Source organism: Mixophyes fleayi, chromosome 11 (genome assembly GCF_038048845.1).
Source record: "Mixophyes fleayi isolate aMixFle1 chromosome 11, aMixFle1.hap1, whole genome shotgun sequence".
Taxonomy (NCBI): Eukaryota; Metazoa; Chordata; class Amphibia; order Anura; family Limnodynastidae; genus Mixophyes; species Mixophyes fleayi.
In genome coordinates this window covers 47950019-48094197 of record NC_134412.1, presented here as the reverse complement: position 1 = coordinate 48094197, position 144179 = coordinate 47950019, and the positions used below count along the sequence as shown (strand labels likewise).

At 42.3% G+C, this 144179-nt stretch overlaps 1 protein-coding gene across 3 annotated transcripts; it reads left to right on the top strand.

Moving 5' to 3' along the window:
- Nucleotides 1-26546: 26546 nt before the first annotated feature.
- USP2 (ubiquitin specific peptidase 2) lies at nucleotides 26547-121505 on the top strand. 3 transcript variants are annotated; one of them, XM_075191183.1, is made up of 13 exons: nucleotides 26547-26688; nucleotides 76990-77674; nucleotides 88611-88661; nucleotides 91539-91659; nucleotides 99959-100070; nucleotides 106995-107105; nucleotides 112458-112522; nucleotides 113624-113727; nucleotides 115882-115962; nucleotides 117880-117960; nucleotides 118208-118313; nucleotides 118500-118620; nucleotides 119444-121505. In XM_075191183.1, exons 2-13 carry the CDS (start codon nucleotides 77030-77032, stop codon nucleotides 119529-119531), a joined length of 1686 nt encoding a protein of 561 aa, XP_075047284.1. In that variant the 5' UTR covers nucleotides 26547-26688; nucleotides 76990-77029; the 3' UTR covers nucleotides 119532-121505. The 3 variants fall into 3 exon arrangements, with proteins under 3 accessions (XP_075047284.1, XP_075047285.1, XP_075047286.1); XM_075191184.1 differs by lacking the exon at nucleotides 26547-26688 and adding an exon at nucleotides 63390-63646; XM_075191185.1 differs by lacking the exons at nucleotides 26547-26688; nucleotides 76990-77674 and adding an exon at nucleotides 85297-85721.
- Nucleotides 121506-144179: the final 22674 nt, after the last annotated feature.

Here is a 144179-nt window from a genome sequence, read left to right as displayed (position 1 = left end):
ATGTCTAGAAACTGAATGGCTTTGAACTCCGTTTTTAATGTTACGGATATGCTCCTGAATACGTCATTTTAGAAGTCGTTTGGTCTTACCAACGTACTTCAATTTACATGAGCATTCCAACATATAAACAACGGAAGTTGTTAAACAATCCATCCGCTGCGTGACATTAAATTTCCTGCTGTTATCATGATTGTAAAAAAAGGTTACCGCTGGATTCATGTACTGACATATATTACAATGAGTACACTTCACTGATCCTATCCTATCAGGTATAAAACTAGAGGATCTCTGGGTAGTTTCATTATTTGAGAGTAGACTTGGAGCTATCAATTCCTTCAAACTACGATTTTTCCGAAAAATTAAAAATGGTTTATCCGGGAGTATTGTGGAGAGAATCGGATCTCTCTGTAGAATACCCCAATGTTTTCTTACAGTTGACCTAACCAAATTTTCTCCACTATTAAATTCCGTAATAAACTGTATAATTTCACCTTTCTCTGATTTAGCAGTATATCTCAAAGTTTCAATCCTATCCTTCTTATTAATTTTCTTAAGTAGCCTCGTTAAGAACCTGTTGTGGGTATCCCCTTTCTTTAAAACGATCAACATAAGTACTGAGTTGTTGCTCAAAGTCATTATTACGACTACAATTTCTTTTTATCCTATTGAACTGAGAAAACGGAATATTCTCCTTCCATCTTCTCTGATGACAGCTGTTAAAGTGTAGATAGCTGTTTGTGTCGACAGGCTTAATATCGTTTTTGGTAATCACTTGTGTATCTTTTGATGTTAAAACGAGATCCAGATATTCCACTTGTATATTACTTATGTTGGCTGTGAACTTAAGATTATATTTATTCCTACCAATATACTCGAGGAACTCCTCAAATTCTTCACGAGTACCATTCCAGATAAGTAGAATGTCGTCGATATATCGTTTATACAACTTAATTTTATCTGAAATAGGATTAAGTTGATATATATATTTAGCTTCCCAGCTCCCCATATGAAGATTGGCGAAGCTGGGTGCAAAGGTGGTACCCATGGCTGTACCCCATGTTTGAAGCTAAAACGTATCTAGAAAATTCAAATAATTATGAGAAAGAATAAAATAAATAAGATCACACAGAAAATCTCTGTGTTCTACTGTAATAGAGCTATCCTGACTTAAAAACTCTCTGCAGGATTCAATACCCTTCTCGTGTTGTATGGAAGTATAGAGGGATTGTACGTCAATAGTAACCCAATGATAACTACTGTCCCACACAAAATCTTGTAGTATCTGTAAGATACTCGTCGTATCCTTGAGGTATGAATTCAAAGAACTGACATATTTTCTAAGAAAAAAGTCTATATATTTAGACGAATTACAAGTAAGGGAATCAATGCCCGAGATGATCGGTCTCCCTGGTGGCTTCAACAAATCCTTATGGATTTTAGGGAGATAGTAAAAGGTTGGGGTAACAGGACAAGATGTAAATAAAAACTGGAACTCCTCCTTAGTCAGGATGTTATCATGGAGCCCTTTTGATAGTAGCTCCCGTATATCAGAGATATAATCAGTGGTTGGATCCCTTTCCAATTTTCGGTAAGAAAGATGGTCCCCCAATAATCTATTGGCCTCAGCCACATAGTCTGATTTATTTAGAATAACAGTGCCCCCTCCCTTATCAGCCTGTTTAATGACAATGTTATTATTAGACTGTAATTTTTCCAAAGCCTGTTTCTCATACTGGGTCAGGTTCCCATATCCCTTTATCTTATGATCGGTACGACATAGATCTTGGATAACTAGATCCTGAAAAATATGTATATAGTTACTCTTAGATTCTAAGGGGTAAAACTTAGACGTCAATTTTCATACCTGATTTTGATGATAAATGATGGTTTTCCTCATAGTTTTTAAGGCAGGTCACGTCCTTCCTTGCAAAGTGTCTTTTTAGAGTCAATTTGCGAACAAATTTATGTACGTCTATATATACCTGAAATTTATTAAGATGTCTAGTAGGAGCAAAAGAAAGACCCTTATTTAGTACAGATATTTCAGGCTTCGACAGTTGATGTTCTGACAAATTAAAAATGCCCTTTTTTCTTAACTCATTGCTAGAGGTCACAAGAATCTTTTTTTGTGAATTCTGGACTCCCCCTCTTCTACCTCGTCGTCTATATATCTCCTTTTTAGGGGGGAGGCTACCCTTGTATTTTCCTTGAAATAGGTCTTGTAATGTAGCAGCCTTTCCCGTTTGGAAGGACCCGGAGATAAAAAATCATCCGTCTCACTTTCAGATACTGAAAAAGTTGAGTACCTATTCCTGAGTTGGGGTTCAAAATGAACTTGTTTATTAGATTTGGGACTGGATGACATATTCCCCCTTCCCATTGGAACCTTATTCCATTTGTTAGTGGAAACTCTTTTGGATAATTCACCATATGAGGATTTATGATTAGTTTTAGATTTAGACCATATTTTTATTTTAGCCTGTGCGTAGTGTCTTTTATCTCTCTGAAATTTACGCTCTTTAGTTCTAACCACCTCCGCTTCAATCCTGTCTAATTTTTTATTTAATACAACCTCATTGGCTTTAAAATTTTCATTTTCCCTAAATGGTTGTAAAATGAGTTCTTTGGCTTCTAATTCTTTTTCAACATCCTTAAAAATATTGTTTTTTTCAAGTATGATTAACTTGATCAATTTCAATGAACAGTCATGTAATACATTATCCCATTCCTTAATAAAGGTATGGTTTTCCTGTCCAAACGTGGGTGTTTTATTAAGTCTAAGACCCCGAGGAATCCTATTGACCTCAAGATAGGACTGTAGACATTTAATGTCCCACCATGCTTTTGTTTCCTTAACCAACAGTTTTTCAATGTCCCAAAACAATTGATCAAGCTCATCGTTCTTATTAATGTTCTCAATATTATCATCAAAGATTTTTTGACAGCAATCCTTTCTCTGATTGATTCTATTAGTTGATTTCCACATTGTCCTAATCTATTTGGAAAACGTGGGTTTTAAGCAGCCTATATCAAATAACCATAAAGGATAAACAACAAACAAACAGATATAAAATGGCGCTCACAACCACAACGTAGTCACAATAATGCAGTATAAAAAGCAGAAAAGTTCCAGATGTACAGATAGCTCAAGTATGAGCGGCAGCCACGATACCCTGTAGCCAGATGGTTAATCCGGAAATGGAGACACTGTAACAGAAGACAGGCAGGGTGCCTCAATGTGTATTATCACTTGTATAGCGTAAATGGATGTAATATCATGCGTACCATGAGGTATTGGTAGGTCGTCTAATCAGAGAGGGAAGATCCTCTTCATAGATTGTTCCTCCCAGTTGGTCAAGTAATGGACAATGCAAAAAACAGAGCACAACATAAAGTAGTATTGTCAGGATGTGCAATCACACCACCTGTGAAATATACACCACCTATGGGGCTTCCTTAGCGTGCAAAAACACTTACGCCCAGAAATCAACAATTGTAATATATAGGACACCCGTGTGTACCAGCCATATAAAAAATATATGTAAATAAAAACTGCGTACCAGATGGTCTCTCCAAATTGGCACAAGATTAATTCTTTAGAGGATCAGTTGTATAATCCCTCTCTTCCAGTCTCAGTCATTGGCAGCAATAATGACAAGAAAGGAGGTGTAAATAGTACAATAGCGCTTTATTAAAGAATAAATATATGCACTTACATCAGGGAGTGCAGATAGATGCTGAGGTATTAGGCTCAACGCGTTTCGTCCCGGTAAAACGGGACTTCATCAGGAGCGAGAAATAGCAGATACATATACCGCTGAATTACTGGCTTTAAATAGAGCCCAGACGCCATCTTGGCGCATGCGCGGATGCCGCCACTCACCGCGCATGCGTCAGAACAACTTTATTGATCTCCACAAATACACTGAGCGGATCAGTACTGAGATTCCGCATATATAATATTCAGATGGAGCCACATATATGCCCCATATAAGACAATAATGATGTATCAAGATATTTTCTCTCATCTCATCAGCAAAATTATGTACTTAAGGAATATGATCGCACAAGCTGCATAATTCCCATAGCGTCAACCCTACTGAATGACCTGGGTTTCAATCAGAAAACCATTGATGGCTTGATTATATAACAGAGATATATTACCAAAGAAGAGGGAGAAGGGAAAAGGGGAGGGAGGGGATGTGCACATCCGTACTCTCTATTGTATCTTATTAATATATAGTAAGTCACCACTGCTTAGGAATTATTACATTCTATATTGCAGACAGAGTGCAAGCCTAACCTAGAATATAAATCACCAGACAGCACCACAATGGATAACAGTATGAAAAATGTTTGAAAATATACAATAAATATCATGGAACCCAAACCTTCACACTATAAAAAAGGGGCCAACTCATAATTCTTATTGAGTCCAGATGGAGTCATAGTGCCTAATTGAAAAATCCAAAACATTTCTCGTTGAGAAAGTTTACGCTGTAAATCTCCTCCCCTTGAATTGAGAACTACTCTTTCCAGAGCCATAAATTTAAGATGTTTTGGATCCCTATTATGGTTTAACACAAAATGTCTAGAAACTGAATGGCTTTGAACTCCGTTTTTAATGTTACGGATATGCTCCTGAATACGTAATTTTAGAAGTCGTTTGGTCTTACCAACGTACTTCAATTTACATGAGCATTCCAACATATAAAGAACGGAAGTTGTTAAACAATCCATCCGCTGCATGACATTAAATTTCCTGCTGTTATCATGATTGTAAAAAAAGGTTACCGCTGGATTCATGTACTGACATATATTACAATGAGTACACTTCACTGATCCTATCCTATCAGGTATAAAACTAGAGGATCTCTGGGTAGTTTTATTATTTGAGAGTAGACTTGGAGCTATCAATTCCTTCAAACTACGGATAAATAGGGGATTAAAATATACTAAACATGCCATATTTCCTGTAATCTGAACCTTTGATTTCACTAACATGTATATAACTTATAATATTAACCGTAAATATTGCTACATTTCGACATAAATAACTATGTGTTGCCACTACAATTAATGTGTACTAATTACAAATGTGTATGTCCGTGTGAATGCGTGTAAATGTGTAAAACCTGTTATTGCCACGTGTTGCGGCAGGATACGCTTCTCCACGCCATAGCGTGCTCTACGCATAATTTTCTGACAAAGACAACCAAGTTTGCTAGATATTAATTGAAATTACTTTATCCAATTTGCTGACTTTGACAATATATATATATATATATATATATATATATATATATATATATATATATATATATATATATATATTTATTTTAATATCCCCTACCAACCAAATATACTGAGGATGGTAAGGGAGAGAGGAGATCTAGTTTGTGTACAGGGAGGAGAGAAAGAGTACTAATGAAGGGGAGGAACAGATCAAATTCAAAAATGAGGCAAGACACCAGGAAACACTGCACTGCTCAGGCCTATATTTTGAATATGCAAACGTCTGGACATGAGAACTGCCACTCCCAGGGACTTATTTTCAGAATTATTACTCGTGAATTAATACGGGTAATGGTGGCTATGGAACCGAGGGGCTGTCCCTTGTTTAAAGTGCGTTTCATGTAGGAAAGACACATCAATTTTCTTAGTTATGAGATCTTGAAGCAATCCGGACCGTTTTTCTGGTACATTTAACCCCTTAACATTAAGGGTAACACATCTGAGCTTACTCGCCATTACCAAGCGACTCTAGATAATACCACGTTGACATCCAAGGAAAAGAAAGATAAATGAACCCATTAGTGTATATGAATAAGGGTGGGTAGGAAAGAGGGGAGGGAAAGAGGATTAGGGAAATATAAGTGCTTGAACTGAAATAACAGTACAATCGTAGAGCATAAAATCTTTAGCAAGTGTATAAGACCGTTCCGGAAGGCCAGATAGGACCGTAGATCAATCGGTCTAGGGGCACTGAGGAGAGCAAGAACAGCGTCAATCCAACATGACAAATGGTATGCACTGCACCTCCAAGGAAGCCCAGGATGGTTTACACCCAGGACCACAGCACGGAAGAGCAGTACAGCTACTTAAAAACACCTATGCACTAACATAACCGTTCTTGTGATATAGCATTGCATGAACACATAACAATAAAAATATCTCGAACATTGTAACAAGAATAAAAAGGATAAAATAATAATGAACTAAAGAGCTTCACATTAAGTACTGAAAAAGGGAGAAAATACATTCAACAGCAAACATAACTGCGCTGAACCTACAGGACAATCAGCACTAGAGGGGCGATGACAAACAGAGCTGCACAAAGTTAAACTAATAAGCTTTGTTACAAGTGCAAAACTTCACCAAAATCTAAGTTATATCATCTCAATAGGGATGTACTGATCGGACAACCAGGCGGCCAAACTCAGCTTGAGGACCTGTAAATATAAAATTGAGAGCACAGAGAAATAGAAAAACTAGTAATGCTAGAAATGTCTGCCCGGGAATTCTCCTAGGGGGCCGAGGACCTCCTGTAGAACGGTAAGCCAACATTCACAGGTGCCGGGGAAAGCTACATGTAGATCCCAAAGAAAGTCCTCCACCAAGAAATAGTCCGCACTCAACATGTACTTAGAAGTGCTCCCTTGGCCCTGCTGGTTCAGACGCTTTTGTGGTGACCGTTTTGGTCTTCCTGGCAGTTGGAACCTCTCTTCCTGATGATCCTCCATCGACGAATATAAGTGTCGATGACACTCCTGCCACTCGCTAATGTCACAAATCGGTATCTTAGCCGCACTTACCTCATCCGCCGCTGTCATATCACGGCTACCTGGGTCCCTTCTGGTCATCTGCAGCATTCCCGTTCTCCACACCTTCATTTGTAAACAAACACATACTGTTTGTCCTGCTGCATGGGCGCGGCCATCTTGGATGCAGTCAGGTGATCATTCATTCCAAACCAACCAGATTCAGAAGCTGATCAGCCAATAGTTGTTTGGGACATCCTATTTAAACCTGCTGCTGTGATCTGTTCATTGCCAGAACAACACACTTCTCTCCAGAGGATAGTTCTTGGCTTCAGTGTTCCTGACTGCATTACAAGTGCAGTGTTCCTGTCAGAATTACAAAGTGCACTGTTCCTGTCTGCATTGCTAGTGCACCTGTCAACATTTCTAGACTGCTCATTCCTCTGCTATATTCTACAATGAGCAAAAAGATCATCCAGGCTGCTAAGTTCTGTTTCACTCATGCTCCAGCTAGTCACAAGGGTCCCGAATCGGATCAAGACATTCAGACGACCGTGACAGTTTGTTCTGGCCTAATGGATCCGCTAGGGGAACATACCCCGAGGGAGGACTCTGTCCAAATATTAGCTGAACGCATTGAGAGACAAGAAACTAACCAGGGGCAAATTTTGAGATTGCTGCAGGATGTTTCTACACGTATGGATACCTTGCAGTTATTCCGCAGTCAACCATCCCATACTCCGCCTGAGCCAGTAATACCTGCTTCACTACTTACTTCATCCAGACTCCATCTTCCCACGCCAGCTAAATACAATGGCGATCCAAAGAATTGCCGCGGGTTTCTCAACCAGTGTAGTATACACTTTGAATTACAACCCGGAAATTTCCCCACTGCACGTACCAAAACTGCTTATATTGTTTCGCTACTATCAGGGCAAGCTCTGGCATGGGCATCACCACTCTGGGAAAAATCTGACCCAATTTTATTTGATATTGATAGCTTCCTGCCTACCTTCCGCAGAATATTCGACGAGCCTGGAAGAACAACGTCAGCCGCTTTAGATATTCTGCGCCTTCGGCAAGGGCAGCAGTCTGTGGGCCAATATGCCGTTCAATTTCAAACACTTTCCTCTGAACTATCTTGGAATAACGATGCTCTTGTTGCGGTTTTCTGGCAGGGCCTGTCTGACCACATTAAGGATGTATTAGCGTCTCGGGACTTACCTACAACGCTAGACCAATTGATTACCACCTGCAATCGGGTTGATCTTCGGTTCAGAGAAAGAGCTCTAGAAAAGAGGAAGCTGAAACACCCCAAGTTCCACCCTATTCAACGGGTCCGTGTACCGTCTCCTTTCCCTGAAGGACCCATGCAATTAGGCAAAGCACGTCTTTTACCCACCGAGCGAGAACGGCGAGTTAGAGAGAAACTTAGCTTATACTGTGCCAGTTCCGGACATCTGTTACATCATTGTCCTCGTAAGCCGGGTAAACACAAACTCCTAGCTGACGATGAGGAAGTGAGCCTAGGAGTGGCTCTTCGCTCCCCACAAGGCAAGGACTGTATTATCCCAGTCACTCTGAAACACGCTCAAGGCTCCCAATACATTTCAGCCCTGCTGGATTCTGGAGCAGCTGGGAATTTCATGTCTGCCAGATTAGCTGCTGAACTAGCCATTCCACTAGAGAAAATTCCAGTGACCATCTTTCTCTCTGCGGTTGACGGTAGCCGTATTCCAGGGGGTACCATTACGCATCAGACTTCTCCAGTGACGCTCCAAATAGGAGTTCTGCATTCCGAGTCTCTTACCTTTTTGGTCATCCCAGAAGCCACTAGCCCTGTGGTTCTCGGGTTTCCATGGCTCCAAACGCATAACCCCCATATTGACTGGTCGACTCCACAAATCCTGGCGTGGGCTCCAACTTGTTTCGGGTCCTGTTTATAACGTGTTCTTCAACATTGCTCCACCTCTGATAAGGAAGTTTTGCCAGTTCCTTCTGCCTACCAAGAGTTCACAGACGTTTTCAGTAAGCAGGCCACTGAAACTCTACCACCTCATCGGGATTGGGACTGTCCCATTGATCTTGTTCCGGGTAAAACCCCACCTCGTGGCAGAGTCTACCCTCTTTCTATCCCTGAGACAAAATCTATGTCTGAATATGTAAAAGAGAACTTGGAAAGGGGCTTTATTCGCCCATCCTCTTCACCGGCAGGAGCCGGGTTCTTTTTTGTAAAAAAAAAAGATGGTGGATTACGTCCCTGCATCGATTACCGAGGTCTCAACGACATTACCATCAAGAACCGGTATCCTCTGCCCCTCATCACAGAGTTATTTGACAGAGTCAAAGGTGCGCAAATATTTACGAAGTTGGATCTCCGCGGGGCCTACAATTTGATCCGTATCAGGCGTGGTGATGAATGGAAAACCGCATTTAACACCAGGGATGGGTACTACGAATATCTTGTCATGCCATTCGGTCTGAGCAATGCCCCAGCGGTTTTTCAGAATTTCATAAACGAAATCTTTCGGGACTTACTGTACCATACTATTGTGGTATATTTGGACGATATCCTCGTTCTCTCCTCTGATATCCAGTCCCATCGCAGACATGTTAAAGAGGTCCTCAGCCGTCTCAGAAGGAATAAACTGTATTGCAAGCTTGAAAAATGCACCTTCGAAGTTGAATCCATTCCATTCTTGGGGTATATCATCTCGGGCACCGGTCTCCGTATGGACCCAGAGAAGGTGCAAGCTATTCTTAACTGGCCTCAACCATCTACACTAAAGGCAGTACAGCGATTTCTGGGATTTGCTAACTACTATCGAAAATTTATTCGTGGCTACTCTACTGTAGTAGCACCACTCACCACCCTCACCAAAAAATGAGCTAATCCTGCCAAGTGGTCTGAAGAAGCCCAATCTGCTTTTCAACTTCTGAAACAAGCATTTATTTCTGCTCCCATACTGAGGCAACCAGATTTAACCTGTCCATTCTACTTGGAAGTTGATGCCTCATCTGTCGGAGTAGGGGCAGTTCTCTCCCAAAAACCAGCTGATGAGCAATGGCATCCCTGCGGGTTCTTCTCCCGAAAATTTTTACCAGCTGAACGAAATTATGCCATAGGGGACAAAGAGCTGCTTGCCATCAAATTGGTGCTTGAAGAGTGGAGACATTTACTTGAGGGAGCTCATTATCCTGTCACAATATACACGGATCACAAGAATCTGCTCTACCTTAAAACTGCACAGTGCATGAATCCACGTCAGGCCCGATGGGCACTATTCTTTTCTCGATTTGATATCCATGTCACCTTCCGTCCCGGTTCCAAAAATCGCAAGGCTGATGCTCTGTCACGTTCTATGGTAAAAGAAGAAGATTCCATCATTGTGGATCCACGGCCTATTATCAGCCCACTCAGCATCGCAGTAAGTAGACCCGACAATACACCTCCCCAGGGAAAAACTTTTGTTCCTGAGAATCTGCGTAAAAAATTGCTCCAATGGGCACATTGTTCCAGATTTGCCGGTCATGCTGGCATCCGCAAAACTCAATCTTTCATATTGAGAAGCTACTGGTGGCCTACGCTTCATCAGGATGTTCAGCAATTTGTTTCCGCATGTGGCAGCTGTGCCCAACATAAAAGTTCAAGACAATCTTCAGCTGGTCAACTTTTGCCTCTGCCTATTCCCACCAAACCCTGGACCCATATTTCTATGGACTTTGTTTCCGATTTGCCCAATTCTAATAATTTCAATACCATCTGGGTCATCGTTGACCGATTCTCTAAAATGGCGCATTTTGTTCCTCTCCGTGGACTCCCATCAGCACCTATCCTGGCTCAGCAATTTATAAAGGAGATCTTCCGTTTGCATGGGTGTCCTGAAGAAATCGTCTCAGATAGAGGAGTTCAGTTTGTGGCGAAATTCTGGAGATCCTTGTGCCAAGCACTACAGATCAAACTAAACTTCTTTTCGGCCTATCATCCCCAATCCAACGGGCAAACGGAAAGAGTTAATCAAGACCTAGAAACATTTCTCCGTTTGTACATATCCTCTTCTCAAGACGACTGGGTAGATCTGCTTCCTTGGGCAGAATTTGCTCATAATAATCATTATCACGAATCTTCTGCTTCCACTCCATTTCATACGGTCTATGGCCTACACCCCAGGGTACCCTTGTTTACTCCACTTCCTACAGCCTCAGTACCTGCCTCTGAAGTTTTCCTAAAGAATTTTTCAGGCCACTGGCGCCAGGTACGGGAATCTCTACTTAAAGCGTCCCAACGCTACAAAATTCAGGCCGACAAAAAGCGACGAGCCATTCCAAGCTTGAAACCCGGAGACAGAGTCTGGCTGTCTACTCGCAATCTACGCCTCAGAGTTCCATCTATGAAATTCGTTCCTCGCTTTATTGGACCATTTAACATCTCCCGAGTCATCAATCCAGTGTCCTACAAATTACATCTACCATCTTACCTCAGGGTACCCAACACCTTCCATATCTCTCTCTTGAAACCACTGGTGCTAAATCGGTTTTATACACCCAAACTGGTTTCTCCTGAAGTGCAGACTGAACATGGTGACGAATATGAAATTAAAGAGATCTTGGACTCTCGGTTTCGACATAAAACCTTACAATATCTAGTCGACTGGAAAGGCTATGGTCCAGAAGAGAGGGCCTGGATCAAAGCTTCTGATGTTCACGCTCCATCTCTCATCAAAAAATTTCACCGCAAGTTTCCAACTAAGCCCCAATCTAAGTGTCCAGTGGCCACTCGTAAGGGAGGGGGTACTGTCACAAATCGGGATCTTAGCCGCACTTACCTCATCCGCCGCTGTCATATCACGGCTACCTGGGTCCCTTCTGGTCATCTGCAGCATTCCCGTTCTCCACACCTTCATTTGTAAACAAACACATACTGTTTGTCCTGCTGCATGGGCGCGGCCATCTTGGATGCAGTCAGGTGATCATTCCAAACCAACCAGATTCAGAAGCTGATCAGCCAATAGTTGTTTGGGACATCCTATTTAAACCTGCTGCTGTGATCTGTTCATTGCCAGAACAACACACTTCTCTCCAGAGGATAGTTCTTGGCTTCAGTGTTCCTGACTGCATTACAAGTGCAGTGTTCCTGACTGCATTACAAGTGCAGTGTTCCTGTCAGAATTACAAAGTGCACTGTTCCTGTCTGCATTGCTAGTGCACTGTTCCTGTCAACATTTCTAGACTGCTCATTCCTCTGCTATATTCTATAATGAGCAAAAAGATCATCCAGGCTGCTAAGTTCTGTTTCACTCATGCTCCAGCTAGTCCCAAGGGTCCCGAATCGGATCAAGACATTCAGACGACCGTGACAGCTAAGAGGGATTAGCGTAATGCTCAAAATAGAACAGAAGTGCGGCAAGTCCGGCGGGTTCCTGAGAACTGCTGATTTCCCATCATGTGTAACCTGCAGCTGGAGCGGAAAACCCCAACGATACTTAATGGATCTCTTTCGGAGTTCCTCCGTGAGGGGCTTGAACATCCTTCGATATTGTAATGGGTGCCAAGAAAGGTCTTGAAAGATGTGAATTTCTTGGCCATTAAACTCCAGACCTTGAATACCTCTACGCTTGCGCACTATCTCATCCTTCTGAGTAAAATAGTGAAAGCGACAGATGACGCCTCTGGGTGGTGCCAATGGAGCTCCCTTAGGACGTAGAGCCCTGTGTCAAATTCATTTACATTATCTGGTGGTAATTCCAGGACTTCATTGAACACCTTTGTTAGAGCGTCTATCAGACTCTGGGTAGGGACGTCCTCCGGTAAGCGTCATATTCGTAAGTTGTTTCGACGGCCTCGGTTGTCTAAGTCATCCAACTTATGCTGGAACCATTGCAGAGCCTTCGCCTGTTCAGCCACAGTATGTTCTAGGGCTGTAAAGTGATCTTTGCCTTTGTCCTTGTGTTCTTCTAAGGCCACCAGACGATGACCAAGGTGGGCGATGTCTGCTTGCAATGAGATCACTTCTTGATGGACAATTTCTTGAAGTTTAGCTTCTAGAGCCTCGAAATCTCTTTTGGAGGGTAGCTCTTGTTTAGTAGGAAGAGACTTAAGCATTTGCAATACTTGAGATAGTTCAGGCTGTTCCTTTGCCACAGGCCTGACCTGGCGCCGCTTGCTCTCCTGATGCGAATCAGGGGACGATGAGTTTGAAGCAGCAGGGGAAGATGTCATTTCGAGACCTTCTGGAACTAAGGTAGGTTTCAGATATGAACGTAGATCAGTGCGTTCAGGGGTTTCCTGAGGTTTTTTTAAGGTCTTTCTTGGCCGAACTCTTCCAGTCTTTACCCATTAGGGCATTTAGAAATCATGTTCAGCAACCTATAAAAGGTATAGGGGTCATTACTGGTAGTACACAGTGCTAAGAAAGTGTTGCCGCCATTCTCATCTCCTCACATTTGGCCTAGGCAGCCATCCCCTCGAGATGTAGACCATGGTCTACATAGAAGGATAGCACAATGTGTCCAATATTCTCTCGTCCAAATAAATGGCCAGCTTCAGAGGCGCATACTTAAAAACTTGTACACTTGTAATCTTGGAATGAATGATGTAATATTGTCAGTGGTGCTGCACGTAAAGATTAAGGGTGTGCACCGGCCACTTTTGGGGTTTTGGGTTCTGATTAGGTTGAGGTTTTGGGTTCTGATTTGTTTTGCCAAAACACCCCACAAAAGGTTTTGGTTCTGATTTTGGGTTTTGGGTTCTGATTTTTTTTTAAAAAAAGCATAAAAATTATTATTAACCTCAATAACATTCATTTCCACTAATTTCCAGTCTATTGTGAACACCTCACACCTCACAATATTGTTTTTAGTCCAAAAGGTTGCACCGAGGTAGCTGGATGTCTAAGCAAAGCGACACAAGTGGGCGGCACAAACACGTGGGCCATCGTAGGTGGCTGTGAAGGCTTGAATGACTTTTTTCCCGCTCCTCCATCCTCTGCAGCATATAGAGGGTGGAGTTCAAGCACGTCACTACCTCTTGTTTTAATTGATGGCAGGGCAGGTTCATGCTTTTTTGATGTAGCAGGAACAGTGAACGTCGTTTAATATCTGATACTAATATTTCTGCACTGCAGGAACAGTGAACGTAGTTTAATATCTGATACTATTATTTCTGCACTGCAGGAACAGTGAACGTAGTAATATAGATTGCAGTTCCTATTTTTTGGGACTGAAGAAACAGTGAACGTAGTAATATAGATTGCAGTTCCTATTTTTTGGGACTGCAGAAACAGTGAACGTAGTAATATAGATTGCAGTTCCTATTTTTTGGGACTGCAGAAACAGTGAACGTAGTAATATAGATTGAAGTTCCTATTTTTTGGGACTGCAAGAATATATTGCTCTAGAATATTTTTTATACTTTTTAAATTATTTTTTTATATTTTTTTGAAATTATTGTTTATTTATTTTTATCAATTTTTAAGATTTTTTTATAATTATAAAATTACTATGGACTTAGCAGAAAAAAACGCAGGACAAAAGCACCACTGGACTCAGCAGGACAGACACTGGCCAAAGCACCACTGGAATCAGCAGGACAGAGCACTGGACAAAGTACTACTGGACTCAGCAGGACAGAGCACTGGACAAAGCACCACTTGACTAAACTAATCAGCAGGACAGAGCACAGGATCTCAACAACCTCCCTCTTCAGTGATCGCAGGGAGAATGAAGATGGCGGCCGCGAGTGGGGCATTTCTGACATCCGAGTCTCGCGAGATCCAATGCGAGACTTGGATGTCATAGCCTCGTTTTGGATTCCTTTGGCGGCCGGAAGTACCCGAACAGTGCTCGGATCCCGTCGGATCCGCACTGTTCGGGTGGGCTCGGATTACTGAAATCCGAGCCCGCTCATCTTTAGTAAAGATCTGTATCCAGACACCGGGACTTGGTCGTCTCCCCTGTAGGGGTGATTCCCAAGAAGGCTGTGGGAAAGTTCCGGCTGATTCAGTACCTTTCTTTCCCACAAGGGGCATCTGTGAATGACGCTATACCTAAGAAGTTGTGCAGTGTGGTGTACCAGTCTTTCGAAGAGGCATTAGATATGTTGAGGAGTTTTGGGCCCAGGGCCGTTATGCCAAAAGTCGACATTCATTCAGCTTTTCGTCTTCTCCCATTCCATCCGGACATGTTTCCCTACATGGGTTTCAGACTTGATGATGTATATTACGTGAACAAGTACCTCCCCATGGGATGCACACTTTCCTGTGCATTCTTTGAATGTTTTAGTACCTTCCTGCACTGGTGCATCTGTTTTGGCACTGACTATCATGGTGTCGCACATTACGTTGACAATTTCCTTGTGGTTGTCCCAAGCCTGTGTCCAACTTTCAGGGAGATTTTTTTTTCGGTGGTGGCCTTATTACAGTCACTGGCTGTCCCGGTCGCGTACGATAAGACGGAAGGTTCTACTGCACGGCTATTGTACTTAGGCATCGTGATTGATACTGTCTCGGGCCTCTATCGTCTCCCGCTGGACAAGGTTAGGAAGCTGTGTGGGCTTATAGATGAAGTGCTCAGGTCTGCAGGAGTGACTTTGAAACAGACCAAATTCATACTGGGGCTTTTCAATTTTGCTTGCCGCATGGGATCCAATGGGGCAAGAGTTCTGTTGGAAGTTGGAAAGGGCGACAGCGGATTTGGCAATTTGGGATCTCTTCCTGTAGGATTTCAATGGGGTGCGTTTGTCGTCTGCTCCCCCTGTGTCTAGCCAGGAAATGGACACAGTTGGTGAACATTGGTAGCAGGATATCTAAGACACAGCAACAAAACAAAGCACAGTTTCAAGGTAACAACAATCAATGTTTGGGGCGTCAATATATTAAGTCAGTGTAGCAAGTGCAGATGATCAAACAGGTGATGAAGATTAACTCCTGCAGGTGAAGTGCAATGTCCATAGTTAATAATAGCAGCACCTCTGGTAACACAGAGGTATTACAGACCAAGTACAAAATCGGAACAGTTTTGTCCACAGATAATAGAAAAGATGTTCCAACGATAATAGACAGTAAAGGTAGAATAGGCTGTTAAAGATAGGTATGGTCTGTATATTAACAATTAGGTAGATTGTAACTCCTTGTAAAATCATCATCATCATCATCAACATTTATTTATATAGCGCCAGCAAATTACAATTGCGAACAAACATTAATAATACAATACTGGGTAATACATACAGACAGAGAGGTAAAAGAACCCTGCTCGCAAACTTACAATCTATGGGACAATGGGAGTTTGAAACACAAGGGCATTTGCTACATCATATTGCACACTGGACCAGCTAGAATGCAAAGTTAAAAGTATTGAGTGGGCTGTGTGATCAATCACACAGCAATGTTGGTCAGAGAGTTGTTGTCTTGGTGGTTGAGGAATATCATAGGCTTGCCTGAAGAGGTGGGTTTTCAGAGAACGCTTGAAGGTTTGAAGACTACAGGAAAGTCTTAATGTGCAAGAGAGGGAATTCCACAAAGAGGGTACAGCCCGAAAAAAAATCCTGTAACCGAGAATGGAAGGATCTGATGAGAGTGGAAAAGAGAGGCAGATCATGTGTAGAATGGAGGTGTTGAGTTGGGAGATATTTTGAGACAAGTGAGGAAATGTATGTCGGTGCAATTTTGTTGATGGCCTTGTATGTTAGTAGAAGAATTTTATATTGGATTCATTGAAATACAGGCAACCAATGTAGAGAATGACAGAGTGGCTCAGCAGAGGAAGATTGGTTTGCAAGGAAAATCAATCTAGCTGCTCCGTGAAAAATAGATTGTAGGGGTTCAAGTCTAACTTTGGGAAGACCAGTAAGGAAGGAATTGCATTAGTCGATGCGGGAGATGATGAGTGCATGACTTAAGGTTTTTGTGGTGTCTTGTGTGAGATATGTGCATATTCTGGAAATGTTCTTTAGATGTATGTAACATGATATAGATATAGAGTTGATGTGGGGAACAAAGGATAATTGTGAGTCAAGGATTACACCTAAGCAGCGAGCCTGCGGGGTGGGATTTATGGTCATGTTATCAACAGAAATAGAAATGTCAGGCAGGAAGCTTCTGATTTTGGGTGGGAATATTATTAATTCAGTTTTTGAAAGATTGAGTTTGAGTTGGCGAGAAGACATCCAAGATGAAATGGCAGGAAGACAGTCAGTAACGCAGGACAACCACAGCTGGTAAAGATCAGGAGAGGATAGATAGATTTGTGTATCATCTGCATAGAGATGATACTGAAATCCAAAGGAGCTTATTAGTTTTCCAAGAGAAGTGGTGTAGATAGAGAAAAGCAGAGGACCTAAAACTGAGCCTTGTGGTACTCCAACTGATAAAGGAAGCAGAGATCCAGGGAAATTAACACTGAAAGAGCAATTAGATAGGTAGGATGAGAACCAGGATAGGACAGTGCCTTCAAGACCTAGGGATTTTAGTATGTGGAGAGAGTGGTCAACAGTGTCAAATGCAGCAGAGAGATCCAGGAGAATTAGAAGAGAGTCATTTTTACTTTTTACTTTGATCAAATCATTGACAACCTTGGTCAGCGCAATCTCTGTGGAGTATTGAGAGGGAAAGCCTGACTGAAGAGAATCCAGTAGGTTGTTTACTGTAAGAAAGTGTGTTAGGCGAGTGTAGGCATTTCTCTCGAGAAGCTTCGAGGGGCATTGACGCTGAGAGATGGTGTGGTAATTTGAGAGAGAGTTTGGGTCAGAATTTTGTTTTTTAAAATGGGAGTAATCACTGCATGCTTGAATAGTGATGAAAAAATATGAGTAGAAAGAGATAGATTACAGATTTTAGTTAGAGAGGGCATGGGCATAGAAGACAGGGAACTACTAATTTGTGAAGGAATGGGATCAAGACGACAGGAGGTAGAGGAGGAAGATGAGAAGAAACTTCCTCTTCATTTGTGGGATCAAATGAAGAGAGTGTGTCAGAGAGTGCTACAAAGGAACTGAGCTGATTGCTTGTCGAGGGAGATGATACCATTTCAAGTCTAATCTTATCTATTTTATCCTTGAAATAGGACGCGATCCTGGGCACTGATGGTAGTTGGAGAATTTGCGGTGGGAGGATTGTCCAGAGCATTTCTATAGGAGTGGTAGATACCAGTATATGTGATGAAATCATTAGAGGTACAAGATTTAAGCCAGTGGTGTTCTACTTTACGAGAAAATTTTTGTAGAGTTTGTGTTACTTTAGTGTGCCACGGTTGGCAACGAGGTCTACGTAGAGTATGTAGTGTCGCTGGAGCCACTTGATCAAGGGCAGTTGCTAGTGTTTGCTGAAAATGGGGTACTGCCCGATCAGGGGAGGAGAATGTAGAAATTGGGGAGAGAACATGTTGGAGAGAGGTGGAAAACTGTTGAAGATCAATAGAGTTGATATTCCTGCGGTTGTGAGGCGGCTTGGAAGAGTTTTTGACACTAGGGAGGGTAAAGAACTAGGGGTGAGCGAATAGCTAATAAGGTGATGATCCGAGAGGGGGAAAGGAGTGTTAAGAAAATCAGAAACTGAGCATAGTCTAGAGAAAACAAGATCAAAACAGTGGCCATCCTGATGAGTAGTGGATTCAATCCACTGAGAGAGGTCAGGTGAGGATGTTAGAGAGAATAGTTTGGAAGCAGCATTGGAATGTGGATTAGAAATAGGGATGTTGAAATCACTCATGATGATGGTGGGGATGTCAAAGGATAAGAAGTGAGAAAGCCAGGCAGATAAGTGTTCAAGAAATTCTTGGTGTGGTCCAGGGGGTGATAGATGACAGCATCACTCATAGAGAACGGGTTAAAAATCCTAACAGCATGTACTTCAAAAGATGTGAACGTGATTGATGGGACATTTGGTAGAACTGTGAACGTGCACAGTGGGGAGAGAAGTAGTCCAACCCTACCTCATTGTCTGCCTCCTGGTCTGGCGGTGTGGGTGAAATGGAGATCACCATGTGAAAGGGCTGCAGGTGAGGCAGTGTCTGATTGCGTGAGCCATGTTTCTGTTATTGCTAGAAGGTTTAGGTTGTTTGATAGAAAGAGATCATGTATGGAGGTAAGTTTGTTACAAACAGAGTGTGCATTCCAAAGGGCAAATTTAAAGGACTTTGGAAGAGAGGGGAGATAGGTGATGAGTTTTAGGTTTTCTGGATTTCTGTAGTGTTCAGATATATGCGTGTGGGAGAAGTGAGGGGAACATTGATTAGGTGATATATCACCAGCTAATAGAAGCAGGGAGAAAGAAAGGTAGGAAAGATGATTGTAAGATGTGTCTTTTTAGTTTCTGGTGACAGGGTGAGGCTGTTAAAGTTATTCAATTTAAATAGAAAAAGAGTTCATGTGTGTTAACTAGAGGTGAGTGAAGTAATGAAGGGACAATGTGGACATAGGTGTGCGTTGCAGGATGGATCCGGGATGATATAGTCCTAAAGATAATGCCATGAAAAGAGAATGAAAAATATTTTGGCCAGCATTGGGATTTATGAGTAAAATAGCAAAAAATTAGGGAATTAAAGGGATTACCTAATTGCAATGTCCCGTGTTATCAGAGAAGTAGTGCAGAACTAGGCTGCAGCAAATGTAGTTTATTCATGGATGTCTGGATAGTATAGAGTAATGATGTGGGGAGCCATGTGGGGGAGTGGGTGGAAGTGTTGAATGGAGAGTAATAAATAACAGGTGATTGAGTAGCTGAGTTCTTGCAGAGTAATGAGAGAGGAGAGTGGTTCAAAGTCAGTATCATTCCTTCCTACTTATGATGGCAAACAAAGGCTTGAGTAGAAATTAAAGTACAATGATGAGATAGGGGACTGAAATAGCTGTAGCATGGGTAGGAAGTGGCTCAGCAAGGTAGTACAGCAGGCTGATTAAACAGAGGGGATTTCGCAGGGATAATAAACTGATAGATAAAACAAACTATCATGAGTTGAGTAGAAAATAGGAGCAGACTCCAAAACTGTGTTCTTGTGGTGTGAAGCTTGTAGCCAGGGTGAGATGGAAACATCAAGAGTAGAATATGGAGTTTCGTGTGAATACTGACTGCTGTTCTTGTGTAGCTGTGGTAATAAGCAGAATGTTCTTCTCCTGTTTCCTCCTGTTTAACTTCAATATAATTCCGAATTATGCTATTAAAATTTTTTTTTTACACTTGTAACTATACACTTAGAACACTAACTATGCAGCCATCGCTGGCTTACAGCCATTTTACAAAAATGAATATACTTTTACTTATATGAAATCCCATTGCATAATAAACAAATATTGGTTTCCAAAATACATATCATAAAACATAAATAAAAAAATACAAAATGCAGAAATGCGCAATATAGCTGGTAACACAGAGGTACTGCAGAACTGATACAGAATAGGAGTCCTGACACTGGGCTCAACAAAACAGTGCTAGAAAAGTAGCCCCATGGAATCCAGCCAGGGCCTGATAAACCACTAGGCTGAACAGGCTGCAGCCTGGGGCGCTGGGTCCCGGGGGGCGCGGCGCTGCGGGTATTTTTTTTTTTTTTTAAATTTCTTTTTTTTCTTCATTCATTTTTTTTTCGGGGTGGGGGAGGGATTGTCACCGCGGGGGGGTCGCCGCGGGGGGGGGGGGTGGAGGGCTCGACGTTTAAAAGCATTGGTGGTCAGTGGTTAGCAACACACAGCCAATCGCCAGGCTGCCAGTTGCTGTGCAGCAGACAGGAAGCAGGACGTCTTCACTTCCTGATCTGAGGAGAGGAGCGACGCTGGCAAAACTACAGGTAAGTGAAGGGGGGAACTGCCCTGCATATCTATAGGGAGGGGGGGGAACTGCCCTGCATATCTATAGGGGGGGGAACTGCCCTGCATATCTATAGGGAGGGGAGGGAACTGCCCTGCATATCTATAGGGAGGGGGGGGAACTGCCCTGCATATCTATAGGGAGGGGGGGGGACTACCCTGCATATCTATAGGGAGGGAGAGGGGGGACTGTCATGCATATGTATAGGGAGGGAGAGGGGGACTGTCATACACATCTATAGGGTGGGAGGGGGGGGCTGCCATGAAAATCTATAGGGAGGGAGAGAGGTTTATATGTATGAAGGAGGGCAGAGGAGGGGGGCTGATATATGTGACTGGGGGAGTTTTGATGTGACGGGGGGGATAGCTACAGAGTGGAGGTAAGGAAAATAGCTGCAAGGGGGATGGATGCAGGGTGAGAGGTAAAGAAAATGGCTGCAGCAGGGGTTAAGGAAAATGGCTGTGGGGGGGTTGTGGTTAAGGAAAATGGCTGCAGGGGGTATTTAAAAAATAGAGCAGCTTTGGGGGGCAGAATCGCATGATTGTGTGGTGGTCACATGGGTGGTCTCAGCAATCACTAGAATACTAAATATTAGTGAGATGGGGCTGGTAGAGGTTTGTATTTGATTGACAACAAATATTCAGATATTGCTTATATATGCCTGTCCAATGGGGTACTTTTAGCTGGCCATAATGGAGTGTTTTGTTTTAATTAAAGGGCCTAATCATTCAGGGTTTGCATTATAATACATTTTTGCATTTTCAAAACAGGACGCCAACTTTTCAGAAGCCAGCGAGAGGATAACAAAGTTGCAAGAGAGAAGAGCAAGAACAGGTAGGAGACAATGGCACAATCTGTCCAAATTTGAATGCTGGAAAATACACCTGAACATTCATATTCAGGAGTGTTCCTATGCACCTATATATTCGGAGGAGGAGGGGGGGGGGGGGGCGCTGCGGCCGTATTAGCCTAGGGCGGGCAGAACCCTTAATCAAGCCCTGAATCCAGCCCTGTGCAGACCTGCCTGGGCTTGGTTGTCATTATGGCAGGGGGATCCCATGCTGTAGATTTAGCTGCTATAGTGCCGTCAGCCCTGGCTGAAAAAAGCCTAGTGCTGGTATTGGTAAAAATTAGAGGGACCCCATGCTTTTTATCCCCCCAATTTTGCTAGTTCCAGTCTAGGCTGGCAGCACTAGGGTTAATCTGCTTGTGGGGCGAGGGGCAAACTTTTTTATGTGTATTGTGTCGGCGAGTCCGCTGGTTGCATTGTGCCATTTGAATGTCAACTTTAGCAACTGTCGACAGTCACAATGTCGCCATTTTAACCATGTCGACATGCTGAACCTGATGACAGTCAGACTATCGATATTTCAGTGTCAACAGGTTCACCATCAACAGATCGTACCCAACAGGCGGTGTCATGCTATCATTATGTGGCGGGAGCTCTTGCTTTCAAGAGTTAGTATGCGTCGTTGCAGCTAATTTTTTTTTTTTTTTGCCAAACAAGGACCCCTCTGGATTACTCTTTTTTTGTTTCAAGCTGCAAGACCCGAGAATGTGTTGGTTTTTTTTTTCATGGCTTTTATTTTAGGTTCAAGCTGCCAAAACAAGAGATATCATTTTATTGACTTGGCTTTTTTTTTTAGGTTCAAGATGCTAGATTGAGGGATACATTTTTATGAACATGGAGAATCATGGATTACAGATTAAGTACCTGCATGATGGTATTACAGGGGTGGGTATTTTTTTATTTATTTATCTCAAGTCAAATTTTGTTTAAAATGACGTGTGAAGTTTATTTACATTTTGGCTTGGTGCACTACAGGTCCCAGTGAGTGGTTTCCCAAGTGCCAGCATATCCTGGCAGTCATGGGAATGCTATTGTTTGTGGTACTACAAGCACCGCCATGCCCAAACTGTTAATGGCAACCTGAGCTCGCTGGAACCTGTAGTGCCCAAGCCAAAATGGTGTGTTTACTATCTATACTTTTTTATTAACCCATACCCACTGCCTCAAACCCCATCTCTTTAAGGAATGCAGCCCTGTGCTGACCAGTCTGGGGTTGGTTGTCATTATGGCAGGGGGACCCCACGCTGAAGGTTCCCCTGCTATAGTGACACCAGTCATGGCTGACAAAACCTAATGCTGGTATTAGTAAAAAAAAAAAATCATTCCCCCGATTTTGCTAGTACTAGCCTAGGCTGGCAGTAGTAGGGTTTATCTGTCTGTCTGGCAGGGTGCACACTGTTTTTTTTGAAAAAAAGTTGTTTTAACATTTATTATGTGTATTGTGCCGGCGGGTTTACCGGCTGTATTGTGCCAGTGGGCCTGCCTGCTCGCAGTGTCATTGCTGTTGAATGTTGACATTGTGACCGTCGACATTAGCAACTGTTGACAGTCACAATGTTGCCATTTTAACCATATAGACCAGGGGTTGGCAACCTTTTTCTATCGTGTGCCGGAAAAAATCTAGCCGAGCCCAGGTGTGCCATAAATTCATATTATGCCACAATAGTGCCCCGAAATCATATTATGCCACAGTAGTGCGCCCAAATCATATTATGCCACACAGTAGTGCACCCAATTCATATTATGCCACATAGTAGATCCCTCAGTTCTTAATACGCCACATAGATGTGTCCCCAATTCATCTTATGCCTCATAGTTGTGCCCCCAATTCACAAAGTAGTACCCTTAATTAATATAATGCCACAGAATAGTGACCACAATTTATATTATGCCTCATAGTAGATCCCCAGTTAATATTATGCCAAATAGTTGTGCCCCCAATTCACATTATGCCACAGTAATGCCCACAATTAACATTATGCCACAGTAATGCCCACAATTCCTATTATACCACACGTAAGTGTCCCAATTACTATTATGCCGAAGTAATGCCCCCAATTCAAATTATGGTTCACATAAGTGCACCAATCACATTATGCCTCACATAAATGCCCCAATTCACATTATGATACACATAAGTACCCTCAATTCCTATTATGCCACAGTAATGCCTCCTATTCAAATTATGCCTCACGTAAGTGTCCCCAATCAAATTATGCCTCACATAAATGCCCCCAAATCACATTATGCCTCACAAAGGTGTCTCCAATTAAAATTATTGCATACATAAGTGCCCCCAATTAATATAATGTCTCATTAGGCAGCTTACCCTCTCTTTCTGTCTCTCCTTGTACCCTCTCTTTCTGTCCCTATCTGTTCCCTCTCTCTCTGCCTCTTTGTCACTTCTCCCTGCCTCAACTCCAGGCTGTCACCCACACACACTATCTCACCCTCTCTCTCTGTGTATACCCTCTCAGTATGCCTCTCTCTGTCTCTCCCTGTGCCCTCTCTCTCTGTCACTCCCCCTGCCTCCACCCCACGCTGTCACCCACACAAACTCTCTCCACATCCTGGTTGCTGTCACTTCCATTCCACTTACTGCTATATCCCACACTGATTCTACCAGCCGACCACTTTACCTTGTGCTGCCACACTGCCGGTTCTGACCTACTACCCCCGTGTACAGCTTATCTCTCTCTGCCTCTCCCTCAATAATAACAGGCAGGAAATTGGGGATGTTAGTGATACTGGGGACTGCACTGCATTGATAACTATTAATGCACTCACCTCCCATCCGCTCCTCAACGGTGCCCTTGAGAACTGCTGTGCATGCGCAGCAGTTCAATGTTAGCGATGTCCTGCAGTGACAGCCCGCCTGGCGTGCCAGACTAGAGGGCGCTGCGTGCCAGGGGTTGCCGACCCCTGATATAGACAGTCGGACCATCGCCATTTTGGTGTCGACAGATTGATCGTTGACAGGTTCACCATCGACAGATTGTGCAAAACCCTTAGCTTCCCCCTGTATGTATTGCTCTATTCCTTAGTTGTTGCTATTTCTTTTTATGTGTGGTTCTTGCTGTTCCAGTTTGTGCTAGTTATACTCTTTGCTGTGTATGCATATCATCTCTTAATTATTTAGTTTGTTTGTGTACTCATTGGTAGGGTTAGTTGCTCATTTACAGGGGTGTGTACAGAGAGAAAGAGTATCACGCGCCGGGTGTTCAGGCAGCGCACCTGACACCCGGCAGACTTACCTCTCATCGGCGCTCCGCTTCCCGCTGGGCGCCGCCATCTTGGATTCGGGTCTCTGCATGCGCAGACCCGGCGATTACTCTAATTCCCCTGCTCTCTGCTGATTGGCCCTTCTCCCTGGCGGCAAGTTTAAAAGGCACCTCCTCTCTATCTTCAGTGCCTGTTCTTTGTGTTACCTCCTGGTGATTGAAGTGGCTTCCTGTTACTTTCCAGTTATTTACCTCTATTCTAGACTGCAGAGCTGACGCTCATCTTCAGACATCTCCACTACATTTGTCTTCAGAGCTGACGCTCATTCTCCTGAACTTCTACCACATAGTGGTCTGCAGAGCTGACGCTCCCTCTACCGAACTCTCCGCCACATAGTGGTCTGCAGAGCTGACGCTCACTCTACGGAACTCTCCGCCACATAGTGGCCTGCAGAGCTGACGCTCATCTTCCAACATCTCCACTACATTTGTCTTTAGAGCTGACGCTCATTCTCCTGAACCTTACACCACATAGTGGTTTACAGGGTTACACCGATCTGCATTATCTTCATTGCCATTACTTATTGTATTGACCATCCTTCCTACGATACTACTGCCTGTAGTCTTCCCAGGGACTTCCGTACAGTGCTCTAGTAGAGACCGCGACCTGCGAGGTAGACGCAGCTAAGCCCATACCGCTTTGTGGCGGTTCCTGGTGAACACCGTCTCCTCGTTAGACTCCGCGCCCTGTTGGAGTAGTGCCAAACTGTTCGAATCTCTTGGTTTCGCTACATCTGCCGAGTCTCCTCGTAAGAACTGTGACAAAGAGGATAGGTTTGTCTAGTTAAGATCCAGCCCTGCTGTTCAGTACTGCACATCGTGATAGGGGGTGGGTACACTTTCCCATTCTTGCCAGCTGACCTCCCCAAAAGGAATTGGAAGAAAATGCAGGAGTGTGTGCACTCTCAGAGTCAACTTTTAACGTAACATATTGGGGGAAATTCAATTGGCCTGCCCAATAATAACCGATATTACGGTAATAGTGTGCATTATTACCGTTAATACAGCAATCTTTAATGATGGTTTTTGCTCGCAAACAGAAATCAGGGTTAAAATAACCATATTAACTGTAATATAATTAACGCCGCATTGAGCGCGGCCAAATTGAATCTCCTCCCACTGTATCTGTTGATTTTGTTTTATAAACTTCCTAGAAATCACAATCAATGATGATGCGCTATTTTTTCAGCAGATGCTTACAAGAGATAATGTTCACAGATCTGAAGGTAAATTGTGTAGGTGTGTACACATGAAACTGCATGCTCATCGGTATTTTCAATCGTTGGTGATTGTTAGAGTAATTGCATCTTAAGTATAATCACACAGGTGTAGCTTTACATTCAGGCACTGACATTTAGTTACAGCTACATTTTTATACATGAGGTCATATGTTCTTGCATGGCTACAACGTCAGAATTTCAACACTTCTTCCAGACAGCTGGTAAATATAGGACAACAAACATTTTTTAAAAGAACAGTTGTACACCAAAGACAGTGTTATGAATATACCCTACTGTGTTTTGGACAAACTGGATTTTTCCATGCTAATTATATGCTATATTGCTAAAATGGAAATGTTAAGTCTCGTCATTTGTAGTCCCATCATAACACCATTCGCCAAATTCTCTTTCTGTTCCCAATATAATAAATACAGAGAAAAGTAAATTTACAGATACATTATATTAAGATAATTATTTAAATTATGCAGATACTCATTATTTCAGTACCTCTGTCTGGAAGATGTGTGGTTAATTACCGTGAAAGGCTGGAATTTGAGATAGTGAGCAGAGAGTCAGCAGCTATATTTATCCTGACTGTAACCTGAGCTGAGGATTCCTGAGGGAAGTTTGTGAGTCTCAGTGTGCAAGCAGACCCAAGCTGGACAGATCTGGGGTTATGAATATGAATTGGTTTGTAATCCTCAAATTTCTTCCAGAGAAGAGTTGAATGGGATTAAAAAAGTGCGAGATCTAACCACAACCAACAGCTCTCATAAAGCAGGTGAGACAAAGTGTTACCATGCACTAACCAAACACATTCCCAGAGATACTGTAGATCATATTATTGAAATAATTGAGACCACAAATGCTTTTTTACCAGTCAGGTACAATGTTGTGTGTTAAGCCAATTCAGAAATATATCTGATTAACTACCCAACATATTGGGTTATCTAGTGCTGTATAAATAGCAATCCATTTGAAATGTATCATGTTATTAACACAAATCACAAGTTACCTATTATAAAGTGCTGTACAATATGCCGGCACTTTATAAATAAATGTTAACAGGGGCAGGCTGAGCTGGGGGGCATGGGGGCATCTGCCTCCCGGGCTGTTCCTATATTGGGCTACCTTGGGCTGGGTCACTGGGCCACCCGCATTTTTTTTCTTTAAAATAGGCTGCTGAGTCGTGTCTTGCCCCCCGGGCTAAAATTTGCCAATCCTCCCCTGAATGTTAATAATAATAATACCTATCCCCCTTATTCCCCTAACCCAAGTTCCAGATGAGAATTTTCCATGCACTTCAATATCCTTGATATTTTCATTTCTAGCTCACAGGGTTTTCCTTACATATTTTCACATAAATATGTCACCAGTACAATTTATAAATTAAATGTATCTGGTCTCTCTACATTACATCAATATACATTTGCACTAATTTCACTAGGTTCTAAGCTAAGCTTAGTTATTAATAATTTACAGTACTTAGTGCATAAGTCAGAACCCCAGTGCATTAATGTATTTTCTAAAAAACAGATGTTGGTTTAATAGTTACAATTGTATTGCTGTATGTCGCATACCTGCCACCTGTTCTAATTCAAAGGGACAGTCATAGGTTCTAAAGATGTTTCCTTTGGAATGCATGCCTCTAAAATGTCTCTACTCTTTAATATGAACCAACTCTACATTACAATTCATATATAATTCACGTTACCCTGTATTTTGTTTATTCTAAGTGCTTTATAACTTAATAAGTTTTAAGAAAAGTATTTAAAGAAATAAAAAGTATTAACAGATGGGGTAACTTGGTTTGGGACAAATGGTTTTATTCAGTGCCCATTGCAAGACCAATGATATCCATACAACAAGACTATATCATCCTTTATTCCCCACATCGATTCTATAACTAAATCATATAGCACACATTTAAAAAACATTTCTCAAAGGGTTACATATGTTATATAGACAATGAACATGTTGAAAAAATGTGGACCCTCCCTCCCCCCCTTCTAGGTGTACTCATGCTGGGAAGTGGGTGTGGGGTAGTAAGAATAGTAAGAATATTTTTAAGGTAATAAAACATTTTGTCCTTGGTGCACCCCCATGGCCAAGCTGTCATTAAGAGTCTGGGCATGCTGGCACCTGTAGCACTAAAAGAACTAGTATACCCATATGACTGCCAGGACATGCTGGCACTTGGGGACTCACAAGTGCCAGCATGCCCTGGCACCCACTGGGAGCTATAGTGCATCAAAGGAAATGAAATAAAACACGCACACCATTGTAAACATTACTTTAATTGAAATAAAACCCTATTTATTGCTTACCTACATCCAGGGTTTTCATCTATAATAGATCAAATGATCCTTGCTTGTTGATATTTCGACATTCATAATGTCAACACCATAAGGTCGACAGTCAGAATGTCAACATCATAAGGTCGACAGTCAGAATGTCGACAAAGTTAAAAGATTGCCATTCAGAATGACAACATGTTTATTGTCAACATTCCGACTACATCCCTTGTAGAATACGCACATATCTCACACAAGACACTGTAAAAACTTTAATTCATGCACTCATCATCCCAAGCATTCACTATTGCAATTCCCTCCTTACTTGTCTTCCCCAAATCAGACTCTCACCCCTACAATCTATTTTGCACACGGTGGCTAGATTGATTTTCTTTGAAAATTGTTTTTCCACTGCTGAGCCACTCATTGGTCGCTTTATTTTCTACTGAATCCAATATAAAATACTTCTAACAACATACAAGGCTATCCGCAAAACTGCACCAACATAAAGCTCCTCACTAGTCTCAAAATACCTCCCAACTCAATACCTCCATTCTGCACAAGATATGTATCTCTCATCCACACTCATTACATGCTCCCATTCCCGGTTACAAGAATTTTTTCGACCTGCGTCTACTTTGTGGATTTTCCTTCCTCGCACAATAACATTTTCTGGTAGTCTTCAAGTGTTCTCTGAAAACCCACCTATTCAGGCAAGTTTATAAAATTCCTCAACTACCCTCTTAACCTTCCTAGGTTACCCTATTATCAACCTTTACACAGTTAACACAAGACAAGAACCCTTTGACCAATATTGTCATGTCATTGGATCACATAGACCACTAGGCACTTTTTACCTTTGAAATCTGGCTGAACCAATATGTAGTATATAGCACTTCATCTCATTTATTAAACTCCCAGTGTCCCATAGCTTGCAAGCAGGGCCTTCTTATCTCTTAGTCTGTCTGTATTACCCAGTATTGTTTTATTACTGTGTTTGTTCCCAATTGTGAAGTGCTACGGAATTTTATGGCGCTATATAAATAAATGTTGATGTTGATGATGTTCACCAGGTGCTTTTTGCCACACTCAACGCAGGGTTATGTGAGTTGACACATAAAAAAAAATGCTATTTACTGCATATTGCAGTCATTTAGACAAACTCGTGTTTGGGAAAACACAATTTTTTCCCAAACCAGTGCATTCCTTCCGTATTACCATGATCAGTAAGCATGTCATTATGTGAATTTTAGTGTACCAAGAACCACCTAGTCAACAGTGCATGTAAGTCCAGCAATATAGTATTTATGTAATTGATATTGAAATGTTGCAATTGTCTAGCCATATATTTTTTATTGGTACTACAGCACTCAGGTTTTGGACAGTATCAGAGTAAGGCTCTACATGTCTGTGAAATACAATTTTACAGAATAATAACTGTGACTGGATGGGCTTACTTTGCCAGCGGTCTGTTGGGGAAGAGGATCAATGGATGTTCTTCTTACACAGTTTTTCTGGGTTTCTTTTTCGCTGACAGTTACTGACAGTTACTGACCACTCCTGCTGGTGTCTCTTTGCCACCAGACACTCGCTGACTGCGAATGCCAAATGCACAATAGTTGTAGGAGAATCTCGCGGCCACCACTAGGCTCCCCCACGGCACCTTGAACTGGTTACTTCTAGGTAGCTGATATAGCTGCTACAGTGCCTATATGTTGTGGGTTGGCTGATACCTCCTCACTGTTTTTATGGATCAGCGGTCAGAGCATTGACACAGAGAGGCCGTGTTCAACACAGGACAGTCAGGGAACATATTAGAGCGTAAGTTCCTATCTGTTGTTCAAAGGATACAGCAGGCAAAAGGCATCAGGCAGAACTTTCAAGCAGTGATGTTTATTGCTCAAATGTCCTGACAAGGACCTTTACACACTAGCTAGAGGTACTAGTGAACTCCAGAAGTTCAGATGGTATAATACATTACATGGTCAAACAGAGCTCTTTATATACTGTTTCTGACACATATGTTGGCAGGCCCCCATAGTTCTCCTCTTGTCTCTTACCTTTGCATTTTAATCATTGCTCTGATCCTGTTAGTTGCACACATATGGCTGTGCACAGGTTCAGCTCCACTTAGTTCACTCCACACCTCTCCACCGCATTGCTATTTTCTTTTAGCTTTGTATTTCACCTATACCTGTTCACAGCTGAATTGATTTTAATTCACTTTGTTTCTGTTGTTTGAACTGCCTTGTATGCTGTGTTCTGTTTTACCTATGCTCTATGTACGACACTGTGGACCCTTTGTGGTGCCTTATAAATAAGATAATAATAATATGTGCATTTATCATAAGTGGAATTAGTCATAAGATATATGTCAAACTTACATACTAACCCCTTAGAAAAGTTTCTGTAATAAAATAGTGCCCCAATACTATACTTAATAATTTCATATTTGATAATAATCTGTGTGTAAACTTGTGACTAATAGATTGAATGTAAAATTATATGTTTAGGATGTACCAAAGAAAAAATAATGCATTTTAAAGAAATCCTTAAAAGTATTGTTTTGAAAAGCCATAAAAGATTAGCCTATGCACAGCCTTCTCTCTCAGTGACCTCATAAGGGCTGGGGCTAGGGGGGAAAACAATTTGTTTTAGAAAACATGAAAAACTGTTATAGCTAGTCTAATGAAGTGAACTGGAAAAAATATGGTTTAGTTGATTTTCTGAGATGTGTAGTGCCTCAAATACAATTGTCATAAATTACTCAAAACTGAAAGCTCCTTTAGCAGGTGATTCCCATCATGATCCCAAAATAAAACGTTGGGGATTTATTAAAAACAGTATGAACAATTTTTTAGATGTTTTTTTATTAAAACATACTGTTGCGTTATACATCACATGGAAGCCCATAAAAAGAGGTTTAAAATGAGACCTTGTTCACCTCTCTTGCTCAATCAGATGAGATGCAAAAGCAAGTTAAAAAACGTTAAAAGCAAATTTTTTGGTAAAAAAGTGCAACTTTAAAGGCGTGTAACTTCAAAACCAGTGCACATATCAACCTTAGATTTCTGGGTTTTCTTTACACCCATGACAGCATTTATTATACCAAATTTCATTAAAATTTGAAACGGTCAGTTTGAAACCCTGTGTTGATTTGATGTGGAATAATCCAGACGTCCTCCTCTTCCTGCTCTTTTCTTCCTCATCCTCCTTCCTCTTGCACTACGCCAGCACTCAGTTACTACGTGTGCTGAGCTCCTCCAATTTGGCAAAGCATGCACTGCTCTAACACTCAGGTTCTTGTGACTGAGGATGAGAGTCAGATGAATGTGAGATGAGTCCCAACTGGAGGAGCTCAGCACATATAGTTCCTGAATGCTGTGGTGGTGCAGTGCATATACCGCCACAGTTGCATTCTAACAGGCGCCCGTGACATGGATGGAGGGAAAGGGGGGAACGGACCAGCCCAGGGCTGATCTGCAGAACTTTTAATAAGATGGCTGGTCCCTGGGAAGCAGCCAGACACTAAAAGGCAGCCTTGACCTGCCCCATGGCCTATCAGGGATGGGTTGCCTGGAGCTGGAGCTCCATTGGCCCCATTGTTAATCCAGCCCTGATCTACACTAGGGTATCAATTTAACTAATCAGATCACAATTCTATTTTTCTTTAAAATTCAGCCCTTCCTGATGAATCAAGTTCTTGAAAATAGGACTGGGATTAGGAACATGAGTGTCCAGGCAACTGCCCCTTTTTAATACAAAGAGGAGTATCAGGCAAAGTGGGTATTGAGTCTCAGGTTGTGAATTGTAGTGGTGATGACAATGTGTTGGTGTATATACATATTATCAGTAAAACAGCATAACAGGTAATGCAAGCAGGAGTGGTAAATAGATCTTTGTACATTTTTACTAGGGATGAGCGCACTCGGATTTATGAAATCCGAGCCCACCCGAACGTTGCGGATCCGAGTCGGATCCGAGACAGATCCGGGTATTGGCGCCAAATTCAAATGTGAAACTGAGGCTCTGACTCATAATCCCGTTGTCGGATCTCGCGATACTCGGATCCTATAAATTCCCCGCTAGTCGCCGCCATCTTCACTCGGGCATTGATCAGGGTAGAGGGAGGGTGTGTTAGGTGGTCCTCTGTCCTGGTAGATCTCGTGCTGTGCTGTTTAGTAGTGTGCTGTGCTGTGCTGTGCTGTGCTGTGCTGTGCTGTGCTGTGCTGTGTTCTGCAGTATCAGTCCAGTGGTGCTGTGTGCTGTGCTCTGTCCTTCTGAGGTCAGTGGTGCTGCTGGGTCCTGTGCTGTGTCCTGTTCAGTCCAGTGGTGCTGTGTCCTGTGCTCTGTGCTTCTAAGGGCATAGTTATTTCCCCAATATTCCCCTGTGTTTAAAAAAATAAAAAAAAGTTTTTTTAAAAAATACCAAAAACTACTTTAATTTTTTTTAATTACCACAAAATTTGCACAACCAATCCTGCAGTATAAGCCCATTGGTACTGCAATATTACCAAGTTCACACATTCAGCAGTAAAAGTCCAGTGGTACTGCAATATTACAAAGTTTACACATTCTGCAGTATCAGTCCAGTGGTGCTGTGTCCTGTGCTCTGTCCTGCTGAGTTCCGTAGTGCTACTGGGTCCTGTGCCGTGTCCTGTTCAGTCCAGTGGTGCTGTGTCCTGTGCTCTGTGCTTCTAAGGGCATAGTTATTTCGCCATTATTCCCAAGTTTTTAAAAAATAAAAAAAAAGTAAAAAAAAATAAAAAATTTAAAGAAAAAAAAAAATATATAATAATTATAACCAAATTTGCAAAACCAATCCAGCAGTATAAGTCCATTGGTACTGCAATATTACAAAGTTCACACATTCTGCAGTATCAGTCCAGTGGTGCTGTGTCCTGTGCTCTGTCCTGCTGAGGTCCGTAGTGCTGCTGGGTCCTGTGCCGTGTCCTGTTCAGTCCAGTGGTGCTGTGTCCTGTGCTCTGTGCTTCTAAGGGCATAGTTATTTCCCCATTATTCCCAAGTTTTTAAAAAATAAAAAAAAGTAAAAAAAAATAAAAAAGTAAAAAAAAAATAAATAAATATAATAATTATAACCAAATTTGCAAAACCAATCCAGCAGTATAAGTCCATTGGTACTGCAATATTACAAAGTTCACACATTCTGCAGTATCAGTCCAGTGGTGCTGTGTCCTGTGCTCTGTCCTGCTGAGTTCCGTAGTGCTGCTGGGTCCTGTGCCGTGTCCTGTTCAGTCCAGTGGTGCTGTGTCCTGTGCTCTGTGCTTCTAAGGGCATAGTTATTTCCCCACTATTCCCAAGTTTTTTAAAAATAAAAAAAAAGTAAAAAAAAATAAAAAATTTAAAAAAAAAAATATATATAATAATTATAACCAAATTTGCAAAACCAATCCAGCAGTATAAGTCCATTGGTACTGCAATATTACCAAGTTCACACATTCTGCAGTATCTTGTGCTACATATAATGGAGACCAAAAATTTGGAGGATAAAGTAGGGAAAGATCAAGACCCACTTCCTCCTAATGCTGAAGCTGCTGCCACTAGTCATGACATAGACGATGAAATGCCATCAACGTCGTCTTCCAAGCCCGATGCCCAATCTCGTAGTACCGGGCATGTAAAATCCAAAAAGCCCAAGTTAAGAAAAAGTAGCAAAAAGAGAAACTTTAAATCATCTGAGGAGAAACGTAAAGTTGCCAATATGCCATTTACGACACGGAGTGGCAAGGAACGGCTTAGGCCCTGGCCCGTGTTCATGACTAGTGGTTCAGCTTCACCCACGGATCTTAGCCCTCCTCCTCCTCCCCCCCCCTACAAAAAATTGAAGAGAGTTATGCTGTCAGCAACAAAACAGCAAACAACTCTGCCTTCTAAAGAGAAATTATCACAAATCCACAAGGCGAGTCCAAGGATGTTGGTGGTTGTCAAGCCTGACCTTCCCATCACTGTACGGGAAGAGGTGGCTCGGGAGGAGGCTATTGATGATGTAGCTGGCGCTGTGGAGGAACTTGATGATGAGGATGGTGATGTGGTTATTGTAAATGAGGCACCAGGGGGGGAAACAGCTGATGTCCATGGGATGAAAAAGCCCATCGTCATGCCTGGTCAGAAGACCAAAAAATGCACCTCTTCGGTCTGGAGTTATTTTTATCCAAATCCAGACAACCAATGTATGGCCATATGTAGCTTATGTAAAGCTCAAATAAGCAGGGGTAAGGATCTTGCCCACCTAGGAACATCCTCCCTTATACGTCACCTGAATAACCTTCATAGTTCAGTGGTTAGTTCAGGAACTGGGACTAGGACCCTCATCGGTACAGGGACACCTAAATCCCGTGGTCCAGTTGGATACACACCAGCAACACCCTCCTCGTCAACTTCCTCCACAATCTCCATCAGATTCAGTCCTGCAGCCCAAGTCAGCAGCCAGACTGAGTCCTCCTCAATACGGGATTCATCCGAGGAATCCTGCAGCGGTACGCCTACTACTGCCACTGCTGCTGTTGCTGCTGTTAGTCGGTCATCTTCCCAGAGGGGAAGTCGTAAGACCGCTAAGTCTTTCACAAAACAATTGACCGTCCAACAGTCGTTTGCCATGACCACAAAATACGATAGTCACCCTATTGCAAAGCGTATAACTGCGGCTGTAACTGCAATGTTGGTGTTAGACGTGCGCCCGGTGTCCGCCATCAGTGGAGTGGGATTTAGAGGGTTGATGGAGGTATTGTGTCCCCGGTACCAAATCCCCTCGAGATTCCACTTCACTAGGCAGGCGATACCAAAAATGTACAGAGAAGTACGATCAAGTGTCCTCAATGCTCTTAAAAATGCGGTTGTACCCACTGTCCACTTAACCACGGACATGTGGACAAGTGGTTCTGGGCAAACGAAGGACTATATGACTGTGACAGCCCACTGGGTAGATGCATCCCCTTCCGCAGCAACAGCAACAGCTGCATCAGTAGCAGCATCTACAAAATGGCTGCTCATGCAAAGGCAGGCAACATTGTGTATTACAGGCTTTAATAAGAGGCACAACGCTGACAACATATAAGAGAAAATGAGGGAAATTATCTCCCAGTGGCTTACCCCACTTAGACTCTCATGGGGATTTGTGGTGTCAGACAATGCCAGTAACATTGTGCGGGCATTAAATATGGGCAATTTCCAGCACGTCCCATGTTTTGCCCACACCATTAATTTGGTGGTGCAGCATTACCTCAAGAGTGACAGGGGTGTGCAGGAGATGCTTGCGGTGGCGCGCAAAATTGCTGGACACTTTCGGCATTCAGCCAGTGCCTACCGCAGACTAGAGGCACATCAAAAAAGCATGAACCTGCCCTGCCATCACCTCAAACAAGAGGTTGTGACGCGCTGGAACTCCACCCTCTATATGCTGCAGAGGATGGAGGAGCAGCAAAAGGCCATTCAGGCCTACACAGCCACCTACGACATAGGCAAAGGAGTGGGGATGCGCCTGAGTCAAGCGCAGTGGAGACTGATTTCCGTGTTGTGCAAGGTTCTGCAGCCATTTGAACTTGCCACACGAGAAGTCAGTTCCGACACTGCCAGCTTGAGTCAGGTCATTCCCCTGATCAGGCTGTTGCAGAAGCAGCTGGAGAAAGTGAGGGAGGAGCTGGTAAGCCATTGCGATTACAGCAAGCATGTAGCTCTTGTGGATGTAGCCCTTCGTACGCTTTGCCAGGATCCGAGGGTGGTCACTCTTTTAAAGTCAGAGGAATACATTCTGGCCACCGTGCTCGATCCTCGGTTTAAAGCGTATGTTGTGTCTCTGTTTCCGGCGGACACAAGTCTACAGCGGTGCAAAGACCTGCTGGTCAGGAGATTGTCCTCTGAAGAGGACCGTGACATGCCAACAGCTCCACCCTCATTTTCTTCCACATCTATGGCTGCGAGGAAAAAGCTCAGTTTTCCCAAAAGAGGCACTGGCGGGGATGCTGATAACATCTGGTCCGGACTGAAGGACCTGCCAACCATTGCAGACATGTCTACTCTCGCTGCATTGGATGCTGTCACAATAGAAAAAATTGTGGATGATTACTTTGCTGACACCATCCAAGTAGACATGTCAGACAGTCCATATTGTTACTGGCAGGAAAAAAAGGCAGTTTGGAAGCCCCTGTACAAACTGGCTCTATTTTACCTGAGTTGTCCCCCCTCCAGTGTGTACTCGGAAAGAGTTTTTAGTGCAGCGGGGAACCTGGTCAGTGAGCGGCGAAGGAGGTTGCTTCCTCACAACGTTGAAAAAATGATGTTTATAAAAATGAATAATCAATTCCTCAATGAAGTACAGCACTGCCCTCCAGATACTACAGAGGGACCTGTGGTTGTGGAGTCCAGCGGGGACGAATTGATAATGTGTGATGAGGAGGAAGTACACACTGTAGGGGGAGAGGAATCAGAGGTTGAGGATGAGGACGACATCTTGCCTCAGTAGAGCCTGTTTAGTCTGTACAGGGAGAGATGAATAGCTTTTTTGGTGTGGGGGCCCAAACAAACCAATCATTTCAGCCAAAGTTGTTTGGTAGGCCCTGTCGCTGAAATGATTGGTTTGTTAAAGTGTGCATGTCCTATTTCAACAACATAAGGGTGGGTGTGAGGGCCCAAGGACAATTCCATCTTGGAACTTTTTTTTTTGGCATTATATGACCAATCAACAGTCGTTTGCCATGTTCAAAAAGTAAAACCAAATTTTAAAAAATTCAAGAAATTAAACCAAAAGTAAAATGCCGTGTCATAATTTAAAACAAGAGTTTTTGACGTGCTCTAAAACTACTGTATTGTTGTTTATATTTTATAAACACTACACTTGAAAGCTTGAGTCTTTCAATAAAAAAGTAACTGTCCATTGCACGAATATTTGCAACAGGGACAATTTTAGGGTTAAGAAAGCCAACTGATAACACTTCGACGCTGTCTGTCTTTATAAACACTACACTTGGAAGTTGGAGGAGGTATTGTGGCCCCGGCACCAAATTTACTACCGGGGCCACTCCACTGTGCAGTCCATATTTAGGTGTATCAGATATTAAACAACGGTGACAGTTGATGCCCAATTTTTTAATTATATTGTGGCCTCGGTACCAAATTGTGTACCGGGTTCACCACACTACGCAGTCCAGATACTTGTTTGGTGGAATTCAGACCAGTTGAGGGTTTTATTATTATATTGTGGGGACCACTCTATCTATACCACACTACAACTCTATACCACTCTATTTCATACTTTAATTCTATTTAATACTTTAATTCTATTTCATACTTTAATTCTATTTAATACTTTAATTCTATTTCATACTTTAATTCTATTTAATACTTTAATTCTATTACTAATTACCATAAAGAGGAACAAAATAAACCAATTTTACCAAAAGTATAATGTGACTTAGACTTACAAACACTACACTTGAAAGATGGTGCCTTTAAATGAAAAAGTCAGTCTTCATTGCACGACTATGTGCAACAGGGACAGTTTTTTGGTTTACAAAGTCAACCAATAACACTTGGACCCTGTCTGTCTTTAACATACTTGATGGGATCTCAATGACGAATTGTCTGTACCATGTTTGGAGGAGGTATTGTGGCCCCGCTATCAAATTGGGTACCGGGGCCACCCCACTACGCAGTCCAGATACTTGTTTGGTGGAATTCTGACACGTGGAGGGTTTTTTAATTATATTGTGGCCTCGGTACCAAATTGTGTACCGGGGCCACCACACTACGCAGTCAAGATAGATAGATGCGTATCATAGATAAAGTACATTCAGTGGTGTGGGGCAAATTGAAAAATATTCAAAATGCACTGACATTATCAAAAACAAGAGGTTGTCACACGCTAAAACTCCAACATGTATATGATGGAGAGGATGGAGGAGCAGCCGTATGTGTAGTGTAATGCAGACCTGTTGAAGGTTTTTTATATATTTTATTGTGGTGCCCAGTGCCCACTCCTCTACGCAGTCCAGATACATTTATTTGTGCGAATCATAAAAATTCAGGGTTTTTAATATATTGTGGTGACCCACTCCTCTACGCAGTCCAGGTACATTTATTGGTGCGATTCATAAAAGTTCAGGGTTTTTAATATATATTGTGGTGACCCACTCCTCTACGCAGTCCAGGTACATTTATTGGTGCGATTCATAAAAGTTCAGGGTTTTTAATATATTGTGGTGACCCACTCCTCTACGCAGTCCAGGTACATTTATTGGTGCGATTCATAAAAGTTCAGGGTTTTTAATATATATTGTGGTGACCCACTCCTCTACGCAGCCCAGGTACATTTATTGGTGCGATTCATAAAAGTTCAGGGTTTTTAATATATATTGTGGTGACCCACTCCTCTACGCAGTCCAGGTACATTTATTGGTGCGATTCATAAAAGTTCAGGGTTTTTAATATATATTGTGGTGACCCACTCCTCTACGCAGTCCAGGTACATTTATTGGTGCGATTCATAAAAGTTCAGGGTTTTTAATATATATTGTGGTGACCCACTCCTCTACGCAGTCCAGGTACATTTATTGGTGCGATTCATAAAAGTTCAGGGTTTTTAATATATATTGTGGTGACCCACTCCTCTACGCAGTCCAGGTACATTTATTGGTGCGATTCATAAAAGTTCAGGGTTTTTAATATATATTGTGGTGACCCACTCCTCTACGCAGTCCAGGTACATTTATTGGTGCGAATCATAAAAGTTCAGGGTTTTTAATATATATTGTGGTGACCCACTCCTCTACGCAGTCCAGAAAGATACCTTGTTGCAACGTTTTGGACTAATAACTATATTGTGAGGTGTTCAGAATACACTGTAAATTAGTGGAAATGCTTGTTATTGAATGTTATTGAGGTTAATAATAGCCTAGGAGTGAAAATAAGCCCAAAAACTTGATTTTTAAACTTTTTATGTTTTTTTCAAAAAAAATCCGAATCCAAAACCTTAAATCCGAACCGAGACCTTTCGTCAAGTGTTTTTTGCGAGACAAATCCGAACCCCAAAAATAACGAAAATCCGGATCCAAAACACAAAACACGAGACCTCAAAAGTCGCCGGTGCACATCCCTAATTTTTACAGAAAGGCCACCGCTTGAGAAAGGAATGGAACAAGGGAGACAAGCAGCAATATTTTATTGTGATTAATATGCAAAAAAATGTGCATATGGTAGGTGCATCTACCACCGACATTTAATCTACGGACTGAAGGTCTAAGGACTAAATTGAATATCATTTGTAATGTTCATTTTATCACTACCAATAAACATTGTCCAATGCGATTATCGTGGTTCCAATGCACAAAGAGATGTAATAGTCAAATGTAGCAGGATGACAGCAAAGCAAGATAATGAATAGACAGTAAATAAAATAAAATATAATAATAAACAGGAAATTATAAACTGAATAAATTACACCTGCACTTCCCCTGATCCCAGGTTCAGCTACAGTCATGTTGTCTGTTGTCAGAAAGAGAGGAAGAAAAACACTGGCCCAGGGAGCTGATATGCAGCTTGAATTAGCATAAAGAGTGACGATGTCATGAATATACACAGATAACACCAAGAGAGGTCTTCATTGGTCAAGGGTTGTCTGCTGGTCATATGTCAGTTTATTTGATCTTTTCCAAGGGTGGGGGCAACTTACTCCAACTGCTGCCTACTGTCTTCCCAACGATAAATCAGTTTAAACTGACCCACAAACAAAGTACTTTTGAGTAATAATCTCATATTGCTCATAACTTGCGACCACTAGATGTGATCGCTACTCTGTCAAATGCTGGTGAAAAAAGCTTTAATATGAGACCAAATTCTTAACCTTTTAGAGGACCTGGACCATAAATACCTTAACTTTAATATTATCCATGTATAATGAATCTCTAATACATTTTACTAATAAATAAATGTGGATTGGAACCTTAATAAATATGTATTATTTACAAGTGGAAGTGGAAATGTAAATGTGTGTTTTGCTAATCCATACGATTGCATTATTACACGTGGCGTACTAATCGCAATCGCACAGTAAAACAATTTTAATCAATTTAGTTTACTTCATCCAATTTTTTGACTTACACACATTATTCCTTTTTGGGAATGTCCCTTTGATGGACAGCATATTACTCTATTAATTCATACAAGTTATTTATATTTGTGTTATTATGTTCCATCTACTTTAATATACTATCAATGTTTCACTATTTTCCATATTTATAACTACCTATATTAAGTATTTCAAGTATGTATGTTGCTATGTTATGCCCTTAATTTATTTACTCCATGTAATCAATTTACCTTCAAAGCTTTATAACTTTATAGCAAAGAAGTTTTCAATATTTTTAGTTGTCTAATTACTTTGTCGTCTGTGAAGAGATTATGCACACACTATGCACCCAAAAACACAGACAAGGGTGTAACTAACACAGTAGCAGAGTGTCCTAGTCCTATGGGGATCTCAGCTGGGGGGAGGGAGATCATCACCTACCCTTCCTTGCCTTCCCGTGTCAGAATGCGTATGTGTATTTTTCAATCATGGGTGATACATGGTGACTGTTACAAAAGTTTGTTATGAGACCCACAAATGTCTAGTTGTGCCCCAAATATAAGGTAGATCTGATTTCTTTTATTCTGTATGTATAGTCATCAGAACACTTTCCTGTGTTGTATAGATACCAGAATCACCATTCTCTGTCATAAATGAGAAAGACTCGACTTTCCAAGGGTTACAATTTTATAGCATTTTATTTTAGAGTAATATTGCAAGTAAACACTTGAGTCAAATGTTGCTGAAACCAACCTCCAAATCTGTCCGTGTGCATTTTATGTCCCGTGCTCATACAAGTCAGCGCATTCACAGAAAATTGAGCCTGCATGAGACATCCAGTTCTCAACCAACTCCTCTTCTAATCACATGCTTGCAATGCAACCTGATACTAAATATCACAACATCTTTCTACATGTTATTGCAGCATGATGATGCACTAATATTTACTTAAAATTAAGACTACATTGCATAGAAGTTCAACTGTCTTTTTCAGATTCTCACTTTAAAATAAAATACAGTCTTACATTCACATACATACATAATATTAATATGGCTATAAGCTTACACTATGTGCAAAACAACCTTACAGGTTAGATACCCTCACTGCTGAAACACGGATAAGAAAACCACTGAGAGGCACAAGATGTGCCTACACATTGCTCTTCTCACATTGCTGACACTAAATACTGAATTGACAGGAACTGAACAGGGGAGAGCAGCTTGCATGTGCCTAAATGGGGGTGTAATAGTAAAGTGTCATTTGGTGTGGAAAGTAATTTATACTGTAGTGTAGTGTGTACAGCATAGTATTGCGAGTAATTTAATTTAGTGTTTGGAGCAGGATTAAACAACATGTTGTGGAACTACAAATAAAAGCATGCTAGTTGAAAAAAAATGGACAGTGAAAGGCACCCTGGTGTAGAGTGTAGTACAATGGCATAATTATGAACATGAGGTGTTGTGGTATACTATTGTACTGACACTGCCTGAAGTCCTGCATAGCAAGCTTTTAATTTAATATGAGCATTGTAGACTTGATTGATTACTCAGGACATTTATAAGATTTAATAGACACCTGTAATAATCCCAATTGCCTTACCCAATGCTCACGCTTAATTAAAAGTGCAGTGCAAGGGACTTGAGGCACAGGTTTAAGTAAAGAAAAGAATCATCCCTGAGCAGTAGTAGGAGAATTATTGTTCAAGATATCTATGAAGATGAGTAGAAGGTAATTTTTAAATCTGATGAAAGAAGTGGGATGGGAGGATCTGGATTAACAAGGTGGCAGTGCCATATTAAGATCCCACAGAGTCCTAGGCAAAATAGTGTTTTTTCACCCTCCACCAGCTATGTCCATACAAAATGCCTTTCCCAGACACCTTTCCACCATGCCACTGAATTTACATTGCTTACCCTATACATACCCCCAACATTATTTCCAAGTTTTCTTGTATTCAACATTATGACATATACTGTATATACCTATATTCATGTAGTCCCCTAGATAGCACTAAGCACACTCATGTCCTCCCACATGAACATAAACATAGAACTTTATCCCGCGCTGCCCTTTATACATACACAGACACAGCGTTACTCAGAGATAAAACAGAAACTAATTCACATATGTCCTGTGGCCCCTAATCAGACATTATCATATTTCCAAAGAGGTCTACTTCCCACACAAAGTCATAATAATTTTTAATTTGTTGTGTTATTTCCCTGCTTCCTGATGAGGTTAGTATAATTTGTCATGTGGCTAGTTCCACTATGTACAGAGGTCTCCTAAAACACAGATAATAAAAGTGCTTTAATGTATTGTGTGTAGTGGATTGAACTGGTTCATTGTTGATTCCTGGAACTCTTTCCTGAAAACTCTGTGTATTTACCACTTCCTGGATCTCCTTATGAGAGATCACTGCTGCAACACCACTATCCAGAACTGGAGCGTTGGACTCTGCTAGATCAGGAAGAAAACATTTTGCACTCTCCCTCTGACCTGTCTCCCCGTCAGAATGTCTCCTGAAATTGTGATCCAATATCTTCTCCATATATTTCTTTACATGTACAGGGCCAACGCTGGGTCAACCCCCTGTAAATTTCTTGTATCTATCCCAACCTGAGTCTCCAATTGGGTGCTGACTAAGAGAAAACACATCTTTCCTCAGATGAATTTGTGTGAGACACCCTCTCCCACTTGTGGCACAGAGGAATACATCACTCAACCTTGGCATTACCTCCCAGTTACTGACATAGGGACACATTACCCTTTCCACACTTTCTGTTGTATGTATAGGATTAAGGCTGTGGTCACATACTTGTGAACCTATCACTACCTGGGCAACCTCTTAGGGGTTGGCTGAGAGAACACTTTCCTGCCCGCTAGGCTCATTTATGTTGGGCCACACCTTATCTGCTACAGAGAATTTAGACAATTCTGCTTCAGACACAAATGGGTGCACACTCTGCCATCCATCCCAGTCAGGCAGCACCCCTGCCTCAGGACAGGGAAAAACAGCAGGGTTAACAGCGCTATTCCAGCATTCTACCTAAATTCCCTTTTTCAAATAAGTGTGCCCCTGATTTCTTCAACATTATTTAAATGGAGTTTAATATGACAGTTAATGTCACAACAAGTTATTGAATAAAAAGACAAATTGGCATTCAGAAACACAATGCATTCACACTTTTTAAATAGTTTTTTTCCATCCAAATATGTATTCCTTAGGAAGTTATGTTATTTAGATGCTTACTAATAGGGGTAGTATCTATTTATGATGCATATCATGTGATTATTTCTGCTGTCTACAAATAACTACAGAGGTCTCCTGAAACACAAGTTATAAAAGGCAATTCTTTGTTGTATTATGTTTCCTATATGGATATATAATGTCCAGTGGAATGACCCCACTGGTTCTTTCCAGTATAAGAAATTTCTGAAAACTTTTAACATCTGGGACAATACAATAAAACATAGTTTGTGACATTTAGACCTCTCTGCAAGAACACTCCTTGCTGAGTGACACAATACAGACCTCTCAAGTAACAAGATATATTAACCCCTAGTTTACCTACACACAGGGATGTCGCAGAATAAAAAACAACTATTATCTGTTGGAGTAATCATGACCACACTTATATATTATTTTCCTAATTCCCGATTAGGCAATAATTACAGTACATTATAAACTAGGAGACCAAAATGTTTTTTCTGTTAAGGCACTCAAATCCACTGAATAAAGCTGAAATATTAAAGTTTTATTGTTTTAATTCTAAAACACACCCTCAATTTTTTATTGTATTTTGGAAGCAAAATATTAGAATAAAAATATATGAAGTGAAAAAGAATAAAAATATGCTTGTTATGTATTAAATATGATTGTATTCAATAAAAGCCCATTAAACAGGTCAGGAAAGAGTACATGTTTAAACTTATTTCATTCCAAATGCCTTGTTTGTTCAATTTAATCAGCACATGAGGCAATTATTATTGTCACACTGGTTTTATTCAATTAGATTGTTCAAATATTAAAACTGACTGTGAAATGTACTACTACATAGTAAACTTGATATTGCTTTCATGTGTTTGTCAATGTTATGCAATGTTCTATGTATTTTCACATTGTATGTTGGTTGCTTAGTTTTCAAACCATAGCCCAAAAATCATCTCCTTTCACTGCATGCATTACACGGCTTTTCAATATTTTGCTGTTATGCTTGTATTGATGCTGCAGTGATGTATAATTTATTACATAACATTGTGTGCAGGTTGGTTAGTTATCAAATCAAAACAATAATCCCCTTTTTCTGCATATGTTGTACCATGCATGTATTAATGCTGCAGTGATGTGCAGGGTTTGAAATCATTAACATGTGTTGATTGAGAGCACAATGTTTATTCTATAAGTAAGACTTTAAGCATTGTGTTTAAAGATATCTGTGATAATAAGTATTTAATTTTATTCATTTTCTTCTGCCTTTGAAACATAATTTCGTATTTGCTAGCTAAAAACGCTGTGTTTATTTTGTAGCTACGACACTGACTTGAACACTGTATTTGCAGTTTTAGTTATACATTATGTTTGCTTTCACATTGATAATTTGTAATATGTATAAAATATATGAAAACGCTGGACCTTGTTGAAACAGTAGGCGGAGCCTCTAGGTATTTAGTAACTGTGACAGGATGGACCGCCTATGCCACCTTGTCTGCTATTGCTGGGAACCGGCTGGGCTTACTTTGCCACCATCCCCTTTCATTATTACAAATACACCCCACCTGTCGCAGAAGGAGGTGCCTGCTACCACCACTGGACTCCTTTATGGCATCCTGAACCAAGTTTCTTCTGGGTAACTGTCGCTGCTAGTGTACTCCCATGCTGGTACACCTGGGCTGGTACCCCTGACCACTTACTATGGATCAGGGTGCTGTGGATGGATAAGCCCTGGCCTATCACACTGGCCAGAGCTGCTGGGCAGCGTGCAGAGCTGTGGTATTAGGAGCTGGGTCCAAACTTCAGAACAGCTGGAGGACGGATTAGATTTAGGGTCTAACCTGTAAGTCACAGGAATACAGAAATATTAAAGAAGTTGTCAAGCAGGGTCTTGAAGCAGAGTGATGTTTATTTAGCTCAAGTGTCCTGACAAGGACAGTTCCACTGATTAAAGGTCTCAGTGGTCAGGTCAGATGGAACATCAGAATTTCAGTGTACAAGGGCTCTCTTTTTATAATACAGTTTTAGAGACTAGACTTGGCAGGGAGTAAGCCAGCCCCCTGATCAGAGAAGGCTCCGCACAGACTGCGATATTTCATTCAAACATTAACATCAGGTTGTACTCTAATCCCGCATCTAACACAATTTAACTTCCACATCAAACTGATTACCTCAGATTTCCATCAGATTTCAGGATGTTCTTAAACTTTAAATGCAATTTATACTTAAAAAACTTACACTTCTGTGATATCCTACATCACATGATGTTAACAATATTCAGACAGGTTCTAACACCCTTAACACCTCAGTAACTCACAGTAAGGACCTCCTGTGGTGTGTTCAAGTGTTGGTCACTCACATTGAATAGACTTAATTAGCTTTAATGAGGACACCCTCTAGAAACTACAGACACTGCCTCAAATAAATGCTTCAGAAATCAAACATATACCTCAGACATGAGTGCATTTCCTCTAGCAAAGTTAAAACAAACAAGTTTCTTCCGAAGTCTCAGAAATAAAGATTTCCCTTACCAAAATATACACAATATCAAAAATAAGTGCATTTGCAATTAGATAAACAAGCATCCTGTGCCATTTCCTTTAAATAAATTTATACCATAAGTTACTTGTAAGTGATCCAGTCAGAGTAACATTGCGTAATCTAAATTAATGGGCATTGTGCAGTGGAGGGCTGGCAAATTTTGGCCCGGGGGTCAAGATTCGATTCAGTAGCCTGTTTTAAAGAAAAAAAAATGAGGGTGGCCCAGTCACGCAGCCCAAGGTAGTCCACAATGACACCGGACCGGGGGGCAAATGTTCCTCTGCCTCCCACCCCAATAATCAATGCTTGTAGGAAGACACTATTATTGAAATTTCCATCTATCTAAAGCTCTATTTTAGTTCTAATATCAGATATATGTATGTATTGTTAATAAATTCTTAATACTAATCCCAATTGATTGGTTATAAACGTCGTTGTTGTTGCCCCCACCCCCTAGGTTTCCCAGAACTATCCACTATCCTCCAGGATAGTTTATTTAAAATTTTATCAGTGCCTCTATAACAAGATTCCTACTCAGATTTTTTTTTACAAAATGTATTAATTACTGTTCCATATAAGGGATCTACTATATAAATGCCTAGTGGCGTGTGTGAAAAAAACAAAAAAAACAAGCTGCAGCGCCACCTGCTGGGCAGAGTTATACACTGACCTATATATTTCTTGAAGGAGAAGTGACAGTTGGGAGTGGTTGGTGGTTGCCGGGGGTGACAGTGGGGAGTTTTTAACACCTTAAGTAGCTTGATGAAGGATGTGGCGATGAAGATGAAGGATGAGGTGATGGAGAAAAATGATGAGGTGGTGACATGTGGACAAAACCACGTTAAAAAAGGGCGCTTGCGTCGGGAAGTAACGCTCTTCCCCTGAGGAGGCCTGGGCTAGGCCCAAATGCATGACAAGAACCTTTTTAACACCTTAAGTAGCTTGATTTGACTAGAATGCATGAGTATCATGCACGGGTTAACTTGTATTACATATATGGTGAACTATTGCCCTTTACTTCTTTATTGTACCTTAAGTTATAATGAAACAATGTCTTAAGCTAGGTACACACTGCCTAATTTTCCACCAACTTTTTATGCCGATTGATTTAACATCCGATCGATAGTCCGATGACTAGGTCTATAGACTGCATATACATTAGCCTCGTTTTAGCAGCTTTTACAGTCATGTTGTTGTTGAACAATGATTTTAATTTCGTACACACAGAAGCGACACTTGCAGGTCATGTAATGACATACCAAAGACATTAGCATAAAGGGGCAGAACTTTCACTATAGTTAACACCCAAAAACAGAAGACACTATGTTGTTTATTCTGGGTATGTTACAAATATTAGTTAATAAAGGTTAATAATAGTTTATAAAGTTTATAAGTTTATTAGTTTATAAAGGTATAAGTTTAGAAAGGGTAAATATGGATAGGTTCCCAATATAAATGTAAAGGGTTACATAACACAAGTGTAACGGTCTGCAACCAGACAGGTACAATACACATTTCTTTAGAAATGAGAGAGAGAGGAAAACTTATGTCAACTCGCTGCACTCCAGGACTAATGTATTTAATTAAATAAGATATACACTATAGCTTTATTGATATTCATTAAGATACGCTAAAAAATTAATATTTCATCAAAAGAATCACCTAGTGAAATATTAAAAATTGATAAGTAGAATGAGCTTCCAAAATGATCAAACAACTGTTAAAATGCAACAAAAAGCTGCTGGTCACATTTGTACTTCCTAAATTTCAATAAACAATCCTCAAATATTGACTCAAAACATTCTCTAAATGGTAATATCCCATATAAAAGTGTTGCTGTTTGTGTGTGTTTATTATTATTATTATTATTATTATTATTATTATAATAATATAGGGCTTTAAAATTCAATGATATAAGGAGAATATCCTATTATTGGACTTCACATGGTACCCCAGTTACTAGTATAGCTGCTTATTTTCCTTCCTTATAAGAAGGATTACTATGTTGGGTCAGAATTTAGGTTAAATCCATCCCGATAAACTTTCAGCAGTTGACTAGTTACATACACACACACACACACACACACACACACACACACACACACACACACACACACACACACACACACACACACACACACACACACACACACACACACACACACACACACACACACACACACACACACACACACACACACACTCTAGATGCTTATCATAATTCAGATCAGACTTAAAGAGGTTTGTTTTAGAACATATATATAGTAGGAGTAATAAATGTGGCGTACCGCCAACGCGTGTTTCGCTAGTGGCTTTATCAAGACTAACCGAGGGGTAAGACCTGCCGGCTTTTTATCATTCTTTAACACACCTCCTTCATTATTATTCACAGGTTTAATTCTCTGCTCAGCCAGTCAGATGTGAGATCCCGCCTTCAAAGTTATTCCCATTGGCTAAGTTTGTTTGTTTACATTCAGGCACTGTTGCGAGCAATATAAACAAATGATTGCTCAATATTATTGGACAGTATGGTGAAATGGTCAATATATAATTAACAACATTTTATAAAGGTAGGTATATAATTATAATACAATAATAGATATGTAAATAATAATAAAGACCAAGGGGTCTGAATGATCATAATAATTTTATGGTGCTCCTATAGGGAGTCATCTGCTTTGTATTATCAATTTTATTAATAATAGGATGGATGCATTGACTTCATTGTACATGCATCCTGCATTTTACAAATTTCATTATTTGGACCAGCAAATGTTGTTAGAAACAAAAAAATAGTATAAACAGTAATATAGAACTATAAAAACAACACACAAATCAATGTGTTTTTCTCTGACTAAAAGAGACCTTTTATAATTAAAAATAATATAGACAGTTTATTACATTATTATTTCACTTCAATTTAATTGTCAATATTGACATCTTAATTCACTTCAATAAACCATTTTCACTAAATTATACATTTCAATTGTATTTATTTTTCACTTCATTTTAATTTCACTATTTGTTCATTTTAGTGGCATAATTTATCTATTGTATATATCAGGACAACTTAGTTCATGGTCAGCGTTCATATATCTATTAAACCTTGTATTATATTTATATACCTACCTTTAGGAAATTTTGTTAAATATATATTGACTGTTTTACCATACTGTCCAAGCAACAATATTAAGCAATAAAATTATTATGATCATTCAGACCCCTTGGTCTTTATTATTATTCACATATTTATTATTGTATTATAATTATATACCTACCTTTATAAAATGTTGTTAATTATATATTGACCATTTCACCATACTGTCCAATAATATTGAGCAATCATTTGTTTATATTGCTCGCAACAGTGCCTGAATGTAAACAAACAAACTTAGCCAATGGGAATAACTTTGAAGGCGTGATCTCACATCTGACTGGCTGAGCAGAGAATTAATCCTGTGAATAATAATGAAGGAGGTGTGTTAAAGAATGACAAAAAGCCGGCAGTTCTTACCCCTCGGTTAGTCTTGATAAAGCCACTAGCAAAACCCATGTTGACGGTTTGGCACATTTGTTACTCCTACTATATATATGCTCTAAAAGAAACCTCTTTGGGGAGTATTCAATTCTCCGAAAGTCCCGCGGCATTAAAACTATTACTGTTAATACGGTAATAGTAAGCTGGATTTCAGCGCGCAGAATTGCGAGCTGCAATCCAGCGAGAAAATTACCGTATTAACTGTTTTTCCACGCACTATTACCGTAATAACGGTAATAGTGCACCGACCGCGGGATTTTCGGCGTTTCCGCCGGGAATTGAATATGCCCCTTCAAGTCTGATCTGAATTGTGATCAGCATCTAGAGTGTGTGTGTGGGCGCAGCCAATTCAAATGAGCTTATCTGTATGAATGTGTCTCATGGATTAAAAAACTAGCCAGCTGCTTCTTGCGATAAGCAAATATACTATTAAGTTATTAGCAAGCTGAGAAGTAATACTTCACTGAATGTAGAACTGGTTAGGCAGTAACTAATATCTAACTGCTAAAGTTTGGATGTTACTACAGCGAAACACTACAGTGAGGCATGTGCTTTATTAGCATTTCTACCATGTGCAAGTGGAAAGTTTATCGGGGTGGATTTAACCCCTTATTGTTACAGACATTTCTGAGCCAATATAGCAATCCTTTTCCGAACATCGCCCGAACATCGCGTCTCCGTTGCTCAGGGCCGCTTCCTGTCGGCCGACTTCCACTCCCACCAATGATTGGCGGTAGCCACTATTTAAGCCAGACTCTGGCACCACTAGGGTGCCAGAGTATCTAGTCAGCTAGCCTGTCTCTTGGCTCCTTTGTTATATATATACAATATATATATTCATCCTGCTTGCATCTCCGGATTCCGGATATATATAACCTGTAAAACACCAAAATCAGATTAATAATAGAAATCACAAGCGTTCATAATAATATAATAATAGTGGTCTATATTTTCCAAGTAGAAAGGACTTGCACTGTATTACAGTATACTAGCACAGCTGCTTGCGCTGTCCTAAAGGCAGGAGGGGTACTGAACCAATACCCTCTGATTTTTGGATATTGGAAGGACAGTGGCTGTCAGGGTTGCCAAGGCAAGACCACGGAGAGAAACTAGGTGAACGAAGTGGTTTATTAGAAACACTGGTAATACAGGTTCAGGATACAATAAATAGTAAGGCATAAATAAAAACCACAGTTCATAACAGTGGAATAGGCAATATTGTAAAGCGACGGAGAGATGCAGAAACCAACAGGTTGCAGGGTGGTTACCTCTGGAAGAGGTGGAGAGACGAGTAGCCTGCGGGTTGCAGGGTTGGATAACTCTGGAAAGGTGGTGAGACAAGTATCCTGCGGGTTGCAAGGTTGGATACCACTGGAAAGGTGAAGAGACGAGTAACCTGCGGATTGCAGGGTTGGATACCTCTGGAAAGGTGGTGTGATGAGTAGCCTGCAGGTTGCAGGGTCAGATACCTCTAGAAAGGTGGTGAGATGGGTAGCCTGTGGGTTTTAGGGTCAGATACCTCTATAAAAGAGGTGAGATGAGTAGCCTGCGGGTTGCAGGGTTGGATACCTCTGGAAAGGTGGTGAGAAGAGTAGCCTGCGGGTTGCAGGGTCAGATACCTCTATAAAACTGGTGAGATGAGTAGCCTGCGGGTTGCAGGGTCAGATACCTCCATGAAGGTGTTTGGATGAGAAGCCTGGGGATTGCAGGGTTGGATACCTTTGGAAAGGTGGTGAGACGAGTAGCCTGTGGGTTGCAGGGTCAGATACCTCTAGAAAGGTAGTAAGATGCGTAGTCTGTGGGTTTTAGGGTCAGATACCTCTATAAAAGAGGTGAGATGAGTAGCCTGCAGGTTGCAGGGTTGGATACCTCTGGATAGGTGGTGAGATGAGTAGCCTGCGGGTTGCAGGGTCAGATACCTCTTCAAAACTGGTGAGATGAGTATCCTGCGGGTTGCAGGGTCAGATACCTCCATGAAGGTGTTTGGATGAGAAGCCTAGGGGTTGCAGAGTAAGATACCTCTGGAAAGGTGGTGAGATGAGTAGCCTGCGGGTTGCAGGGACAGATACCTCCATGAAGGTGTTTGGATGAGAAGCCTGGGGGTTGCAGAGTAAGATACCTCTGGAAAGGTGGTGAGATGAGTAGCCTGCGGGTTGCAGGTTTAGATACGTCTGGAAAGGTGGTGAGATGAGTAGCCTGCGGTTTGCAGGGTTGGATACCTCTGGAAAGGTGGAGAGATGAGTAGCCTGCGGGTTGCAGGGTTGGATATGTCTGGGAAGGTGGTGAGATGAGTAGCCTGTGGGTTGCAGGGTCAGATACCTCTATAAAACTGGTGAGATGAGTAGCCTGCGGGTTGCAGGGTCAGATACCTCTATGAAGGTGTTTGGATGAGAAGCCTGCGGGTTACAGGGTAGGATACCTCTGGAAAGGTGGTGAGATAAGTAGTCTGCGGGTTGCAGGGTTGGATACCTCTGGAAAGGTGGTGAGATGAGTAGCCTGCAGTTTGCAGGGTTGGATACCTCTTTAAAGGTGGTGAGACTCAGAAACCAGGTAATCCTTAAACACTTGAGAGCAGACAATAGGTAATGGTGGAAGTAAGCTGAACAGGTTACACTGAGAAGCAATGAGCTGTAGAGAGCAGAAGCACAGAGATCCACACAGGTGTATATCGTAGGAACCAGATAGAGGATTGTGTCTGCAGCAGTGGAATGAACAGCAAAACCACAAGGTCAGGTACACAGGTAAGAATAACCTGGGACATGAGTCAAAGGATTGCTTCCTATCAGGTTGAGTGACCTGATGATCTCGCCCAGACTGCTGGGCGAGGCTGTTTTATAAGGAGTAGTGGCAGGTGTGAATCATCCTGAGAAACGAACTTAGCTCAACAGGAAGAGAAACCGTTCAAGCAACACAGTGGCCCTTTGGTGGCATGGTGGTACTGCAGGCTAAATGTATCCAGAAATACCAACATAGCTCCTGGCAAACAGGAGCTGCAGGAGGCAGATCGTGACAACCGCAAGCGCTGAGTATGATCATACGTGACACGTGTGAGGCCATCATACAATATCAACAGGGACAATATATGATGGTTGTATGAAATACTCAGATTGTAAAAAAAAAATTCTCATTAAAATAACTTCTTAAATATAACTGTGAACAGATGAGCTTACTTTGCCACCAGGTCTGTTTGAGGAAGAAGGATGAAGGGATGTCCTTCCTGTACAGTTAATCTGGGCTTCTTTCTCACCGTCAGTAACCGACTGTTACTGACCACTTCTACTAGTCTATCATTGCCATGGAATAATTCATTGCATGGTAAAACAGGGTTCTTTTTATACAGCCTGTCCTGGCTGGAGGTAATCCAGGCTTTTGCCCCTTTCATGAATCCAGGTTCCTCTCCTTCCCTGATGCCTATGAGTCTACTGTGGTAGAAATTTACCTTTACCTCTTGCACCCAAAAATACCTCTAGGGACTCGGCCCCGGGGTCTGGCTCCAGGGAGAAGGCAGCCGCATCTCAGTGCAGCGTTCCCCAGCTCCCGCTACTTTGAGCTCCCTGAACTCCAGTACGAGTTTTAGTTGCCCTGGGCAGGGCTGGATTAGGGGAATGGAGGTCCCTGGGCTAAGGGGGCCTGCATTCCCCCGTGAGGACCCCCCCCGTGATCCGAGCTGCCCACGCCCCCTTCCCCGGCACTTACCTCCTTCTCCGGCGCGCTGTACGCTCTTTACTGAGGAGATCTCGTGAGAGTGAGACTCACGAGATCTCCTCAGTAAGGAGACTACAGCGCGCCGGAGAAGGACCGCAGTGAAAGTGCTCAGCAGCACTGATCGCGCTGGGGGCGCCCCCGCCCCCGACCGATCAATACTGCTGCTGAGCACTTTCAAGTGCCCCCTGGATGCCATAGGCCCCTGGGCTGTAGCCCAGTTAGCCCTATGGTTAATCCGGCCCTGGCCATGGGTCTCCTGGATATAGTTGATGTTACCTGTGGGGAGGGAGCGTCAGCAAATGACGGGAGGCGCAGGTTAGTAAAATTCTTGGGCATAGCTGAAGGGGAACACTGTCAGCAAGAGAGGGTTGGCAGATTTTAGCCCAAGGGACAAGATTCAACTTAGCAGCCTAATAGGAACATTCTAAAGGAAACAAAAATGCAGGTGACCAGAGTGATCCAGCCCAAGGTAGCCCACTATGGAATCGGCCCGGGGGCAGATGCCTCCCTGCACCCCAGCATAGCCTGCCCCGTCTGTCAGGCCAGTATACTGCATGATTTCCCCCCTGTGTGTCCTATAGAACAACTCCATAATTAAAGGTTCTGCTTGTACCCTGTTGTCAACTTGCATCCTCTTTTTACATGAGCTTGTATGCTGATTCTAGTATAGTGTGAGTCATGACCTTGGTGTATTCCGGCTCCTGTCCCCCTTTCTTTTCCCTCCTGCCAGTGTGTTGCCCTTGTTACTGGGTGAGTTGCTGCAGTCTGCTGGGTGAGAGGCAGTGTCTCCAAGGGATTCTCCACCATATCAAAAAGCCCTCTACTTAATAAAGACAAATGGCTGTGTAATAAAAATACATATGCAAATAGTATGATAACCATATATGCATGTATTGATTTTACATTACAACAATCTTTCTCTTACAGTTCCCATCGACAGTTGAGGAATGGCAAGTTTTCTCTGAAGAATTTGACAAACTGTGTAATTCCTCAAACTGACAGAATTATGCCACTCTCTAAAAGTGGTTCTTATCTCTACTATTACAAAGTATTGTTCAGTATTATCCTGATGGCCACATAGTGGATGCAAAATATGAATTTCTATTCATTGACATTGTAAAAAATGGCACAGTATCAGATGGTGGGGTATTGGAAACTGAAAAACAAAGCAGTGAATTTGCCAACACATGCCCAAACTAAATTGGGCCTTAATTTTGTATTTGTGACTGATAAAGCGCTTGAACTTCAAGCTATATTATAATTAGAGATGGGCGGGCTCGATTCCTCGAGATCCGAATCCATCCGAATTTTGCCTATCCGAGTCAGGCTCGGTACTCTCCCGCCCAATCGGAATCTAAATCGAGGCAAAACGTCATCATGACGTATTCGTATTTCTGAGCTCGGTTCTTGCGAGATTTGAAAAGCATAAATACCAGCCTCCACAGCAATCCATCGCCATTTGACAGAGGGAGAGAGCAGGGTTAGGTCAGAGGCTGTATTAGCGCAGGGACAGAGCAATAATTGTACACCTTATTCTTTCTATTATTCTTTCATTTCGAATCTATTCAATTCTATTATTAAATCAAATTCTATTAGGAATTGTTAGAGCAGGAAAAGAGGAGGATAGAGGAGGCTTATTTTGCAATTTTTTGCACTACAAGTGCTTTGGGGTCTCCCATATTCCCCAGTGTTTTAAACTAATTTTTCTGGCTGTCAAAAGTGATATTTTTCAGCAGTATTTCTAAAAACGTTTTGCACTACAAGTGCTTAGGGGTGTCCCATATTCCCCAGTGTTTTAGACTAATTTTTCTGGCTGTCAAAAGTGATATTTGTCAGCAGTATTTCTAAAATTTGTTTGCACTACAAGTGCTTTGGGGTATCCCATATTCCCCAGTGTGAAACAATAATTTTTCTGGCTGTCAAAAGTGATATTTGTCAGCAGTATTTGTAAAAAAAAATTGCACTACAAGTGCTTTGGGGTGTCCCATATTCCCCAGTGTGAAACAATAATTTTTCTGTCTGTCAAAAAAGTCATATTTGTCAGCAGTATCTATCTATCTAATACAATTTTTGGCACTACAAGTGCTTTGGGCTCATTAAAATGGATTCAAAGCAGTCCACATATGAGCAGAATCAGCAACCAGGTTCTGTCACCAGTCCTGATGGTAGTGTTCCCAGTACGTCATCTGGGAAAGGCAATGTAAAAGTACATCTTTTTAAATCAGGGAAAAAAGCACACACAAAATTTTTTTTTACCGTGTTGAAATGAAAAAGAAGTGTAACTGTGGAAAAGTTAAGTGCTGATGAAAAAAAATTGCCAACATGCCATTCTATACACGCATTGGCAAAGAAAGAATGAGGCCTTCGCCTTTCTCTATTAGTGGCAGACAGTGGCGGATCCTAGCAGGGGCTTGCTGTCGGCGGCTGCACACTATGTGCAGATCCATTCAGCAGAGAGAGTTAGGGAGAGAGTCCTGCCCAACTGCTCTGATTGACACAATCAGAGCAGCCGGGCGGGACTCTCTCCCTAACTCTCTCTGCTGAATCGCCCCCCCCTCCCTAAATCGCCCCCCAACAATTAACTTCTGGATCCACCCCTGGTGGCAGATCAAAAAATGTTACAGAGCCTTCTTCTTGTACGGTCACTCGTGAGCAAGCAAGACCAAGTAATTTGGAGTCTAAAAGTGGTGCACAACTACTGGTACGCGTCAAAGCCGAGCTGCATAAAAACAGTGAGGCATTAAAGGATAATGTATGCTGTGAATCAGAAATGACACCAATCCCTGTGGAGAGTCTATCCACCAGTGGTATGTCTAATCGGGAGCATTCTGTTAGTGTACCCATAAAGAAGGGTGCTAATAAGGATGTTGATGAGGATGAGGTTGTTTGTGTAAGTCCTGCACCAGTGGCAGCAGTTCTGGCACGTGAGAAGAAAAAGGCCATTGTCATGCCTGGGCATAAAACAAAAAAATCCACTTTTTATGTGTGGAATTATTTCTACCCAAATCCAGACAACAATTGTATAGCCATTTGTAGTATATGTCAAGCCACAGTCGAGGGAGGGACCTTAACCATCTTGGAACCTCGTCTATGTTACGCCATTTGACTAGAGTTCATGGCAAAGTGTTGGGAAAAGCTGAAAGTTCTTCCAAAAATATTACAAGCACTCCATCATCAGCTAGGACCCACATTCCGACGGCTACAAAATACACCCACAACACCATCCTCATCAATATCTTCAGTAGCGCTCGGAGTTAGCCCCGCATCCCTCTTAGTAAGGCTGGATGACTCCTGCACTATAAATGATTCCTCTGAAGAAAGCGTTAGTCCCACTGCTGCTGCTGTTGCTGCTGCTGCAGCTGCTGGGGGTGAATCATCAGCCCAGAAGAAGGCCAAGGAAAAGAGCAGTCCTACATTTCAACAATTAACTGTGAAACAATCATTTGCTAGGGGGACCAAATATGACAGCAGTCACCCAGTCGCCAAGCGAATCACAGACGCCATGGCTGCCATGTTAGTGCTAGATCTGCGTCCAATATCCACAATTAACGCAGCTGTTTTTTCCACAGTTAATTGAGGTTTTGTGTCTGCATTACAGAATTCCATCGCGGCATTATTTTTCCCATAAAGCTATTCCACAAATATACCAAAAATAGATTGCGCTGAAAAATGCCACTCTGCCCACTGTCCACTTAACCACAGATATGTGGATAAGTGGAAGTGGTCAAACCAAAGACTACATGACTGTGACAGCCCACTGGGTTGGTCGTTCACCTTCACCAGCAGGTTAAGCAGCAGCATGTACACCACAGGCAGGCCACTCTTTGTATCACCGGCTTCACTAACAGGCGTACAGCTGACAATTTGTTTTGCAAACTAAGAGATGTGATTGATACATGGCTTATACCACTTGGACTCTCCCCAGGATATGTCATTTCTGATAACGCCAACAATAGAGTGCGAGCATTACAGCTGGGTGAATTCAATCACATTCCCTGTTTTGCTCACACCATCAACTTGGTGGTGCAGAGCTTCCTACAAAATAACCGTGAGGTGCAGGAGATGCATTCGGTGGCCCATAAAATTTCAGGCCATTTCAGGCATTCTTCCACAGCATGTAGGAGATTGCAGCAGCTCCAAGAACAGTTTAACTTGCCCTGCCACCAACTTAAGCAAGAGGTGGTAACTAGGTGGAATTCCACCCTGTACATGCTTCAGAGGATGGAGGAACAGCGCAAAGCCATCCAAGCGTATTGCACAAGCCATGACATTGGGAAAGGAGGGGGGATGTATTTCACTCTTGCACACTGGGTAATCCTTTTAGTGCTGTGCAAGGTGCTGAAACCATTTGAAGTTGTGATGTGTGAAGTGAGTGCAGATTCTGCTAGCTTGAGCCAAGTCAATCCTTTAATTAGCCTTTAATTAGACTATTAGAAAAGCAGCTTGAGAAACTGAAGGAGGAGATTAAAGCAAGCAATTCTGCAAAGTATGTTGGCCTTGTAGATCAAGTACTTAATTTGCTTCACAATAATCCTCGAGTTATTAAGATCTTGAACTCGAATCAGTACGTTTTGGCCACTGTGCTTGATCCAAGGTTTAAGACCTAAATTGAGTCTTTGCTTCAAAATGAACTAGATGTGAACTTTTAAAAGGAGCTATTGCTCAGCAAGTTGTCCGCTGAACTGGATCTTGGCTTGACGTCGTGTCCTCCTTCAGTTTCTCATGCAGCTGCTGCTCGTAAAAAATTTAATTTTCAAAAAAGAAGCAGGGAAGACACAGGGGGCAGACTAGAGCTGTTTAACATCTGGGCTGGTTTGAAGGATTTTTCAAAGAAATGTGTGACCTTGCCCATAACTCCATCCAATATGAGTAATAACATGCAAAGGATGGTGCAGAATTATTTTCAAGAGGTAATTGATATGGAAATGTCAGACAGTCCCTTTCCTTACTGGGAAGAAAAGCAGGCCATTTGGTAACCCACATACAAACTTGCTTTGAAATACTTAAGCTGCCCACCCTCCAGTATAAACTCTGAACGAGTGTTCAGCACAGCTGGGAACTTAGTCAGTGATCATTGTAGAAGGTTACTTCCTAAAAAGTGGAGAAAATGATGTTTATAAAAATGAACTACATCTTCCACGAGGAAGGCCTTCACCATCTAAGACATCCAAGCACCAACTGTTCTCTAATGGCGGATTCAAGCGGCGATGAATTGATAGTCTGTGATGATGACGTACACACTGATGAGGGTGAGGATGAAGCTCAAGTTGATGACGATAACATCTTTTTTTTCTATTTAAGTGTAGGGTGCAATCTACCCCCAAAGAGGAAAGGGACTTGGGGCATTTCTATATCACGCACCATCTTGAAAGACTGCTGTTTGGGCAATTTCTCATTAAGGGTAGGGTGTCATACACAGACTGATCCCAAACTGGCTTTGTCCATTTCAATTAATATTGTACAGTCTATAACGGCTGAATTTTTGAGTATTTTCTACAAGTGGAGGGGGGCCTATAGAGACAGAAACCAAACTGCCATTGTCCATTTCAATTAATATTGTACAGTCTATAACGGCTGAATTTTTGAGTATTTTCTACAAGTGGAGGGGGGCCTAGAGAGACAGAAACCAAACTGGCTTTGTCCATTTCAATTAATATTGTACAGTCTATAACGGCTGAATTTTTGAGTATTTTCTACAAGTGGAGGGGGGCCTATACAGACAGAAACCAAACTGCCTTTGTCCATATCTTTACATATTTAACTATAAGTATAGGGTGTAATATACATCCAAAGACGATGGCTGCATAGATGGAGAGGAAGACAATCTGGTTTGTGTGTAGAATTAATGAAGGCCTACCAGGAATGAAACTGTTTATTTGACAATTTATTAGCTTTACAAATACATTACTTATTCAAGAAACAGGTGGAGCACTAAATTTGGTTATTTTATGCCCAAAAACATTGATTTTTAAACAAAATAGAAAAACAAAACCAAACAAAACCAAAACCAAAACACGCAATGGCTGTTTGGCAAAACCAAAACCAAAACATGACGGTAATCCGGATCCAAAACCAAAACCAAAACACAGGGATCAGTGAGCATCTCTAATTATAATATTATATAATATATATAAATTATAAAATATTATTATATTTTAAAACCTTACTCAAAAAAGCACTCACACCTGAAAGGAGAATATTCAATTACCGATTATCAAGAGGAAGGCAAGTAGTGGAGCTTTTGATAAATTGAGTAGAGAGTTTGGATTTTCCATACTGTCATTAATCTTCGTCCTGACAAAATAGACAATGTGGTGATGGCATGTTGTGTCTTACACAACTATGTAAGGCGGAAAAGCCCCAGTGTGAGCAGCCCAACTTCTACTTTGGAGCATACTGTAGAAGTTGAGGAAGTAACAGGGTTGACACTACTGGAGTCTTCTCAAATGAGAAATGCCAGTGAAAAGGCTAGGTTAAACAGGGAGGAGTACTTGCAATATTTTAATGGTGAGGGTGCCGTGTCCTATCAGAATGACATGTTATAATCAGGGCCCTCTTAACAACATTTTGGGCCCCCGGGCAAAGCCATGCACTGGGGCCCCTATATATATATATATATATATATACATATATATATATATATATATATATATAGGCCCTGCAGCCCAGGGGGGCCCGTCGGAGGCAGCGCAAGGAAAAAAAAAATGAAAATACTTACCTTGCGGTCAGCTGGCGATCCGTCTCCCTCCCTGGTCTCCTCCTCCGTCGCGCTCCGCAATGGATGTCGGGCGGGCATGACATGCACTGCGAGCGCCGCACGGAGGAGGAGACCAGGGAGGGAGCCGGATCGCCAGCTAACCGCAAGGTAAGTATTTTCATCTTTTTTTTTTTTCAGGTTTTTTTTTTTCTTGCGCTGCCTCTGACGGGCCCCCCTGGACTGCAGGGCCTCCGGGCACCTGCCCATTGTGCCCAATGGGAAAGACGACTCTGGTTATAATGTATTTACATTAAAATACTATGGTCTCATTTTTATTAAAGTTTAAATACTTAATTTTTGCATTACTTATTATGTGTTTACTTACTATGCCACTTGATGGTATCTCTTCGTCTTCTGGACAGGTGAGGAAGTGGACTTCTTTTGGGGCAAGTTGCCAGTGGATGGTCTGATCATTTCCTGGTTAGCTGAGAACCGAGGGGGTCAAATTACCACAACCTGGGTACATAGATATATTCAACTTCTACCCCAAATCTTTTTGAGGCATCCAGCTTATTGAGCTCCTTTCTGAACATAGTCCACATATTTTGGAACTTCCTTCTGGCTCAATCTGCAAGAGCCTCTGGATAATGGCTTCTGGTCAATAGGGAAGGCTCACCATCTCATCATAAGTCCTCAACCTCTTCTGACTGTTTGACTTTTGACTTGTTTTGCCACAAGCAGGGATGGGAAAATATGCCAAAATGAAATCCTTCATGTGCTCTACATTCTCCTCAGATGCCATGAATACATTTCTAAAATATATATAAAACATGTTTTGTAAAATTTCCATCCGCACAAACCTCATATCTAAGCAAAGTCTGGTGTAATAATGTACTTAAAGTACCAAAACATCAATCAAAAGTCTTAATGCTCAGTAATAACAACCATGGCACATGAACGCTAATAGCGAACAAATAGTAATAGCATAGGCTGGGACGGATGTCATGTGCCCCCCCGGGCCAGATGCACAAAATCCATTTTGGGTCGCTTGGTGGTCCAGTGGGAATGCGGTGCAGGCAGCCTATGCAGTCCATGCATAGGCGGACTGCATCACATAGTACTCAATGCGGCTGTGTCGTTCATTCATTCATAGAATATTGTACTACAGCTTGTAGTATAATATTCTATCAATGAATAATGCGGCCACATTAAATAGTGTGCGATGCCTGCATTGCTCCAATGACAGTGCTATAGGGGTCCTCCACTAGACTACGGGAACCCTGTACCACCAAATTACCCTCCTCACTGACTGCTGTGTGTGTTGTCATCATCACGTCCTAATGCTGTCAGTGAGGACCTGGACTGGGAGGAACTGCTGAGAAGAAACAAAGAGGATAGGAAGGTAAGTAAATTGGAATTGTGCAAAGGGAGACGATGTAATGAGGGGTGCAGTAATGAGGAGACAATGTAATGTGCAGTGCAGTAATGCAGGGGACAATGTAATCAGGGGTGCAGTAGTGAAGGGTACAATATAATATGGAGGACAATGTAATCAGGGTTTCAGTAATGAGGAAGGCAATGTAATGAGGGGCGCAGTAATAACGGGGACAATGTAATGAGCAGCACAGTAATGAAGGGGACAATGTAATGAGGGGGACAGTAATGAATGGTGCAGTAATGAGAGGGACAATGTAATGAGGTGCAGAGTAATGAGGGGCACAGTAATGAGAGGGATAATGTAATGATGGGCACAGTAATGAGAGGGACAGTAATGAGGGGGACAATGCAATGAGGGGCATAGTACTGAGGGGGACAATGTAATGATGGGCACAGTAATGAGAGGGGCAATGTATCGAGAGGCATAGTATGATGAGGGGCACAGTGTGTTAAACGTTAGTAATGAGGGGAACAATGTAATGAGGGGAACAGTATGATGAGGGGCACAGTGTGTTAAAATGCACAGTGTAATGAAGGGTAACGTGTAATACATGGGCACAGTGGGATGCAGGGGCACAATGTATTGAAGGGGGCAGTAGTGTTATGAAGGGGAGACAGTGTGATGAAGGGGGACAGTGTGATGAAGAGGGAATTTTGTGATGAAGGGGGCAGTAATATGATGATGGGACAGACATATCTGTTATTTGTTCCTCTTACTGTTGTAATTTTATAGCCATATAGGGCATGAGTCATTAAGGAAGGTAAGGCAAAAAAAAGGAGTAAATGTTCTTTGGGATGCACCATGTTAATCAATGCAAGGGGTGCAAATTAGTTTATTATTTTGCACATCAGTTAAATATTGGCTGTTTTTTCATCTAGCACACAAATACGTAATAGCTTGATTTGTACACTAAAATTTAAAGTTGATCTAGGACATGCCCTACCATAACTATAAATCTGTCTCCACATGTTACATTTACCTCCCCCTCCAATGCAACATGGTTTTGACCAGATACAAAGTTACTCCTTTTTTGTGCTTACTCTCCTTAATGACGCAGGCCCATAGTATATATATATATATATATATATATATATATATATATATAGAGAGATATATATATATATATATATATATATATATATATCCAGGTATAATCAGCTTGGTGCTGAGAGGTGCTGTAAGGTGAAGATATATAAAAAAAAGTGCAATATAAAAAAAAATGCAATATAAAGTGAGTTTTATTTTTTGTTGCATTATTTATTTTCATTATTTAAGATTAAGTAACATTAAAATATTAAATAGCATATTTTTTATATTGATAAATATATATTGTACCGAAAACCACCCTGTAAGGATGGGCCGCTACTTATGGACCAGTGCTGTGGCGGGCCGGGCTAAAATCTGCCAGCCAGGCCCTGTTTGGACAGGTCTATTGAAAGACTCCCCCATTTTCCCCACCCATCATTTTCTGTGGATCCCCTGTTTGCATGTAGGACAGGCCTGTACTTGTTTTATTCAGTAAATACTAGGTAGAATTTAGTATGTCACTGTTTGCTTTCAGCTCTTTCAATGAGCAGCATGAAAAGTGTTTGTAATCAGGGTCATTCCCAAGGTAACAGGGACTCAACAGCCATGTGAGACACAACGGCTCCTCTTACAGGAGTGAGGAAGAAAACAGACACAGGAGAAATAGAGAGCGAAAGACACACACATAAAGCAGAGGACAGTTAAAAAAAGAGCGTTAAGATATACCAAAATGATTAAGTGAGTTATTCTGAAATATTGAGGACTGAAAGAAGGATTATAATTCAAGAAAGCAAAGAGAAAATAGCTACACTTATGAGAAAGAGGTCTTACTGGGCAAACAAGAGACAACAATCAAGAGAGGTACAAAACAGCTATAAGAAAACTAACTGAATGCCAGAAACAGGCCCCAAAGGGAAATAGACAACAGTAAGGGTAAAAGGGTAGTCCTTCAATTGAGGTTTGACAAAACTTGAACAAGAAAGAAAAGTGTTTAGGAAGAAAATGAAAAATTCAGAGCAGAAGTTTTAAAGAGATGGGGACAAGAACAAAATTACATAAAGAAAGACCAGCATCAAGAGAAGAAAAGAGATAACAAAGGAAACCACATAGGTGGCAAAGCGTGAAGAAAAGACAGTTTTCTATTTTCAGGAAATTAATGTGGCTATGGGACTGAAAAGGAGGCCTAGGACAGAGTGAAGGGAAGCGGTGAGTGTCTTTGTACTGTGGATGAAATATTTATCTTCTAGTTTTACACTTCTCACACTGGAAGCACTTGTCATCAGTACCAAGGTTGTTTAACCTTACAATACATAAACACTAGAACATCATATCTCAGAACTGTCCCTTTTTCATAAGGACATTCCCACTTTTTTAACCCAAATACCACAGTCTCCCTTTCTTTTAAAAATATTCTGCTTTTGGGACAGGATTGTATATACTAGCATTGACTCTGAATTTTTTTTGTTTATGTTATGTTGTTTGTAGCTTTGTAAATCTATTTATGAATATTAGGGTACAAAACCTTAGGGTTCAGGAAGGGAATGGCTGCCTGCAAAGGATGCCAGGAGTTATAATTTGTAGTCACTGTGCCGGTAGTGAAAATACTAGATTCAAAATTAGTAAGATAATAACACAATATGCACATATAAAAAATAAGATTTGAAAGGGATAAATTACATAATCCAGTGCATACAGCTAAAATTAATATTTTTAAGGTATATTCTTAATTATGCAGGTGATGTGTATTCTACAGATGGCATGTAAATAAGTATCAAAACCCTTCTAATATGGCAATTATTGTTTTTATAGATTTCTGATTACATGTATTATTATGTAATGGGAGAGATACATCGAAATGTTGCAATATAGAATTACATTTAAAAAAATAAAGCGATGGAGACCACATGTTTCTTAATAATATATTTGCTGCTGTAACATTGCTAAAATATATGATATAAAAGTTTACTCTAGAAAGATTAATATTAACAATCATTTTAGCGTGATGATGATGAAGAGAGCTTGGCTCCTTGACTGTGGTGCTAGTGAAGGGTTAAAAAAGTCAACATAAACAGAAAAACTGTGTCCCAAGAATTTGAAAGTAATATTCTGTCAAAGACCCTTTCAGAAATGTATTGTTACAAAAAATATATCAGTAAATAAATAGTGCAGTCCAAGTTTCTGTGGGAAGGACACATTCCAGTGTCATTAAAGGAACAAAGGAACGCATACTTTTTATTTAATGGTTTATTGAAAGTCTCAGAGCAATACAATGCAGATACGCATTATCGACAAAGTGCGTAACACATTTGTTTATAGCAATAAAAAAGTATATATATCACCAAATTAGCAAAAAAAACTGATAGCAAAGAGATATGCAGACAATGACAACAACTGTCTTTGGGTTTTTGTGTTGCTTTTAAGAAACTTACTTACAGGGTAATTGTGACTGGATCACTTATAAATAACTTATGGTATAAATTTAATTAAAGGAAATAGTGCAGGGCGCTTATTTATATAATTGCAAATGTACTTATTTTTGATATTGTGTGTATTTTGGTAAAGGAAATATCTTTATTTCTGAAACCAGGGGTAGAAATTAGTTTTTTGTTTTAACTTTCCTACAGGAAATGCATTATTTTTGAAGTATATATCTGATGCAATAAGCCTTTATAAGGAAGTCTTTATGTATTTTGGTAGGGAAATGACTTGTTTGGGGTTTTGTAACTTTTCTTTGGGAATGTGCATTCTGCAACCGTCTGAAGAAAGGACCCATGTTAATCTCATGTTAATAAGACCTTTTGATGCACCTGAAGGCACAGGAATGTTTAATTAGTCTTGCTGTTAGATTTCCTGTGTCTAAAACAAGATGCAGGAAATCACAGAAAATTTTAGGATATCACAGATAAGTGTAAATATTGATAGCTTAGCATTGCATGTAAATCCATGTTTGGGTAAACATATTGCATCCTGATTCTAAAAATAGCTCAGACCTCAGGGGACTGGCTTACCCTGTGAGGCTGTGTCCAAAAACTACATAAAAAGCACTGCTTTGTATTGAAAATTGTTCTTCTTGTTTCATCTGACCTGCTCACTGGTACCTTCAACCAGGGTGAGCAAATAAACATGACTTGCTTCAAAGACCTGCTTTGAAACTTCTCTATACCTGTGACCTACAAATTAGACCCAATACTAATCCATCCCCGGCTGTTCTGAGATTTCGACCCAGCTTTCCATTACCACCGCTCTGCCCGTTATCCAGCAGCTCTGGTCAGTGTGATAGACCAGGGGAGATCCATCCACAGCAACCCTGATCCATAGGAAGAGGTCAGGGGTACCAGCCCAGGTACATCAGTAACGGGGTACACAAGCAGCGTCAGTTACCCAGAGGAAACCAGGTACTGGATGCCGGTAAAGAGTCCAGTGGTGGCAGCATTTATAAGTCCCTCCTACTGCGGTTAGAGGGCACATTTGGCATAATGAAAGGGAACGGTGGCAAAGTGAGCCCAGCCGGTTCCCAGCAACAACAGACAAGATACATAGGCGGTCCATCGTGTCACAGATTTCTGGTGGCAAGCGGTGGGATAACCACAGGCGGTTTTTCATACACCAGTCTGGAGAGCCGAGTTTTTCAGGAGAGGAATAACTGCAGCCAGGTGAACGCACAGGATGTTACGGGCCGCTGCGGTACTCACAGCCGCCGCGGCTCACTTCTGGTGACCTCTGGCGTCCCGGCCGTCACCTTGACGATTGGGACGTCATTTCCGGTTCCTGCCCGGCCGTTGCCAAGGCCGCCTCTCGTGTAGTGCCGCGTCCCGGCAGTGCTGGAAGCCTGGCGCATGCGCGCAAACAGGTACAGCCTGTGGGCTGATTAATGTAATTATCTGCAGGGGGCTGTGTATGATTCTGATTGGTGGACTTTGGTATTTAAGGCAGTGAGGTCTGCAGCCTCACTGCCAGTTATAGCTTTGCTATTATAGTTCTGCTGACCTGCTTTGCTCCTTGTTCCTGTCCTGTGGATATTCTGTCGGATTTCTCGTGTATGACCCCTTGCTTGGATTTGGACCCTGCCTGCTCTCTTGTGACCCTGACCCTTCTGGCTTGTACTTTGGACTCTGCTTCGATGCCCGCAACCCTGACCTCTGGCGTGTTTACTGACTATCCTGCTTGCCTGTGACCCTTGACCTTGACTACCGTACAGCCAGTCCAAGTGGGACCCTGCAGGAAGAAGGACTGAGAGACTCAGGGGCATCAATAACTGTAGTGAGCCCCTATCTTATTAATCCTGCTGCTGTACTGTGCTGTAATCTACTCTACACCATAGTAGAGACATCTGAGGAGAGAGACCCAGAAAGATCATCGGGTTGCCCCCTATGTAGATGAAAGAGGAAGAAGATGAAGCTAAACAACTGTATCAACTGGAAGAGGCATCTAAAGATAATAATTTGTGGGATTACACTGTGGGGAGTCACACCTAAAGCTGCTGATTTTACATTGACCCAAATTTTGTAACCAGTGGGGAGGACCACTGTATGCATTGCACCAATTAGTATTTGCTAAGACTGGGAATGCCCAGGCCACCAGAAGCATATAGTCTTTGCAGAATAAAAGCTTAAATATGAGGCTTTATCGAGACCAAAGAAATTGCATCATTGTTTTTTGGTGAAAGGACTGCAGTGGGTTTGAAAGAGGTACAGAAGTCTTGGTAATATATTATTCATCTTGATGGAGGTAATGTGGCAAATCCAGGAAATAATCCTATTATTCAATATAGTCAAATCTGTATTCATGCAGAGGGAGGATACCTTGCTTGGTAGAGGGTATCAAGTCCTGGGGCCTAATTCATTAAGGAGGTTAAATTAAGAAGTTTCTTATTTAAGTCACCTGGACAAAACCATGCTACAATGCAAGGAGTTTTCTGGTTTGCACATAAGTTAAATACTGACTGTTTTTCATGTAGCACACAAATATCAACTTTAAATTTCAGTGTACAAATAAGCTATCAAGTATTTGTGTGCTACATGAAAAAACAGTCAGTATTTAACTTATGTGCAAAACAGAAAACTAATTTTCACCCCTTGCATTGTAACATGGTTTTGTGCATGAGACTTAAATAAGAAACTTCTTAATTTAAGTTCTTTAATGAATCAGGCCCCTAGTCAGGAAATCTAGTGATTCTTATTTTTTGTCTTGTTGGCCTGCAACTTGAAAGGAAAATTTGACTATAACAGGTTTTTTTCTTTGCCTGTGGAGGACAGAAGATATCTAAAATTTCCATTTGGAATATTAATATTTAGTTATTTTACTTTATATATTGTAAGACTTTTTTCAAATTTGTCATATATTTTACTTCCCTAACTTAGCTGCCCCACCACAAAAAGCTACATAGTAGAGAATCTCACAGTGCAGCATTTTCTTTTTTCCCATTTCAGTTGAAGGAATACAATTCTATTGGACGAATTAGGCAAAGAGAAGGTAGTCATTGCTAAGAAAGGATGATTGCTGCTAATTTTGTAAAGCTGTGCTAAAACTATATTTGGTTTTCCAGAACAAGGTTAATGATGTGGTGGAGAGTGCACAATTTTAGAGTTACAGTCATGTCTACTACATAAAAACACTAGCATTTTGCACCAGCTCAGACCTGTTGAGTTGAGGACTTGATCAATAGTTTTAATAGGGCTCATTTTGCACCTTCCAGCTCCATTTCAGAGGAAAAATACATTGATCTACATCATACTTGCCAACTCTCCCGGAAAGTCCGGTAGACTCCCGAAATTCGGGTCAGTCTCCCAGGCTCCTGGGCGAGCTGGCATTTCTCCCTCATCCTGGATTTCACAGAGAATCGCTTCCCGCGAAACCGTAATTTACGTCACGGGGGCGGGGCCAAAATGACGCGATTGGCCTCGCCCCGCCCCCTCCCGCCCTCCAGTCACACCCCCTCTCCCGGAAACAAGTTTCCGGGAGTTGACAAGTATGATCTACATATTAAAATGTTCACCAATTATGGCTCTGCATATCACAATTGGCACCAAATATAGCTCTGCATATCAGACTTGGCACCAGATAGGACACTTCATATCAGACCTAGCACCACATATGTGTTAGGCAACCTGTGTCTCTTCAGCTGTTATGGGACTACAAGTCCCAGCATGCTATCTATAATTCCTCACTTACAGGAGAGAAGTTTAGGGGAACAGGGCATAACATATGGACTCCACTGTTCTCTTGGATTTTATGGTGACCTGGCCTGTCTGTGTGAGAAGATCCTGTCACTCCCTTTACCACATTGAGGGTTGGATTGGGAACTAAAAGTGACCAAGTCACTCCCATTGCCACATTCAGGGTTGGATTGGGAACTAAAATTGGCCCTGGAAAATATTCTCATGTTGTAGGCATGGCCAAATTGGTAAGAGGCATGCAATGTACGCACACCACTCTCCAGGGGTGGATGCCACCACACCACCACTATGCAAGAGGCATATCTATCACTCTATACCATTGAAGGATATCAGACAGCCCTCCGAGACTTTACCTGCAGCCCCCTGCTGCTTCCAGATTTATTCTAAGATTTGTTTGGCATAGTTTGTAATACTTATTTTTTATCTTACATAAAAATACCTGATGACAGAGATAGTTGTCTCTTTCTTTAATTAGATATTGTTTCAACTTATTACTGAGATTAAGGGTAATGTGCGGCCCTTTTAAAGGTTAGAGGACCAACCATGCTGCCCCTGAAGTATATCAGGTTGCCCATCATTGGTTTAGACAGTGTTAAGTCACCCTACAACCCCTTCAAATTCAAATACACTGGTAATGCTCTGCGCTCTCTGTTAGGCTGAAAGTTTGATAACAAAAATTCTCACATGATAACAGTATTAGGAAATTTATCACGATAACATTATGTATCCATAGATTGTAAGCTTGCGAGCAGGGCCTTCTCACCTCTTTGTCTGTTTTACCCAGTTTGTTTATTAGTTTATTACGTTTGTCCCCAATTGTAAAGCGCTACGGAATATGTTGGCGCTATATAAATAAATGATGATGATGATGATGATGTATTGTGATAAATATCTGATTGGCATCTATATAGCACAGAGATCCTTCTAGTGACCCCTGTACAATACAGAGAGTATTTTAGTGACCCCTGCACAATACAGAGAGCTGTCTAATGACCCCTCAACAATATAGAGAGCCTTTTAGTGACCACTGCACAATACAGAGAACCTTCTAGTGTCCCCTGCAAAATAAAAAAAAGCTGTCTTGTGACCACTGCATAATAAAGAGAGAGCGTTTAAATGGCCACTGCACAATTAAGAGAGCCTTTTAGTGACCTCTGCATAATATAGATGATTTGTACTTTATACTGATGTAAAAGACTGATATTGTGAGCTACTGTGTTTGTAGTGGTAGGACAGTGATTGTGCATGCAGGTATTAATAGTGTAGTTATATTGCATACTTGCCTACCTTTGGCAAGTAGTATCTGGGAGAGGGGCGTGTCTAGAGGTCTGGAGGGTGCGGAGCACTGTGATGCGATTCACCACGAATTGCGTCATTTTAGCCCCGCAATTGTGGGATGTGGGAGATTTGCCAGCTCTCCCGGGAGTCCTCGAGACCGACCCGAATTTCGGGAGTCTCCCGAGTCTCCCGGACAACCAAGAGAGTTGGCAAGTATTTTATATTGTATGTTGGGAGGGTAGTGCAGTGAGAGTTATTACTGGGAGTAATAGTTTACTGATGGTGGATGATGTGAATTGTAGTGAAGTAACAGTAAGGAGGACGCATAATATAATTTTAATGCCCCTGCAAAGCAGCCAGCAGCATCTTACATGTGAAAATGCTGAAAATGTTGACTGCTGTTTCCCCATGTCACTGTTACGCTGAGAGTGTGCTGCTTGGCTCTGTCACAGCCAAGCACTACACTCCCAGTTTGAGGAGTCAAGTATGCTGTCCCCACCTCCCACCTGTCAAGGTAAGAACCAGGGGGGGCTAGAGATGCTTCCAAGTCGGAGGGCACCATCTGTGTCCCCTGGGCTTGCACTGGCCATGCATGTGAAACGATGTATCCATGTGTTGCACAGACAGGGCCAGCGGAATGCAGTAAGCAGGGTAAGGAAGGCGGGGGTGGCACCGAGACTGAGCGGCGCTCCTCCCGCCTGCCATCCCCGCTTGTTCACCAGTACAAAAAAAAAACTAGAAGAAAAAAAAACGAGTGCACCGACGCCCTCCGCCCCCTCACCTCTATTCCCTTCTTCCTGGCAGTGTTGGGCGTGACTTCATCACGTCCCAACACTGTCAGTGAGGAGCGCGCAGAGAGGAATAGCACACTGAGCCAAGAACAGAAGACAGAAAAGACAGAAGAATGTCATAGAAAGGTAAGTAAATAACGGAGGTGACAGCAAGGTTGAAAAAGAGGGGGGACAAGGTTGAAAAAGAAGAGGGCAGGTTACAGCAAGGTTGAAAAAGGAGAGTGGGGGACAGCAAGGTTGAAAAAGGAGAGGGGGGACAGCAAGGTTAAATAAAGAGAGGGGAGACAGCAAGGTTGAAAAAGGAGAGTGGGGACAGAGTGTAGTGGAAGAGAGGGGAGTAGCAATGTGGATGAGGAAAAGGGTCAGTTTGTGATGGAGGAGAAGGGGCAGCGTGTGGTTGAGGAGAGGGGGGGCAGCATGTGATAAGGGGGCACTGTGTGATGAAGGCAGGGGGGAACCATGTGATGGAGGGGGCACAACCAAACTAATTTTCCAAATATGTAAAATCTTATTACAAAGAATACATATTCTTCATTTATATTATTTTGTAAAGCAATTCATGTTTTCTGTTTACTGTATTATATATATTAATCTCTTTATTAAAGTGTATGATATGATTTGTGTTAAAAGAAAAAGCATTATTGAATGAACAAAAAAATTCTAAAAGAGGAAGGCGCAAATTTATTCTTTGCAGGGGGCACCCAACATGCTAGCACCGGCCCTGTGTACAGACCTGTATGCGACTTACTGAGGCGGGGGGAGGCTGTCATAAAAGGAGAACAGGGAGTAGGAGAAAAGGAGAGGGATTCTGTCACATGGGGAGGGAGATACAGGTTTTCATTACCTTAGGTAAGGGAGAAAGAAACAAAGATGGAGGCTGCAGGGAAGACAAAAGGGTGTACATCATGTGTTCTGTATCACAAAGCGGAGCATATACACTATATGGACAAAGGTGTTCGGACAGGGGCTATAATGACATTGTAGTCAAATAAATATACTTTAATATGGTGTTGGTCCCTCTTTTGCAATGATAACAGGACTTTCCACAAGCTGTTGGAGTGTTTCTGTGGGAATTTGTGCCCATTCATTCTGTAGAGCATTTAAGAGATCAGGCACTGATGTTGGACGAGAAGGCCTGGCTTGCAAACTTCATTCCAGTTTATCCCAAAGGTGTAGCATGGGGTTGAGGTCAGGGCTCTCTGTAGGGCAGTCAAGTTCTTCCACAATTAACTCATCAAGCCATGTCTTTATAGTCCTTGCTTTGTGCACTGGGACATAGTCATGCTGGAATAGAAAAGGACCTTATCCAAACTGTTGCCACAAAGTTGGGAAGCATTGCATTGTCCAAAATGACTTGGTATGCTGAAGCATTAAGATTGCCCTTCACTTGAGATAAGGAGCCTAGCCCAAACCGTGATAAACAGCCCCATACCATTATCTCTCCTCCACCAAACTTCACAGTTGGCATAATGCAGTCAGACAAGTAACGTTCTCTCGGCATCTGTCAAAACCAGACTCTCCCATCTGACTGCCAAACAGAGAAGCGTGATTCATCACTCCACAGGACAAGTTTCCACTGCTCCACAGTCCAGTGTCGATGTGCTTTACACCACTCCATCTGACGCTTGGCATTGGTCTTGTGATGTGAGACTTGAATGCAGCTGCTCAGCCATGGAAACCCTTTCCATTAAGCGCCCGCCGCACAGTTTTTGTGCTTACATTATTGCCAGTGGAAGTTAGGAACGCTTCAGCTATGGAATCAGCAGAGTGTTGGTGGCTTTTACGCACCATACGACTTGTTGACCCCGATCTGCGATTTTACGTAGTCTTCTGCTTCTTGGCTAAGTTGCTGTTCTTCCTAAACGCTTCCACTTTCTAATAATATCACTTACAGTTGTCCATGGAATATCCAGCAGGGATTAAATTTTGCGAACCGTCCTATTGCATCCTATCACAGTACCACTTGAAGTCACTAAGCTCTTCAGAACAACCCATTTTGTATCACAAATGTTTGCAAATGGAAACTGCGAGGCTTGGTGCTTGATTTTATACACCTCTGGCAAAGGGTCTGATTGAAACACCTCAATTCAATAGTTAACAGGTGTGGTCAAATACTTTTATCCATAAAATACTTTTGTCCACTATTCAGAACCGAGAGATCCAAACAGAACCAGAATCAGGTACTAAAAAGTGTGATTGTTATACTCATAATTCCTTTGAATATGTATGAGTAATATTTTCCTCTGGTTAATAATATTGGAAAGTGGTCCCTCCTCTTACCTAGTTTTGTCCCCCTATATGTTTATGACATAGGTCATTGCATGTACTGTCATGCTTTTGTATTTGTTTCAGTCATTTTTTTTCAGTTTTTTTCAGTTGTTTGTCAAATTTTTGCAACTTTACTTACACTGTCCGCCGACCGGAAGTGAGATACCGGAAGTGAGGTATCGCGCCTGTTGGACTCCGCCCATCTCCCGGCGATATCCTAATTAGGAGGATTTTCTGTCTATTTAAGATCAGCGTGGATGTGCTAATCTTATCCCTTGAGAAAGTCTTTATTGAAAGGACGAAACGCGTTGGGTATTCGTTTTGCACGCTGTCCCGGACTGGTGCATCAGTGTGGTTATACTGGCTAGACTTGCCCTGCATGCTGTTTCATCTTTGCACGAGAAACTGGACAGATAAGCTGTTTTACATTGTGTTTTATGTACGAGCATATTATACTTAAGCCGCAGTTGAGGCTATGTTGCCTCTTTTGTATTAGTTTTTTTTTTTACTATTTTCACTTGTTGTGATGGTATTATACTATATTGGCTTTTTTTGAGTTCTAGCCAATTTGAAGTGGTGCTAGTATTTTGGGAGAAGATCCTGTTGGAGTCAGGATGTTGCACTTCAGCGGTCCGTTGCAGACCATATCCATGTGAAGGTCTATGAGCACTTATTCAAAGCTATTTGAATTTGAACTTCTGGTACAGGAATTGCACTTATGGATTATCTCAAAGATGTTACATATTTAATGCACTATGTTGGCGCCCCTTTCTCTTTTTGTATTCTATTAGGCTGATACCTGCAGATAGGTGTCGAATGTATTGGGAGCTGCCATCTCATGTACTGAGTATACAAAGTATTTTTTCTGTCATTATCATTTTTGGTTGCACACTTATAAGCGCCTGTGTAGCTTAGAAATTTGGTGGGAATATATATATATATATATATATATATTATAGATATATACACATATCTACTATATAAATGCCTAGTGGCGTGTGTGAAAAAAAAAAAAACAAGCTGCAGCGCCACCTGCTGGGCAGAGTTATACACTGACCTATATATTTCTTGAAGGAGAAGTGACAGTTGGGAGTGGTTGGTGGTTGCCGGGGGTGACAGTGGGGAGTTTTTAACACCTTAAGTAGCTTGATTTGACTAGAATGCATGAGTATCATGCACGGATTAACTGACCTACTAAATTCTTAGTGTGTGTGGGAAAAAAACCTCAAAAAGGGCTGAAATTTGGTATACTGACATTATTGACGAGTTGAGGGGTCAAACTCATTTTGGTGAGGTAATTTTACCTCATGAACACACATGTGTACGGTGGCGGATCCAGGGGGGTGTGATCGGGGCAATCCCCCCCCCCCTAGCAGGGGTTTGCTGCCGACGGCTGCACAGTATGTGCAGGTCCGTTTGGCAGTGACAGTGTGCTGCCCCTGCCTGTCACTGCCGAGCGGACCTGCACATACTGTGCAGCCCCCAGCAGTCTCAGAAGTCGGAACAAACATTTTCTAGATCCGCCCCTGCATGTGTAGCGGCGTGTGTTAGTGTGTGTGTGTCTGTGGCAATGAAGATGAAGGATGAGGTGATGGAGAAAAATGATGAGGTGGTGACATGTGGACAAAACCACATTAAAAACAGGCGCTTGCGTCGGGAAGTAACGCTCTTCCCCTGAGGAGGCCTGGGCTAGGCCCAAATGCATGACAAGAACCTTTTTAACACCTTAAGTAGCTTGATTTGACTAGAATACATGAGTATCATGCACGGGTTAACTTGTATATATATATATATATATATATATATATATATATATATATTATAGATATTGTAACTGGATATAGATATACGTGGTAAATATATCAGAATTCCCTCGGATACATTTAAATTAACATTGAACAGCTTTGATATGGACTTTTCCAGTTCTGGAACATAGACTGCACTGTGCATTGAGAGATATGTAATGCCTTTGTAATTGTCACAGACCCACTAGGAAATGATGGATGAGTATCTGGCACTATTCAGCAAGGAGGCACAGAGTCTATCAGCCCACCCCCCCACCCTTCCCAGAGGTTTGGGCTTTGCTATGTAGGATGAGTTGCCAAACCTTGCAGGCATTGCAGAAGCTAAGTCTGATTCAGTTATTGTTGATCCACCCAAATAGCTAAGTGTTGGAGTAACTCACGGGCAGATGGTTCTCCAGCATCATGAACAGACCCACTAGGTATTGATAGATGAGTACCTGCCAGCAGTTGGCACTAATGAGCAAGGAGCAAGGAGGCGCGCAGTCTAACACGTCCCTGGTGTTCACCAGGAACTCCGCAAGGAGGTTTGGGCTTTGCTATGTGGGACGTGCAGGTCGAGAGTCCTCAATTTCAGCCACTGGTGAGGCAGCTGGAGTCAGATCAAGAGTAGTCAATGTAGTCAAGGTCAGAACCGAGAGATCCAAACAGAACCAGAATCAGGTACTGAAGAGTGGAAGAAAATTACAGTAATCAAGTCGGGAAATCAGTAGAACTTATGCAGGATAAGTAACAATATGCTGGAGAAGTAACCACCAGATGACCCAATACTCTGGCAGAGACTGACTACCAGATTCTGCTTTATATAGGCAGTCCTATTTCCCCAGGTGGTCAGTGACATCAGCAGGTGTCTGACCGCCGATAGGAGACCTGAATAGTGTGTGCCTGTGAAACCAGCAGCATGGGAATCAGAAATTCATGATTCATGTCCCATTGCTAGGCAACGGACCCGCCGGCTCGCAGCAGAGAGAAGACGTCCATCTCTGTGGTAAGACAGTTAAGCAGGGACAGCGTCTGACAGTACCATTCCTTATTTCATACACATGTTAAGTCAATGAATAATATGTTTGACTTTTGAGGTAGATTAAGTTTCAATGACAAGAAGTATGAATACTTTCAACAAATTTACTTTTTGTAATCATTTTTGTTTTTCCATTCTTTGTAATTTGTTTTGATTTAAAAATTGGAATATTGGGAGGTATGTATTTATATAAATAATCTTTTAGTACATACAGTTTGCAGCCATTTTAAACAGGTTAAAATGGCTGCAAACTGATTAGTAAGTACAATGTAGTAAATGGGTTCTGAGATCGGTTTGTGTATACAGAACACCCGACACTTAGAAATACAAAGTTTTTTCTTTGCATCCATAAAGGGCCTGGTTTATTTAGGAAAGCAAAGCAAAAAAAAAGGAGTAACTCTGCTCCTGGATAAACCATGTTAGAATGCAAGGGGTGCAAATAAGTTTATTATTTTGCACGTAAGGAAAATACTGGCTGCTTTTTCATGTAGCTCGCATATACTTGACAGCTTCATACACTGAAATTTAAAGTTGATCTAGGACATGTCCTAACCCAACTATAAATCTGTCCCACATTTTAAATGTACCTTCCCGTCCTTGCCTTATTGAATCAGGCTAAATGTGTTTACACAGTAAAGCTGGGCATACAGTGCTCTGCATAATCGGTGCCATTGTCAATTTGGGTACTCGCTTCGCCATGATTGTGGCCAATAAGTACAGTCAGAAGCCGACAGCACACACAGGATGGTTATCTGTGCTCATTTTCCAATTGCATTTACCAACCTGCCAGATTATTATTATTATATATTTATAAAGTGCCAACATGTTCCACAGCACTGTACGATATTTGGAGGTTGCAGTAGAAAAAAAACAAGAACATACCCATCCTATTTTAATCTATGTCAAATTCAGAATCTGTGGCACAAAATGTGAAAATATGTTTGGGACTGAATACTTTATCAAGGCATTGTACATCTGTATATATTACTAGAAGCTTTTTTGTACAACTCCACTTGTATGGGGTTGTGTTCCCTTGAAGTTGAGTGCATATTTCCATGTTGGTGTTACTTTTAATGTAAACTCTCACTACATCAATTAATTCTCTTTGTCTCACGTTTTATACATTATAGATGTGAGTAAACTAGCTTATTTTTCATTCAGTTGCTGCTTCAATTATCCCACTTATATGCTCTTTCCATTTCTGTTCCTGCAGGCCAAACTGGGGTTTTCTACTGTACCTGCTCATTTCCAGTATGTCCCACACTTCATCTACCCTCAAAAGATATACAGACACTGGTTACTCGAAGAGTTATGGCGGACTCAGCTCATATACTTCCAACCTCAGTTCCTCCTATAGTGACCGCAATAAGTTGCCTTATAAAACCAGTATGAGTACTTCATATTACTCCAGCTCTCACTTGCGCTCATATCCAGATCTGGACCGAAGTATTCCCCGTCTAGATCTTCCCAGCAAAAGGACTGATATCTTGGCACGCTCTCCCTCAAAATATGCAACAAATTCAGTATACTCTAACGGCTATAACACCACTTACTCTACCCTTCCAACATCCCCCATTACCTCTCTGTCGCGTAAGAAGTCCTCCAGTCACACAGATCTGTCCCATGGACTCTCTGAACTTCGTACCTCAGACATTTACTACCCTCACAGTCCAGCACTGACACGGTCACGACTGGAAGTAAATGCAAACTCTCGGATTTCTCGTGCTTCCAACTACAGTGAGTTCAGCGATATCTATGGAAAGAAGAGAGGATTGTCTAATGGATATGGAATTCCTTCTATACCTACTACAGAGTCTCTCACATCACATTCAAAGCCCACATCACGGTTTGCATACTCCTATGAAAAGAGTGAGGGATCCAGTGGGAAAGATGTACCAGTAAGTTTTGTTATGTATGTGGTTTGCACATTTATTTGGTCAAAATATGAGTAAAGTAACAAAGAAACTGCTACTGCAGATAATACCTTCAAGATTCCCTCAGTAACTTATGAGCCCTGGTTTGTTTCTACATTATTATTATTATTACTATCGTAGACTTGTAAGGCGCCACAGTGCTCCGCATTGCCGTACAGTAGGGAAAACAGTACATACATAAAACAGGGACATACAAGATAGATTAAATAAATGCAGACATGAAAACAAAGGGTATGAAGGAGCCTGCACTTTAGACAGCTTACACTATAAGTGGAAGAGGGCACAGCTGAAACAAGAGGAGTAAATGTGTTTCAGAGTGAAGATTGGCATGGTGAGGGTGCATTAGTGTGAATAGTATTATCGAGAATAAGGTCACCTCTAAAAAAGAGATGGGTTTTCAAAGAGCATATAAAGATTTGAAGGCTGTGGGAAAGTCTGATTGAACTTGGTAAGGAATTCCATAAGTGAGGATCAGCACAGAAGTCTTGTAAGCGGGAGTAAGAGGTGGTTACCAGAGACGAGACAAGGCGCAGGTCAGAGGTAAATCTAAGAGGGCAGGAGGGAGGGTATTTTGATATGAGATTTGAGATGTATGCAGGGGTAGTGTTGTTGAGGGCTTTGTAGGTAAGAGTGAGTAATTTGAATTTGATTCTGGAGGACACAAGGAGCCAGTGTAGGGATTTGCAAAGTGGTGAATCAGATGTGGAGCGGTGAGAGAGGAAGATCGGTCTTGCAGCAGCATTTAGGATGGATTGAAGTGTGGATATATGAGTGTTAGGATGCCAGATAGCAGGAGGTTGCAATAGTCAAGACGGGAGATGATGAGAGAATAGATAAGTGTTTTGGTAGCATGTTGAGTAAGAAAAGGGCGTATTCTGGCAATGTTTTTTAAGGTGGAGTCTACAGAGTCTGGATGTCAGGAATAAAGCAGAGGGCGGAGTCAAGTGTGACACCAAGGCAGTGGGCTTGGGAGACTGCAGAAATTGTGGTGTTGTTAACAGTGAGGGAGATTTGAGGGCAGGTGGTGACTCTGGCAGGAGGAAAGATAATAAGCTCTTTTCGGACATGTTGAGCTTTAGGTAGCATTGGGACATCCATGCGAAGATAGTAGAAAGACACTTTGTTACACGAGATTGTACAGAAAGAATGAGGTCAGGGGAAGAGATATAGATTTGGATGTCATCTGCGTAGAGGTGGTATTGGAAGCTGAATTAGTGCCCAAGAGAAGATGTGTAAAATTAAAAAAGTAAATGGCCAAGAACAGAGCCTTGTGGGACCCCAACAGATAGTGGAGGGGAGGATGTGCCAGAGGTAGAAACACTAAAGCGGTTCAATAGGTAGGAAGTGAACCAGGAAAGAACTATGTCACGAAGGACAATGGAGTGAAGGATGTGCAGGAGAAGAGGGTGATCAACAGTATCAAAAGCAGCAGAGAGGTCCAGGAGAAATTACAATTAGATTTTGCAGTAAGTAGATCATTTGCCAATTTTGTGAGAGCAGTTTCAGTGGAATGTTGGGGGTGAATGCCTGATTGCAGAGAGTCGAGAATAGAATGAGAGGAGAGAAAGTGAGACAGGCGTTTGTACACCAATCGCTCAAGTAGTTTGGAAGCAAAAGGGAGGGGAGAAATTGGGCGGTAGTTGGAGAGAGAGGCTGGATCGAGAGATTTTTTTTTTTTAGAATAGGTGAGATGAGCGCATGTTTAAAGGAGGATGAAAATGTGGCAGTGGATAGAGACAGGTTGAAGAGGTGAGTTAGAGTTGGGCATGCAGTGGAGGAGAAAGAGCGCAGTAGTTGGGAGGGAATAGGGTCAAGTGGACAGGTTGTAGGGTGAGATGATAAGTGCAGAGACTTCGTCTTCAGTTACTGCAGAGAATGAATTAAGGGTGGATTAGAGAGTGTAGGTAAAGGTAGGTAGAGTGAGTGGAGTGAATGGAATTTGGCATCAGGAAATATCTTGTCGATAGGTGTCAATTTTGTCTTTGAAATAGGTGGCAAAATTATGAGGAAGGAAGAAAGAGGAGTAGGCAGTGCAGATGGGCAGAGAAGTGAGTTGAAGGTGGCAAAGAGGCGACGTGGGTTAGAAGACTGGGTGGATAATAGTGATTTGAAGAACATTTGTTTGGCAATCGAAAGGGCAGTGCTGTAAGATGAAAGGATGAATTTATAGTGGAGGAAATTGTGATAGGAATGAGATTTCCTCGAGTGGCGCTCTGCAGTGAGGGAGCAGGTAGCGGGTCTGCTTGTTGTGCAATGGCTGGGGTTTGGATCGTCAGAGACTCTATGTATTAGCTGGATTGTCTAGGGCTGAGATGAGTGTTTTGTTATAGAAAGAGGCAGCCTGATTAGGGCAGGACAATGCAGTCATTGGAGAAAATACTTGTTTTAGTGAAAATGAGAAGTGGATTGGGTTAAGAGTACTTAGGTTTTGTGTACGTGTGTATTTGGGTGCAGGAGGAAGGGCATGAGGTAAGGTGAGGTTAAGGGAAAGGAGGAGGTGGTCGGAGAGTGGGAAGGCTAAACTGGAGAAACTAGAGATGGAGCAGTAGCGTGAGAAGACAAGGTCAAGGGAGTGCTGATCACAGTGGGTTAGAGATGAGGTCCATTTGGAGAGACCAAAGGAGGAAGTAAGTGAAAGAAGTTTAGTGGCAGAAAAGACAGTGGGATTATCAATGGGAATGTTGAAATCACCTAGTATGATTGTATGCAGGTCAAAGGATAGGAAATAAGTGAGCCAGGCCGCAAAGTTGTCAAGGAATTGGGAAACTGGACCTGGGAGGCTATAAATGACAGCAACACGATGGCGGGGAGGATAAAATAGATGGATAGTGTGGACTTCAAAGGAAGAGAATGAGAGGGAGGGTTCAGAGGATATGACTTAATTCAACTATTAACTGACTGGATTTCAAAACAGGTGTTTAGACATTTGTATAGATATATAATAAGATCAATAAACGGCTTCTTGGGAAAAAAAACTTTTACCACAGAGTAAGAGCAACACAAAATACATTAGATTGTGGTAACATTAAATACTCATTTAAAAAGTTTTGTATATAGGCATTTATGAGGATACCACCCTTAGCTGGGATGGCAGTTACCCTCCGTGGGATTCAACTCACTCGGGTAGACCAGAGTATATCCAAAATAAGGCTTCATTACGAAAGCACAACACCACAAGACGTTCACAAGATACAGGGTAAATGGTAGCATGTATCCTCCAGCAGCCTCTTGCAGTCAGTACTCCAAAATATTAATCTCGGTCTCTTTCAGTGTCTTGTCCTCCCGCAATATTACCACTACCGATTAGCTAGACCGTTACGGTGTTGCCCAGCCTGGATTACTGGCTCACACAGACCCTCCAGCGGCACCACGATGCCTGGCCCACAGTCCTTTTTGCTGATGTCTTGTACACCAGGATCCTCCAAGCTAGAATAGCTATCTTGGCATTTTGCTCTCCCTATATTCTTGGCTGTATACACAGGGAGTAAGGTCAAATGTCTCACTCCTCCCCCTTACAGCAGTGGACACTTTAACTGTTAGACATACTGTCTCTATTCCCTTGATTATACATTGGGATGTCTTGACTCAATTAGCTATTTGGCTGAATACACTAAACAAAGAGTTACAATATAACATCAAGGAATGACACTTCACGCTTGCGTGAAACAACAAGACATTTGACACATTGTTTCTGCCACATTACACAATCTGAGTCTGTGATACATTTTGATACAATAACATTTATATATGTTACTACATTTCCCAATGCTATTTCAGCCAGTATTTTACTGAGGAGGCACATTGCATATCATCTAGAATTTCTAACCTACTTACCGCTCAGATTACCTGTTGACCTAGCTAATTAACTTGGGCTGCCAAATAGTTAAATCAGACATTGTTCTGATTACAAACCAAATCTAAGCTGCACCTCATAATAATGGACATTTGAGACAAATGGTAATTACATTAGCTAACTCAAGAAAAATTACTTCTGTTGTCTGTTATTTTCACACAGTATGGCAATATTGTTTATATTTATACTACATACAATATTGCAAGAAATAGCAAGGGCAAAATGTACCTAATAACATGAAATAATAATACACATAATACACCGACGCTCTGGTGTATATACTTAGACTGGGCCAACGATTAAAAAGTATATTAAACCGTGAGAAACGGGTGCTGAATAAAAAGTTCTCAGTCCAGTAGCACCGCGTTTCTTGACAGCAATGTTGAGGTTTCATGTTGAAGTGGTTTCATGCAATTTCTGAACTGGTTTTTGACCAGTTACCCTCTGATGGATGAATACAAACTAGCAACATTTGGGGCTAGATTTTCTGAACTGTGTGTTTGAAAAGGTGGAGATGTTGCCTATATCAACCAATCAGATTCTAGTTATTTGGTACATTCTACAAAATGACAGCTAGAATCTGATTGGTTGCTATAGTCAACATCTCCACCTTTTCAAACCCGCAGTTTAGTAAATTTACCTCTTGGACATTCAATGGTGGAAGTGGGCTGGTATACGATGGTAGGCCATATTACCACTTATCCTTTTGCCTTCCTTGTAAAACTATCAAATTCCATGCACTTACATTTTCCAATAGCACCACTTCTAAATTTCCTCCACTGTTACAGATTACAGTGTTTCTCATTTATGAAGCTCAAAATAGCAGTATATAAATAAATTATAATAATGAGAAATATTTACATACACACTACTGCAACTTTTCCCCCACAGCACCATCATCCTCCCCTGTAATTCCATCCCCTCACCTTCCAATTCATCCCTCTATATCATCTGTTATTAAAAACTGCCATCATTACCTCATTTTATCACCCCTCACCCTTTATTCATCACATTCAAGCAAACACTATCTCGCTCACCCCACAATCTTATTTTATACGCCACCTGCTATTCACCCCCCTCCCTTTTCCTTTTCATGCTTCCAGCCCCCACGATCAGTAACCTCACCATTTTTCTAATACTCTACACAATCATTAAATCCTCACTATCTTCCCTTCATCAACCCCCTGCCATCATTAACGTCTCAATATTTTCCTTCTACTCCTCACAATCATTAGCCAGTCAACATCTTCATTCGTTCAACCTACTCACCCCAGTCAATTACCTTACAGACACAGTGGGATCACTTCACATTTTCTGCTTCTCACTCCTTCAAGTGATGGAGTGGCTCCCAGTCACTGATTGGATGGTAGCACTCAGCAAGGTGAACTCATCACCACACAAAGTGCTCCTAGCCTATCAATGACTGGGAGCTGCCACATAGTTGAACAAGGCCCCTCTGACTGATGTGCCCATGTGCACTGCACAGCCTGCAACTATTATACATAAACCACTGTTTGTGCTATATTCATTGTAAATTACTGAGCCTTTAACATTTATTTACAGAGACCATTCTAAAGCTGACTGGTTAGTATTAGCAGTATCTTTCTAAAGCTGCCTAGAAGACATTAATCACAAATAATGGCAAATCATAACCAAGTTCTGGGTTCATGTTCAGCGTTATGTTTTTAAAGCTAGCGTCGACATGTTCACCATTTGCACTTTGCCATAAACACATACATTCCAATTAGAGTGATCGATAAGAGCTCCTTTGAGGGTTGGGGGATAGGGTATGGATGCTGCCACTATCCCGATTAGGGAAAAGCCTGATCTTCCCCAAATTGTAGACTAAGAAGATAAATATTAATTTGAGACTGGGCGCATAGGGAAGGGAATAAACACATAAGGAACGATACAATATCACTATTTGTCTTGCTTAATAAAATGCTTACGGTTGATAACATAATCAATAGACCTTAGTCTTAACCTTAACACTTAATTAATATATAATAAACGACACCACACCAACTTGTTGGCAAATAACTCCTGTTTAATTTAAATTAAACCGTAGCTGCAATGGTGGTGGGAGAACACTGTACTCAACTTTGTTCATCCATAAGTGCACACTGTTTCTTAAACTAATCGTAATGTACCGCCAGTCAGCCCAGATGAACTGTACTTGCACCGAACCTAAGCCGCCTTGTTGAAGGGCACAGGTTCCAAAAGCCTGACCAACATAAATATGTGCTTTACCACTTTGCTTATCCTGTACAGTGTTCACCTGCCACGTTAAAGGTTGCACCAGCCGCTGGACAGTAAACCATGCCGTTTTCACTCTGACCGAGCATCTCTGTGTTACCTCCATGGTTGAACCACAACACCCGTACCATACCAAGGCCCATCGACATGTGGCACCAAGTACATCCAGAGCTGAACCACAGCCTGTACCATAATACGGCCTTCATCCACGAGACACCAGGTACATCCAGAGCCGAACCACAACTCGTACCATGCCAAAGCCCTCGAATACGTGGGACCCAGTATATCCAGAGTGAGCCACAGCCCGTACTATGCCACTGCTCTGTTTTATTGCTGGCCCATTCAGGGGCGCACGGAGGATTGTTGGGGGGGGGGGTTTCCCCCGACCCCAAAAAAAAAAAAAACAGAGAGAGAGCTGCGCATGCGCAGCAGCTCCGTTTCGTCAGGTCTGTCCTATACAGCAGCCGCGGCGTTGTCTAAGAAGCGTCCGTGGCGGTGCTGTATACACTACAGCACCGCCGCGGACGCTTCTTTGACAGCGCCGCGGCTGCTGTATAGGACAGTGGCCACTTAGTTAGCGTAGGGGGGGGTTTCTAGAGACTCAGAAACCCCCCCTGCGTGCGCCACTGCCATTTATACCTTGCTGCAATTGGCTCCCCATACCTCCGGCCTGCATTCACACACCATTGTCAGATTGGCCCATGCATACACTTGCTTGTACATTACCACTCCTACTCCTTTCGTTAACCCTTAGTAATTCAAATTGATTATGTACCCACCCAAAGCTTTTAGTTTTCCCTTGGGCTTAATTCATCCCTCAGTTCTTATAACTAGAATGAAAGCTCCTTGGACCTGAGATATGTATATCTTAATAAAGGGAGCAAGCATATATGAAAATAGGTATGCAATCCCTCTTTTACAAATACAACATAATCTTTCTTAGGCATATATTAATGAATGTCTTATAAAATCCTTATGTATAAACATGGGTACTTGCTCTGTATATTCCCATTGAAATATAACACCTGCACCTATTATACATAAACCAAATATAACTTATGCAGCCTTTAACATTTATTTACAGAGACCATTCTGAAGCTGACTGGTTAGTATTAGAATTATGTTTGTAAAGCTGCCTAGAATAAACTAATCACAAGTAGTGGCAAATCATAACCAGATTCTGGGTTCATGTTCAGCTTTATGTTTTTAAAGCTAGCGTCAACAAGTTCACCATTTGCACTTTGTCATAATCACATACATGTTTATGATACTTATAAATGATGATGATGATGACGATGTTGGTGTGTGCAGTTTGATGTACATGTATACACACTAATGCTATGTACCTATGCACTTTGAATGTCATGAAATGCTTATGAAAATCAGTGAGCTCTAGCCTAGCCTCTCCCGCCCCTCTCCTTCTGACGTCATGAGGCTGTCAAATTCTAGCCGCAGCTCACTGGTCCTGCCGGTGACACTGTGCGTGTGTGGTCACAAGGGGCGGCATGCCAGCAGCAGGAGCAGACAGGAACCTAAGGTTGCGCTCTACACCTGGAGAAATAAAGAAGGCAGAGCCAATGCTATGTCTTTACTACAATAGCTTTATACAAGGGAAAACATGCTCAGAGCTAACAGCAGCATAGCATCAACGAAGCCAATTTTGTTTTTTTCCCAAACAAGAAGCTTCACAGCCTATAGCGATACCTGGAAGTAAACTTGCATTCAGAATCTTAAATTTAGCACCAGAGAAAGTGTTGCTGATACTACTCTGCTCTTTGATTGATTGCCATGCCTTCCTTCTACACTTTTACTACGACCGGCTTGGGAACCCACAGGGAGCACCAGGTCCCTGGTGCAGTTGTTTTATCCAACCTGCTTGGTTTCATGCTCCACAGAACCAAGGTAAAATAAATATTTTTAACATTTTAGAGGTTGTTTTTTATTTTGTTCAGAGAAGATTGTATCCATTATGTTACTACATACAGCCTTAAACCCCGCTCACCCATTTATTTGCATGCTATGGGAGTTAGAATTGAATATTCAGGTCCAATTATCTAATGGGTTAATTTACGATAACATAAGAGTTAACATTTACAGCCTATATGAAACCTCTTTCCATGTCAAGAACTACCTACTGGCGTTTCCTCCAACCACTGTGATTGCTCAGTATCTCTCTGATCACATCTGGCTGGGGTGAAGAACTTAGAGTTCACTACTGAAAATCATTAGATACGCGTCTTTTGTTTACTATCTTTGTTACAAAATTTGAAAATATTTTGCCAGAAAATACAATAATTACGTTGAATTGTAATACTATTTAAACTAACTATATAATTAGTTAAACAAGTAAAAAAAAGTCACATAGTTTTAAATTTGGAAATAATGTACAAGTTTTATATATACCAACTAAATTAGATTTTAGCACTAATTACAAAATAATGATTATTTCTTGACCTCTGTACAATGACAATAATCATTTTGTAAAGATTTTGGTGCTCTTTACTAGACTGAAATTGACAGTTTGAATGGCCGAGTCACATAGGAATGCAGCATTATCAGTCAGTGATCTTTTGTCACGTTATTCACCTCCTTAGTGTTTGAACTGTGGACTGCACTGTGCTTGCCAAGACTAGTATATTCCAGCTGGGATGTTATTTACTGGGCTGGGATAGCGTGAAATCTATAAAGGAGGTCTGAATCCCAGTATTGTAGGCTTTAACCCCTAGTGTTCTAAGGAGTTTCATATACTTTGCAAGAGCTCTCATTCATTCACCTGCCAAGAGACATATATAGAAACTTCCATCTACATGTGGCCTTAGGCGTGTGTCATTTTATATATATATATATATATATATATATATATATATATATATATATATATATATATATATAAAAATGTAGCATATAGCTAAAATTTGATCTAACTGCTTTCTAAATCTGTACACTCAGAAAGACAAATTGAACACACCTTGATACATTTAAGTAAAATACTGTACATTGGGGACATTTATCTTACAATTTAAACGGTGATGTAGAAGTGAAAAGCAAGGCACAGGTTTTTATTTTGCATATGTTTAATATGTATATGTGTGTATTATATTATATCCAGGAGCCATATATATATGCAAATTATCTTTAAATACTGTGTAAACTATCCACAATGCTAGATTTGGTGCAAGAACACAGTGTTGGAGAGCAGATTCAATTTAAAGGCCCCAACTAGAATGAATGTTAGTTGTAGCAATGGTGTTAAGTAGAGCAAGTGTCATCCACCAGTAGGAGTTAAATTGTTAGAGCATAGTAAATTCCTTAAATATTTTCTGTTACACACCAATTATGTGTCACCTGACTCCTCTCCTCCTACAATTGTGCTGACATCCTCACATTTCTGATTTTACAGGGCACAGCTCCCTTGTTCTAGGGTTTCCTAGAACATAAAGTATTTGTTTTATAGCATTTCCGGTGAAAAGACTTGAATTTGTTGTTCTTATTGTATTTATATTTTGTATATTATTATAACACACAACTATGAACAGTTAAGTTGAATGTCACCTGCAAATTACAGTCCACTTGCAATATCTTCAGTTCCAAGTTTTTAAAATGCTAGATGTCCTTTAAATAAGAGACAGTCTCTAGGATTTGACTATGTAGCATGCCAAAGCCATGTCTTCCCCTATACTTTTCCCCATGTAGAAAATTGTTTTTCAAGCTCATATTATTTGCATGAAATATAAACGGGAAACAATACGTAATGTTGAAATTTCACAGCTCCTGCCCATTATTATTAGATATATTTTGGTGGAGTTTTTCTCTGGGAGAAGATTGCTGGAAATGCCTTTATCTGACAAACTGAATCCAGATTTGCAGAAACATTACTTTATTTTACAAGTTTAAAGTGAAACACAAGGTTTTTAGATGACAAATCAAAATACCGGTAGGTGTAAAATTTATAGAATGTGAGGGTGATTCACAAAATTCAAAACACCAAGATACAGAGCAAATATCCTCTTTGGTGGTGCAATATTCAATGTCTGCTGAAGTGCCATGCGATTGCAGTGCAAGATGACCACAGCTGTTAAGGAACAGAAGTTTTCTCCAACCGATGTTGGAAGTAAGGCGGAATCTATTTACACTTCGGCCCCCTACAACTATGAAGCGCCCTGGATGCTTACCGCAAAGCACCTTGGTTTTGCACCAGAACACCTAGATGGTTCCAGGGGCTGGCTGGCAAATTTTAGTCCAAGGGGCAAGACTTTGCTCAGCAGACTATTAGGAACATTTTAAAGGAAAATAAAATGCAGGTAGCCCAGTCACCCAGCCTAAGGTAGCCCACTATTGGAGTAGCCCGTGGGGCAGATGCCCCCCATTTGTACTCCTAATCTCTGCTCTTAGCAGATGCCTCTGCCAACTAGATATGCAGCTAGAGACACAAGGGCTGATGCAGCGTTGTCGGCAAAATGAATGTAAATGATTGGAAAAAAGAGCAAAGAAAAATAACGTATTTCCACCCATATGAAGAGCCGTTTGTCTGTCATCATTAGCAGCAGAGTGTATTTGCACCTGCACTATAGCAGGTGCAAAAGTTACTCCTCCTAACAGACATATATGCGTGTTTCTGCAGGTTTGCATGAGCTTTAACAGTTGTTCCCTTTTTTCTCTGCCTTCATATTTTACCTTTTACTCATTGATTCCTTTCTTTTTATCAGTGATCCCTCAATCTTCCATTTGCATATAACTTACACATATTCCACCCACAGAATGCTGAGTGTCTCATCCTCTTATGTTTTCCAGCCTCCTAAAGTTGTGCATGGTTTGGTCGGTCTGCGGAACCTTGGAAATACGGTAACATTATTTTGTTATGCCATAATTCATGCACTGTTTTTATGCAATGCGTATAATTAAATATATCAATAACTGATATAAATATTAAAAATGTTAAAAATGAACACTAATTGTGAATAATTCATGTTTCTATGTAAACTTATATTTAAATATGGTGTACATTATTTATTGTTGGAATAAACGTTACTTCTTGGTGGAACTGCAGTTGTTGCCTGCAACTTTTCTCCGTGGCTCATTGATTTTCACTATGCTTCAAAACAATGAGTTAAAGCTTAGAGCAGTGGTTCCCAAACTTTTGCAGTTCGCGGCACCCTTAGAGTCTCCAAATTTTTTCAAGGCACCCCTCCAAAATAATTATTGAGCAGTTCTGTTTTAGAAGTAGTTGGGTCAAAAAATTGTAATAAGTATTTAGGTCAGGACAGAAATACTTATTTAGTTGTATGCAAAAATGCCCCCTCTGCATCCAGACACTCTGCCCTCTCTGCATCCAGACACACTGCCCCCTCTGCATCCAGACACACTGCCCTCTCTCACACTGCCCCCCCTGCCCTCTGTCACGCTGTCCCCCCTCCTCTGTTCTGTCACGCTGTCCCCCCTCCTCTGTCCTCTCTCACAATGTCCCCCTCCTCTGCCCTCTCACACGCTGTCCCCTCCTCTGCCCTCTCACACTCTGTCCCCTCCTCTGCCCTCTCACATGCTGTCCCCTCCTCTGCCCTCTCTCACGCTGTCCCCCTCCTCTGCCCTCTCACACGCTGTCCCCTCCTCTGCCCTCTCACGCTGTGTCCCCCTCCACGGTCCGTCTCACGCTGTGTCCCCCTCCACTGTCCCGCTCACGCTGTCTTCCTCCTCTGCCCCTCTCACGCTGTGTCCCCCTCCACTGCCCTCTCTCACGCTGTGTCCCCCTCCACTGTCCCTCTCACGCTGTGTCCCCCTCCACTGCCCTCTCTCACGCTGTGTCCCCCTTCACTGCCCTCTCTCACGCTGTGTCCCCCTCCACTGCCCTCTCTCACGCTGTGTCCCCCTCCACTGCCCTCTCTCACGCTGTGTCCCCCTCCACTGCCCTCTCTCACGCTGTGTCCCCCTCCACTGCCCTCTCTCATGCTGTGTCCCCCTCCACTGCCCTCTCTCACGCTGTGTCCCCCTCCACTGCCCTCTCTCACGCTGTGTCCCCCTCCACTGCCCCTCTCACGCTGTGTCCCCCTCCACTGCTTCGCTCACGCTGTGTCCCCCTCCTCTGCCCCGCTGTGTCCCCCTCCTCTGCCCCGCTGTGCCCCTCCTCTGCTCTCTGTCCCCCTCCTCTGACCCGCTGCTGCTCTCTGTCCCCATTCTCTGCTCTCTGTCCCCATTCTCTGCTCTCTGTCCCTCTTCTCTGCCCCGCTGTCACCATCCTCTGCTCTGTCCCCCTCCTCTGCCCCGCTGTCCCCCTCCTCTGCCCCGCTGTCCCCCTCCTCTGCTCTCTGTCCCCCTCCTCTGCCTCTCTGTCCCCATCCTCTGCTCTCTGTCCCCCTCCTCTGCCCCTCTGTCCCCATCCTCTGCTCTCTGTCCCCCTCCTCTGCCCCGCTGTCACCATCCTCTGCTCTCTGTCCCCCTCCTCTGCCCCGCTGTCACCATCCTCTGCTCTCTGTCCCCCCTCCTCTGCCCCACTGTCGCGATCCCTCTCACTCTGACCCGCGCCAGGCGTCAGCCATAAAAAACAAACAAACAAGAACACAGAAACTTACCAATCCGCCGAGCGCCGGGACCCAGCAGCCTCCTCTCTCCCGCAGCTTGTTACTGACGTTGATATTCAGTGACAGCTGCGGGAGAGAGGAGGCTGCTGGGTCCCGGCGCCCGACGGATTGGTAAGTTTCTGTGTTCTTTTTTTTTTATGGCTGGTCCGCGGCACCCCAGTGACAGGGGTGCCGCGGTGCACAGTTTGGGAACCGCCGGCTTAGAGTATTGGCACACCTCTTGTTTGAATAGGGTAATTCTTTGGTTAAATCCAACGTTTTTGCAACACTCTTATATAGACACACTGGTCCTGCATATGTAATTATTCTGAATCAATAAAAAGAGAGAAATTATTTGAAATGTTACATTCGCCCTGTTTCTTACAGGATACCACCTTTTATTTAACTTTTACTTTAGTACATATACAACATTTTCATTACATATGAAACCTAAGTAACATTATGCACCGCTATCTTGTGCTTACTTATGTAAGTGTACTGCTTGAAAAATTAGGCAATACTAATAAAGGCAAGTACAATTCCAGTATTCATGTGTATAAAACCCATGAAACCCTTGAGCTCTTTGGAACTCTCTCATACCCACAACGTCCTTCTTCTTACTTTTTAGAGTCAAGTAGAGGTGTGTAGATGCACACATAAGCATGAAGACCCCTGCTACATTTAAGACTATTTTAATTTAAATAGTCCATAAAAGCATATACCCACCATAATCATTCATGGTACTTGTATGTCGTCTATTTGCTGGTGATCATAAATGTCTTATAATACTTATTTTCAAAGTGTAAACTTTACTTTAATCATTAATGGCTATTCAATTCTTACTGCTACTAGAACTTTTCCATGCCCTGGCAGTGATGGGCAACAGACGGCCTTTCAAGCCTTCACCTCCGACCCCAAGTTCCTTAAAGCTCTATTGTTAGATTTGTTTTTCATAGCTTGCAACACCTGTTTAAAATGTCTGCTGATATGTTATTTCAGATAGATGCCTCTTTCTTTGATTAAATATATTGTTTTAAGTTATTACTGAGCTTTAGGCTATTGTGTGGCCTATTTGAAGCTTAGAGAGCCACCCATGTGCCCCTTGAAGTGTCTCAGGTTCGCAATTACTGCTCTGAGGAAATCAATCATGTGTTTCTTTGTGCAACAGTGCTTCATGAACTCCATCCTTCAGTGTCTGAGTAATACTAAGGATCTAAGGGACTACTGTTTGAAAAATTCATATCAATGTGACCTAAACTCAAAGACCTGCAGTACTGCAATTATGAAAGGTGGGTGATACTTGACACATAAATCTATATAAACATATGAGAAATAAATCAGATGAAGGCCTTTTCCTTCTGCTGATATTCCCACTTATTTTTCAATTTCAGTAAACTGGCATGAATTAATTAATGGGAAAGATACCAATAATGCACTGTAACTGAAATAATGGGGAAATCAAGAGCAGAGTATTTTGTGTTAGCTGAAGTGTTTGCATATGTAGAAAAAATATTATGCATTGGCAATAAAACAAAGTAGATTAAATATTGACATGATTACAGAAGTCTGGAGTAGAACTTAGGCACTGCTTATTATGATATAACATACAAATAGATGTTTATGTAGCTTGGAAATATGTTGGAAAAGTCCCAATACATCCAGCCCACAATCAAATAAACTAATATATTATATTGATATACTGATCAGCCACCACATTAAAACCACCTGCCTAGTATTGTGTAGGTCCCTCACGTGCCGCCAAAACAGCTCTGACCAGTGAAGGCATGGACTCCACAAGATCTCTGAAGGTGTTCTGTGGTATCTGTTGCCAAGACGTTACCAGCAGATTCTTTAAGTCTTGTACAATGCGAGGTGAGGACTCCATGGTTCCGACTTGTTTTTCCGGCACATCCCACAGACGCTTGATCGGATTGAGATCTGGGGAATTTGGAGGCCAAGTCAACACCTTGAACTTTTTGTCATGTTCCTCAAACCATTCCTGAACAATTTTTGCAGTGTGCAGGACACATTATCCTGCTGAAAGAGGCCACTGCCATCAGGGAGTACCATTGACAAGAAGGTGTGCACTTGGTCTGCAACAATGTTTAGGTAGGTGGTACGTGTCAAAGTAAAATTCACATGAATGTCAGAACACAAAGCTTCCGAGCATAGCATTGCCCAGAGCATCACACTTCCTCTGCCAGGTTGCCTTCTTTCTATATTGCATCCTGGTGCCATCTCTTCTCCAGGTAAACTACGCACATGAAACCGGCCATCCACATGATATAAAAGAAACTCTGATTCATCAGACCAGGCCACCATTGTCCATTGCTCCATGGTCCAGTTCTGGCACTTGCGTGCCCATTGTAGGCACTTTTGGAGGTGTACAGGAGTCTGCACAGGCACTCTGAACGGCTTGTGGCTAAGCAGCCCCATACATAGCAAGCTGCAACACACTGTGTGTTCTAACACCATTCTATCATAATCAGCATTGACCTTTTCAGCAATTTGTGCTACAGTAGCTCTTCTGCTGGTTTGCACCAGACAGACTAGCCTTCGCTCCACATGCACTTCAATGAGCCTAGAGCAACCATGACTCTGTCAGTGGTTCATCTTCCTTGGACCACATTCGGCAGGTACTAACCACTGCATACGAGGAACACCCTACAAGACTAGCCATTTTTTTGGAGGTGTTCTGACCCAGTCATCTAGCCATCACAATTTGGTCCTTGTCAAAGTCACTGAGATCCTTACGCTTGGCCATTTTTTCCTGCTTCCAACATGTCCACATCAGAACTGAGTGCTCACTTAGTATCTAATATATCCCACCCATTGACAGGTGCCATTGGGATGAGATAATCAGTGAAGATATAGTAAAGTTTTTCACTGCCACTTTTTTATAATTGCTCTTCATTAGTATTCCTTTAACTTACCATGGCCAGCTGATTTAGGTAACAGACTATGTGGAATTGAGAGGTTGCAGCATTTTATATGGGAACATCTCAAACGTTCTTAATAATGTGGGAACAATTGATGTCGCCCTTGCACTATCATCCGTAGAAAGCATTTGACACATAGTCTGAACTCCTCACCCTCTATATACACTAGTCTGCTGAGCAGGGGAAGGCTGGCAAATTTTAGCCCAGGGGGCAAGACTCGACTCGGATGCCTATTAGGAACATTTAAATGGAAAAAAATGCAGATGACCCAGCCTAAGATAGCCCACTATATTACCAGCCTGGGGGGGCAGTAGTCCTCCACTGCTCCCCAGTCCAGCCTGCCCATGCTGCTGGGAATTAGTTTTTCCTAAGTGCCCACAGGAGAGGACGCCTTGGCTCTGTGCTACCTATGGCAGGATTTTTTTTTTTTCTTTTATTTAATTTATTTTTTTACAAGAAGAATACATCTGCCACTATAGTGCTTGTAATACAGTGTTAATACTGTGTGGACCTGATTCATTAAGGAGAGGGAAACAAATGAGTAAGTTTTCTCCTGGACAAAACCATGCTACAATGCAAAGGGTGCAAATTAGTTTTTTATTTTGCACATAAGTTAAATACTGTATGTTTTTTCATGTAGCACACAAATACTTGATAGCTTATTTTGTACACTGAAATTTTAAGTTGATCTAGCACATGCTGTACCCCAACTAAAAATCTGCCATCACATTTTAAATTTACATCCTCCTCCAGTGCACCATAGTTTTGCCAAGGTGCAAAGTTACTCATTTTTTTGCTTTGCTCCTTAATGAATCAGACCTTATATGTCCTGGGTGAGCTGAGGAAGTGTCCATTGCAGCTTGTGACCACAAATCCTGTGCTGTCGCTGACCATGGCATATACGGCAACAAGATTTGGCTTGCACAAGGTAGTAGACCAGAGTCTCTGGTGTCGGGAAGTGGGTCAAGTGGGGGGCTGTATGGTAAAACAACCCCTCGTTAGGCACTTCTGGCATCACAGGGGACCATTTGTTTGAATGGTTGCCAGTTAGTATTGGGCCTGGGAGGAGAAGCTTATTGCCTTTTCAAATTTGAATCTCCACCGTGGTGCACTTTCCCCACATTGAGCAGCCCGTCTAAACTGTCAGATGAAGAGACCACAGCTACTTCTCCTTTCCTCTCCTCTATCTCTTGCTATAGGGAAGTTATAAAGTGGGATTTTGTGAATTTCTGTGGGTTGTTAAAACTTTCTGGGAGATTTTGGTCTATTTGGAAGTGTCACTTTTTATTTTCTGTATGACTATTACAGTTGTTCCCCTGTTCCTTCATCTTTTTCTCTCATATTAGATACAGGGAGTAGTTCCAGAGCTAAATCTGGTGGGGCAGCATTTTATTTCTTATAATAAGTGTCAGGGAGAATTACCTAGTGGACAGTGTGTTGCAGAGTGCTGGCTGCAATGCAATCCTGTGGGTGGTGCAGCCAATCTGGCAGAAGCAGCCTGGGCTAAGTTGTTAGCTCAGTATATTGTGGTGCTTACACTGTTCACTGCATGTCCCAGGGTGGTGAGTGAGGATTCCATTCCTTTGGTCTCTCCCCTGACTTCTTCTGTTCAGATGAGGGCATTTAGATGAGGGCCTTTGGCTCCTACTTTCCTCAGAGGAGTTTCGGCTCAGAGCCTGGCAAAATATGTTCAGGGTTTAGTGAAAATCTTCTCACCCTTTACAATCTTACTCTTCAGCTATGCCTCAAAAGTGCCAGAATCCTGCGTTGGTCCAGTCATGGGAAGGATCAGAATCTTGAGTTTTCCTCTAAGAAGTAAGATGATTTTAGCGAAGATTTGGACCTGGAAGATTCCTTGTACTTGGACGAGGACTGTTGGGGGCAGGGGGTGGAATATAAGGTGAGGGCCTTACATAGATTTGGTAGGCCCTTAGCATGTAGGACAATGAAGAGTTGGTTACACCAGAGGAAAATTAAACAGTCTTTTATTTCCTTCTTCTTGAAGGTTTGCTTTGTGAAATGTGGATCAAGCCTGACCATAGGTTTCAAGTCTCACACAGGCTATAGTCCCTTAATCTTCTCCCTGTTGAGGGTACAGAAAGTCTCTTCATAAGGTGGATGCTTGTCAAAGGTCACAATGACTCCTGTTCCAAATGCAGCATCTCTTAAAGATGGCCCAAAGAGGAAATGTGAATCCATTTTAAAAACTATATATTTGCTGCTGGAGTCTCTTAGACTCTTCTTAGTATTAGCCAGGGTTAACACGGCAGTGGAAAAGTCATTGGAACAGCTCTTGAAAATATTGCTGTCTGGTAACCAAGGTCTTAATTGTTGACATTGGTTGTGTCAGGCGCCATCCCTGCTCTCTCCTTTTGCAGTGGGGACAGACACCTATGTTGACGGTGGTGTGCTGCCCATTGCTTTACAATGGGACACAACTTCCGGTTTCCCATCTGCGTGTGTATAGAAAGTGATCCATTGCTATGGGGCACAATTTGCAAAAGCCTATTAGTGATCAGTGAGATGTCCCTGAATGCCATAAATCAACCCAATCAATAGCCTATTTAAGGCTTACTCTGGCACTGATCCAGTCTCGGAGTTTTGGACCACTCCCTGCTTGGTTCTGTTCCTGGTTCCTGTTGTACTTGCACCCTTGTACTCTGTTTTGATTCCTCGTTTCCGACTAGTTTGTTGCTGACCATTCTGTTTAGTGATTCTGGTTCCGTCTGATTTTTCTTGCAAATTCGACTACCTTAACTATTCTTCTCTTGTCTCATTGGATTCCTGGCGTTGACCTCGGTGGCCTAGACCTTTTTTCTGCTTCAGGTTTATGCTGTTTCACTACGATCTGTTAGTGAACCCAGCTACCTCGCTAGCAACTGGCTCAGAGGGCTGCAAACAGCACTTCCTATTCAGCTAAGACCAAACCTCCTTGCAGGGGTCCCTGGTGAACGCTGAGGGCATGTTAGACTCTGCACCTCTTTGTCTAGTAGCAACAACTGCTAGCAGGAGTACGTCCATTGTTATCAGAACAAGTTGATTACAAGCAGGGCACATCTGAGTATCTGGGTGATGCTGAGCTAGTTAAGGCTAGAGTTTTGTTCTCAGTGTGTGCTCTGGCTTAGATCCTAGGACACTGATGTGCAGAACCTAGGAGGACTCTTGAATTCGTTCCATTTGCAAGCGTTGTCTTTTTTGGCTCTGAACTAGATAAAATGATCAATCAAGCCACAGGGGAAGAGATTTTTCTTCCAGTTAATGTTCACAAGTCTGTGGTCCTTTGGTTCTTTTGCTTCTCAGGAAAGGCCAGAGCTATATGCCCACCCAAGAGCACCTGTGATGGTTATCCACATTCTCCCCTTCCAGAAACAATGGTACAGTTCCACATCAGATTTCTGGGTAAGAGGAATCATTAATTGAGGATAATTTATAGATCTCCTGAAGAACTCACAATGAGTGGTTTTTCAGCAGCGGTCTTCCAGGAGACAAGACAAAAACACTGGCTGTGAAGGAGGTCATTCAGTCTTTAGACTCCGTGGGATGATCATCCTAGTTCCAGAAGAGCCGAGGGGGTTTGGGTTTTATTTAAACCTTTTCTTGGTCCAGAAAACAGACAGAACTTTTCAACTAATTTTAAACCTGAAAGCCCTAAGCACCTAACTTTAGACAGGTTCAAGATGGAGTCGCTGTGATTGGTCATAATCGCCATGGAGCAGAATGAGTTCATGACCTCCATGGACATCTTGGAAAGTTATCAATACCTTCTCACGTTTGCAGTCCAGTGTCATCTTTATCAATTTGGAGCTGGCCTTTCCGACTGGCTACAGCTCCAAAGGTATTCACAAAAATCATGTCGGTTATGACTGCTGTTCTGAGATCCAATGGATGACCTGTTAATCAAGTCAAGATCCTTGACTTTATCCATATGCAGGTAATGGGCAATACCCTAGAGTCTCATTGGTGGATAATTGTGACAAGCACGAACTATAGAGATCATCCCATCCTGCTGTCTTTCATCAAGTTATGTGGATCATGTGGATTTACTTGTATTCTGCTAACTAAGAACATTTATTCTTATTTGGATTGTGGATATTTAAGAACATTTTATTTATTTGAGTTTAATATGAACTGGTACAACCTAGGTTCTTAAATGGAGCCAGGTGGATTACATTGCAGTGTTGGAGAATTATAACATGGTAGATGCCCTATTTCCTGTACTCCATACTTCTCTCACCACATATACAGGAACTTAGCAGCTCCTTCAGCCCCTTCAAGGTCGCAAATGCTTGTAAGTGGTTAAAATAAGGAGTTGCTCTTCATCAACTGGAGTTAGGAATCTCATTGTCCAGATTTGACCAGTATTGTTCTCCCTTGGACTCTAGTAGACTTGGAGACACAAACTCAGCAGGGGAGAGCTAAACAGAGGGAGAATCCTAATCCCTTCCATCACTAACCCATATTTCCATCCCAGCCAATCCTGAGACAAGCTGCTCTGAAGGAAGTGATTTCCACAATGGGAATTTTGGACAATGTGAAATATTCTGCACAGTGAACCAAATGGTGTTGAGGATTCTCTGAGCTTCGTGTAGACTTTCATCCCTCACCAGCTCCATTGTCATTCCTGTATCTCATTCACAACAGTTTGACCTATCTTGCTGCCAAGAATCTCTGTTCCATCCAGAGTTGCTCATGGGTCTGTTCACTTGATGGGGCCTGCTAGAGCAGAGAGACCAGGGTTCGGATCACTACCAAGGCAATTGAAAGCTTTGGCTTCAGTGGCTGAGCACAGCAAGTAAGAAGAATTTCATTGCAACAACTTGGCTGGGATTTATTATAGCATTCTACGGACAAACAACTTGGCTGGAACTTTGCATTGGCGGTCTATGAGAGATACAGCTTGGCCGGAAACTGCTAACTAATTGTTTCTTTAAATCAGATCTCAGCCATGTCGGTTCTTTCTAAAGAAGCTGCCACTTATGCCAGAAGTACAAACTTTTATGCAGGGAGGTCTGCGCGTGCAACCTCTGTACATTCCTCTTATAGCTCCCTGAGACCTAAACTTAGTCTTAACACCTTACAACATCTTCCCTTTGAGTCTATGGAGGTAATTCTCATATGTTTTCTTGGTGATGTCTGCAGTAAGAAGTGTTTCTGCACATGGGGCTCTGGCTTGCGGCTCTTTATATATATATATATATATATATATATATATATAGATATATATATAGATATATATATATATATATACTTTTTCATGAGGACAGGGTAGTGTCAAAATTCCACCTAAATCATGATATAGTCATTCTAACTTTAGGTCATGGTTGATCTTCCAAAGAAGAGGGATTCCTTCTCTTGTTGTATGTTTTCAGGGCTCTGAGGACCTACCAGGATAGGAATGTAGAACTTCGATAGACAGATGACCTATTGTCCCTGCATGATGTACAAAGAGAGATTGTACCTTGTCTAAGCAGACTATTGCTAGGTGGATTACATCTGTAATTCGACAGGCATATATTGGAGTAGGGAAATCTGTTGAAAATGTGAGAGTGAATGCCTCCTTTATGGTTGGGGATATAGGGCCTCAAGTTAGCAGCTGTATCCGGAAACCACCTGGTCATCAGTCCAAACATTTTACAAGTTCAATGTGTTTGCGGCCAGAAAAACTTGTTTTAATTGGAAGGTTTTGAACACAGCAACTTCAGAGCATGCCTCTCACAGGGGCAGCTTTTGGATGTCCCCAAAGTTCCAGTGTCCCCTAATTAAATGTATGAGAAAACTGGATTTTTGTACTTGCGTTAAATGCTTTTCACAGAATCCATTTAAGGACATCAGACAACCTCACCCTTTACGCTCTTGTTCTCCCCTTTTATTTCAAGTTGATTATAGTAAGAGGACATTGTCTTCCTCTCTCTCTTTACATCTATCTCTCTCCTCTTTTCTGTGGAGCTTGGTTAGTAAAATAACCGATTCCCAGCAGACTAGGAGATGTAGAGGGTGAGGAGTTCAGACTGTGTGTATAAAATTCTTGCTCAACTGCTCAACTCATGGTTCCAGTGTCCCCCACTGGATTCTGAGAAAAGAATAAAACTCAAGTACAAAATTCACTTTATGTCTATTAGTAGGAGTGTGTATTTACAGAAACTTTGTGGTTTGCATTTAGTAGGAAGAAACTCATATTTGCAAAATTAAAGAAGATTCCTTAGACATATGTAAGAGAATATATACAGTGTGTAAACCTTTTCACAGGTGTATATGCATTGCTGTATGATGAACTCAATCTGGTATGTTGTTTCTGTCTTTAGTGTGAGTCATGTACAGAAATAAACAGAGACAACAATCTGCTAAGAGATGAATCTAAAAAATTATAATTAGGACAATATATGGGAAGAGTCATAGGCACACCTAGAAATAGACGTAAATACTGACATGCTATGTAAGAGACATATTTTTGGACAGATAGAAGAAAAAAAAGTACAATGAAGCAAAAATAATTTACTCATAGAAACAGACATCGTATGATATGAAACTCTGTTTTTAAATTAGAAAAAGTAAAGAAATCTACAGTGACCGTTTTTATTTTATTTCATCTGCATTATCCATTCTGCATTGTGCACGCCGTAATTTTCTTTCACTCCACCCTTTTTCTTAGAGTTTGCACATCTGCTTCAAGCAATATGGACAAGCTCAGTCAATGAGGTAGTGAGTCCTTCAGAATTCAAAACCCAGATACAAAGATATGCTCCACGTTTCATGGGATACAAGTAAGAGATAAATGTTTTTAATCCTTATGGCTGGAATTAAATATGCACATATCTGCAGTTACAGTAATAGCTCTGCATTGTCTCCAACTACTCCTAATGCTTAAATCATATAACATCTATCCATAGCAATAAAAAAATCTCACACAGTCTTGGCTAAGAACATTAAAAGGCAAATTAGAAATAAATATCAGAGCACAAAAAAACATTCAATGAATGAATATATAGAGACCCATCAGCATAATTATGCTTATATTTTAATTGTTGAATTTGAAAATACACAAGACTGTTCACACTAGTCCTTATATCTAAATTAAGGGCTTTTTCCACAATTTTTGGCGCATTTTGGTTCCATGGATGAACATATTGAAACCACATTGAAAATGCAATAGGTATCATTGAGTCTTAGACGAAACACTGCAACTAAATGGTAATGTCTGTTTCCCCTAGACTGCATGTGAAAATGAATTGGTCTAGCAATGTAGTATGCACAGTATTGATAAATGTCATAAGAAGGAATATTTTTATGCAAATGTTACATATTGAATCTAGGGAAAAGCTGCTTTCAAAACATCCCACACTAATAACAACTTATGTCTTAACAACATATAGGGGCATATTCAATTCCGATCCGATTACCGTGGAAAATGCGCAGTACTGCCAGTAATACGGTACCGCAATAACGCGGATTTTCGTACGCATCCCTGTGGGCTGCGAACGAAAATCCACCTTATTGCGGTACCGCGGATTAGGTTCGCGGCCGTTCCGGCGCGATCCCGCAGATCGGGATCGGAATTGAATATGCCCCATAGTATATTTAAACCTTAACTAAAATTGAAAGCACAAATAATAAATTAGAAATGTTTCATAATAATAGTAGCAACCATTATTCTGATTGCATGGTAAGAATACATAACATAGTAACTCTGTCTTATACAATTGTCCTCCTGAATAATTGCCACAGGCATGTGGTATTGTCATGCTATTGAATACTTAATTATTAATTGGAATCCAGCTTTATGCTAATGAAGGCCTTGTTGACCAGTGTTGCTGTTTTGTTGTTCCATGCCACATATATTACACATTGTTAACCTTTCTAATATTTTTGTCTTTATGCTTTGTGGTGTAATTCTTGTTCCAATGCAGAGAAGAAAACATTGTGCACTCAAATTTAAGATGTGGAAAGCACATATGTTAAATTCATACTACTATACTAGTGGTTTCCAAGCTTTATAAAGGCGTGGCATGTTCCTTATTAACATTTTGTTTTGTGACACACAAGTTAAATTATTGTTGAAAAACAGAAAGTACCCTTATTTCAAGTCACTGTTTTTACATGCACTATATGGACAAAAGTATTTGGCCACACCTGTTAATTATTGAATTGAAGGGTTTCAATCAGACTCGTTGCCAGAGGTGTAGCTCCTAGCCACGCAGTCTCCATATGCAAACATTTGTGGTACAAAATGGGTCGCTCTGAAGAGTTCAGTGACTTCAAGCGTGGCACTGCGATACGATGTCAGCTTTGCAATTGACAGTTCGAGAAATTTCATCCCTGCTGTATATTCCACGGTCAACTGTAAGTGATATTCTTAGAAAGTGGAAGCGTTTAGGAAGAACAGCAACTCAGCCATGAAGCGGAAGACCACGTAAAAGACTGCTAAGACGCATGGTGCGTAAAAGTCACCAACGCTCTGCTGATTCCATAGTTGAAGCGTTCCGAAATTCCATATGCATTAAGGTAAGCGCAAAAACTGCGCGGTGGGAGCTTAATGGAATGGGTTTCCATGGCCGAGCAGCTGCAAGCCTCACATCACCTAGACCAATGCCAAGCATCAGATGGAGTTGTGTAAAACACATTGACACTGGACTGTGGAGCAGTTGAAATGTGTTCTGTGGAGTGACGAATCATACTTCTCTATTTGACAGATGGGTGAATCTCGGTTTGGTGGATGCTGGGAAATGTTAGCTGTCTGACTGCATTATGCCAACTGTGAAGTTTGGTGGAGGAAGGATAATGGTATGGGGGTGTTTGACCTGGCCTGCACAGAGCCCTAGCCTCAACCCCATCGAACACCTTTGGGATGAACTGGAACAGAGATTATGAGACACTTCTTCTCGTCCAACATCAGTGCCTGATCTCATAGATGCTCTACAGAATGAATGGGCACAAAATCCCACAGAAGCACTCCCACTCTTCTTGGAAGGCTTTTCCACAAGATGTTGAAGTTGTTATTGTTTAAAAGGGGGACCAACTCCATATTAAAGTGTATGTAGTTGAATACAGTTTCATACCAGTTGGTGTAATGGTCAAGCGTCCGAAATACTTTTGTCCATTTAGGGTATCTAGACATAAGTAACATACTTCTAGTTCTCAGCAAGTTCTAAATTTGTTAAATCTTATCTCTTGTAACGAATAAACCATAGCATATATTTTACTTTGTCATTATGTATTTAACAAAAAATAAGCGAACCGGAAGAAAACATGTGTGAACATGTAAGAACACCTTTACTTTGCTTCAATATAAAAAAAGAAGGTAATCTGACCAAATGTTGCTAATCAACTCCACTCCATTAATTGATCATGAAGAAATTCTACCACCTCTATATAAAAGCAGAACCTTTGGCAGTTTGGTCTGGAGCATTCTTGCTTTTTGTTAACACCATGCAAAGGAGAGAACACATTTGCAATGATCTCATAGACTTCTGTAACATTTTCCTCTGGACAGATGAGACCAAAGTAGAGTTATTTGAGCTCAGTGCACATTCCATATCTGGAGTAAACCAAATACAGCATATAACCACAAGAACCCCATACAAACTGTTAAGCAGAGTGGTGAAGGGATGATGATTTGGAGTTGGAGCCACATGACCTGGACACCTTGCAATGATTGAATGTACCATGATCTCCTCTTTTATACTAGATCATTCTAGAGGAAAATGTGTGGTATTCTGTCCTACAATTGCAATTCGATCATCAAACCGCACAATAATCCTAAACACAACAGTAATATCTACAAAGGAATGGCTGAAAAAGAAAATAAAGTTTTGGAATGGCCCAGTCAAAGTCCATATTTAAACTCAATTCAAATGCTTTAGCAGGAGCTTAAGAGATCTGTGCATAAACAATGAAATCAATGAATTAAAGCAGAGTTATAAGGAATAAATAATGACAAAATAAAATCTATGGACTAGATCATTGTTAATTATGTCCTAATATGCAAAAACACAGAATTAAAAGGGGGTGTACTTTCTTTTTCGGATGACTGTGTATTACTATTCGTGAAATATAACAAGTGAGACATGCACATTTATTTCTGAATGCCTACAAAAGAAAGAGCTAATCAGGACACAGCTAAGGGTCAGAAAAGAAACATTGTATAACATACACAACACACCTGAACTCAGCAGGCTTCAGATCTTTTCGAAAGGAGCAAGATCAGCTTCAGGTATAGTTCTCCTCCTTGACAGACACTTATACAAACAGTAATATACTATATTTACACATTTATACACTATTATGTACACACACATGTAGAGGGTAATTGACTCACATTTACTGGGACAGATACACTGGCACATAACACAAAGGGCAATGGCTGCATTCCTTTTTGCTAGGCTTAAACTTGTAACTATAGTATAATTATTTTGAATTTCCACTAAACCCAACTCTTTGGTTCACTGAACCAGAAGTGGACAAAATTATTTAAAAGGTAGGTAAATCACTGCTTGTGATTTAAAAGAGCCTAGGAACACCCTACAAAAATTGGATATAGTATCATTTAGAGCCATCGCTAACTGGCTTTTTGGATATAACTTTTATACAACATTTCCCACATGCCCCCTCCTCTGACAGATCCTCTGACACACCCAAATCCTCTGACGCACCCAACATGGTGTTGGGGCATGTGGCTGGAAACCACTGCCTTACATCAGTTGCAGAAATTTGCTCCTTTCCTTTCAATTGTTTGTAAAAATAAAAAATAAAAAACTCACATAAGTTGTTTGTATTGGTTTTGACCACCTGTGCTGCATTGGAAAATTATTAATACATCACCATTGCATTGCCCTAACCAATAGAATCCTTCCACAATGATATGTAGCACAGAGTGTATGTATAATGCATAAAACAAACTATATATGACTCATCAGGTTGATCACTGCAGTGACTATAGTAACAATCTGAAACAACACACCAACTTTTAAGTATTAGTAAGCAGAGCCGTAACGAGGCCGGTGCGGGCGGTGCCGCCGCCCCGGGCGCAGTCCCAAGGGGGCGCAATGGCCGCCCGCACCTGCCTCTGTGTGAGGAGTGAAAAAAAATAAAAATTAAACAGACCTCAGATTCAGACTGCCGGCCGCCCGGCGCATCCAAAATGGCGGCCGGCACCCGGCTCCACCCCCTTCTGAACTCTGCCCTCTGCCTCAGCGTCTGATGTCATGACGTTGCTAGGCAGCAGAGGAGCAGAGAACCAGAGAGGAGCCAGGCAGCGACGGCTGGACAGGAATAAAGAGGAAAAAGGTAAGTTTCAAAGCAGGGGAAAGGGGATGTGAGCTGCTATTATGGAGGGAGGGGAGGGGAGGGGGGGGGATGTGAGCTGCTATTATGGAGGGAGGGGAGGGGAGGGGGGGGGATGTGAGCTGCTATTATGGAGGGAGGGGAGGGGGGGGTGGATGTGAGCTGCTATTATGGAGGGAGGGGAGGGGGGGGGATGTGAGCTGCTATTATGGAGGGAGGGGGGGATGTGAGCTGCTATTATGGAGGGAGGGGAGGGGGGGGATGTGAGCTGCTATTATGGAGGGAGGGGAGGGGAGGGATGTGAGCTGCTATTATGGAGGGAGGGGAGGGGGGATGTGAGCTGCTATTATGGAGGGAGGGGAGGGGGGGATGTGAGCTGCTATTATGGAGGGAGGGGAGGGGGGGGATGTGAGCTGCTATTATGGAGGGAGGGGAGGGGGGGGATGTGAGCTGCTATTATGGAGGGGAGGGGGGGATGTGAGCTGCTATTATGGAGGGGAGGGGAGGGGGGGATGTGAGCTGCTATTATGGAGGGAGGGGAGGGGGGGGGATGTGAGCTGCTATTATGGAGGGAGGGGAGGGGGGAGATGTGAGCTGCTATTATGGAGGGAGGTGGGCATGTGAGTTGCTATTATGGAGGCAGGGGGGCATGTAAGATGCTATTATGGAGGGAGGGGAGGGGAGAGGGGCATGTAAGCTGCTATTATGGAGGGAGGGGATGTGAGCTGCTATAAAGGAGGGGGGATGGGAGCTGCTATTAGGGAGGGGGGGGGGGTGCTGCTATTATGGAGGGGAGGAATGTGTGCTGCATCTTGCTATTATGGAGGGGGGATGCTGCTATGCTTTATGAGGGAAGGGGGGGTATGCTGCCATAATGTGTGAGGGAAGGGGGGGATGTATTAATGTGTGATATGAGGGTAGGGAGGTTAGGTGTCTTAGTACATGGGTGGGAGGTAGGCTATTAATTTAATGGTGACGTTAAGGTGGGGGCTAATTATTTAATGGGTACTATTTTATTTGTGGGGTGCTGGTGGGTCAATTAAATTTATTGTTGGGGCTTTTTAATTTAATGGTAGGGTCTATTAATTTCAGGTTAGGTATTTATCTGTTTTGCAGTCACAAGAATGCTCTCTGTATTGTATGGTGGTCATAGGAATGCTCTCTGTATAGTATGGCAGTCATAGGAATGCTCTCTGTATAGTATGGCGGTCATAGGAATGCTCTCTGTATAGTATGGCGGTCATAGGAATGCTCTCTGTATTGTATGGCGGTCATAGGAATGCTCTCTGTATTGTATGGCGGTCATAGGAATGCTCTCTGTATTGTATGGCGGTCATAGGAATGCTCTCTGTATAGTATAGCGGTCATAGGAATGCTCTCTGTATAGTATGGCGGTCATAGGAATGCTCTCTGTATAGCATGGCGGTCACAGGAATGCTCTCTGTATTGTATGGTGGTCACAGGAATGCTCTCTGTAAGGTATGGCGGACACTAGGAGGCTCTTTATATTGTATGTGTGTATGTGTATATATATATATATATATATATATATATATATATATATATATATATATATATATATTCATTTCGTGCAATGGTGATAAGGGGGCACCATTGATAAAGATGGCTCCATGGCACGGTGTGATAAAGAAGAAACTGTGATGGAGGGCACAGTGTGATGAAGGGGCAGTGTGATACAGATGGTACTGTTACATTTGTTTTAATTTGTTTCAGTGAGTTTTATTTCAATAACCAATTCATTTTTTATACAGCTAGCATGTGATAGCTGCATTTAAAGTACTTTGATCTATGGAGGCTTATTACATAAAGATCCTTACAATGCCAGACCGAGAAGAATGGGGAGGGAGGTGGTTTCAGTGCAGTCTAGAACTTGTAAAGAGCTAGCTACGCCCCCCACAGTAGGTTGACCACGCCCACTCGACAATTGACACTCCCACTTAGATGGGGGGCGCCGCTTTCCTATCTCGCCCAGGGCACTAAAATAGCTAGTTACGGCACTGTTAGTAAGTGTTTACTATTGAGTACAATTAAATGGAATACTCATTTTCCATCTTAGCATTTGCATTATTATTATTATATAAAATTATGTGTTGTGTGGAAAGGCTATAAATATTTAACAACATTCACTCTGAACAAAAGTGATGTGCAGCTTTACAGATAAATAGAAACACAGTAAACTTTTCTTAACCATGGCCACAGTCATGAAGGAAGAGGTACCAGCAAGTACCCAGACCCTTTATGCCTCTAGTCACTTAAGCAGCCCCATATTTGGCTTAATATAGCCGTCTCCTAAAATAAGCCCAAATATGTATTTGCAAACAAATTACTCTGAAGCCAGTCTCTAAGATCTCACTACTAAGTTCTCTTTTTTTTGTTTGTATCTGCAGTCAGCAAGATGCACAAGAGTTCTTGAGATTTCTTCTGGATGGATTACACAATGAAGTAAACAGGGTGACAGTCAGACCCAAATTCTCCCACCAGGACTTGGATCATCTGATGTAAGTAACAAGGGAATAGTGTAAATTATGGACCATCCATGTACACTACGTGGCTAAAAGTATGTGGATACTCCTTCTAATTACTGTGTTTGGCCACTTCAGCCACACCCATTGCTAACAGGTGCATACAATCAAGCATACAACCATGCAATATTCATAGTCAAACATTAGCAGTAGAATGGGTAGTACTGAAGAGCTCAGCGACTTTCAACATTGCCACCTTTCCAACAAGTTAATTTGTCAAATTTCTACCCTGCCCAGTCAACTGTAAGTGTCTAGTAGCAACAAAAGTTCAGTTGTGAAGAGTATGCCACACAAACTCATAATGCTGAAGCGCATAGCTTGTAGAAATTGTTGTCCTTGCTTGCAGCACCAACTACTGAGTTGTAAACTGCCTCTGGAAGCAATGTTTGTAAACAAGAGCTGTTTCTCGTTTTTAAATGAGAACTGTTCGTTAGGCGTTTTATGGAATGGGTTTCCATGGCAGAGCATTCAAACACATGCCACAGATCACCATGTGCTAAGCCAAACATCTACTGGAGTGGTGTAAAGCACTTCCATTGTACTCTAGAGCAATGGAAACGTGTTCTCTGGAGTGACAAATCAAACTTCACCATCTTGCAGTTTGACGGACGAATCTGGGTTTGGTGGATGTCAGGCTAATGTTTCCTACCTGAATGCATACTGACGACTTTAAAGTTTGGTGAATAATGGACTGGGGCTATTTTCTATGGTTTGGCCTGGGCCTCTTAGTTCCAGTGAACGGAACTCTTAACACTACATCTTACAATGACAATTTAGAGAATTGTATGCTTCCACTTTGTGGCAATAGTTTGTGGAAGGCCGATCCTTTTGCAGTATAGCATTGCCCCCATTCACAAAGCAAGGTTCATCAGAAAAATATGGTCTTCCGAGTTTGCTGTGGAAAAAACTTGACTGACCTGCACAGAGCCCTGACTTCAACCCCATCAAACACCTTTAAGATGAATTGGAACACCGACTGCAGGCAAGGCATGATCAACATCAGTGCCTGACTTCACTAATACTCTTGGGGCTAAATGGATGTGATTCCCCACAATTATGTTCCAAAATCTACTGGAAAGCCTTCGCAGAATAGTGGAGGATGTTATAGCCACAAAGGGGGGACCAATTCCATATTAATGCCCATGGTTTTGGAATGAGATGTGGAATGATCAACAAGCACATAAGAATTTGATGTTCAGGTGTCCAAATACTTTTGGCCATGTAGTTTGTGCAAATTTTATATTTATAGCTAGATATGTACACAGACCCTTGTGTTTTGGTTTTAGTTCTAAAATTGTCTTTCTGTTTTGGCTTTGACCAAACACCCTTTGGAACTGAATTTCATTAAAAATTGTGAAAAACAGGTTAGACCATGTAATTTTGATCTGTTTTTGTTCCTACATTAGCATTTACATCATTTACATTCATTTACACTAATTTACAGTCTGTTTTCTAATGACCACCTCACAACTGTCAATATTTTCACCAATATTGGCCAGAGGCTGCAGCGAGCTGGCTGGCTGAAAATAGTGACAGAGCAGCGGCATAAACACATGGCAGTTTAAAAAAAGAAAAGATCTCTATTAAACAGGGGAACCGCAGTGGCAGATAGAATGACTGTGTAATAATTTAAAGGACACCTATAAAAAATACAGACAGAGCATTGGTTAATAGGATAGTCGTATTAGAAAAGAAGATATTCCAATGTAGGCCCACCCCACAACTGAAGTGGTTTGAGAAAATCACCCTATTTTATTCTTCGTGTTTACACGGCATGTGTGACATGGACAGGGATAACAGCTGCAGCAATTAAACGTCATTATTGAAAAGAAGATAGACCTATGTGGCTTAAAGAGTTGGCATTCATTTCCCAAATGTTTTCTTTAACTATGTATTTTGTTTACCCAACAGAAGATGACATATACAGTTTTTGTTGTTTCCTGCCATAAAATTCACAGAATATATTGTACTGGCTGATATAATACCAGCTTTAACTGCAAAATGAGCAGTATAAAGTGGAACAAATAGGATATGCTATGATTTGCAAGCTGTCCTTGGGATTTTTATGTTTTCTGACAAATATCCACCACCCTGTGGCCGTAAAACAGTCAGAAATAAACAAAAGCTGTAGGTAAAATTAAAATCTTTTCAATGTGCATTGTGTGGACAATAACATCTTCCCTCTGTGCTTTGTATTTTTCCATGCCAGTATATGATTTTCTTTTTAGTGTTGTATACACTATCACCAGGAAGTCAGCTTTTCAAAACAGACTAAATACATGGAGTTCTGCCAGACTTGTCATTTTGCTTGGCTGCTTAAATCCCATGTTGATGTATTTCTCATAATGTAACTAAATACTGATCATTATTTTAATTAGTAATTATGTGTCACCACTGTTTATTCTAGTGAGCAAATTCACAAGCAATCTCTCATATTACATCATACTTCAGGAAAATTGCAAACAACATGAAAGTAAAACTATATCTTCTCTAAATACATTCAACACTTTTTAAATAGAGGTTAGTTCACCGCAGTCGGTGGCCACACGCAGAGAGGCAGGACAGGGATGTTCTAATGTGGGGGCTGAATACATTAAAGATTAAAGGCGTGGCGACACAATTGTGAGTCAATGTAGCCGCATATATATTGCGATTACACCACTGATGCTGATTTGTGCTTTCTTTGAATGCATTTGTGTGTATGTTTAAGCAAAAACAAAAATCTTTGGACATGAGTCACATTATTTTCTTCTGTATTAGAGATATTTTAAAGTGTTATTGATGCCTAATAGCGGATGCGTTGTTTGCACATAAAACAAATGGATAAAAAGACGCAAGTGGTACGTAAGTGTCTGACGTGTGTCTAGTGTAACCGGGGTCATATGCTACTGTTGCCGACCTGACCCGTTCTTAAGAATTGTGCGGCTAAACATTTTTTATTATGGGAAAACTCTGCATCAAGGCCTCAATATTTTCTCTGCATTGATTTGTTGTCTTCTTTTTTTAAGTGTTTTGGGGGATTCAGAAATCTGTAGCGAAGGTGGTCATATTCTGTCATGAGCCGCGGGCACTACCGCGACTCACTGCCCCTGGTTCCCGGCGTCCCGGCCGTCGCTATGACGACCGGGACGTCACATCCGGTTTCACGGCCCCGACCGTTGCCAGGGCAACGCACCCCGGCCACTCAGTACAGCCGGGCGCGTGCACTACAGCCTGCAGGCTAATTAGGGCTTTAATGTAATTAGCTGTGCCCTGTGTGTTGTTGCAGGGAAAACCCTGATTGGTTGGCTCCAGTATATAAGGCTTAGCCTCCCTGCCGGTTATAGCGTCCTGTTTCAGTTCTGCTGCCTGCTACTTTGTCCCTGTGTTTGGTGTCTAACCTATGATTGATTTCCCGTGTATGACCTTTGCCTGGTCCTGGACTTTGAACCTGTGCTTCTGACCCTGATCTATTGCCTGAACCCGGATTTTGATTCTCTGCTAGTGACCCTGATCTTACTCCTGTCCCTGGATCCTGAACCTGTGCCTGTGACCCCTGACCTTGATTTGCTCTTTTAATAAGTTGTCTGCTGCCGGCGCCGATTCTGGCCTGGACCCTACGCTGCTGTCTGTCATAACACTCCATTCCTGGGTTCTCCTTAGCCGGTACACATCTTCCGACCCTCTGTTTATCTGCAGCCAAGTCTGTTCCCACCACTAGGGGCAACAGTGAACACCAGACTTCAGAGCAGACTCCGGGTTTTGTTGTACCAGCTGGAGGGGTTCCTAACATATTCGACTGTCTTGCCTGATGTATCTTTTGCCATCTCTGTACCCGTAGGAGACATCAGTGTGATTAATTTAAATTGAGTTTCTTGCCAATCTTCTGAAGGCCTATTGAGGAGCATAAGGATTCCATAGGATAGGTTGTGTAAGCTTTATTTTATGCAGAACAAGGCAGTATTGAAGTGGATACTTGCACTGTGGTTGTGTGGTCCGATGCAGGCTTTCCTGATGACCCACTGCCATGAAAACCCGACCGGTTGTCTAAGTGTGGTCCTCCAGGGGTCCTTCTGCTTGACACGTGCCATCCTGCTTGCTTGACTCGTGCCTCGATTTTTGTCTGCAGCTTACAGCCGGAGAGTTGGGGCTTCAAAACTTGTGGGCTACAATGGGGTCCTTGCTGGTGGCATACTCCTCCAGTTTGACTGCTCACATGGTGATGCTGATATTTATGCCTCCCCCTGGGTCAATTCGTGCACATGAGGACCGGGATAATTAGCAGATCCCGCTCTTGCATTGCATGGTTTCTGATGCAGGAATATATTATAAATAAAGCACCCACATGTTCTACATCTGGCATGCACAAGTGCAATACTTCACAGGTCACCTTGTGATTGTAGAGCAGTGACCATGCCTCACTTCAAGACCTGTGGCCAAGAGTGGCTTTAGATACCATGGCCTAATTCAAAGTAGAATGTAAGCATAACTTGCAATTGGATAAGTTGCACTCAAGTGCATGAGTATGTATTCTGTATTCAGGGTTGAGATGCGTCTGATAGATGCGCCCCTCAGAATCCTTATCTATACAGCCAAGCCACTAGTAAAGTCTCAATTAGTGTCTGCAAATCTTTTTCAAAACGCTAATTACAAACAATTCACTAGTTCAGTTGTTCATCATCGTCATCATATGCTACTAACACCTGACCACCTGTAAGTAAAACCGCTTTTTCAGTAGTATCTATGATTACGTCCCAGTCTGAATCTTTATGCAATTGCTTGAACACTCCCTTACTGTACATTACCTACGTTAGAGCACATCTTCTCTCCCCCTTCACACCTCTTCAAGCACAAGGAGCTGTAAGTTGCAAAAAGTCACAGATCTTAATAGCCGCAGTTGCGTACGTCCACTTTCTGAGCATTGCAGTGTGAAAAATCTCAGTTACGCAACATAAAAGAATATACATCCATTCTGAATCAGGCCCCCATATCTCTTGTTTAAATGTCCCTCTTAACTGATGCCCTAGGGATCACCTTACAAATTGAGCCACTGTTGAGTGTCAATGACCTGATAGTTAATTTTTGCTTTGTTTCAGAGGAGTCAATGAGACATATGTCTACACAGCATGGCTTATAAGCCACGCCTGCATCCATTATATCATCTTAAAATATTCCACTAATTATATATTGATTCAGTTCATGCAAAGCATGCAAACATATGAGAAGCAACTCTTTTAGTCTTGCAATGTATAAAAAAAACATAATGTTCAATAGCACAAATGTTTTGTTTGTTACAATATTATTTTCGTTTTGGTTCTCATTGTTTTATCTATTTATTGTTATTATCAGTGACACAGAGAAAGGCAAGCTAATGTGGAAGAGGTATCTGGAGAGGGAAGACAGTAGAATTGTGGGTAAGGTGATGTTTAAAAATATTTGTAAAATTTGTTTAAATTTGCATGTCTAGTATGCAGTACGATTAAACTAATTTCCAAAGTATAAAATTCATACACAATACTATATTTTACATCATATTGTGCAGTGTTTTGAAAATTTCCGTTCCACGCAGGTCAATTAAATTTTTTGTAGTTGTAGTTTTAAAGAAAACTAGAGACCAGTTTTTATTCATTCATATCCCCAAAAACAACATGAGTATTTGCAAATGATTGTATTTTCAAGAAACCGTAGAATAATTAACGACAAAGCAAAATTACTTGTCAAATACAGACCTACTGCAAATGTGAATGTGCACTCAATGCTGTTATATATGTATATATGTACACCTCATCTCAACCCTGAATATGTATGTGTATGTATATGTGTGTGTGTGTATATATATATATATATATATATATATATATATATATATATATATATATATATATAAATTATATGCAATGATTTCAAAATCAAATTATTAGTTGGTGGCATGAACTTTCCTCGCTTAGGCAGCTATCTCTGTACTGTAGGACTTAGAGCCGTTGCTGTAACTCCTATGTCAGGTGGTAGCCACAGGGTTAGCTATGCTCAGATAAGAGATGCTCTTAGGGATCTATTTACCATTGGTGGGTTGTGGGCGGCAGTAAGTATCATTTTGTATCACTGCATACCACAGTGATACAGAATGTACTGACACTTGCATATATCATGCCACGGCTCATTGGCAAGCCCTGGTGAATCCCCTCTCCCAAACTAACTATAAACTAACTAAAAACTCCTTCACTGGCAGCCTAACTGCCAGCAAATGGAGGATTTGACATGTGTGGCCATTGCGCATGCGCAGCTAAGGTCGCACATGTGCATAGCCATGTGTCCCAGCGATTGATCCACATGATTCCATTAAAAAGGTAAGTTAATGCCATGTTATGCCATCTTTTGTGTAAATCAATAAGAATGTGTTGAAAAAAAAAACCACAGACCTTGATTTTAATATAATTATATATATATATATATATATAGTGTATATATATGTTGCATGAACATATCACTTATATATTTACTCTCTCTTCTCACAGAGCTATTTGTTGGTCAGTTGAAGAGTTCCCTCACATGCACAGAATGCGGATATTGTTCCACTGTATTTGACCCATTCTGGGACTTATCTTTACCCATTGCTAAGGTACTATCCCAACATTGATTCAATGAAGCATTGGCCAAATACGTTTTTTAAGAAGAACAGACCTATCCACTTTTGAACAACCACTGTTAATTAGCAACACTTCCCTGGTTCAACTGTTTTATAACATGGCTACCTTGTACCCGGAGCAGGATCACTTTGCGGCATTTGACAGCAAAGTCCCCTTTATAACAACTATTACAACCATAATATACAATTTAGCAAGATTAGTCATAAGTGTGAATAACATAATAATAAAAAAATGGGGCTGCTCAAAACCTGAATTTAGTTATGCATATTACACCACAATAAACAAGTACATTACAAAGAAGGGTCGATAATAATGTAATAGCGCACATAATATTCACAGAATACAAACAAATACAGTGTTGTCAAAAAGGAATCCAGCTAAAACGAGAACAGCCACTGACACTGCACTAGCCATACCCATTACGTAATACCGGTTAAAAAGTTAGCTAATTAATTGGCTGTTAACTCCACTTTGGGAGTAACATGGTTATTATAAAATATATACTAATTAGAGACTGTTTTTATTCTCTTATTACGCAGGTTGCTTATATTGTTTTTATATGGGAATCTCTATTCCTAAAATAAATGGATTATACTGAGACTACAATCTTATGTAATCAGTTTTCAGGAGGATTCATTCCTTTAAGAAACTGTTGTTCTGCTGGTCTACGTAAAATGCATTTGCTATGTTGCCTCTTTTTTTCACCGATTTTATTGAAGAAGTTCGGAGATGTACAATTGACAATAATATTTCAAGTGTTGTCAGCCATTTCAAATTCAATAAACATACATGTACATGTAAGTTATTACATGCTTTATAGGCGTGACAGAAGGAACATGGTTATATTTAGTCCCCTTTTCTTTTTTGCATCATATTTATAAAATAAATGTAGAGAAACCATCTTTTCTGTAAACTATGCTACAATGGACAGCTTTTCTGGAAGGCCCCTCTGCCCAGTGACCTTTCAGTGTATGAAATACCCACACAGTTGACCATGGTACAAATAAGAAATATTTATCTTTATTTATTTAATGGTGTCCTTTATTTCATGACCTTATATATAAACGATGTACCTAATGGACTTAATTGAAAATAGTTCATTTTATGCTCACCACAACCATTAAATTAATACTGGGGTTCAATAAGATTGTGGCCACGTGTTAAAATCAATAAGATTTTGATTCTATGCACTCATCTATTACATTCATGATGCTCTTATAGCCACTACAAAATGCTCAATGTATAAAGAGCATGAAATGTTAGTTCCTTATATTGCAATACATGTTAAACCGACCAACTCGAAAGGTATTCCGCTTTTAGCCAGTTCCCACGCTCAGTTTAAGCATGATTTCAGTCAGAATTTCAATATAATTATTGTTATTCTTTTTAAATGGTTTGAGTCTTAACTGCACACAACTTTTCAAGGAGTACTAAAAAGCATATCAATGGTGTTGAAATTATAAAAATATTGAATTTTGTTTAAAATAAGTGTTGCAGCTTCGTAGACTGGGAAGAATTTGGGGAAAGTCGGTCATTTGAACATATATTACAATTTGAGGTACTAACACTCCGTTTTTAATTCAGACTTGAGTGCTTTTGGGAAGAATCTTGGACAAGTCTATTTTATAGCTTGATATATACAAAAATGAAATAAACATATGTTTGTTCTATTATGCCACCTATCTGCGCCCTCCTCCAAAAAACAAACTCCCAAATAAATTCTCTTGAATCTAGAAAAAAATAGAAAAGTAATTTCCAATGAAGTCAGCACATCTTCAAAACAAAGCAAACAAAATGGTCTGGTCTGGCCATGGCTGGCGCAAAACCCGATCAATAAGTGGTGAATTGACTACTTTTCACAAGGTTATACAGTGACACAACTCTCATTGTTTATTTTATTGCAAAAAATAAAACGGTTGGTGACGACAGTGTAACTCAAAATACAGCCCCAGAAACTGAGGTGTAGGAATGATTATATATATATATATATATATATATATATATATATATATATATATAGTGTTGTATCATCTTTTGTATAAATCATAAAAATGTGTTGAAAGGAAATGAAAATCAACACACCTTGATTTTGAAGAATATTCTTTATGTGCATCTCTCTTCTACAGAAGAGCACTCCTGAAGTTTCATTAATGGACTGCATTCGTCTTTTCACCAAAGAAGATATTTTAGAAGGGGATGAAAAGCCAGTAAGTGTCATATGTAATGATCATGTTCCTGTAAAGTTTATTCATATAACAAAATCCCCAATGAATTATTTTAATTTAAAAGTAGCAGAAGTCTGGGAAAATAAGAAATCCAAACTATAGATTTTTAATTGGTAAAACTAAGAACTGTCAAACACGTTCAAACTAGTATGATCAGTCCTAGGCTGTAGTTACTATAAAGGACACGAAGACACACCAGAGGTGGAACTAGTGAGCTGTGGGCACCGGTGCGGGGAGAAGGAAACCGTGGCCCGACCCCCTGCATCTGCCATGCAGCAGGCCCTATTATCTCCATGGGCCCCGGTGCACTGCACCTGCCGCAACAGTAGTGGTTCCGCACTTAGACACATGCCTTGCACTATCATGTTCAGGGGCAGCTGAGATTTTTTTATTTGTTTACTTTTCGTTTTGCTAGTTATTATGAGCAGATCATTAATTGTTTCACTAATGACTACATATTAAAGGCAATGTCCTCTCTGAATTTTAAATAAGACCTCTCATGGTGCAGTTGTCATTACTGCTTCCTCTTTTTACTGCTTTGTGCTTCATCCAGCAGCCACTCTCTGCTGACCACCTATATATTACTGTCTAGCTTGTTACCATTACTCATCTAACAGAAGGACAAAGCTGTTCTTGTCATACAGTGTAAAATTGATCAACCAGTTATTAATCCTAACAATATTCTGAACAAATGACATCGCAAGATGTTCAGCACATCCCAGTTACAGTGGCAGGACAGTCATGGAACACAGGCCAGTATTGTTAAAATCCTAGCTCCATGTTAGAACTCTGATTACTAATGTGAGCCTCCTTCTGTGGAATAATGTACTTCTAAGCCTATCAGGATCACTATGAGAACTAGACTCATTTATGAATTGTAAAAAGAAAATGTTGTACTTCTTTATTTATGCAAGTGCACATACAGATCTGATTGACTCATTTCAAGGTGCACTTCCACCGTCCGGTCCTTGGAACTGCCGACTGAAAACCAAGCTTGACCCAGTTTTTCAGATCCACCTGAAAATGTGTACGATTTAAATCAGTCTTGAGAGTTAGGGAACAACAGAACTATATTTCTTACATGTTATGTTTGTGTGTTTAAATGTTTACCACATTGATCATTGTGTGCTTGGAAATGCACTTTTCTGCACAACTATAACTTGAAGGTGGAATATTAAATGTAATATAAAACCCAGTCTACCCACATATTTTCTCTGACAAGGTGCAGGTAATACATTTTTGTTTTTCAATCTTTGCCACTTCAGAGGTGAAGATAAAAATAAAATTTATCTCAAGCAAAACAATTCCTCTATTTTGCATGTTGGTGCACGCATGCCCCTAATTTGTTCTTGGCACAGAGTCCGAAGTCTGCCCAACTCCTCCCATTGGACATTGCCAAGTTTTGCACCCACACAGACACCCCCATCTTGGCCCATGAATCCATTTGCTTATATGTGAATCTCAACAAAAGTAGGTGTGTAACCTGACAAAAGAGCATTTACACTGAAGGTATGTACATTTGCACTGTCACAAATGAAGCTTAGGGGTATATTTACTAAATTGCGAATTTGAAAAAGTGGAGATGTTGCCTGTGGCAACCAATCAGATTCTAGCTGTCATTTTGTAGAATATACTAAATAAATGATAGCTAGAATATGAGTGGTTGCTATAGGCAATATCTCCACTTTTTCAAGCTCGCAGCTTAGTAAATATAACCCTTAATGTGTAAAAAATTAGAATATAAGAATTTTGCATCCCACATCTTGTTCATCATTATTGCTGTAAAGTGTAAGTCTTTGCTGGTTTTTATAATGTCCATTAAGAACAAAATAATTTCATAGTAATATACACACCATTGCATATTTTTCTTATACCAAATATACCCATTTTCTTTGCTAGACATGCTGCAGATGTAAAGCTCGAAGAAGATGTACCAAGAAGTTCACTGTCCAGAGATTCCCCAAGATACTTGTACTTCATATCCTTTCAAATAAAACTGTATTTATTTCATTCATACTGCCTTTTACCAATGATTCCTGTCCTGTCTACATCCTCTAACCAAAGGTCCTTTCATTGCCTAAAATCTATCATCTTCTGCCTTGATCCACATAACTCTATACTACAGAGGACCTTCATTTTCTTTACCATACAACACTCCTTCTTTTTTGCCTTTTCTCCAGCTTGTTATGCTGCAGGTTTTCCTCCTTGACTCTAACCCTGTTTAGATCTGAAGAGGTTCTCTGAAGCACGCATAAGAAGCAGCAAGCTCTCCACGTTTGTGAATTTCCCTCTTAAAGATTTGGACTTGCGTGAATTCTCTTCAGAACCAAGTAGTAAGTGACTTTGTACTGTATATGTCTCAGGCATGAAATATCTGTGCTATAAAAAATAATAATTTCCTGAATAGAATTTGCAAATCTACCGCTTCCCATCAAACCATAGCTGTGTGCAAATCATTCCTGCATCACTGCAGCAAGATGTATTCAATTGTTATAGTTAGTTGTACTGTTTCTTTGCAGCTCATGCAACATATAATCTCTATGCTGTGTCCAATCACTCGGGGACTACCATGGGAGGACATTATACTGCTTACTGCAAGAACCCTAACAATGGAGAGTGGTATACGTATAATGACTCAAGGTAATGATAAATGTGTAAAAGTCACTTATCCCTGTTTCATCCCTTCCTATGGACCTTACTTTATTTTTACATTTAAAAAATATTGTTCTGTCTCGATATGATGTATTATATAGTATTGAAATATGCCAAATTCCCTGCTTGGCTAAAACACAAAATTCCAAATAAAGTTAGACTAAATGCAACATCACATACAATCTGTACCTGTTGTGTGTGTGGGCCCAAAACTCTGTTAAGTGAGTTTATATAGATGTTTCTATTTTTTGTCCATTAACTGTATAATTAAATAAAACCCACAGTTAACAGCAGGGGGTAAATGTATGAATCTCCGGATTCTTCATCTCCGGCGTGTTCAGCCTCTTCAGCGCTTAAATTTAAAGCGGCGCTGCATTGCAAAGGGAAGTTTCCCTTTACAATGCAGCGCCGCTTTAAATTTAAGCGCTGAAGAGGCTGAACACGCCGGAGATGAAGAATCCGGAGATTCATACATTTACCCCCAGAACTGCTCCTCCTAGTTGTTAAAATATTATTCTTGGCTGTTTTTTTTCCCAGGGAGTATTACTTTATTTAATTTTGCCTTTCAAGTAACACTAGGGGCTAGATTTACTAAGCTGCGGGTTTGAAAAAGTGGGGTTGTTGCCTATAGCAACCAATCAGATTCTAGCTGTCATTTTGTAGAAGGTACTAAATAAATGAAAGCTAGAATCTGATTGGTTGCTATAGGCAACATCCCCACTTTTTCAAACCCGCAGCTTAGTAAATCTGGTCCCAGATCCGTTAACAGAATAATTCATAACACAATATCAACTTTTCTTTTCGTTATCAGAGTCACCGCAATGTCTTCCAGCCAGGTCAAGAGTAGTGACGCTTATGTTTTATTCTACGAGTTGTCAGGACCTTCTTCTAGAATGTAGATTGAAAACTCATCATTGGAGAAGAGACACTATCAAACACCTGTGAAACCATCAGATAGACTTCTATGAACCTTCACTTATGCTGCAATTAGTTAAAAAGACATTTTTTGAATAAACACCAGCATTTCATAAAGACACGAGTTGCCTTACCAGAACAGCCAAAGGACACAGGGACATGGGCTTAAACAGGATCATAGTGCCAGTGCAGGGCTATCATAACAGGAGATATGCAAACATTCAACTTTGCCACAGGCTACTCAATACCATATTTCCTATGTTGCCTTTGCCAGCATCAAACTGCTGCACAAGGTACCCTATTGGAGATGCTCTTACTATTTGAGTGTTGTTTAGAGGGGAATTACTGAAAGTATTTATTTTAAAAAATGTATGAAAATAACTCAGGAAAGCGTCTCATAGGTTTCTTTATCAAACAAACATCTCTATAATGTGAGACATCTTCATTAGTTTTATTGGTCACTGTCTCATTTACAGAGATATTGTTCAATTATTGAGTTGTTGCTCACTCTTTGAGAAAGTTCCTTGCAAGAACTCGTACTCAGAGTATATTACTGCAAAACATCTTTAGATGTATCCAGTCACCACTGTAAATAATAAAGCTTATTTGGAGTGATGTGTGCTTAATATATCCAATGTAACTCAGCTTGATCCATCAGCTCAGGATGTATAATTATAACATAAAATATAGTAAGTTGTTTTTCACGATAATGTTTTGGAGAGGGAAAAGTAATTACTCATAATTGCACTCCAAAACATTGTCAGAAAATGCCTACGATTCCCATGAATTGGAACTGTGGGGCCATAAGAAAAACATCTTTGTACTGTTATGTTTTTAACTGACTGATAGGTGTGTGGTGCTTACAACAGTATTATGGACATGTAGTGAAGGATATAGTAGGCTACGTACTCACATAACCATTCTCTGAGTGGAATGCATTGTCGTGACCAAAAGATAACGTGCATTTCTATTCACTAACCAGTCTCTTTCCTTTAAGATAGCAACACATCTGTAGATGTGGTTAGTCTGTTTGGAACAAATTGGTGTGGCATTGCAACATTTTTGGCTAATCCAATTGTTCTGAACAATCAAAATCCAATGACATTTGACTGCTTAGGGTGCATAATCTGATCAGTTGTTGATCCCCACCAGCATGTGGTCAACGAAGAAATGCCCTCTTTACTATTTTATTCAGTCATTTGCTAACGAGGTCAAACGAGCAGAACTGCCCATGCGTTGGCAGCTTTGGATATGTGCACTTGAGCAGATTGTCTGCTGGTATTCCGTTCTATTTTTGAGCGCTTCAGGAAGTGAAAGTGGAGAAGTGACAGAGGGAAAAAACACTGACAATAACATGGTTCATCCCTGTGAAGAAGCTCACTAGCATTGCACACATTGTTTATTTCAAAATTAATGTTGAACGTGGAAGGAGGAAAGTAGAGGAAGTCTTATTTCCCCCATCCAATTTGTGAAAATCATTGTGTGAATGCATTTCTTCACAGGAATGAGTGCTTACTCTGAGCTTCCTTATCCCCTTTGTCTCTTCTGTTTCAATTCAAATTGAGTGCAACCTAGGCCTATTCACATACCTGTACAATGATTTAGCTATATCCAATTGTTTTTGCACTGGAAAAAACTCTTGAGTGTCTATGCAGTATAGAGTAGTGCATGTTTGTTGTGCAGAGCCATGTATGTATGCTATGTAAGCATGTTGTGTGTGTATATCATAGTGTTTAATTTTAGTGCTAACAAGGTGGTGAACTGAAGTCACACCTGCTGCACACCTCTTAGACAGTGAATATTTTGGGGTCACCCCACAGACCCCTCTCAGGCCACACTGAGCTGGTGCTTACCATGTAAGTGTGTAGAATTTGTAACAAGAGTTTTGCTGTAAGCCTAAGGACCCTATGTGGTCTATGCAAATGTAAATATCCTAATTATACTCTGTATTACAAACATGACTGGCTCCTGTGCTTTGTTATATAATACACATGTTGTTAAATTGTTAATTATGATTTAAATTCCTATAACTGGAGAGTTCTAATGTCACTTTTGAATTAAATTAATTGGCCCAAACATTACAGTAGCTCCTTTTCATTTTTGTATCACCCAAACTCTTTAGAAATACCTCTTATGTTTGTACACATTTATGAAATATCTCCTTGTGCCTGAAAAAGTTTAACAAATACTCCCTTTGTGTGTCAGTGTTCAATAATGCTCCCTTTTGATAGATCTGATTGTACATTTAGGGGCATATTTAATTTAGCGCGAGGTGCCACTAAGCATCGCCTCGATTTGCAGATGTGAATATTGCTAGCTATTACAGTAAGAAATCTCCGCTCATTTTTCCGCGCACCTCTATGTGAGGCGAGAAAAAATGAGCAGAAATTGCTTTAAAACTTACACATCGCATCACCTCGCACCAAATTGAATCTGCCTTATACAGTCTAACTGTCATCTTACATTGACTGGTTTGATGAAAACTTTCCAGGACTTTACAATTTTTCATGGTTTCCTCATCCCCTAATCATCATCACCATTTATTTATATAGCTCCACTAATTCCGCAGCGCTGTACAGATAACTCATTCACATCAGTCCCTGCCCCATAGGAGCTTACAGTCTAAGTTTCCTAACACAAACAGAGAGAGAGAGACTAGGGTCAATTTGATGGCAGACAATTAACCTACTAGTATGTTTTTGGAGTGTGAGAGGAAACCGGAGCACCCGGAGGAATCCCACGCAAACACGGGGAGAACATATAAACTCCGCACAGATAAGGCCATGGTCGGGAATTGAACTCATGACCCCAGTGCTGTGAGGCAGAAGTGCTAACCACTTAGCCACCATCACACTTTTCTGATTTCATACTTTTTTCCCCTACAATAGTATTACAGTAGTAATAGCGCTGTACATTAGATTTTGTTCAGTGGTCGAAGTGGAAAGTTAGAAGGGACAGTATGAAAAATGTAATGGGAGTGTGTCACGGGCCGCGGCGGTACTCACAGCCGACGCAGCTCGCTTCCTGTCAGTCCCAACGTCCCAGCCATCACCATGACGACCGGGACGTCACTTCCCTCCAACTCCCAAGCCAACGGTCGGACATCTCCTCAGCGCCGCGTCCCGGCAGCCAGGTGCGCATGCGCCCTAGGGACAATCAGTCAGATTCAGCCTGTGGCTGAATTAGCAGGCATTAGCCTGCAAGTGTGGATTTCAGGGCTAAGCCCTGATTGGTCTTGCTAGGTGCTGGCAATTAGCCTGCAAATGTGGCTATGTCTAGGGGCAGGTTCTGATTGGTTGTGGGTTGTATTTAAGGTAATGAGGTCTGCTGCCTCATTGCCGGTTATAGTCTCTGTATCCAGTCTGCTGTACCTGCTCTCTGCCTTGTTCCTGTCTATTGGACTTTCTGTTGTTTACCCGTGTATGACCCTTGGCTTGGATTTGGACTTTGCTTGTGTATCTCGTGACCCTGACCTCTGGCTTGAATACCAACCTCTCTGTCTGCTCGTGACCCTTTGACCTCAGCCTGTATACTGGTACTGTTGTCTGCTGCCGGCCCCTGACCTCTGCTTGGATTCCACTCCGCTTGCTTGGATTCTCCCCAGCCGGTACACACTTCACGACCCTCTGTCAGTCTGCAGCCTAGTCTGTCCCCACCATCAGGGGCTCCAGTGAACACCTGACTGGCAGAGTAGATTCCGGGTTGTGTCGTGCCGGCTGTAGGGGTTCCTAACATTATAACCGGCCCAAAAAACAGACGTTCCGGAGACGAAGTTTAGATGGAAGTAAGTGGAACTTCACCGTCTCCGGCGCAAGCCCTAGTGGGTCATGTGGAATCCCTGTACCAAATGATCCAGGGATTGTCTGAGCGTTTGTCCACTCAAGAAGAAGCTGCGAAATCTTCACAACCCACTCCGAGTTCCGTCCGCGAACCTAAGATGAATTTACCGGATCGCTTCACCGGAAATAGATCCCTGTTCCGGAATTTCAGGGAGAGCTGCAAGCTTTATTTCCAGTTGAGACCCCGCTCCTCCGGTTCAGAGCAACAAAGAGTCGGGATTATCATTTCCCTCTTACAGGGTGACCCCCAGTCTTGGGCCTTTTCCTTGCCGCAGACCAGTCCTGCCATGCAGTCAGTAGATGCTTTCTTCGAGGCGTTGGGTCTACTGTATGATGACCCGGATCGAATGGCCTTCGCTGAAGCTCATCTACGGGCCTTGAAACAAGGCCGGCGGTCGGCAGAGCAATACTGCACGGAATTTCGTAGATGGTCACCCGATAGTGGATGGAATGACCCTGCCTTACGCAGTCAGTTTCGTTTAGGCCTGTCAGAACAAATCAAAGACTCTTTGGTGCAATATCCCTCTCCTACCTCATTGGAGGATCTGATGCACCTCTCCATTAAAATTGACAGGAGAATTAAAGAGCGAAAAACTGAAAAAGAGGCATCTTCTCCTCCATCTGTTCTGATTCCTGTTTCCACGGATGATGAGGAGCCTATGCAAGTAGGAGCATATCGTCTCTCTTCTGAGGAAAGAGACAGGAGACGTTCACAAGGTCTATGTCTCTACTGTGGCACAAAAGGCCACTTCTCCCGTTCCTGCCGAAATAAGTCGGGAAAAGACCATGCCTAGGGAATGAGTGGAAAGTTCACCTAGGTCTGCAAATTATCTCCCCGAAAAATGCTGTATTAATCCCTGCACAGCTCACCTTCAGTGCTCGCTCTGTGGACCTGTCGGCCTTTATTGATAGCGGAGCTGCAGGCAACTTCCTTGATATCAGGTTTGCCCGCTCTGCCGGAATTCCGATGGTAAAACTCAAATCTGCTATTTCTGTATGTGGCTTAGATGGAAGTCCGTTGCCTGGTGGCAAGATTTCCTGGGAGACCCCGCCACTACAGTTAAAGATCGGAGCTCTCCATTCTGAGTCAATCACCTTCTTCCTGATCGATTGTTCGTCGGTTCCCTTGATCCTGGGCCACCCCTGGCTCTCCCGTCATAACCCTGTCATGGACTGGATGAAAGGAGAGATTGTTCAGTGGAGTTCTTATTGTACACAGTCTTGCCTGTCACTGCCTCTGCGTATGATTCAGTCTATTCCGGAGCAGCTTCCCTCACAATATCATGAATTCTGGGATGTGTTCTCCAAGAAGGCTGCTGATACCTTACCACCGCACCTTGACTTTGACTGTGCCATCGAGCTTATTCCTGGTTCCAAGTTACCTAAGGGTCGTCTGTATTCCCTCCCTGTTCCCGAGACCAAATCCGTGCAGGAATACATCGATGAAAATCTGGAGAAAGGCTTTATCAGGCCATCTAAATCTCCCATAGAAGCAGGATGCTTCTTTGTATCCAAAAAGTATGGAGGGCTAAGACCCTGTATAGATTACCGGGGATTGAATCTTATCACAATTAAAAACACCTATCCTCTCCCGCTCATTTCCGTACTTTTTGATCAATTGAGAGGGGCTGCTGTCTTCACAAAAATCGACCTTCGTGGAGCATATAATCTTACGATAAAGTAAGGAGATGAGTGGAAGATGGCATTCAATACGCACTCTGGCCACTACGAGTATCTGGTCATGCCGTTTGGCCTTAGCAATGCACCTGCAGTGTTCCAGGACTTGATCAATGAAGTTCTTCGGGAATTCCTTGGTTGTTTCGTGGTCGTCTATTTAGATGATGTCCTAATCTATTCCAGATCTTTGCCCGCCCATCAGACTCACGTCAAACAAGTTCTACAAAAATTGCGAGAGAACCACCTTTACGCTAAGCTGGAAAAGTGGGAGTTCGAGGTGCAGAGGGTATCCTTTTTAGGCTATGTAATCTCATCTGAGGGATTCTCCATGGATCCAGCTAAGGTCCAGGCTATTTTGGATTGGGTGCAACCCAACAATCTTAAGGCGGTGCAGAGGTTCCTGGGCTTCTCCAATTATTATAGGAGATTCATTCACAACTTTGCTGACATTGTGGCTCCCATTGTCGCTCTGACCCGTAAAGGAATGGATCCAACTAATTGGTCGTCCCAAGCAGTAGCCTCATTCGAAAGCCTGAAAAAGGCCTTTGTGTCCGCTCAAGTCCTTAGACATCCGGATCCAGCTAGGACATTTGTTCTTGAGGTTGACGCCTCTGACATCGGTGCCGGTGCCATCCTATCGCAGAAGGATCCTCATACTAATCGTCTGCATCCATGTACTTATTTCTCCCATAAGTTCTCTTCAGCGGAAGCCAGCTATGATGTCGGTAATAGAGAACTATTGGCAATCAAATGGGCCTTCGAGGAGTGGCGGCATTGGTTGGAGGGCACTTCACATCAGATCTCTGTCATTACCGACCACAAGAACTTACAATATATACAGTCAGCCAATTGTTTAAATCCCAGACAGGCCCGGTGGGCGTTATTCTTTACCCGGTTTAATTTCCTGATCACCTACCGACCAGGTTCCAAAAATGTCCGGGCAGATGCCCTGTCCAGAAGTTTTTCTGCACACCACGTTCCAGTCACTATCCCAGAACCGATTATTCCTCCTTCTGTAATCCATGCCGGCTTAACCCAAGATCTGAGTATCACACTTCAGAGATTCCAGAAATTAGCCCCGGATACTACTCCGGAGCGACGTCTCTTTATTCCAGTCCATCTAAGGAAGGCGGTTATTGCAGAGGCGCATAACAGTAGGGTTGCGGGACACCCTGGAATTTTCAAGACATTAGAAATCCTTTCCCATACAGTCTGGTGGCCATCTATGTCTGCTGACATCAAGAGTCATGTCCTCTCGTGAGGTTTGTGCCAGAAACAAAGTTCCTAGGATCCGCCCAGTAGGCCAGTTAGTTCCTTTGGCACCACCTGCAAAACCATGGACCCACTTGTCCATGGACTTTATAGTGGATCTACAAACTTCTGAAGGACACAATACCATTTGGGTCGTGGTAGACCGGTTCAGCAAGATGTCACATTTCGTTTCCTTAACCAGACTGCCTACTGCTCTGGATTTGGCCGTCTTATTCATTCAACATATTTTCCGGCTCCATGGACTCCCTACTGACATCGTTTCCGATCGGGGTTCTCAGTTCATAGCGCAATTCTGGAGATCTTTCTGTACCCTTCTCAGAATCAAGGTTAGTTTATCATCCACATACCACCCTCAGTCAAATGGGCAAACCGAAAGGGTTAACCAGTCCTTTGAGAAGTTTTTACGATGCTACACATCGGAGTTCCATGATAATTGGTCTTCCTTGTTACCCTGGGCGGAATTTGCCTGTAACAATTCCTGTCATTCATCTACTAAAACTTCTCAGTTTTTCTGCAATTATGGTTTTCACCCCAGATCTAACTCCTTGTATTCGCTCAACCCAGTTGGTGTCCAGGAGATCCGTTCCACTGCAAGAGATCTCAGAGTTATCTGGAGGAAAGTACAGGCATCTCTGAAACAAGCTCCATTTGTCGCAAAAAAAAAATCGGATCGCCACCGTACCATCTGCTCCTTCAAGGTGGGCCAGAGAGTGTGGCTGTCTACAAAAAACATTAAGCTCAGACAGCCTTGCAAAAAGTTGGGCCCTAAGTTCATCGGTCCGTTCCTTATCATCAAGCAGGTGAATTCTGTCGCATTTAGGTTAAGAATTCCGGGCTCGTTGAGAATTCCCAACACATTTCACTGTTCTCTATTGAAGCCGGTATTATATCCTACTCAAATCCAGTCTTCAAATTTGCCTGAGAGAAATTCAAACAGATCACCAAGATACGTTGTTCAGAAGATCTTGGATTCCAAAAAAGTGCAAGGTCAGGTGCACTTCCTAGTGCAGTGGAGGAATCGTGGGTTAGAAGAACGGTCTTAGGTTCCACGGAGACAACTCCATGCTCCTAAACAGCTGAAGGAGTTCTTCAAAAAATTTCCAAGGAAACCTGGATGTCGGGGTTCCTTAACCCCTCCTCAAGGGGGGGGTACTGTCACGAGCCGCGGCGGTACTCACAGCCGCCGCGGCTCACTTCCTGTCGGTCCCAACGTCCCGGCCGCCAATGCAACGGTCGGACGCTTCCTCAGCGCCGCGTCCCGGCAGCCAGGTGCGCATGCGCCCTAGGGACAATCAGTCAGATTCAGCCTGTGGCTGAATTAGCAGGCATTAGCCTGCAAGTGTGGATTTCAGGGCTATGCCCTGATTGGTCTTGCTAGGTGCTGGCAATTAGCCTGCAAGTGTGGCTATGTCTAGGGGCAGGTTCTGATTGGTTGTGGGTTGTATTTAAGGCAATGAGGTCTGCTGCCTCATTGCCGGTTATAGTCTCTGTATCCAGTCTGCTGTACCTGCTCTCTGCCTTGTTCCTGTCTATTGGACTTGCTGTTGTTTACCCATGTATGACCCTTGGCTTGGATTTGGACTTTGCTTGTGTATCTCGTGACCCTGACCTCTGGCTTGAATATCGACCTCTCTGTCTGCTCGTGACCCTTTGACCTCAGCTTGTATACTGGTACTGTTGTCTGCTGCCGGCCCCTGACCTCTGCTTAGATTCCACTCCGCTTGCTTGGGTTCTCCCCAGCCGGTACACACTTCACGACCCTCTGTCAGTCTGCAGCCCAGTCTGTCCCCACCATCAGTGGCTCCAGTGAACACCTGACTGGCAGAGTAGATTTCGGGTTGTGTCGTGCCGGCTGGAGGGGTTCCTAACAGAGTGTAAGTAAATGGAATTTTGACTATAATGAAGGCAATTTTTATTGATGAAAACCAACTGAATACAATGGAACAACGATAATCAACTTATATTACAACAAATGTCCACTTATTTACTATTTGGATACCTCTTTAAAAATATCGATAACAATATTAAAAAATAAAAAAATAAAACACACACACAACAAAAAACAAACAAATTGTAACTTAAGAGTCCATAGCTGTTGGGGTAACCAATGATCAGAAAGATGGTCCTATTTGCCAGTCTCTCTGAGTTTCCATTAACTGCCCTATTGTAGATAAGCATGTCTCCTGTAAAAACCACATCTGCATCCAAATATTTCAGATTGTCATAGACTGCATGCCTAGTTCGCCTGACCTTAATGCTAATCACATTACTATCATTATAAGTCAGAGCCACCTTGCCGATCTCCCGTTTCCATTTCAGACTCGACTTGCCCCTTCTCAGGAACAGACCTTCTTTTAGTTGGTGGGTCATCTTCTGACTCTACATCACATTCCTGTGCCACTCTTTGCATCTCCTGCTCTAATTTTTATGCAGCCAACCAGCAGGCATCAGTATCCGACTCAGATAACAGCTCATATCTATTGGAAGTAACTGTTACTTCTACACCTGCTCTTTCCTAAACCTTTTTCTTTTTCCCTGGTTTTTGAACAAGACTCCATTCCATTCACCTTCAGGCTTACGAGAGGATTTATCTTTTTTCCTCCTTCTATTCCCTATACCCTTACTCTCTTCACAAACAGATACTGTTGTGGAAGAAGATGGTTCAAATTCCTGTTGCTCAACCTGAACCACCATTTCTTTTGGCTGTTGGCCACTTTCTGGCTGGTGACGCTCTTGCCCTGTAACAGCCATCTCCCGCTGGACTTCCTGCTGTGTTAGTATTGACCCTGACAATAATGCCTCCTCTTCCAAAGCCTGTTCTTCTACCACCAAACCCTCATCTGGAGAATCCTTACAAATGTTATGCCAGGCATCTGGACAATCCTTATGGGGGTGGCCAATTCTTCCACATAAATTGCATCTAACATTCACACAGGTAGCACTTACATGGCCAATCTCACCGCACAGATTACACTTAAGGATTGTGCAAACATTGGCCACATGACCAGACTTCCCACATTTAAAACATGTCCTGGGCTGACCCGCATAAAAACATACCCCTCTTTCACGTCTAATAAAGAAAGAATTTGGCAGATGGTGGGATACATGGTTATACTGCCGCAGTTTTACCAAAACTCTCCAACCACCAGTCCAGACACCATCACTATATTTATTCTTTGTCAGGTCTGACACTAGATCACAATGCCTCCTGAACCAGATCACAATGTCCTGGGGAGGCACTGCTTCATTCCAAAAAAATATTGTTACATTGACTGTGTCTGGCTTGGAGATTGGAGTAAAACTAAACTTATTCCAACCTTCTGCATCCCTAAACTTGCTGAAATTTGCCCAGAATCTATCCAGATCAGACATTAGCTTAAAACTCACATCATACCCCTGTCTATCTGGTAGGTTTATTACTGCCAATATGTTTGCTGGTACAAACCCCATCTGGTGACACAATAACTCTCGTATGACATATCTTCTGTCTGGCAACTCCTCTGGTACCTTTGTTCCTGAATCTGACCACAATTCTCCTCCTAAAAGCCTGACTTGTATAGTTCGTATTAGAACTAAATGATGGTGCCCCGAGGCTCCATGCATTCCTAGGAGGAACCCGGCCAGATCCACTATTTGTATTATTTCCTTATGTACTATTCTGTGTATGATCCAGTACAGATTGACTACTCACTGTTGTGGGTATATCTGCTGATACCTGAGACTGTCCCTCTCCAGATAAAGGGAGGAAATCTAGTGTAGTATTCTCTACTGAGACTTCCATCTCATCTATCTCAGTATTCTGCTCCCCTGATTGCTCCACTGATTGTTCTATTTTTGTGGAGGGTTCAACATCCCATATTGATTGTAAACCTTCCTCACCCTCATTTACTACCACCTCTTGTAAATTACCATTTGTATATTCTATCTCATCTGTGGCAACAACATTATTGTCCACAATATTTTTAGCACTATCACTGTTGTCGAAGTCAGCAAATTGGATAAAGTCATTTCAATTAAAGTCGAGCAAACTTGGTTGTCTTTGTCTGAAAAGATGCGTACGGTACGCTACGGCGTACAAGGGCACGCTACGGCGTGAAAGGGCGTACGCAGCCACTACACGTGGCAGCAACAGTATTTGGTCTTTTACCATACATTCACACAAATAGGCATACTTATAAAATAGTACACATTAATGGTAGTTGCAACACATAGTCAGTTATGTCGAAATATAGTAGTATTTATGTGTTATATTAAAGTTACATGCATATTAGTGAAATATACGGAACAGGTTGAAGGAATCATATCATGAGTGGTATCATAATAAACCTCTTTACATTTCCTACTGTTTGGTTTACTCTGCGAAGGAATCGCAGAGTGCATACACAAGTTATGAATGATAGGGAATTATGAACTACTTAAGACTAAGGAATCTTGGCGGGAAGAGCCGAGCATACCCCCTGGAGAGGTGACCCCCTCCCTTGGATTCCTTAGGATGAAATAGCCAATGATTGACAACCCCTTGGACCTTCCTGAGACCTGGACCAATAGATGTTAGATATACCATCTTCATTGTGTTACTGTATTTCTGTGTGTATATAAGCAGCAGCTTCTCATCTAGTGTTCAGACATCTTGTCCCCAGACTTCAGGATTGAATGACTGCACACTGGATCCAGAGCGCCTGCGATAAGTAACGGCTGTATTTATTATCACTTTGCTTGAACATATTCAACTATTTGCGAATAAATCTTTGTGCGTTGGAAACACAAATCGAGGTTCGACAATCGTTATTGGTTAGCGACAATACGCACATAACAATTTGGGGGCTCGTGAGCTTTGGAGGTTTCGTTGCCGATGATACGCAAGACCAACGGATTTCGGTTCCGCAACAAAGGGTGGAGACGCGTCATATACGGGTAAGAACGCAATGTGTTCAAAACCTGAATTTTACTCTGTGTTGTGAAACCGAATGTCCGTTTTGCATTGTCTAGGGCACGCTAACTAGAACCTAGGGACAAAAGAGAAAACTGTGTCTTTTTATTGTCATTGTGCGTTTAAACTGTAATGTATTGCATAGCGTATGTGTACTTTCTGCCGAGCGTATGTGAACTTCCGGTAGATTTTCCATGTGGTTAAACAATCGTTTTGATAGTTATTATATGTATATAGTATAATTACTTGTGAAAACCTCTGAGACATTATTACTGTTGTTGGGAACTTTTGATTTTCTGCGCAGAAAAGGTGTATAGTGTGTGATTTTGTAACGTAGATACACTGTTTATTATTCATTGTGCTCAGTTGCTGTCTGACGAGGCGGATTGCCCAACTGAAGGACAGTATACAAGGCAGGTATACCGAATGCGAAAACCGGGTTTTCGCAAAGCGCTACCAATAGATCGCAAGGTTTGCTTATAATTAGTATTGGTAGGCAGTGCGATCTAATTGCACCGTTAGTGCAAATTGGTGAAGCAGCTAGGAGGAATTATACTGGAAAGGCAGGTTGATTTTATCAACTTGTGCTCCCAGCGATAATAAACTCAACAGGAATTTGAGATAGCCGGGCTATCGAGGAACTATTTCTGTATTAGGTATTCTTGTTCGGAACAAGAGAAAGCGAGTGGACGCGGCTATTTGGAAATACGTTCACCGGGCATTAGAGATCTCTAGCGGTGATTGTAGCAACAGGGTTGAAATTGTTGGGTGGAAAGAACAGAGCACTGCGGTGTGTCTGTGTTCCACAGAGAAGAGTATTGTTGGCCGGAAGGAACAGAGCATTGCGGTGTGTCTGTGTTCCGTGTAGATTGGTTTTGTTCAACATGGGTGCTAAGCATACGCTAGAGATGGTCAGTGTACTGCCTAAGGAAGGTCCTATTGGTTCAGCGAGATTTCTCATGTGTAAGAAATATGGTGCATACGCAACTGCGTATTGCGACACGTGGGTCAAGATGACCAAAGATTGTGATAGGCCTTTCCCAACAATAGGAAGTTTTAATGCAGAGGTACTAAATACTGTAAAAGATAAAGTATGGTTGATTAAGTCAACGAAAAAGAGAAATAGAAATAATGATTGTTTAAAATTGTGGCAAATGGAAGGTAACACGTGGCAGAGCAGCGAATGCACAGCGGAAGTAGGCGTGGCTAAAAGCGCGCGCACAACGGACGTGGCCGTTGAGGAAGTGGCGAACTCAGCGCAAGTGCGCCCCCGCCACCTTCTGTGGCGGGAGCGGTAAGTACAGCCATTATTAAAACTGAAAAAAAGAAAAATTGCTAAGTTGTATCCTGTTTTAAGCCAGTTTAAAACAAGTGTATCAGAAGATGAAGATGAACCCACTGTCATTTCGGCCATTGCCCATGCTATTAGTGTACTAGAGGCTCAGCGTAAGTATGAGAAAATGGCTGAGATAGGTGAGAGTAGCATGATCACTAGGAGTGAAAGCGTTCTAAATCTTGAAACAGCAAATCCTGAAGACAGTGAACCAGTGGGTGTGTACCCAGTCCGCACAATATCAGTTCCCAATGGGAAACCGGATAAGGATGGTGTAGTTCCTTTAAGAAATGTTACAATGCATTGTCCCTGGACTAGATCAGAATTACGTTCCATTATGACTGAATTCCCAGATCCTAGAAAGGAGTTGGCTAAATGTCAGAAATTTGTTAAAGACTTAGGAAATGCCCACGAACCAACCGATAAGGATTGGCGTGTAGTTGTGAGGGCGTGTCTTCCTCCCAATACTGACATACAAAAATTTATTAAAGATTGTTTGTTGGAGGAAGATGACACCTTGACTGATGAGATTAACCAAAAAAATATAGAACAAATTGTGAAACACTTAGCCATCTATTTTCCAGTAGTAGTAAATTGGAGTAAGATTTTCACCATAAAACATAAGGATAGTGAAACAGCCTCAGATTACTTTGCTAGAGCTATAGCAGCGATAACACGGTTTACTGGGATATCCAACATAGGGGAGGACCCACATCATAGGGAAGTAGCTGTAGGAGTATTAATGGATGGCCTTAGAGACAATTTAAAAACCAGAGTACAAACCACATTACCTAATTGGAGAGGCATCACAGTAGATTCTCTTAGGGAGTCTGCTGTGGAGAATGACAATAACCTTTTTAGACAGAAGGAGGAGAAAGGTGATAGGTTAATGACGTTGAGTATACAGGCTCTAGAGAGGATGCATACACGACCACCAGCATTCAACCCATATAACAAGAAACCTAAAGTGATCAGATGTTTCAGCTGTAACGAAGAAGGCCATTTTGCAAGAGATTGTAAAAAAACAAGACAGGATACACATATGGATAGGGAATCATATAGGTATCCTCCACGGAGAAACACACATAGGCAAGAGAACACACAGTTACCTGCGCATGTTATAGCAGCAAATGCTGCGCGAGAAAGCAATAGTCAGTGCTAGGGGTCAGGTCATACCTGTAGTCTACAGCCAGTGAGGTTAACTGAGAGTCAGAGAGAAGAACCAACAATGATAGTTGACATAGCTGGTAGGAAAGAAACTTTTCTTGTAGATACAGGGGCGGCCTGATCTGTAATAACCTCTCCTTTCAATCTACAGGTGACCAGTAAAACAATTCCAGCCATGGGGGTAACGGGAAAAGTGTTACATTATCCTCTAACTAAACCCGCTGAAGTTACTATCGGGCCTCTGCATACTAAGCATTCGTTTCTCTTGGCTGCAGCGGCTCCTACTAACTTGCTAGGGAGAGACTTGCTATGTAAATTGGGATGTGTCATATACTGTACTTAAGATGGTGTGTTCCTAGATATACCCGAGAAGGTCGCTCATGAGGTACAGGACATATTGGACACCCCTCAAAGGTTAATGTTACACTCTACTGTTATAGAACACAGTCCATCTCAAGTAAAGGGGATGTTGCTGGAAATACCAGGTTCACTATGGACCAGAGATGGACAGGACACTGGACTGATGGCAAACGTAGCCCCTGTCATGGTCAATCTAAAAAGTGGTAGGATAGCTCCAAAAATCCCACAGTATCCATTAAAACTGGAGGTGGAACTAGGGATATATCCCGTTACTGAGAGGCTGTTACAACAAGGGATTTTAATTCGTACAGCCAGTACAGCAAATAGTCCCATTTTCCCTGTGAAGAAGAGTGGGGGGAGGGGCTATAGATTAGTCCAGGACTTAAGGGAAATTATCAAAGTTGTTGAGAGCCAATTCCCCGTAGTGCCGAATCCAGCTGTCATCCTCATGCAGATTCCACCATCTGCTAGTCATTTTACTGTCAATGATCTATGTTCTGCTTTCTTCTCAGTCCCTCTTCACCCTGACTGCCAATACCTTTTTGCATTCTCCTACCGGGGAGTGCAATACACATGGACCAGACTACCCAGGGGTTCATTGACAGCCCCAGTATTTTCTCCCAAGCCTTACATGACTGCAATCCTTTTAACCCCACAATGGGTCTGTTCTAATTCAATATGTGGACGATTTGTTGCTGTGCTCTGATTCTTTTATGTCATGTTTACATGATACTAAATTGTTGTTGCTTTATCTTTCACAAACAGGGCACAAGATGGCAAAGGATAAATTACAGCCATGTCAGACTAAGGTCAAATACTTAGGGCACTGTCTCACTAAGGGGCTAAGACCTCTGACAACTGACAGGATTGAGGCCATACAACACATGACTCTGCCGCAGAGCCAGAAGCAGATTCGTACTTTCCTGGGGATGTGTGGATACTGTAGATCCTGGATCCCAGGTTTTTCTATTCTGGCATTACCATTGCAGGAGCTAGTCTCTTCCTCAAAACCAGAACGTGTCGTACACACAGAAGAGTCAGAGCAAGCGTTCTTTAATCTTAAAGATAGTCTGACTAAAGCACCTGCATTGGGAATACCTGATTATGAAAAGCCTTTTGAGCTATTTTGTACAGAAGCTGATGGTTGTGCAGCAGGTGTCCTCGCACAGAAACATGGTGACGCTAGCAGATTGGTAGCATACTACAGTGCACAATTAGACAATGTGGCAAGATCACTCCCAACATGTCTCAGAAGTGTAGCAGCAACGGCTCTTCTGGTAAGTAAGAGCGAGGACGTAGTATTAGGACATAATTCAACTATCTATACACCCCATGCTGTATCAGCTCTGTTAAATTCAGCCCAAACCAGACATGTTTCTTCAGCTAGATTCACAAAGTGGGAACTAGCCCTGATGGCACCCTCAAACATCACCATCAAACGATGTAGCACCTTAAATCCAGCTACATACCTTCCGTATGTGTCTCTAGAGACACAAAGGGTGGGAGGTGAGGAGACCCTGGTTGATGATGAGTTAGGCAAGAATACTGACACGCATGACTGTATGGAACACCTTAATCAGACCTTTACTGCAAGGCCCGACATACGTGACACCCCCTTAGAAAATGTAGATTTTACGTTTTATACAGACGGAAGTTGTCATAGACAGACAGAGACGGGAGAGCTATGTACTGGTTACGTTGTTGTAGACGATCAGGATGTGGTAGAAGCTGAACCCCTTGGTCCACCTCACTCAGCCCAGGTGGCGGAACTAGTAGCACTAAGGAGAGCGTGTGAATTGGCAGAGGGTAAATCAGCCAATATATATACTGACTCTAGGTACGCCTTCGGGGTAGTGCACAATTTTGGGGCCCTTTGGCGTCTTAGAAACTTGACAGCAGCAGGTACGCCAGTGGAACACTCACAACACATAAAGGGACTTCTGACAGCGATACAGTTACCCAGAACAGTAGCCGTCATAAAGTGCAAAGCCCATACCTTTGAAGAAGACCCAGTGTCATTGGGCAACAACAGAGCAGACGAAGCTGCTAAATGGGCAGCAGGGCAACCTATGACTGTATCGACCGAGACTATGATGGTTTTTCAGACATTAGACATGCAGAAATTAATTGAAATGCAAGATTTGTGTTCCCTGCAGGAAAAGGCAGTCTGGAAGGCGAAGGGATGTGGCCAAGAGTCCTCAGGACTCTGGAGGGATGGACAAGGTAAGCCTGTAGCTCCCCGAACATACTATCCAAGCCTGGCTGAAGCAGCACACGGCCTGACTCACCTGGGTAAAGAAGGTATGTGCAAACTGGTGAGAGCATACTGGTGTGCTCCCGGATTTTCCTCTCAGGCTGGTAAGAAGGCAATGTCATGTCTTACTTGCTTGAGGAAAAATGTCGGGAAAACTATTCCAACTGAGCCATCCCACATCCCTCCTACAGACGGACCTTTTCAGGTAATACAAATTTAATATATCCAATTACCACCGTGCAGGAATTTAAAGTATGTGTTAGTTTGTATTGATGTGTTTTCCGGTTGGGTAGAAGCATATCCGGCAGCCACTAATACTGCTGTGATCACTGCAAAGAAAATTGTACAAGACTTTGTATGTAGGTTCGGTATCCCTAGAATCATTGAAAGTGATAGGGGTACCCACTTTACTGGTGATATCTTCCAAAATATGTGTAAACTCATGGGAATCGGTAGCAGACTTCACACCCCGTACCGACCACAAGCCAGTGGTAAGGTGGAGAGAGTAAATGGTACTATAAGCTTGGTAAGGTAATGGCTGACACTGGGTTGGCATGGCCAGAGGCTTTGCCATTGGTCCTCCATAGCATTCGGACCACTCCTAGATCTCCTCTTAATCTGTCCCCCTTTGAGATACTGTTCGGAGGACAGCCTCATTTGATCGTGAGTCCACAAGACGACTTGAAGTGTAATAATGAAGTGACTGTACAATATCTTATAATAATGAGTAGACAGCTAAAGCAACAACAACAAAAACTAAAAATGCTGTCATCTGGTATGCCAGAAACGAACTGTCATGATGTTCAACCTGGAGACTATGTTATGATTCGCAATTTCTTACGTTCAGGTTGATTAACAGACCTTTGGGAAGGCCCGTACCAAGTACTGCTGACACTTGGGTCCATTCCACCCACTGCAGGAGAGTCCATAATCCGGAGAAAGTGCAAGATAAAACTGAGACCGACGACATAGATCTGTCACTTGTGAGTCTGTTCCGGGAGACCTAAAGCCTGCAGTCGAGACACCTGAACCAGAGACGTTGCTCCAGAACTATCTTTCCAGCGATGGAGTGGCGGTTTTTGTTTTTCTTTTGTTCCAGGATTTTCCTTGTTTTTACTTTTTTTAGGACATTCTATTTTTGTGAAGGAGGATGGAGGACGGAGGAGAGTTCTGGTATTGATATGGATGAGTTGGAGGCAGAGGAAAAGTTATTAGAATACTCAGAGCAGCCCATTATCAAGCTTGGTCCAGGGGTTATGAAAAGGTCTTCTAGCTCAGGAACTCTGAGGCAGTGTGAGGGGCTATTGTCTGATGAGTATTGTATCTGCAAGTTCTGCGACTCCCTAGTTGAAGAGAGATGCATCCAACGATGCCAGTCCCCCAGTACTCTGAATATAGGCGGGCATCCTTTGGAGGATTATCACTCCCTGGTGGGTAAGGTGCTAAACCAGACCGAGTGTTGGGTGTGCTCTCATGTGCCGCAAGGGCAGCATTATATAGGACTAGTGCCATTCCCTCTAAACATATCCGAAGTACTCGAATTGAGGGGTGGGAGGCTCATAAACGGGAGGTACAATAACACTAGGTCCCCTAGTCTGACGCTTGTGGAAGGAAAGCTTATTCCTGGGTGACTCCGAGTTTCAAGGGCTTGTGTTTCTTAGCTAAACTGGTTCCAGAAATCATGACTATTACTCATGAAGAAATGGTTGGTATTCACAAGACTACATCACCACCATACATACACACACAGTATGAACACCGTGGCAAGAGAAATATGATTCCTGGTGAGGAACCCATAGCTACAAAATTGATTAGTGAAACTGCTGGTTTCCAAGTTATGGTTGCTCTAGATCTCACCAGGACCGCTCGGGGAACATTAAACTTTAAATATATCCAAGACCTAGCTAAATTAATAGATAATATCACCGAGATGTATGATGACACTTTCAGGTATACTGGAAGGGAGCTACAAGCGTACAAGAAGGAGTTGGTACAACATAGACTGGTACTAAATTATCTCACCTCTATTACTGGTGGGTACTGTGTGACACTGGCCACCCAGTTCGGTGTCAAATGTTGCACGTACATTACTAATAATATGGATGACCCTAAAGAGGTTATAGACCGGAAGATGGATGAAATTTTGCAGCTGAAATGGGAATTTCGAAAGAGCCATAATTCTTCGTTATATGAGGTCGGGGAAAAGGTGGCGGGTTGGTTCTCGTGGTTGAACCCTGTGAAATGGTTCTCCGGTCTGGGGGAGTGGGTACAGGAAATGGTTGCTAGTGTAGGTAAGCTCCTTCTCCTTATACTGGGTGTCATCTTAGCAATTGGTTTAGTTGTCAAATGTGTTCCTACTGTGTTGAAGTGTGGAAAAAGGTCTCATAGGAGTAATACTGAGAAAGAGACTGAAAGGGTGGTACCAGATACCGAGATCATGGTCTGTGAAGAAGTATTGTACAATCCTGAACTTGAAACGGTGATTGGGTGATAGTTTCTTACACTATCAAAGGGTGGAGCTGTCGAAGTCAGCAAATTGGATAAAGTCATTTCAATTAAAGTCGAGCAAACTTGGTTGTCTTTGTCTGAAAAGATGCGTACGGTACACTACGGCGTACAAGGGCACTCTACGGCGTGAAAGGGCTACGCAGCCACTACACGTGGCAGCAACAGTATTTGGTCTTTTACCATACATTCACACAAACACGCATACTTAAAAATAGTACACATTAATGGTAGTTGCAACACATAGTCAGTTATGTCGAAATATAGTAGTATTTATGTGTTATATTAAAGTTACATGCATATTAGTGAAATATACGGAACAGGTTGAAGGAATCATATCATGAGTAGTATCATAATAAACCTCTTTACATTTCCTACTGTTTGGTTTACTCTGCGAAGGAATCGCAGAGTGCATACACAAGTTATGAATGATAGGGAATTATGAACTACTTAAGACTAAGGAATCTTGGCGGGAAGAGCCGAGCATACCCCCTGGAGAGGTGACCCCCTCCTTTGGATTCCTTAGGATGAAATAGCCAATGATTGACAACCCCTTGGACCTTCCTGAGACCTGGACCAATAGATGCAAGATATACCATCTTCTATTACTGTATTTCTGTGTGTATATAAGCAGCAGCTTCTCATCTAGTGTTCAGACATCTTGTCCCCAGACTTCAGGATTGAATGACTGCACACTGAATCCAGAGCGCCTGCGATAAGTAACGGCTGTATTTAATATCACTTCGCTTGAACATATTATTCTACTATTTGCGAATAAATCTTTGTGCGTTGGAAACACAAATCGTGGTTCGACAATCGTTATTGGTTAGCGACAATACGCACATAACACTTGTCTTTGTCTGCTAGGAGTCTCTTGTGTACAATGCTCAGGTATTTCTCCTCTTTCCTATGTCCCACTGGTTGCACATCTCTGCTGGGATCCACTTTCCTGAGGTGTGCTGACATCTCCACTCATTTGTTGTTTAACAATGTCCCTCGGGACCGGATTTGTTTGTACTTAACCTGCACTTTCTCTCTGCTGCTTTACCACTGCCGTCTGTCCCTTTGTGGAGGACTTACCTGGCCGGGGCCGTCGTCATCCCTCGGGCGGTGGTTCCCTCAGTTCATCCGGGACGGTGAGCCAATCAGGGCTCACCTCCCGGCCATTTCAAAAGGCAAAATGGCGACGGACCAATCCGGGCCCGCCATGTCATCACGTGGCGTCGCGTCGACACTACGTGATGACGTTAGCGCGGCGCCGACTATTTAAGTCAGCGCGCGCGCCGCCATGTTCAGTTCGTCGGCGGAGAGAGCAGGAAGAGGACGTGTCGCGGAGAGCTGCGGGATCAAGACAAGAAGAGAAGACAGCGGAGACCAGCAGTGGCGGCAGAGAGCCCTTGTTAGGGCTAAGAGCGCCTCTGCTGCCTGAAGACCGGCGTGATCAAGACAAGAAGCCGGCGGCAGAGCGTGGAAGCAGCGGCAGACGGGGAAGGAGTCCAGGAGAAGCTCCCCGAAGACAGCACCAGGTAAGGCCTTGCCAGGCAACTCCTCTCCCGGGCCCACGCCCGCAGCACATTCAGTAAAGTCGGGCACTAGGCCCGTGGGCACCGTCGGGTACAAGGCCCGTTGGCACTAACTTAGGGGCACAAGGCCCAGGGACCTGGGCACTAGGCCCCAACGAAGTTAGTGGGCCAGTAGGCCATAGTATTGATGATAAAGGGGACAAGCCCCTATTAGTTAGACAGGGGGCGTGAGAGCCCAGGTGTACAAGGGCACAAGGCCCTTAGGTAGTGAGTGGCCTAGAGGCCATAGGAAGGCCACAGGGCCTGGTTAGGGGCTGGTAGCCCGTAGGCTATTAAGGGCACAAGGCCCTCAGTCAGTCAGGGAGGCTACAGGCCTCAGGCAGGGGCTAGGACCCCTGGGTAGCAGGGCACAAGGCCCTAGTTAGTGGGCTCAGAGCCCTGAGTTAGAGAGGGGGCTGAGGCCCATGAAACAGAGCAGAAGGCTCTGTGTGTAGCTGGGCAGAGACCCATGGTGTGTAGGGCATAAGGCCCTGGTGGTGTGTGGTAGAGGCGTGTTCCCTGTGTTTCCTGTGCTAACCCGTGTTGTGGGGACAAGTGTAGTTACCAGCATACACACAATCAGGGGAGAACACACGTAGTTTCCCTGTCCCTTAGGTCCCCGGGGTCACACTGGTACCCAGAGGGGGTGGCTGAGTGAGTCGGTGGCAGTGCAGCACACCTTGAGGCAGTTCCAGGGGCGGCCGTGGTTCTGATCAAGGGTCCTCAAGGCCGGTTCCGTGCAGGTGGACCTGTGGTTCCGGACGTAGGGACACGTGTGAGATACCCGAGTACAGGCAGTCGGGCGGTTCAGTTCGATCGGCTGTTCCGTGCGGCAGTCGGCCCGCGGGTTAGTGTGCTGTTCTACTGAGCCTCAGCCGGGCTTAAAGAACCGGTCCTTAGGGTCCGTGGGTGACCCCATAGGAAGAAGGCAGCTTCTTGGTACGACCTGGGTGAGGGGGTTAGGAACCGCCCTCCGGTTTAGGCTGTGAACACCGGCTGGTGTTCCCCGTAGCGTGTAAGTGAGCAGTTCCGTTAGTGCACCACACCTAGTTAGTCATAGTGGTTTGACTTAGTTGCGTTGCCGACCATTAGAACGTTGTTAGGGTCGGGTCGCTGTTGTAGTCAGTCCAGTTTTGTGGGTGCCATCTTAGTCTCACGAAGAGCGTAGAGGGAGGCTGTGTGTTCTTGTCATCCGCAGGAGTCGGGAAGGTGCAGGAGAACCGGATCGGAAGTGGGAGTGTCCCGGTGAGTATCACGCTCGATTCCTCCTTTCGGTTAGGCCCTCACCAGCAGGTGTGTGAGGTACTTGAGGCGGGATTAGTCCTCGGACTAGTCTTGGCCTTCAGTGCCTGTAGTCCCCCGCGTCTTGGCAAGAACAAAGTGAGGAGGCGGCAAGGAGCTTGGACTGACTGTGCCCTTGTTCTTTGCCGTAGTCTCGGACAGCCCTTACTTGGTAGACTCGGTTTAACTGTGTTTTCCCTCTTAGGTGTTACTTGCGGGCGTCCGGAGAAAACCCAATCAGGGACCGAGGTAGGATCCAGTCATCCACGCGGATCGTGGTAAATTCGGAGGTATTAGGAGTTAGTCGCCCTGTGAGGCACATCTCCGATAGGGACCTTACATTTTGGCGTAGTCGGCAGGATCCGCGTTCGTGATGACGGATTCACGACCAACCACGCCTCGCGCCGAGCGCAACCCGCCTAATGTGATGGCTGTGGGTGCCGCGTTGTCCCACCTGCCGAAGTTCGATGGAAAGAATCTTGCTTTCGCCGACTGGCAGGAACGGCTGCATGGCACTGCCCGGTTGTATCATATCACCGGTGCCATGAAGGTGGAGCTGGCTCTGAACGCCCTGGAAGGGGATGCCAGGAAGACGGTTCTTCTTCGACCCAAACCAGATAGGGACACCTTGGACGCCATCTTCAAAATCTTGGAAGAATTGTACGGTGACACCTCCTCTGCGGCAGTTCTGAGGAAGAGGTTCTTCGGGCGTGTGCAGCGGCAGGACGAGAGTCTGACCCAGTTTGGCAACGCTCTCCTAGAATTGGCGGGAGAACTCTGGAAGAGAGACCCACGGGGGTCGGCCGCCATGGGAGACTCGGATGTGCTACTGCGAGACCAATTTGCCCTGGGGCTCTGGAACGTGCCGCTCCGGCACATTCTACTGGACAAGGTGCGGGATCAACCTAACCTGGCGTTCCAGGAAATACAAGCGGAGGCTGTGTCCCGGGATAGAGATGATCACTACGGGCCTTATGCGGTAGCGCCCCAGCAGGTCCTGCTCACCAGTAGTCCGTCCGAAGCAGAGGCCCACCCGATTGGAGAGTTGTGTGAAAGATCTAAAGGAAGCTCTCTTAGCCATGAAGGAAGAAGTCGCCCAATTGCGGCAGGAAGTCCGTCGGCCGAGGGATCGCCGAGGTGAAGGGGGACCTATAGAGGAACGGCGAAGCGCCCCCAGGTCCCAGCAGGGCCCAAGACCGGGCATTCGCTGCTGGAGATGCCAACGCGTGGGACATGATGCCCGTAACTGTCCCGAACCTCCAAACCAGGCACCGTTAAACTAGAGTCCCTCGCGGTGAAGGGGCCACCCGCGGGGGAGATGGGGGCAAACCCCAACTTCACCAACTCTGCTGATTTGGTGGGGAAGTGCCCTACAGTAGTAGCCACGTTAGGGGGTAAACCACAGCAGTGCCTGCTGGACACGGGGTCTCAGGTGACCACTATGTCGGAGCGGTGTTTCCTGGAAAACTACGCTCACCTGCAGAAGAGCCGGGCCCAAACGTGGATTAAGCTGACCGCCGCCAACAATTTGCCCATCCCTGTCGTGGGAGTAGTCTGGTTGGAAATTGAAGTATGCGGACAGACCTTGGGAAAGAAGGGCATTCTGGTGGTTGGTGGAAAAGAGCTTCGTCATGGCCCGGTGATCCTGGGGATGAACGCCCTACAGAATTTGGATCAGGCCTTATTCCACGCCAAAGGGCCTCGATACTGGAGAGAGTTGGACGTACCCCGGCCCGTGCAGCAGGTTTTCCAGAGGATGGTACGACGGTGTGATGAAGAACCGACTGAGTCGGGACTGGAGCTCCTTGGCTACCTACGGACCAACTATCGACAGACGGTCGAAGTACCCCCTGGTCAGGAGGTGCTGCAATATATGGAGGTGAGGACAAACCGGAGATTAGAGGGAAGAGTGGTGTTGGTGGAACCGGTCAGTCCGGAACGAACGGCGGAAGGACCGCTTGTTGCCCGTGCGTTGGCCAGGGTACATCGAGGAAGGGTACCCGTGCGGTCATGTAATGTGCAGGACCATACTCAGACGATGGGTCCTGGTACGACTGTCGCTCGAGTTATCGCCGTGGAAGCAGAACAGATTGGAGATGACCGGCAGATACTTCCCAAACCCGCGTCAGAACAACAAGGGGGCTTGGCGGTCCAGGTGGAATGTGACGATAGCCTGTCCCGCGAATGGAACGGCAACACCATTTTGGAACAAATGGATGTTTCCTTAGAAGGGATCGAGCCTCGGGATGTTACCCGTTTACAGCAGATATTGTGGGCCAGACAGAAAGTGTTCTCCCGAAGTGAAGAGGATTTTGGGTACACGGAGGAACTGGAACATAATATCCGTACCGGAGACAGTCTGCCCATTAGGGAGAGATATCGGCCAATCCCGCCCAAGTTGTACCAAGAGGTTAAGCTGATGATTAGGCAGATGTTGGATAGCCACGTGATT

Coding starts and splice junctions, on each gene's coding strand:
- USP2 (XM_075191183.1), top strand. CDS start 77,030: ATGTCCCACACTTCATCTACCCTCAAAAGATATACAGACACTGGTTAC. Junction 77,675..88,610: donor CCAGTGGGAAAGATGTACCA/GTAAGTTTTGTT, acceptor TATGTTTTCCAG/CCTCCTAAAGTTGTGCATGG. Junction 115,963..117,879: donor TAGAAGGGGATGAAAAGCCA/GTAAGTGTCATA, acceptor TTTCTTTGCTAG/ACATGCTGCAGATGTAAAGC.